The 144,179-nt window shown below is 39.2% G+C and overlaps 1 protein-coding gene across 1 annotated transcript; it reads right to left on the reverse strand.

The window, feature by feature from the left end:
• Window positions 1-15,612: 15,612 nt before the first annotated feature.
• Window positions 15,613-115,830, reverse strand: LOC126483876 (uncharacterized). Its single transcript, XM_050107124.1, has 5 exons — window positions 115,686-115,830; window positions 94,617-94,695; window positions 51,425-51,540; window positions 51,155-51,352; window positions 15,613-17,072 (listed from the first exon to the last, which is right to left on the reverse strand). Exons 1-5 carry the CDS (start codon window positions 115,744-115,746, stop codon window positions 17,002-17,004), a joined length of 525 nt encoding a protein of 174 aa, XP_049963081.1. The 5' UTR covers window positions 115,747-115,830; the 3' UTR covers window positions 15,613-17,001.
• Window positions 115,831-144,179: the final 28,349 nt, after the last annotated feature.

Here is a 144,179-nt window from a genome sequence, read left to right on the forward strand (position 1 = left end):
CAAACATGCATGCTAATCGTTAACTGTCGAAATCATGCCCCTGTCTTTATTTAAACAATCAGAGACGGCACCACCATCCAGTGAGTTCGCCAGGAGGTCTGCACTCCAACTGGCATAGTACACACAACCACCAGCAGAGAGGTGCTGTGGTCCAAGATTGCAGCCATGACACCAGCTGATGATGTAAGTGCAGTTATCCAAGATGGCATCAAACTGTGTGTTCATGACAAAGTCTGGACCTAGTACTCAGTACCACCACTAGAGAGCGCTGTCGTCTGTTTCATGACAAAACCTAAGATGGGGGGGGGGGGGGGGGGCAAATGGCAGGAATACGACTCTGCCTGTGCTGAACATCAGTTTTTATTTTGCAGCTGTGGCTGCACCATGAGATCTAGACTCCAACTGACCTAGTACACAATACAGCCACCAGAGGGTGCTGTCATCCCTCCTGTGATGTAATTCGAGACGGTGGTCTGTAGGGGGAAAATGGTATGAAAATGACTCAGCCTTAGCTCGGCTGCTGGGTAGAGTAAGGAAGCAGTGCACTCTATTTATTTTGGAACATTTTATTTAGGGATGGAGTATATTTATCATACTGACACAAAATACACGCTCTGACATGCCTGGGGTCACGCCACACAGCCCACAGATCTAAACTACTCCTAAATAATGCTCTCCAGACACAAACAACTCCTAATTTACCGAAATAATTTCAGTACAGACATGCAGACTCCTCCTTAACAATGCAGCACAGTGATGTGTAGACACGCTCCGTACTTGTAAACTGTCCACATAACGCACAGCGCAGCTTACAGACCTCCTCGCAAAATAATGCAACAGACACGCAGTCAATGGACGCAGACACCGTCCGCCGGCCACCCTGTCCAGTAGAGCGCACACGAGGTTAGCGGCAACCCCCGCGAAGTAACATAGCCATCAGCTCTCAGACTATACACAGGTGCCCTCAGGCATGAGGCGGCGACATCCCTTTCATAGTTGACACCAGAGAAACTCCTATCCAAATACATGTTCACCGAGACACAGGTGCTGGCGTGATCAGGCGGGAGCGCAGCCACAAGCTGCAGCTGGACTTAGGTGAAGTTGCCTCTATTCCTGAGTATACAGTCACTGTTATACTGACCTCTTGATAAAATCACTGAACTTTGAAAGTGATTCGACTAAGGAACATGGTATGTAAGTGGTATTTGCGACTCCCTCACACTGCCCCAGCCAGATAATTCTATAGTATTTATAGCACATTCTGACTCGAGACCATATCAGAGGTTCCGCGATATATCCACTGAGTTATAGACGATGACTGATTGAGAAGGAACACAAACAGCAGTATTAGATGATGTGCCGATTGAGGCTGTAAGAAAATGTACACTAGCTTCCCAGATCTATAGTGTTATGCTATCCGCTAGAAATGATGCCCATGATTTGGAATCGGGTCTTTCCAATTCCTTTATTGATTACAACAACTACTCAATCATATTTCTGGCACTCCCATATCTCGAAACGAGTCACCTTCCTCGAAACTAGCAGCTACAGTAAAATTCCAACGTGGTTTTAGTCACCCCCTACGCATCTTCCAACTGCTTCCATTTCTACAGCTTTCCGCACGTGATTGTTCCAATTTTAAGTTGGAACTGAGCAAAAGTCGCAGAAAGACATATCCATCACATTCTGCAACCGATGTAGAAACAAAACGACCTCAGTAAGAGCAACAGGACTGTGTTTTGACCATTCGGCAGAAATGCGCGTAATGTGGTACGTCCGCAAACTACATACAAGTACTACAGATCCACGTCCATTCAAATCAATCAGCCCAATATGATATCATCGTTATTCTCTACCCCCCAACAGAGAAAAAAAATTACGAATTATAAAAGCTCATCCGATTTAGAAGTCACCTAGGCACCAATGCTGGCACAATGATGCATAGCTGCAGTCCGGTCCAGCACAGAGAAAGAGTTTTCACAATGCTCCGCAGAATAGCACAGTGTGCAGCCATCCAAGCATTCCTAACGGTATACCCAGTCTCTCATCGAATTTACAGCTCAAAATGCTGCTGCTACAGCTGCTGCCTCTATGGCATGATCCTATACAAATACAGGCTTTGCAGAAACCACTTTAAAGTTTGATCACCTATACTCTAGGCGAATGATCGTATCCCACAGACTATACTAAATTGCAGGAGACGCTCCCACTGATCCTTATAGTTGTTTCGAACACTGTTTTCTTATGCGCTTTTGTACAATGTCAAACATTTCCTTTTTTCTGCCACAACTTTGAGACCCGTGCCAGGTTCTAAACTGACATTAAGAAGTTCTGATCCATGGCCTTTCGCAGGAAACTAGATGTTGCACGGTGTAAATCAGATTCTTACGGCGGATAGCATAACACGCCACACATCGGCTGATTTTAAACAAAAGACAGTTACAACATAAGCAAACTGGAAGAGTTTTACAGCATCGGCATGGGTTTCCAAACCGCAGTCCGAAGGTGATTCACGAGCTCTACATTTAGACTCGTCTCTCACAATGACGGAGTAGCTGATGGCTCCGCGTTCCCTTCGACTGATTCCTCATATTGCACTCATGAACGTGATCAGTGTTTCAGCGCTATCCACCCCAGAAGGTGCTGTCCATCCACCAAAACCTTTTCTCCCAACTCAAACAAGAAATATCAATCAATCATTATGTGGTAACCAACAGTGTGCCAGTCCATGGATGGTACGGAAAAGACACCATTGATGTACTCTAATAATGAGTATCACAGTTGATAGCGAGAACAATTTTAGCAATTTTACAGTAACTTCAACACCGGCCAATGATGTGACAGCCTGTTTCCCCAATTTCAGTATCATAGTTAAACCACCTCCTCTACACTTTGTGAGTATCATTGTGAACATGGATAGATGACTGTGCAGTACGTCCATTCAGTGTTAATTCTCGAACACATAAATCATCAAAGTATACCAGACAGCGCTCCGCATAATTCTATCACCTTGAGCATAGTGTTTAATTTATGATCTATCTCTCTGCATATGGGAGTCACAGAGCATTCTCGCTGTCTTCAGATAAAATTAGAGAGTGAAAGACCCTCCTCACACTGCCATTGACCAACCTGCCCTGCAGCACCATTAGCGAATTACTCTGCAACCAACCAGAAGAAGACAGCTACACTCCACGTATCGTGAATGAATGGAGCTTTCCGAGTCCTAACCTGTCCAAGTGCACGAGATTTCTCAAGATGCGACCATTTCAAGGGGCTTAGCATTCCTTATCGATGTATAGTAACGTATTTCAAAGTGCTGTGATGTAATAGCAGACAGTTAAGAACAAGAAACAAATGATTTTTATATGTGACAGAGCTCCAGACGAATGGAGTTCGGCGCATTTTTACATATATCAACTCTGAAGTATTGTTCTAGAGTCTAGGATCGGTACAGGGAAGGTATTGGTATAAGAGAACATAAACACACACACTCCTAAGGCTACAACGTTCTGCACTTAAAACAGGCTATAATGTTAGATCGCCTGCATTTCCGACCTATCAATCATATGGAATGTAGCGTTGTTAATATTCTATCGTGAGAAATATTTTTCAAGCGCACGACATATATCCTTCTTCCTGGTTTCTCTACGATAAACTATGTTATCAAATTGTAAAACTGAAAAAACTACTTCTGTAAAACACTTGCTCTGTGTGATATGAGCACACTATAGCTTTCCAGAGACGTATAGTGTCCATCGTTCACATCCGATCATGGTTCAGGAATTATACGATGCCTGCATCAGGCCTATATAAAATGAACATTAGTAGTGGGGGATACATCATTCAAGGAAACAGATAAACGCATAGCAGCAGCATCCTACATGTGAAAATTAGTCATTGTAATTCTCCCATTTCAGATGCAAGAGAAGTTTTAAAAAATGTTGTGTTTCCCATAAAAAAAAAGAGAAATAGTGATTGTTTGCCACTACAGCACATTCCTGTAGTGGTTAACAATCAAAGAAAGTGTTTTTTAGGCTAGAGAATAGGGAAAGTTACACAGTAAATGTTGTACCCATTAATAATAATTTAGCTCATGTCAAATCTAACGTCATGAAGTCTGTTGGAATTACAATAGATTACTTGAACAGTTTAAAAATATTTCACCAAAATATAAGAAGCCTTTTAAATAAAGAAGAAGAATGACTGATTTCTCCTCAAGAAACAGCTGACACTGATAAAACTATTGCTGATGTGCTATGCCTAACTGAACATCGCCTAGAAGCTACAGAAATTAATTAAATACATTTAAATAGTTATACAATTGTTTATTACTACTGCAAGACCAATTTACAGCAAGGTGGGGTCGCAATTTATATGCACTGTACTCTTAGATCACAAACCACAGATGTAGCTCAGTACTGTATTGAATAGCACTTTGAAAGCTACACTAATAGTAACAGTCATAAACAACTGGAATCATTGTGCTCAACTTTCAATCTACCCCCAACAGTTTCACTCTCAACAAGTGTACATGGGCACACCAAGACCTTGATTGATAATCTGTTCCTAGTCCGCAAAAATTACAATAACGTAAAAACACAAGCCATAATAAATGGTCTGTTTGATCATGATGGTCAGCTCACAACCTTAAAACTCACTAGTACAAAAACAGTAAATGATCACACCCAGGTTAAACATGTTACAATAATAAATACGGAATCTACTAACTTGTTTAGAAACAGTTTACACTCTGAACAATGAGAGGAAGTGTACCAGGCAGCTACAACAATTGAGAAATTCACTTCATACCTGGACTTATTTCTCAAACATTTTGAAGCCTGCTTCTCCCAAAGATAGATTAAAATGAAATCAACCCGTTGCGGAAAGAAAGAGTAGATAACAGCTGGCATCAAAATATCATGTGCTAGAGAGAGAGAGACCTGTATATAGAACAAAGGGTTAGTACAAACCTAACAGTGAAGGTAAAAAAAAAAAAAAAACTCTAACATGTGTAATCAGGACGGCCAAACAAATGCTTTATGCAGAGAAAATCAGAAAGTCAACTAATAAAGTAAGAACCATATGGAACATCATAAAAAGTGACACTAACAGGAACATAAATTCTGAATAAACAGGTCTCCACAGTCCTCTGGTAGTGGTTCAGACAAGAATAATCAAAAATTTATAGCCTCTGACTTCAATAAATTTTTTCTCACTGTAGGTGAAAGAATATGAATCATAATAAACAGCCTCCCACAGAAGCCACAGAGCTGCTAAATCACACCAAATACAGCACTGCATTTCAAAAGCACAACTCCTAAGGAAATTGAAAAAAAAAAATAGTCATAAAATTACTTAAAACTTTCTGGATCTTCTGGATTTGATAGTATATCAAATAAGATTCTAAAATCATATGCAGACTTAATCAATCACATATTATGCTATTTATGTTATCAGTCAATGAAAACTGGGATTTTTCCAGACAGACTAAAACATGCAAGAATGATTCCCATTCACAAAATTTGGGCAAGGAATATACCAAATTATCAGCCCATCTCTGTGCTGCTAGTGTTCTCGAAGCTGTTTGAGAGAGTAGTTTCTGATAGGATTTATGGCCTTATGACACAAAATGGCTTCCGCACATTTACACAGTTGGGCTTTCGTAAGGCATTCTTCACAGAGAGAGGTATATTTAGCCAAACAGGTGAAACTCTTAGTGAATTAAATCTCAGAAGGTATCTAATGGGGATCTTTTGTGCCCTTGCTAGTTAAGCATCTCTCAATAATGTGCTAGCATTCCATCATTTCAAAAGTATTAATAACAAGCATAATAAGAAACAATTGCTAAATGAAAAGGCAGACGAAGCACTTTGGTGATCTTTGGATCGTGTCTAACTTCAATGTGGGCAAAGTGGTTCAGCTTTAAGGCTGTGCTCGAGTGGTACCAACAACCGTTGTCCGACGCTGTCACAAGAGTTCACCCAAAAACATCAGTCAACAGCATGGTCACAGTGTGTCCGATCTCCTTCGTCAGTTTGTGGCAGGGTCAAGGAGGTTAGGTTAGGTTAGAATCTATTCCACGAATGAAGCAGGTTAGGCTTTAATTTCCAAGAGTGGCATAGATACCTCAATACCTCTGTGCTTGGAGGCGAGTGTCGCAGTGTGACATTTGCTATAAAATGGACACCGAATGCAAGTAAATAAGCTATATCTGTCTAGAAAATAACATGGCGATTACTGTACACTCTGTCCTCAGTTACTGGAATAAACAGGCAAGTTTTGTGAATATATGAGAGCAAGGGAAAAATGTCATGCCACAAAAGTTAGAAATGCTTCAATTTTGTGACATCACTTTCCTTCTCCCACCAACGATCAGCGTCAGAATGAGCCCACTGCCTCTGAATTTAACATGCCATTCTTGATGTTCTTCATATTTATACAAATACATTATGAAAACATGTTGTTTCAATGATATGCTGCATTAAGGATCCTCCCAAACTCATTAATCTGAGTACGGTTTATTATGCTACAGTGGTAGTATGTGAACTTCAGTGGTTTGTCAATGAGGTTATGAGCACATAATTGTTAACCCCTCATGAAGCCGTGGCTGTCAGGATAAGGATGATGCAGGAAATAACTGTTTGCAATGTATATCTTCCTCCAGATGGTGCAGTGCCCCTGAACATATTGGCTGCACTGATTGATCAACTCCCTAAACCTTTCCTACATTTGGGAGGTTTTAATGTGCATAACGCCTTTTCAGGTGGTGCCATGCTTACTGGCCGGGGTAGGGAGGTCAAAAATTTACTGTCATAACTCAACCTCTGCCTCTTAAATTCAGGTGCCCCCACACATTTCATCGTAGCACACGGCACATATTCAGCCACTGATCTCTCGGTTTGTAGCCCTGGCCTTCTCTCATCTATCCACTGGAGAGCACACGATGACCTGTGTGGTAGTAACCACTTCCCCATCTTCCTGTCACTCCCCCGGCATCTTGCCCATGGACGCCTACCCAGATGGGCAGACTGGGAAGCCTTCACCTCTGCTGTCACTGCTGAATCTCCCCCAGATGGTGCCATCGATGTTGTCGTTGAGCAGGTCACTACAATGATCATTTCTGCAACGGAAAACGCCGATCCCCCGTTCCTAGGGTGCTATGGTGAAACACAGTCCCTTGGTGGTCGCTGGAAGTCGTTGAGGCAATTAAAGAGCGTCGGTGAGCTCTACAGCAACATAAGTGACACCCTTCCCTAGAGCACCTAATAGCCTTTAAGCGGCTCCGTGCCCGCGTTCAGCAGATTATAAAACGACAGAAACAGGAGAGGTACGTGTCGACCATTGGGTGTGCCATATGACACCTTCCCAAGTCTGGATGATCACACGTCTTTTTGGGTACCAGACCCCAACAGGTGTCCCTGGCATTAACATAAATGGCGTGTTATCTACCGACGCAAAACATGATTGCTGAGCACTTTGCTGAGCACTATGCTCAAGCCTCTGCATCAGAGAACTCCCCCCACAATGAACCCTATAACGCCCCATTTACGGAGTGGGAGCTCCTCAGTGCCCTTGCACATTGCCCCAACACAGCTCCTGGGCTGGATTGGATCCACAGTCAGATGATCAAACATCTCTTGTCTGACTACAAGCAATATCTCCTCACCATCTTCAACCGGATTTGATGCGATGGCGTCTTTCCATTGCAATGGCAGGAGAGAACCATCATTCCGGTGCTCAAACCCAGCCAAAACCTGCTTGATAAGGATAGCTACTGGCCCATCAGTCTCACCAACTTTCTTTATAAGCTGCTGGAATATATGGTGTGTCGGCAGTTGGGTTGGGTCCTTGAGTCGCGTGGCCTACTGGCTCCATGTCAGGGTGGCTTCCACCAGGGGTGGTCTACCACAATGTGTCCCTCGAGTCTGCCATCCAAACAGCCTTTTCCAGACGCCATCTGGTTGCCGTCTTTTTTGACTTACGTAAAGCATATGACATGACCTGGCGACATCATATTTTATCCAAAACTTCCTGTTGCTCCATACTTTCTGTCTTTCTGTGTCCAAGATGGTAACTACCTTTGATTACCAATATTAGCTTTCAAGGACATTACAGAATATTTATCTTCATTATATTCATAACTCCTACCATCTTCAGTAAGCAGATGCCTCTTAATTGTACCACACTTAATTATCTGGCAAACTGCACAAACCTGCCCTGCATTCCATTCGTTATTGCTTGATATCCATCTTCAGTTTTGTCACCAATGTTTCCATAGTCTGCTACAGTTTTGTTTATCAGTCCTAGAGAATTTTTCATAAATTCACAATACTTCATTTTTAGCATACATAATTTCCATCTAAGTTACACAGTGCAAAATTTGCAGGCATCTGGGGCATTTAATTTTTTAAGTTCCTCGCATTCTGTTTTTGGAATTCTCAGATTTTTTATGGACATTTGCTGCTTATGGCATGTGGAAAGTAAGATTTTTGCTAGCGCCTTACCTTAACCTGTTTTCGTATCTTCTTTCATCATGATGTTTAGAACTATCTTTCCTGGGACCCCTTGCAAGTGGGACAGTCTGTATATGCTTTTTTATCACCAAATGATGCACTCTCACCAGGTTCTATTGTAGTCCATGGATCAGAATCCGTTGAAATCATTTTCATTTGGTACGACCAGGAAGCATAATTCAGTATATTCCATTTCTCAATGCTTTGTCTATTCTCCATCATCCCTGTTGTTAAAAGAACATGTTTTCTTTCCTGTGAAATTCATGAATGCAGCTCAGTGTCAATTAATGCTTTCTAAATGTGTTGCATAAAGATACTCGGCTGGTAATGGCAAATATTTCATATTCGTCACACACGAGTTTTAGATCATCTAATTGGCACTAATGCAGTGCTTATATACATTTATACTCCTTGGGCCAGAACCATTGTTGGAGTAAAATTTACAATCATATTGCACACATTATTGAAATGGAAACTTCATACACCATTAAAGCAGAGAAACTAAGCTTTTATTTAATGTAACAAAGGCTTCTTGACTCTTCACTGATTTTTTAAACTACAGTAACATCAATGATAATCCAGTCACAAAAACAGAACAAATGGTGGAGCTCTTGTCAACTTATCTAACTTTTAACAAGAGAGAATGCTGATATTGATGTCACAAATTAATTGTAAAATAACTAAGTCCTCCACTGGTGTTAGTGATGCTGCAAAACCTTAAAAAACAATTCATAGGCATTTGTGATGTGTCCAAGGGGAAGATTTTACTGTTTGCAGTTCTGATTGATTATCAATTGCAGACCATCGCTCATTACAGTAAATTGCATACATGCTTTAATGTATGGTGCAGCAAGATCGAGTGTCAGGAAAGCAGAATACATGTTCAGCAAAAAAATTCACTATAAGTGTCATCCTAATTGGGAGAAATTTATTACTGCGGATAGGAACAACCTTGTTAAACCCTCAGTGAGCTGGCCAAGGTTCTTGACAAAGAACTGATTGCACAGTGGTATCTGGGATGGTTTTGGAAAAGGTGGGAGAAGATTTATCAGTAACTCAAAGTCAACAAGTGCACTTCAAAGAAAACAGTGTGGGGAATACTAGTGAAGCAGCCATTACAATTACAATCATATCATAAACAATTACGCAGACAATGAGGCCTACTGATTTTGAAGCCAGAGTTCAGTTCTGTCAGTGGATTATTCAGACCACTACAGCAGTGCGGAACTTCCTGTAGTTTGAATTGTGTGCTCAACTGAGATGAAGTTATCAGCTGCTACAACAGCCATGTCATGGGTGATGAAAATTGATATGCTACACTTGTTTCAAACCACCAGCAACAATCTTCCATCAACTTGTGGACTGGAACTGTAGAAGGTCAACTTTAATTATTATCTCATCCGAACACTGCACATTACCTGGTGTTCATTCAAGATTTGGTGCCATACTGTTAGAGTTTTACCTCTTGTAATGTAATCACTGCTCGATATCTCCACTGGAATTAGCATGTTCCACCACATCTGACATTAAGCTCAGCATTACAAGTTCTGTTTCTGTTCAAAAAAACAAATATTTACAGGATACTTAGCTTTGTTCTCAATGATCCCATACAAGTTGAAACTGCATAGTTAGTATCTCTAAGCTCACACTCACATCTTTGGAAGAACTCATAATGGATTTAATTAGCATAAAGAAAACCCCAGCTGTTAAGATTCAATACTCTTCATGATTTATTTAGGTTTCTTGCTCAGCTTATACCTTAGAAGTATTTCAGCCGAAATACAAGAACTAAAATTGTGAAACACTATAACTTGAGAAGAATTTACATAATATGCCTGTATCCTAACACATCTCATCAACGACTCTGTTTCAATACTCTTCATGATTTATTTAGGTTTCTTGCTCAGCTTATACCTTAGAAGTATTTCAGCCGAAATACAAGAACTAAAATTGTGAAACACTATAACTTGAGAAGAATTTACATAATATGCCTGTACCCTAACACATCTCATCAGCGACTCTGTCCTCCTCCTTTCTGTGAGAAACATGTTGCACTTGGTCCAAAAACAATTTTCACATTTTAGCTTCTTAAGGCAGACCACTAATAATCTCTCAATTTGTTTGTTAAATATTAAACAGATGATGTTAACTTTCATACAATGTCTCCATTTCTTCTAAATTATCATATTCTGTATAAATATAATTTAGTATTTCCGTTTTTAGCTGTTTGAGGAATTTGAGCTTGGTGATTGCTGTGATACTCCAGAATCTGAAATTACACTTCAATGTCATCTTTTCCCTTGAACACAACTTTTCCAGTTTTTTAATATTGTTTCAGTGTCACAAAAATCTACATATGATGTTATTATTGGTAGTCGTGAGAACTGCGTGTGTTTTAGAATTTTGATCTGAAGTGCAATTTACATTTTTAATACTTGGTTTTTATCTCAACTCAACAGATTTGATATGATTCAAAGAGGTACTGTGAAACTTCCTGGCAGATTAAAGCTGTGTGCCTGACCAGGACTCAAACCTGGGATCTTTACCCCTCATGAGTACGTGCTCTACCAACTTAACAAGTGCTCAGAGCTCGTAAGGTATGCAATTTAGAGCCCGTGTTTATGGCACTGTTTTGCTCTGAATGGTCATCTCTGTCATATCCTTGAATATTGGCTATTATTCCAGGGACACACTGTATAAGTATAAATATCCATGTTATTCTGAAGCATATTTCTCAATTTACAAGTGTTGTTTGCCAATATTTAGTAATGTAAACTTCTATTGTAGTACCCAGTATACGGCAAACAGTGTTATATTTTCCAATACAAGACCTAAGTAAGTACTGTAGTTTCCACGCAGGGTTTAAAACATTGCAGTACTCAATAAAATGACTCGGTTTCAATAATGAGGTTACATGAAGTCGTTAGTGTATGAAACTACAGTATAAACTGTCTCAATGTATAATGGATAACAGGGATATTTGAGAGTGCACGGTAAAATTGTGTGTGCCATGCACTGGTAATCACTTTGAACAACTGAGTACTCAGTATAGGAGCTTTACTTTGTGGTAACTACAAGAAGGGTAGCAGTAACATAATATGAAAAGAAAATTTTTAATATACTGTAAAATAAAGAACATAAGAAATTGCTACCAACCATTTTACTACCTTTAGCTTTAAGGCTACTGCTGCTTTTTTTTTTTTTTTTTTTTTTTTTTTAAACACACACACACACACACACACACACACACACACACACACACACACACACAAAAAGCGTTTTACGAGCGGTTGCTCAAGCTGATGACAGTGGGCAAAGAGGAAAAGCATGTTGCACCTGAGTGAGTAAAACGTATTGCGTGAAGTGGTGATAGCAAGCATAATAGAAGGGGCAAATATGGCTCTTAGTGACAGTGCAGCAGAACCTCACTAATTTGACCTTGGATGGTTTGACTCTCCACTTAGTTCAACCAACCAGTATCTGGAGCTTAATGTACACGGGCCGTTGCTACAGGACTTGTCAGTGACTCATCGTTTGCGATATGTATCAGTAGTCAGCTGGTCGCTGCTAGGTGTGATAGTTCAAGCAGTTTTAACATGAAATAACTTGTTTCTGACTTGATCAATAAGTGTTATTGCACGAGCACTTATTTTATAAATTACTGACAGTGTTGTTCTTACATATTAAAGCACATAAAACTAATGACACCAACTAAATGTAAAGACGTGATGCTGTCTTTACAACCAGACATGCAGGCAAATGACTTGAGTGGATCACTACAGCAGATGTTGACTGTACAATAGAAGTAGAATTAACTGCTGACCAGATCATTGATGTCCCTCCCAGGGCACCTGTCAGAGGCACCTTCAGTGTTGGGCAGGATGCACACAGAGTGCTTGATATGGAAAGCTGGATAATTTTCTACCATTGTCCAAAGAGCAACCACAAATCTGGCACAGGGTTCACAGTAAGACAAAAATTTAAACATATAGTGGGTGGATTTATTAGAATAACATCTAGAATCTCACAAGAGACTGAAGACCCGATTTGCAAACTGTTCGTTGATCAGCGTACATGCAGCTACAGAAGCAGCAGATGATCAGGATAAAGATCCCTTCTATGAGAACCTTGAGGGAGCCTATGACAGATGCTCTGAGCATGATGTTAAAATAATTATGGGAGACCTCAATGCACAAACTGGAAAAGATCATTAGCATTTCGCGATGGGAAAGCATAGCCTTCATGAGTATGCAAATGATAATGGACACCGAGTCATTCAGTTTGCACTATCACATAACATGGCTGTAGGTTGCACTACATTCCCACACAAAAGATCCATAAAGCAATATGGTGTAGCCTTCATCAACATACCTTCAACCAAAATGATCATGTAATTACCGACAATAGGCATTTCTCGAACTTACTAGATGTACATACCTACAGAGGAGTTAACATGGATTCAGACCAACACCTTGTAACTGCAAAACTAAGAGCTCAGATATCTAATGCAAAGAAAGTGAAAGGAACATCTTAAAGAAAGTACATGGTATCAAAACTGAAAAATGAAGACATTGCTAAAACATACTCTGAGAAGATTACTCAGAATCTTGCACTATACACTCCTATTGTAAGTGATACTCTGGATCAGGAATGGAGTGCTTGCAGGGACACAGACATTAAGGCAGCACAAAAAGTGCTAGGGAAAGAAGAAAAACAACCAATGAATTCCTGGTTTGATGAAAATCGCAAGAGGATAAGTCATAAGAAAAACCTGGCGTATAGGAAAATGCTTTAGAAATCATATATACGTTAGGAGTAAGAAATTATCAAGATAAAAGGAAAGAAGAGAAGAAGCTGCATAACTGCATCATAAAAAGCAAAGGGAATGGGAAAGAAAGCAGATTGAAGGACTGGAGACATTTGGAAAAACAAATAATGTCAGAAAATTCTATCAGATAATTAACAGTGAAAGAAGAACTTTTAAGCCATGTATTAATATATGTAAAAGTAAAAATGAGGAATTACTAGCTGATGACCAAGAGATATTGGAACATTGAGTAGAATATTTTAGTGAACTATCGGATGCTCCAGAGCCCCCTGTCGAAGAGGTAATAATGCACCCAGAAAAAGAGGATGAGGCCACCTCCCCTCTCACAAGGAGCAGTACACAAAGCAATTGCCTCATTGAAGAACAATAAAGCACCAGGGACTGCTAATATAACATCAGAACTATTGAAAGCCAGAGGAGCTGAGTTTAATTGCAGGATATACAAGATTTTGTGCCTTAGCTGAAGGGGGGGGGGGGGGAGGGGGGGGGAAGAGTTGCCAGAAATATGGAATTTATGGACAGTGTATACAAATGCATAGCTTCACAGTGACATATACTGATAAAATTTTCTCGGGCTTCAAGTCATGTCCAGTAGTTTAAAATACATTAGCTTTAAGCCCAGTTCTCCTCGGCCATGTTACCACTTGACAATGGCCGAGGAGAACTCGGCCAAAAGCTTGTGGATTTTAAACCACTGGACGTGACTGGAAGCCGGAGAAAATTTTATTAGGGACAGTGTGTTTGAAACACAAGAAAGGAGATATGTTCAAATGTGACATCTACAGAGGCATAACATATTGCAAATAAAGTACTGTCAAAATCTTGTTTAGTAGACTTTCTCTCACAGCAAAAAACATTATTGGACATTATTAGCGTTGATTCAGAGCAGGAAAGTTAACTGTGAACCAGATATTTACTCTCCTGCAAATAGTAGAAAAGACCAACGAATGTAATGTTGGTGTGCACCATCTTTTTATTGATTTCAAATCTGCATATGGCACAATAAACCAGGCTAAACTTTATGAGGCAATACAGGAATTTTGGGCGCCTGAGAAGTTGATGCATTTGAGAGGCCACCCTAAGTCATCCCCTGTGTACTGTGCGAGTGCAGTCTAGGCTATCACCCCAGTTTCCCATACAAACTGGGCTAAGTGCATGAATTGGGTGTCTAGACAAGAGGTACTATCTACTATAACTCCGTACTACTGTTGAGTATGCAGATGATTTGAACCTAATGAATAGAACATTTAGAGATCTACAAGGTGCCTTCTCAGCTCTAAAACTGAGAGCAGAGAAGATGGGCCTCAAAATTAATGAAGGAAAGACCAAGTATATGTACAATGGTACAAATAAACTCTCACAGCCCACACTAACCCTTGATGGAATAACTTAAGAGCAAGTGGAATGTTTCACAAATCTGGCCCCAAAGATAGAAGCAAATGGCAGTACATCAACTGAAATTATGGACTGCAAAGTCCTTCTAATTGATTTTATTTTAGAATGCTGTGACATATTAAATCCAAGCTTCTATCATGAGAGACTCAGTTCCGACTCTATAAAATGCTGATACGCCCAGTACTTGTGTATGGTTCAGAAATGTGGACGATTACAAAGCAGGGTGAAAATAGACTGAGATCAAATGAAAGAAATATACTGAGGAGAATCTCTGGCCCTGTGTATGAAAATGGGAGCTGAAGAAGATGAAGGAATGAGAGCATCCGCAAACACAACTCACACACTTATGACCACAGTCTCTCGCAGCTGAAGCCAGACTACACACACTAAAGTTGTGTAGATTGAGATGGGCTGGAGATGTAATAAGACTCAATAAGATGGATCCCACAAGTAAAGCCTGCTGCAGTGCACCTGGAGGAAGAAGAGCTAGAGCACAACAGAGGTTGGGATGGAGTGATGGGGCTGGAGAAGACACTGACAGTGTTGGTTGCTGTCAAGTCCCATCCTGGGATGCAATGTCAATGGAAGAGGAAGAAGAAGAAGAAGAAGAAGAAGAAGAAGAAGAAGAAATCATTGATGCTGTAACTAAACAACCAATGAGAATGAGAAAGATGACAATGATAATGAACCTACAGCTTGAGTATCACATACAGGTATTAAAAACGCATTTGATATAGTCTTCCAATTCATCGAGCAAAGCTCATCTATTCCAGTAGACATTTTGGGGATGTCTGAGAACTGCAACACTATCAAGGTTGTCATCTGCTAAGCAAAAGAACATTTTAGACTTTTTTTTTTTCATCCTGCTTAAGAATAGAACACGTTTTACTGTGTGATGTTTCATATTGTATACAGTTCAGTTTAAATCAGTTGTCTCAATGTAGTATGGTAATAAAGTATCTACAGAAGTCACACTTTTGCTCACAGTATCAATATCTTACTGTACGATACAGGCATATTTTACAGTACTGGCAATAATATACATTATACTTTCATGCAAGATTTTTTAGTGTGTCAACATTTTCCTTTAGTTTTGTTACTATTTCAACACAGAACAATATTTCAGACAGTATTTCCAGTCGAAAATTAAAATCGTGCAGTACTGTGATGTAATGGGTCAGATCCAACCTTCTTTTTTTCCATTCTGACCATGCTCCCGGATGCGTGGAGGACAGATTAGCAAGGAGCTACTATACTAAAGTGTGGACTGAGAAAGGGACGTTCACTGAACATTAACAGGGAGGGGGGAAGGGGGAGTGAGTAGAGAAATTTAAGTATAAAATTTAGAGGAGCAGGAGAGCAGTGTACGGAAAGAAAAGAGGAAAAATTCAGTAAGGTCATAGATATGGGAAGGGCACTAGCAGACGTTTAGATCCATGGGATTGAGATAACAGAGGATATGCTGGAGAGATTGTTCTCAACTGTTACCTTCAGAGGAGCTGGTAATGTATGTAGTGGGTCCAAAGGTGTGGTAATGCAGTAATTGATGTCATGGTGGGCAGTAGATTCATCAAGTGGGTGGCTGGGTTTACAATTAGCCACAGTTTGGTGGTGGCCAGTTATGGAGGCAGGCAGCTGGTTGTCAGCCTTACATGTAATGCTGGAATAAGTTTAAAAATATTGATCTCATAAATGACCTGGTTACTTGTAAATACTCTTCATAAGGTAGGAAATACCTGTAACTGGACTACACTATGAGGCATCGGATGTATGTATGAAAGAAGTCTCTCATGTAAGTCAATCACAGGAAAATGACTCAGGTAGTACAGGAATGGAAGCAGGGCTGGCATAGGCATGGCCTAGAATATTGTGCACGTTGACTGAACTATCAAATACTATTTTTGGTGGTAAGTGTAGTATTTTGGGTAGGCTAATTCCATGTCAAAATATTTGTCTATGTAACATTATTTGCAGATGTGGAATATTTCAGGTTGTGCATAATGTTTTTCCTACAGCAGTTACATTACTAACTTAGAACAGCGATGCAATGTGAACCAGGTAAAACACAGAATTTTTCTTAATTGGAATACTGTGGTTACGCTGCATAGGTACCTTTTTAATTATGTGATACACAAATAAGAACTTAATAGCTTGATGACAAAATACTGGTCACTTCAATGAATGGCAGAACATATGAAAATGTTCTCCCTTCAAACAACATACCAACAATACCTATGTAAATTAAACTTGCAAGTCAATAATTTATTATTTATAAAACGGTTTGTTTGGAAGTTGCATGCCACATGCTTCACTATATGATGGCGGTTGATCTTCACCTGCAAGGAATGAAAAAGAAATTATTGTAAGTGTACAGTAATTAATAATGACACAATGCTGCTGAATAATCAGTATAGCATGAATGATAAAATGAGTGTATATGCAGACTAATGTCGTCTGAAAACTGAAAAACCAAACAGTAGTAATTTTTCTGGAGTACATTCTACATACACTATTGTTTACAATATTTATTCATACTGATCATGACGTAGACAAAGAATAGTACAAAAGATTGGCAACTATAATTTACTGCTGACGCAATAATTCAAAAGTATCTAGGCAGTAATTATGCAGACAATGGTTGTTTAGGGCAGTATGATATCTAATTTAACTTTAGACCACTAATATTTCATTTCTACACAGTAAGACAACAAAATGAAAAAAAAGGTAGCTATTGTATAAATTATGTCACAAGCACCACAGTTTTGGGAGGTGGTGGGAGGCCACTCAAAATGGTGTAAGACGCCATGTCTAAAATGGAGAGCAACCTGTTCAGTGGCACATCAGTCTAAATTTGCACAGTCAATTCGAATTTATTTGTTGACATAACACATTTTATAAACCTTCCTATTATTGTGAATAGCTTAGAATGGTCTCCATCTAGATACCATTAAAGACTAAGCTTTGATAATTACATTATTAACTTTTCAACAAAATGAGAGAATTATTCAAACCTCAGGGAGCAATGATCCTGAGTCCAGAGAATCTCAGTCTGATTTCAACATGTGAGGTGTTTCTGATACTTTATATACAACTCAATAATCTAAGAAAATATTACCAGAAAAATGCATAAATAAATAAAGATAAAAAAGAAGAAGAAGAAGTAGTAGTAGAAGTTTGGCTGCCACAACTAGAACAGTTTGAGGTACACAGCAGCCAACAAGTTGGCTTCAATGAGCATAGGTTGTAGTACTCCAGTGCCAACCATTCCTCCTCCCACAGTTGCATAATTCTCTGACTCAACAGAAAGATAACCTGTAGCAGAAAGTCGCATGGTGATTAATGCAGGCCTCATTAGTTTCTGTCTACTTGCCACTCCTTTCCTCAAATTCTCACAAGCTCTTGCTACCCAGTAGAATCAGAGATGTTTCCCTTGCTGCAGAAGCAAGTGAAATGTGTCCTGCATCTTGTGGGTCATTTTGTCTGTTGGGCACTAATGGAATTAAAGCAGAAAAGATTTTTTTCTGTACATTTCAAGAAGTCTAAAACACTGTGAAATAGACTTAAAAAAATAATTTAAAGCACAGATTTTCTTTATTTAATAAGTCTAAAATAATTCCGCATCTATTATGAGGCTATCTCTCATATGAATACTGAAAGTCATCATTGTTCACCGGCAATTGCAGAGTTATTCTATTGGTGGAATTGCAATGATGTAGTATGACAGTATCTTTAGCATGGACAGTATTTTATAGCCATGCTGTATTATGAGGCATCACCACCTCAAACAATGTGGTGGTTTTCCTGCATCAGAAACAGGCTGCGAGTAAGACTGGTTCCAAAAGTAGAGGCGGCCAGACTAATTCCGTCAAACAGCACCAAACTCCTAATACTTTTAAATAAGATAGTGTGGTATACCAATTAACCACGCACACAGAAACAAGACTGCACAAATGTTACGTAAAACTAGAGCAGACAGGCTTGGACAAACACACTTAATATTTGAAGCTCACAGAGACTGTAATTTCTGGTTGTTAAACGTGGACATCACATAAGCTTAATTAAAATCAAATGCGAGACACACAAACTTCAATATTTTTTTTTCTTTAAGTTAGAACACTGAACTTCATCCTCAGTTTGAAAATGTGAACAATAGAACACAAACATATTTTTTGTTTCAGTACTTGAAAGCTTTCTTTTCCATCCTTTCTTCAAGCTTCTTAGCTGTCAGTTGCAACTGACAGATTACTATTGTTATGCTGGTAGAAGAAAAGAAGACAAAGACATTGTCTGCAAATAACCAAAGAGGCTTCTTATTGTAGATGTTATATGATTTATGGTGATAGCAAAAAAAATCAAAAAAAGCCATGAAGGATCTCTTGTTAAAAGTGGTCAGACAATGTCACAGAGACAATATTTTAAATAATATGTGGAGGGGGCTGTATAAAGTTGTAAAGACTTCCTCAGAAGCTTCATCCATGGAAATGCCTGAGATAATATGGCCTCAAATAGTACCACGTGGGTTCTTACTGTGATACTTTATAAGACAGCCAGTTGTATAGCTACTGACAGGAGTGTCAGGTTATAAACTATTTTAATGAGCATGCAGCTGTGTAGTTCTTGGCCTTCAAACATGAAGTTTCTGGTTTTGTTTTCAATAGATGCAACTTTTTTCATTAAAAATTGTCATACAATATTTGTTAATCATTTAGGTTTCCTAATAAATATAGTATTTAGAAAGTTGTGTCTATCAAGAATCGAACTAATAACCTTACAAATTACAAGTGGAATGCTTAGCACACACTTATGAGTGGCACTATTTTAATGATGCTTAAAATGATCAAGAGTCAACAGCACTCACATTTTCAATGTCGATTTACTTGAGTGTTTTAGAGAAATGCACCATATGTCTGGGCACTGACCTTCAAATCCTGCAAGTATGGGAATTTTACAGAGGAAATCCAGCATAGAATAATGAAAATATTAGACAATGGTAGATTTCTACTCACCTCTGTTGATCCCACCTCAGTGACCAGACAGTGGTCATGTGTAATGTGAGTAGTGCTTGCCTCAATGTCTGTGTTTTGTACTTTAGAAGAAGGCCTTTTGGCCAAAAGCTTAAATGTATAGCATCTCTTTGTTGTGTCTGTCTGTGACTCAATATGTCATCTGTACTGTGAGCAGCAATCTATCCTTTTCATATATTGTCAAAATAAAGAAAGCCAGTCTTTAAGCTCCTACCCTTTTGTGAGGATGGCTCATTATTAAATATTAGGTCTTTAAAAAATAAAATTGATAATCCTAGTAGTAACTATATAAGGCATTGTAATATAAATGGTTTAAGTGCTGAATACTCATGTGACAAAAGCTCTAAGTTAGATGAGCTACAAGTTTTTTTTATCTGAATTTCTAAATGTTAAAGTAATTTGTTTAAATGAACACTGGCTTAGTAGTGATACCATAAAAATCTTAAATAAAATTGAAAATTTTAAGGTAGCTACCAGCTTTTGTACGATAAATACGTCACGAGGAGGTTCATGCATACTCATTCATTCTGATTTAGATTACCATGTAAGATGTGACTTCAATTGTTTTAATGAAGAGTGTATTTTTGAGGGTTGCTATGTTAGAGTTAAAGGACTTAAATGTTGTTATAATATCAATTTATAGAATCCCAGGGAAGGTGACAACTGAGCATTTCCTACGTAAATTTCAGAGTTTGTTAGAATATCTCAGTAAGAAAAGAGGAAAAAAATTGTAGTTGCTGCTGATTTCAACATCAATGTGTTGAATGAAACATGTGAGGTATCAAAATTTACAGACTTAATAAAAAAATATGGCTTCGAATTAAATTTTTCTGAATCTACAAGAGAAAATGCTCAGTCAGCTACATGCATTGACAATATTTTAACGAATTATGTATTTGAAGATGGATGTATATTTTGTCTAGATCTAGGAATTTCTGATCATTCAAAATTGTTCATTGAGCTACCCAGAGCAGGTAGAGAAGTCCTATGTAAAAAAGTTTATGTAAAAAGGATCTTCAACCAAGAAACTTTGACTCTATTCCACGATAAGCTGAAGGAGACAGAATGGCACTTTGATAAAAATATTTCATGCACAGCAAATTTTGAAGCATTTCTAAGGGATTTTCTAAGTGTTTTCAGTGAAAAAAAAAACTTATTTTATTAAAATGACAAAAAATGGATCACTAAAAGGTATAAAAGTCTCCAGTCTAAGAAAGGAACTATGACAGAATTAAAAAATTGAATTTATTGAATATGTTAAACGATACAAAAGTACATTTAAGAAAGTTGTCAAGGCAGCAAAGCAAATGTCAAATAATAAATTAATCTTAAAACATGAGAATAAATCAAAGGCAGTGTGGTCAGTTGTAAAACACGTATTAGGTATCAAAGCCTCTAGACATGGAATTAGTACAATTAAGCTTGAAGATGAGATCATTGTAAATCCGGCTCAAATTTCAGAATGCTTCAATGAGTTCTTCATTAATGTAGTGAAACCAGAGGTTAATGTTGCAGATTATGAGAACAATGTATGTCCCTTTGGACAAAATAATAATTCTGAATGCCTCACAAAATTCTAAACAGTTTCAACAATAGATGTAGAATAATTATATTAAAACTAAAAAACAAAAACTCTGCAGGTTGGGATGGAATACCAGCAAAAGTCCTTAAATTTATGTGTCAAATAATAGGATACCCACTATCTAAAATAATAAACCAATCCTTTGAACAAGGAAGCTTCCCAGAGGTGCTGAAGTATGCAGAAGTAAAACCGTTGCTAAAAAAAGGGTCAAGAGAGGATATGGGGAATTATTGTCCCATCTCCCTCCTTCCAGTCCTATCAAAAATCTTTGAAAATGCTGCTGCTATGCAGAATCAAAATTTTATGGAGAAATATGATATTATTATGGAAAACCAATTTGGTTTCCAGCATGGCAAAAGTACTATTGATGCAATTAACAAGTTTATCGACAAGATCAGCACATCATTAGACATCATAATAAAGTTGCAGGAATCTTTTGTGATCTCACAAAAGCCTTTGACTCTGTAAATCATGCACTGCTCATCTATAAGCTTGTCAAGTATGGGATCAAGGGTAATGTTCTAAATTGGCTTACTTCATACTTATCAAATAGGAAACAAAGACTGATTGTCTCATCAAATGCAGCAAATTACTATTCAAAATGGAAAACAGTAGCCCAAGGTGTCCCTCACGGCTCAATTCTAGGACCTATTTTGTTTTTGTTCTATGTTAACGATTTACCGAAAAATATAAGTGCTCCATCGATTTTATTTGCAGATGACACATCTGTATTAATTGAAAACCAGGAGCCAGAAAACATCCCTCTCTACATAATAAACACAATGAACAAACTAGAAACATGGCTCCAACTGAATGGATTAAGATTGAACATCCCTAAAACCCACATGGTCCAATTCAGAACAAAACAGTCAAAGCCCCAAGAAATTAAAATAACTCTAAAAATCAGGATACAGAAGAAGTGGATTCTGTGAAGTTTTTAGGGTTAAATCTAGATAAAAATTTAAATTGGAATAAACATGTTGACTACCTGTTAAACAAATTATGTAGCTTTGCATTTGCTATGCAAATATCAGCTGGTGCAACAAACATGAATACAAGGAAAATTGCATGCCACAGCTACTTTCAGTCAGTTGTAAGGTATGGTGTTATTTTTGGGGAAATTCAAGCAATACCACTATTTGAAAAACAATAGTTATAAACAGTTCCCTCCTCATACATCTATGATAATATCATCTTTCTACAGAGCAATTTAGAGTTATTCGAGAAAAACTGTTACAAACACACGTATAACACGAGAAACAAAAACAATTTTATGCTTCCCACTCATCACTTAAACCTATATGCACAGTCTCCTCAGTATATGGGAATGAAAATTCATAACAAGCTAAAAGGAAAGAATGTTCTGATTATGAACCTAGAGACGCTGAAAACAAAGCTATATGATATACTCGTCAAATGCTGCTACTACACTGTTGAGGAGTTCATGAAGGATGAATGAACAAAATGGCTCTGAGCACTATGGGACTTAACTTCTGAGGCCATCAGTCCCCTAGAATTTAGAACTACTTAAACCTAACTAACCTAAGGACATTACACACATCCATGCCCGGGGCAGGATTCAAACCTGCGACCGTAGTGGTCGCGCGGTTCCAGACTGTAGCGCCTAGAACTGCTCGGTCACTCCGGCCGGCGACGAGCAAGATAAATTTACATATAGTTTTGTGTGTAAATGTAGCTGTTCTTCACAAAAGGGAGGAAAGAAAAATAAAAGTATATATTAATGTTAAAATTCTTTGTACCAATTAGGCCGAAGTTGTGTTATCCATTTTTTGGCGTGTCTCCTGTACTCTAATCATATGATTAGAAATTGTATGTTATGAGATGAATAAAACACTATTCACTATTAGTGAGACATGCTATCAGTTAGTCATCTGCTGGTGAGACCAGTACTATGGCAGTTACTTGGACAAGCATGGTCCTCCTAATGTTTCACAAAAGAGATTAAAATGTCTTCCTTCTAAATGCGAGGCAATTACACTGCCACCCAAAAGTGAAAATGGTTACGATGGTTTCTTTATTTCTCCATGTGAGGTATCTCAACTTGCTATCATGGATGCAACAGGGATAAAATCCAACTTACACTTGGAGTTGGAATGGCTGTAAACTTTATTATTTGTAGAACAAAAATTTCTACATCCACTTTCAGTGACTACTCTGTGGTCTCCAAAAAACTGCAGCCCAGTTGGCACTGGTTGCACCATGTTTAGTATAAAAAATTAGTTCTGATGATGCTGCCATCTTTTCCACCTAACCAAAGCCAAGGAAATCTTCATTTTAATGCATTTATGATATTTACAATTCAAACATTTATGCAAATGTTTTTTTTCTTTTGATGATACTGTGTTGTCACAAATCACATCTTTTACATTTGTGGAGAACCTTGGGAGTACTAGACAACACAGCCTTTTAGCCGACTGTGGATAAGTGGGAGCAGATGGTACCCACTTTGTAAAGACATTCTATGATCTTATGTGAAATGAATGAAATCATTATTCTTTGTAAACAACTTTTTTAAAGCAATATGAAGAAAATCTTCACACTCGTTTGCCTGTCAAAAGACAGAGTGCAGATTTTGTATTGATACTGGTCCAGTGATAACTGAAATGATGTGTAAAGAGAAGGTGAAATGCTAATTTATCATAGTAAGGAGCGGAAACTGTTTAAATTAATACCAAATGTTAAATTTTTTTCCAAATGAAAGAAGTCTATTCATTCCAAGGCGTATCTTTCTTCGCTATCAAGCAAAGAAAAGAAGCAAAAAACAAGTACAAATGGAAGTATAAATTTTTTCTGAAGAGAATAATCATATGTTGCAATTTCCTGCAGTGCGTAGCAGTGACTTTACTGTGTATATGGTCACTTAATCTCCAGAAAACAGTAAAGTCAACCAAAGTGAACACAACAAATTTTTAAAGCCATGTCTGTGCTGAAGTGGAGCTCCCATTACATAATACAGTAGCAACTGGGCTCTTCCTAGCTGCCAAAAACTCTCTGGGTGGGTCCCATGCAACTGTACTCCCAGTGTAATAGATTGCAGTATTTAGAAACTATTGCTGTGATCTTTTTTTCTTCTTAACAATACAATGACATTTATCCTGGCCAATGAATAGGCTGTAAGGTTTTGTTTAACTAGATTGGTCCTGAACCTACATCGAGCAGCCAGTTGTCACTGATTGTGGACTGGTACTTGCCACTCCACCTAGTGCTCGAGCACAGTCACTTGCATGTCCAACATCAGTCTGCATTGATAAGCACTCATTTTATCCATTTATTTGTTTCTCTGTCTGTTGCTCCATTTGTGATAAACTCACAAGGATATAGAGGGTGTCAATTTTTTTATTGTTTTTTACATTTATATTACAATTTATGTGATTTCTCTAAACAAAGCAATACATAGATAGTAATGTTGGAAAAAGTACGTCAAGTGCAAGTAGGTCTGACACTCTGACGATTCCATATGAACTTAATTATGTATATAGATAGTTCATCCATCCAAGGAATTGAGAATCTTGATGGTTTCTGCCTGTTATCAGTATTGATACTGGCAAGATATTGGTATTGGGAATTCCAAGACATTTGAGAATGTTTTAATTTTAGATTTAAATTTTTGTGTAATTTCGTATTTGCTATTGTAGTTCTTGAGAAAATGGGGTTTTAACAGATGGAAAGGTGGGTAACAAATATAATTTTTTTTTTTCATGCAATGTATGAACAAATTAAGTTTTCAGATTTTTCTCTTTATTTTTACTCTGAAACCTTCCTGCTTGCCAAATTTCATGATTCTCAGTCAGACAGAAGTAACCAATATGTACTGATGAGTGAGTTTGCAAGAATCAAATGACATAAATGACCATATCTTTTGACAAAAGTTTTTACACTGCCAAGGGACAGTAGACCCTAGTATGTGCTATAAATTTCCATTTGATATGTCTTCCCATTCCTGAGAAAAATGGCAACATAGCAATCCTATAGGGCCCCTATTTTTACCGACTGAGGTACGGAATCCTAAAAATACAAAAGTAATAAAAGATCATGTTTACAAAGTTATACCTGCAAGTTAAAAATAATAAAAAGTAAGTAGATTATCATTCAATCTTGCATTACATAACATCACACATACACAGGGTGTACATAAAGTCTTGGAACACTTTCAACTATTTATTGCACAAGAACTAAACATTGCACAGATGTCATACATATTGCATTTTGAAGAGAAACTCCAAATTTTTTTTTTTTTTTTTTTTTTATACAAACATTTGATACGCGAACCATTAGTGACCCAGCAGATGTCAATAAGGTAATTAAATTCTTGCCATACCCATCCTAGTATGGCATCATTGACTGTGGCAGTCACTTCCCGTATTCTCTCCTGGAGCTCTGCTACATCAAATGGTAGAGGTGGTACATACACCAGATCTTTAATGTGTCCCCACAGAAAAGTCACACTGAATGAGATCGGGGAGGCCATTTCATGAAACAGCTGTCCCCCTTCTGCAGCACGGCCGATCCATTGATGCAGCAGCTCCGTGTTCAGTTACTCACGAACTTCACAATGAAAATGGGGTGGAGCCCCATCCTGCTGAAAGATGAATGGAGAGTCGGATTCCATTTGAAGCATCAGCCATTGCTGCAACATGTCCAAGTAGGAATATCCAGCGACTACTGATGCGAAGAAGAATGGCCCGTGCAGTTTCCCACGTGACAAGGCACAAAAAACATTTATCTTTGGGGAATCACACTCACATTCAATGCATTCGTGTGGATGCTTTGTACCCCAGATTTGACAATTATGCCTGTTCACTTTCCCATTAGTGTGAAAAGAGTCTTCGTCACTAATAGTTAAGCGATAAACAATGCCCTCCCCATCCTCATTCAATTGTTGCAGCTGCGAACAAAACTCAAAACGCTTGTCTTTGTTGTCATCATTGAACTTCTGCACTAGCTCCAATTTCAATGGTTTCACAGACAGCTTCTGTCGCAGGACTTTCCACTGTCATTGGAGCCATTTTGAGTTCATGGGATGCATGACACACCTGTTTCTTTGGACTCCATACAGTATGAATGTCTCTCATACGCACTCCACATTCACTTCGCTCACACTGGGACGTCCGCTTCTCTTTGCTGGGCACAAGCAACCCATCGTAATGAATTTGTTGGGCCAATGGTAGATGGCCTTCCTTGTTGGTGGCTTCTTGCTGTACTTGGTTCTAAACATCCATTGAACAGCTTTAGCACACTTGTTTTTGTCAAACTCCAACACATAGAAAGCTTGCTCTGCACCTGAACTCGCCATGTTTGGACTAGGCTTGACTATCGCCAAATTACCAAACTAGGCTGTGGCAGTACACATGAAAAAACTTTCACGGTTTCTCTTCAAAATGACATATATATGATATCTGTACAATGTTCGGTTCTTGTGCAATAAGTAATTGAAAGTGTTCCCAAACTTTATGAACACCTTGTCTTTAAATGACCTTTCCAGAAGAAACTGCCTCAGAGGATCCCTAAAAATGGACTTGTTATAAAACTTACATTTAATACCTGAAGGACGAGCATTATAAACTTTTGTGCCATAGTACTACACTCCATTCTGCAAAATCATAAGATTTTTGCAATCATTTCCTCCTACTACTGTATTCATGGTATTCACTGTTACTTTTACATAACTCAGAATTTTTATTGATGAAACACATAAGATAAAATACAAATTGAGAAGCAGGAATTAGAATGTTTAATTTCTGATAATGATTTGGACAAGTACATCTACTGTCTACATCACTCATTATGCTTACAACACATTTTTGGGCCAAGAATATTTTATTTACTAATGACTGGTTTCCCCAAATATAAGTCGACATGTTATTAGAGCATGGAAGTATGCATAGTGCACCACGTAATAGTGTTCAAATTCCGAATCTGAGAGATAATATGTATGGCAAAAATCGATAAGCTGAATCTCTGGTGAAGCTTATTAAACGATGAGACCAGTTTACTCTGGAATGAATCATAACACCCAGGAACTTCGGTGTTTCAACTCTATTGTCTGTGTGGCACACTTAACAGTTCTCTCTTCCTCAGTTTCTGCTTTAACAAGAGTCCATGACACTAAAACATTTTACTAAATTGATGAAAATATTGTTAATATTAGATTGGCATATAAGTTCGTAGGGGTTTTGTTTTGTATGTTGGTATTTCAGTTGTTAAGGATTTATTTACCGATCGTTATTTTTTATTTGTAGTTCAATGCTGCAATTTGAATTTACATTTTGTCATTTTGAGATACTGAATGGAGCTGTGGGTGCTAGAAAATGGAGCCACGTGGAGAAGTCAGAACATTTCCAACGTTCTTCTGTTTGAGTTCAATAGAGGGATGACAGCAGTGGAGGCAGCCAGAAGTATTTGGACTGTGTATGGGGATAATGCCATTGGATAGAACACAGCACACAAATTGTTTTCTTATTTTAAGAAGAATTGTTTTGACATTGTTGACTCTCCACATTGAGGAAGACCGTCGAGGTTTGAAGAAGACTGTTTATACGCATTAACAATGATTCACATCCGTGTATTCAAGAACTGGCAAGTGTGATGAATGCAATGGGAAAGTTTCAAACACTTGGTGTATAGGTTCTGCATCCAGTAAGTCAAAATCAAGAAAACCAGCAGGTGGTCATTGTTCATCGACTGTCTGCAAGGTGAATCTCTGCATGCTCGTCATCAACTGGTTCATGATCAGTATCAACCATACCTACCCTGTATTGTTACTGATGACAAGAAATTGTGTCATTATGCTTACCTAAAGAAAAGAACAGAATGGTTGAGTCCAAACAAAGCAGCAACTCCCTGTACAGAGACCTGCTCGCATCCACAAAAGATAATGTTAAGGATCTGATGGGGCACCAATGGTGGTGTGTGCTACGAATTGCTTCCCTGAGGTGTAACGATCACTGCTGACATTTATTGTCAACAACTGAGACATCTTGCAGACACAATCCAAGAACAATGACCAGGTAGACTGTGTGAAATGATGCTGCTCCACAATACTGCCAATCCACATTGTGGTAGACTGACGAAAAATATTATACAGGAAGTGGTTTGGGAAGTCATTCCACATCCACCTTATTCACTTGGTTTTGTGCCCTAAGATTTTCACCTTTTCCACTCAATCAAACAGTCTTTAAGGAACTTTCTTTCAGGATGAAAATGCACTCCGAATGTGGCTCAACGAGTTCTTTGCCTCAAAACCATGGGATTTTTACAGTCACAGAATCAGAAAGTTACCCATTGTTGTAAATATCAAAGGGAAATATATTATTAATGACTAGTCTCTGTTAAGTGGTATGCTGTGTTTATTAAATGTATGTAAAATTGCCACAAACATATACACCAACTCAATAGTTACTTGAAGATTTTCACATTTATGACCATTAATCATAACATTGGTGTCTTCTGCAAAAATGGTAAAATTGCTCTGTAATCTAGTATACTATGGTGAGACATTCACAAATATGGAACAGTAAAAGACCAAGAATGGATTGCTGTAGCAGTCCATTTGATGCCCTTTCACTCTGATGTAGCTAGACCATCAATAAAAAACCATCTATAAAGTTTAATATTACTTTCCGCTTCCACTCTTTTGGGTATGACTGTAGCTGCCTATTTGATACACCACTTATTCTAAAAGATTACTTTTCTGTAATAATACTTAATGGTTTGAAGTGTCAAACGTTTTTGATAAATCACATAATAATCCTCTTGTTGCCATTTTGTTATTTATAGATTGTAGAACCTGGCAGGCACAGTTTCTTGGTTAAGGATGCATTGAATGTGGTTAAGGTCATCACTTATAGAAGCACAGCACTGTTTCAACAAATTGTTAGAAATATTATCTACTCCAGTGTAATCTTTATTTTTCAGAGTGGTGATTGTTGTTTCGATTTCAGATACTGTGACAAGGCTAACATAAATTTTACTGATATTTCTGGAAATAGTAATTTGCATAAGAGTTAAGACTTGATTAACTGAACCCTTGCAGCCTATTTGGCCTGGCACTGACAAGAAGTGTTTGTTGAAAATATTGGCCATGTTTCCAGGATTGCATACAAGATTTCCTTCATGTTTGATATTGAATACTTATAAAGTTGTTTTGTTCTTCCCCAGCGACCATCTAATCAAGTCTTCATCTTATTATTAGAGTTATCAATTTATTGTTCATACTATAATGGTTTTGATTTTTATCAACTATTCAAGGTCTTACAGTGCATTTTATAATGACAAATTTTTGTTGTGCCCTTAGACAGTCTAACCCCAACAAATTTTGCTCTTTTTTGCATGAATGTGTAATTCTCTTTGTGATCCAGGGTTCATTCAGGGATGCAGAAGTATCGTTTATAACAAACTTTTTGGAATAATCCCTTGAGGGATGAAAATGCATTTATAAATATATTAAATTTAGCTTTAACCTCATCCATCCTGTATTCCATGCTCCACTTTATATTTACCGTTTTTACTCGAAACTAAGCCGCACTTTCTTTCCGATTTTTGTTATCCAAAAAACCGCCTGCAGCTTAGAATAGAGTGCAAAGTAAGCAGATGTTCTAAAAAATGTTGGTAAGTGCCGCCACAACTAACTTCTGCCGTCAAACATATGTGACACAGGCATGCTTTGCAGGCACAAAGATAAATACTGACGCCAAAACCTCTGCATCAGTAAAAACAACTTCCATTATAGTGCTAAATTTAGGAGGGGAGTTATTTCTTTTGCGAAACAAAGTTCTAATCGTGCTGCAGGTTTGTGATACAGGATTGATGAGAGCAACGTCAGGCGATGTTGACTGCAGGGAGACAAATTATTTGAATGTTCAAGTAGCAGGAAAGCATTTAGTGGGCCAAAGTGTGGCTGATATTATGCACTAGATGTGATGTTAAATGAATTTGTCAAGGAACAGCGTGAGAAATTCCTGCCTGTGAACGCCGAAATTTTAAAAATTAAGGCACATGAAATTGCTAGAGAGCAAAAAATCTAAAATTTTAAGGCTAGACGCAGCTAGATTGATCTGTTTAAGAAGCGCTGGGGTTTTTCACTTCGGAGGCGAACTTCAGTTGCACAGAAGCTGCCGAAAAATTATGAAGAAAAACTTGTGGAATTTTAGGGAGTTCCATAATTATGTGGTGCACAGAACAGCAATACCTTCTTGGTCAGATAGGAAATGCTGACCAAACTCCTTTATATTTTGACATGCCATCAAATCATACGGTTGACGACAAAGGAAAGAAAGACGTAGGTGTTCTTACTTCAGGGGGTGAAAAACAGCAGATGTCCGTCATGCTTGCTTGCACTGCACATGGACATAATTTACCACCATTCATAGTTTTCAAGTGAATGACTTTACCGAAATCGGACGTGTTTCTAAAAACTGTAATTGTACGAGCAAACGAAACTGGTTGGTTTTCGGAGGACATGGTGCTGAAATGGATTGGGCGTGTGTGGAATCGTCGTCCTGGCGCAATGCTTGGTTTACGCTGTCTGTTGGTATTAGATGCGTGTGCAGGCCATACAACACCTGCAGTAAAACAAAAATTAGAGGAAAGCAAAATGGACTTGGCAGCAATTCCAGGCGGGATGACTTCAATTCTGCAATCACTTGACGACTGTTTGAATAATTGAATAATTTAAGGGCCAGCTAAAATGCATGTACACAAACCAGCTTTCGAAAAGCAACAGACAACTGACACAAGCAGGACGTGTAAAACGTGCAAATTTGTCGCAAGTGTGTCAATGGATTTATGATCCATGGAAGTGTGTTCCAAATCAGACTGTGCAACAAGCATTTAAAAAATGTTCGATATCCAATGCACTAGATAGTACGGGGGACGATGCTCTGTATGAAGAAATGAGCAACAAAGAATCGAGTGATACTGATTCACAATCATGACTGATATTTTAAACATTTCGTATAAGATGCATTCCAAACCTACTAAAATTTTGTTTTAAATTTCAGCGTTTCATTTCTAAGTTATTTTCATTCTTATTTTATAAGTGTTGCACAGGATAGAAACACGTGGAGAGCTGCATCAAACCAGTCTACAGACTGAAGGCAACAACACACTCTGCATTTGAACTCATCATTAAAAACCTACTACGAAAATCCTACTGCAAGACTGTGTGGGATGTATGTCAATATGACCAACTGTACATTCTGAATTTTACCTGTTGCTAATAGAAACTTTTATGAATCGTGAATCACATTCTGTATTCTGTGCACCATAAGAATAATACGAATGTAAACCTTATACCATGTATTCTTTCATATTTGCTACTATCGCATTTAAATCCTGTCTGCCTAATAAACTATGAAATTAGAGTGAGATAACAGCAAATGCGGAGAATATACATATCATGTCATGTTTATATTCGTATTATTCTTATGCTGAATAGTGATACCATCAGAAATGAAGCATGGCAACTGACTAGATTTCTAAATCTACGATGACTAATTTCTGTGCAGAATGTAATGTACTAAAGAGGCGTCTGCAAAGATTTTCAAACAGAGAAAAATTTTCACTAAACTCCTGTTCAGAAAATCTTCTATCATACGCACTCTATTATTTGGTTCTTGTTGATCATTATCAAAGAAAGCAGTAGTGTAGGTAACCACAAATAGCAGTCTCTTGCCATTGTTTCGCTAATGAGACAATTCCTCTCTTTTTTTTATTTTAAGCGGCAGTAGCGCGCACAAAAGCAAGCCATGCCACCAGCGGCGACGAGTCGTAAACACTCATTATCAGAATGTGACAAACAATGCATGACACAGTACAATAATGAGTTTTCAGCCTAGAGTGATGTAAACACCTATAACAATGAGAACGGCACTTATTAGATCAAAGCAAAATAAGCAATTGGTTCAAACCAGACGAAGCACGTGAAAAGGGAAGTGTACCCTTATAAATACAGATGAAGGGCCCGACGCATAGCAATGGCTACCTGGTAAAGCTTAACTGCTAAGCTTACGACTCAAACAAACTACTGTAGCTGTATCTTCATCCATTCGACCTAAATTGTGTCTCATGTTACAATGGACCAACTTTGCTTCAATTTGGATCTGCCGTCTAAAACTTTCCTCTCCCCTTGAATTTTGAGTCTCAGATTTCAGGTGTGGCTTAGATTCGGGAATTTTTTTTTTCCCTTGATTTCTAGTCTCATTTTTCAGGTGCGGCTTAGATTCGAGTAAATACAGTAAAGATTTTCAATAAGTCTCTGGTCATTAACCTTCTAGTTTTCCAGGTGAGGGTTGCTTTCGTGACAGTTGTTCTGTCATGCCACGTGAGGAACTGTCCATCATGGTCAGGTAAGCCATTCACAGCAGGGGTGACAGAGAAGCAGTGGCACTTACTTATACCCATAAATATATTTTTTATCAAACTCTCTCAGATGTGACTTTGGTTGGAAAGTCAACTACTGATGTAAGATTATATGAATTCATTAGGTGTTCAGCTTTCAAAGAGTACAGTAAAATGTACATGGGTTCAGTAAAGTTACATAAAGTTGATTATTATTATTATTATTATTCTCGCATCATAAACATACATAAAACACTGTTTATACAACAGTTCACAGATCAGCACAGTTCATGTAATCTTTCACCAAAATTTGGCCACTTCCAGTGCATTTTCCATTGCATGGTGAAGGTCATTTTCTGTGCGGGTGGCTGGACACAGTCGACACTGAAGCACTTGTTGAACAGTCTGTTCTTCTCCACAGTCACATTGAGTTTCGTTTTCTTCCATGTATCCCTATTTTGCCAGGTTAACTCATGACCTGCCCACTTCTGACCTAAGCATATTCAAGGACTCTCATCATGACCAGAGGGGAATGATTTTGCAAATCTTTTCCAACCAGGACAGCAGGATGCCTCAGCACTCCATAGTTGCAGCCTGGCTTTTTTATCAGTGGTTGTGAGTTTCTCTGATGTTGTGAGGAAACTTTTCCTTGGCCTTAGTCATTGTGGGTATTACTTTATTACTATACTTTATTACTAGATCTGTGTCTTTTACCAGCCATGACTGGACAGACTGCGTCAAGGTTAATTACATATATACATTTTAAAAAATATTCACAAAATTAAGACATTTATACTTAATAGAAACAATATTTGTTTGTCCATTCACTTTGGTCACTATTAAAGAATTTACCAATGAAGTACAATGGGCATTCTTTCAGGTCCTGTGCTACTCTCCTTCTGAATGTTCCTAGCGGCAGGGATTGAACTTCTTGAGGCAGTGAGTTGAACATCTTTAGGGCAACCACTGGAAAGCTGTCTTGCGTTCCCGTCAGTAGACACCTGGGTATTTCGATGCTCCTCTTGTTACGGGTATTGTGATTGTGTATATCTTGCGTCATGCTGAAGACTCCTTGGTTTTCTTTTACACTGATGAGACTTAAAAACACATATTGGCTGAAGCCTGTCATAATTCCTAATTGCTTGAATATAGGCCTGCAGTGCTCCTATCTTTTGCTTGATGTGATTATTCTGAGAGCTTTTTTCTGTAGAATTAGCACATCCTTACAACCTGCAGAATATACTGTTATGAGATATTGGTCACTCAATATACCTTTTAACCTCCTCAGAAGGTATATTACGTGGGAGAGCTTGGAGAATACGTACACTGTGTGTTCATTCATTGTTAGTTTCCTGTCTATCATGAAGCCCAACAGTTTGACAGTCTCCATATTATCATGGCATCCAATGTTGTTAAGGATGCACATCAGATGTTGTGTTTTTTCTTCATTCATTTTCATTTTATTTTTGATGAACCATTCTTTAATGTTTTGGAAGAGTACAACTGTTTCTTCGAATGATTCTGCAGCAGTTCTTCCTTTGGCAAAAAGGGTGGTGTCATCAGCAAACTGTAACATATTGTTGTTATAACCCATATCATTGACATAATTAAGGAACAGGAGAGGCCCTATGAGGGACCCTCGGGGTACTCCATGTTCCAGCTTTTGTTCTTGTGATGTTGCTCCATGAATTGATACCACTTGTCTTCGGTTTTCCAGGTAAGACTGAAAAGTTGCCAGAACAACACCTTCGACACCGTAACACTTCAATTTATTGTGCAGTATCTTGTGGGAAATGCAGTCAAATGCCTTGCTAAGATCGCAGAGTGTCAGTGCCACACTTTCTCTGTCTTCGAATCCTTGCCTTATTTTTCTGGTTAAGTCCAGTGCTGCCGTAAACGTTGACTTTCCCTTGCGAAAACCATGCTGTGTGTCCTGAAAGAGCTTATTTACTTCAAAATAATTCTGTAACTGGAGTTTCATAACAGGCTCAGGGTTGATGCCCATGCATGTGATGTGTTTTTTCCTGTTCCAGTTTCATTCTTTCCCAGTTTGTTATTATTTCTCTTCAAACAGGAGGTGGTGCTATTCCTGAAAGGTGGTAGAGCCTTTTGACTGGAGTTGACTTCAAGCAGCCTTTTATAATTCTGAATGTGCCTTTTAGGCTAAGCATTATCTCAATCATCATAAAGTTGATGACCTGCATAATTAAGAGCAGCCACTGTAAACTTGTGTTACATTCCTCAAAGTCTTTATAGTTTACTGGTACGAGTTGTTATGTGTATGAAGTTTATTATCATGTTTATTATCAACTTGGATAGTGATAGTAAAAATGCTTAACCCTGAAAATATACTTCAATGATGTGTAAAGTTATTTAAAGTTTGGTAAAGAGTAATCACCAACTGGACAGTAAAAGATACATGGTGGTTGGTATTTCCCATAGCATGGTTAGGAATGGTTAGAGGAGCAGTGTGACAAACTCAGTGAGAGCCTCAGTCTAAATCTTCATCTGGGAATAAGTATTGGGAGCATACAGTTAAGCTATGATCCACTTTCATTGACAAAGTGACTGCACGTAATGTGGTAATGAGCAAAGGAGATATGGGTTGAGAATGCTTTGGTTAACAAAACAAGACACTTCTTTAGCACTTTAGGTCATCCTTTTAGTGGAGTTTGTAACTCTCTAGCATAAGACAACAGAAACTAAAATATGTTTATTTGTCCAAGAATAATTTTAGTATGTTGTTTGTACATGTGATATAGGACAGATAATTTACAATACAATAGTCATCTTGACTACATTGCTGACATAATCAAAATGCATAATAATGTAGGTTGGTGTACTACATTGCTTCTACATGTGATAATAGCAGTTATTAAGTGAGATAACATTATAAGCACAATGTAAACTATATTATGAATTGACAATTAGTAAAATTAGGTAAATGAGTTTTACTTAATACAATGTTCCATAAATTCAGACAAAGAACAGAAGCAGTGGTCAAGCAAGAACAGTTTTAACTTTAAGTGCATTTAATGTTGGTATGCATTTTAAGTAAGAAGGTATTGCCTAGTTTCATATGTGTGTGTATACCATAGTTGTGCCCAAAGAGATATTCCTTTTTTAAGATGCTCCCTTTTGTGAAAATTTGTATTTTATATACATACAAGCAAGGCAGTTTTAAAAAGAGGTCTACAGGAATGTTTGACTTTAGCTTTTTTTATCACCCTGATAATCTTTTTCTGCAATTTAATTGTTTTTGTAGAATTTGTAGAATTCCCCCAAAAAATTATTCCATACATAAGTAGCGACTGTATACTACAATGGTACATTGTCAGCACTGACGAGCAGCTTCTATTCTGAGTGAGGATCCCAACAGCATATGCTAGTGAATTCAGTCTGTTATTTAAATTGTTTAGATGCACCTCCCACTTCAGATCTGCCTGTACATGAATGCCTAGAAATTCTGTATAACGGACCTCACACATTTTTTCCTTTGAGAGCGGAAACAGGGTTTGCAGGATGAAGTTAACTGCCACAGTTTTTTCAGAATTTATGATGAGCTTATTGGTCCTGAGCCAGTGCATTAAGGTATGCATAACTGATATTGCAGCCTCCTGCAGACATTCCTTATTCTATGACTTAATTAGAATATTAGTATCATCTGCAAAGAATACAGTGGTTCCATCATGTATATTTTACTAGCCAAGTCATTTATATACAGCAGGAATAGGACAGGTCCCAGAACTGACCCTTGTGGGACTCCATACTTGATTTTTCTCTTCGTCACTGTAAAAACTAGAAATTTTTTGTGTTTCACTATCTTTGTGTTTTATTTCTGTAATCTGCTGATGATTACTGATGTATGACTGGCCTCTAATTCCATAATTACTTAATTTATGCAAGAGAATGCCATGATCAATGACATCGAAGGCTTTACTTATGTGTAGAAATATCCCAGATACAGGTTGCTTATCAACCACTACTTTTAATACTTCATTTACAAAGGCAAAATTTGTTGTCTCGGTTGACTTTCCATGTTGGGAGTCACTTATCAGCCCCTCTTTATTTAAGAAAACCATTAATCTTCTAAAGAACATTTTTTCCATTATTTTGCTGAAGCCTGACAATACTGAAGCTGGCCTATAATTAGCTTTATCGCTTTTTGCACCCTTCTTATGCAAAGCAGTTTTCACATTATTTTGAAGCGCACCACTCTCAAAAGATGAATTTACTAGGTCTGTTCATTAACGACTGCCTTGTTGCTGCATTTGATGACTTGCAATTTAACGTAATAAGTGTGTTGTTGCGACTTCCTTTGAACTTATTTTTTGTTATTTATTGGTCCATACCTATGTTTTTTCATTGGTGGCACTTTACTTTGAGACTGGCACTTTTTATCTGTTTGTCCATTTGCATATGCTTTTTCCCTGTACTGGTACTTGGTTTTTCAGTTTTCGCCATGTGTATGAAAGAAGCAAGCCTATTACAGATGTGAATCTTTCCTTGTTTGTTCAGATGTAAACTATGAGTTGTATATTCATTTCTTTTTACATATGCCCGTGGCAGTGTTGATTTTTTCTAACATAATGAGATTAACAGATCTGAGTTTTTCATTTAGACCTTCGGTGTCATGTCTAAGTGGTATTGGATGAATTATTACATTCGTTTTGCACGTGAGTTGAAGTATATATTCGAAAGAATCTATCATGTTGTTCTGAAATTCTTCCAGAGGTTTTTCAGTGTCATTTGTGTCACCAATAATAATTAATGTATCATTAAAGCAGAAGTTATCAGTCAATTTGTCCATGTGTTTCACAACTTCCTTAATTGGCACATCAGATTATATAATACTTCGTACACTGAATTTTTTACCTAATTTGCCTTGTAGTATACTCCCATAATTTCTGCCATAACTGTTACTTAAAATAAGCACTTTTTCTCCTTTTGTAGCAGTTGTTTGCGGCCTAACAGATCGTGTGTTTTCTCATGAAAATGATAAGGATTTTTCATTGCACCTTGTTCATGTGTCCTGAATCAAATAAATGTGGGTCTCGCCTATGCTGGAAGATTCAGATACGCCAACAAATTACTTGCGGATGTTCTGAACAGGTTCACAGTAAATTTTCTATCAGTGAATCTCTGCAAAACCATTTACATTCATTTCCATTCTTATAACAAAAGACCAAGGTGATAAAGATTGTGCATGAGAGCCAGAAGGTACAGTGTTCAAAATTCTTACACATCCTTATAGTTAGCATGATTAAACTGAACACCATATCCACAAAACCCTGAAAAGGCTTAGCTCTGCAACATTTGGCACCTGGATAATCTCCATAATCAGAGGCATTTGTGTCTCAAAACTATGCCTACTTCCATTCACTTGTGTGTTACAGAATATGCTGCTGGGGTGATTTGCCACTGTCAAAAATAGTGTTTGCAAGTCAGAAAAAGGTTGTCCAAATTTTGTGTAGTGTCTCCAAGATCCTCATGCTGTATCATTTTAAGCAAAAAGGCACCCACTCTCACAATATCTCTTTTCAATCACAACAATCATGACTGACTATCCTTCTCAGTGTGAAATGAATTAATCATACCATCATCATAACAAAGGAAGGAAATGTGACCTACACTGTGACCGGAAAAACTTGTCACTAGTGCAAAGATGTAAAATACACAAGCACAAAAACTTTCAATGCACTTCCAAGTTATAATAAGTGTCTAGGAGTTAATAATGTACTATTTAAAAGTAAAGTAAATAATTTGTGTTCCGTAAATCAAGATGAACATTTTTTTACTATATAAATTACTGTTTGGATAACATTTCCAGAACTGTAATTTAACCTCTATTTGTGAGTATAATTAGAACTTACCATTGTGTTTTTCATTATTATTTTCTAATTTGTATTCCCAATCTTTGTGATTCTTAATTATACAAATGTAATAAAGAATTAAATGTTTTGACTCGTTCCATGTCCACGTGTTACCATGCAAAAATTGATCTATGGAATATCTGTCATAATAAATAAATATAAATATACATAAGTGATCTTTCTTTTCTTTCTCTGTTGTTCTGTGTAGGTGACCACCAACTGCTTGGCCTGAATATCTAACCACCCACTGTCATAGAGCAGAACTCAAGATTTAGTTTATTAATAGAAGCCTGCTCTGTCCTCACTATTTGGAAGATTAGACTAATATTCTAGATTCTATGATACAAAACATCGATCATCAACACACATGATGATACCTTGACCATGATCAGTTATAAAGGACTCAGTCACTTTATTTGGAAAGCAAGTCTTGGGTTTCTTGGTGCATCAGTTTAGGCAAATTCTCAAGCTTTCCATGGATGCCTCAGTCTTATTCTTCAGGAATGATCAAGTACATCACACTATCTCAGAAACAGCACAAAATGTAAATGCTATATACCACAGTTTACAAACATATGTACCCACATGACTTATTGTGTTTATTTATTTGTTTAATATAGCAAGATTAGACCATCTTGCCCTGTCTTACATCCAACCAGTTATTCTACATGACATTCATAATGTAAGCATGTCATAAGTTACATCTAACATAGAATAAAACTTTTAGAAATTACTACAGTGTCAAAGAAAAAACACAGTTTAATTCATTTGAAGTACAACAATGAAGACAAATTAAAGGAAGGCAAATGTAAATTATGTGTGCTAGCAAGAATGGACACGAGAGAAAGCGTTGGAAGAGGGAGTGAAAAAGGAATGTGATAAAAAAATTAATGAAGATAGGGGGAAAAGAAAAGGACATAGCTGAGGAGTGGAAAGAGGAACTGGTACAAGACGAAAGTATTTGCTTTAGTGTTTGACAGGGGGAAACTGGCCATGAATGTTAACTTTTAGGACATATTATGTGTGTGACAGGAAGGAAATGCTGTAGCATCTTCTTATAAGCAACAAGGCATAGAGTGCAGGGTAGCTCATTCCAGAGGCATCTGGCAGCAACAGAGGAGGAGTTTGCAAATGTTTTTGTTTTACATATGAGCACAGCTAAGACACTACATAAGTGAGACCTTGGGTTCTGATCATGATGAGACATCAAGTACACAATCTCTGATGTGATGTACTGATGTAACTGTGTAACTGGGGTACTGAGTATACATAGTGCATAGTAAGAAGTCTGGCCACAGCCAAACTAACCAGGCTTATGGAACACTTGTAATGGTACAGAGTAGCGTTGAACCTGATCTCTGAAGTTTAATTAATGACCCAACACAAAGACCGGAATTATGTAAACTTTTGTACTTAATGAAAACTGTGGTCATCTTCCAATTTCAATTTATTATTAGTCTGAAAATCTAATTCTAACAAATACTATTCCATCAGATGTCAAAATTATTATTCTGCTACCTACAACTGATTTGGTATATTCTGGAAAATATTGGGTAACTCAAAATTAACTTTAAAATGTTTAAAAAATTTCTACCAAACATTTGGCTGAACAAATTTGTCAGTCTTACATTAAAGACTCAGGAAGAATGTTAGCAGCAGAAAGAACTATGTGATGAAAATGTACATTAACCTTTTTGTATTAAGTATTTACAAAATGAAAAAAATGTACATTAACTTTTTTGTATTAGGTATTTACAAAATGCATTTCATTAATTTTTGATTTAAAATATGTATTTTAACTAGATTCTTCTTACATGAAATTTGTAATTACGTGTATTTTACGTTTACAAACCATGTATCCATCTGTCAAAAATTTACAATTGTTTACTGTAATTCCAATTATGCACTCTTCTAAACAATATTGTGTCTTACTGTTATTGTGTACATTATTTTACACCACCCAAGTGGTAGTGTCAGGCAGTAGTTGTGGCTGGGTTGTGAAGAAGTGACAAATCAGGAGTGAATTGTATGAAATCCTATGTTTTGTAGACATCAGCACACAATGTATAAATTTAATTTTGTGAAGTTATGAAAAGTTTATTGCAATGTGAAAGTTGTTACAGTGTGGTGCTAATGCAATTAATAAATTAAATAGGAATCAAATACGTGTCTCAGTTTATTTCCAAATTTTCAGACCCAGGCAATAATCAACTCAAACTCCAAGGTTATGAATTCATTGGCTTATTCTGATCAAACTCCAAAAAAATACAAATTTAATCTCTTGTAAAATTTCAGTTAACATTCACAAGTTTGTCCCAGGGATCAGTGTTGGGGCCACTTCTGTTCCCTATTTATATAAATGATATGCCCTCTAGTATTATGGGTAATTCTAAAATATTTCTGTTTGCTGATGACACTAGCTTGGTAGAAAGGATGTTGTGTGCAATATTGGCCTGGTTTCAAATAGTGCAGTTCATGACCTAAAGTTTATGTTGTTGTTGTTGTTGTTGTTGTCTTCAGTCCCGAGACTGGTTTGTTGCAGCTCTCCATGCTACTCTATCCTATGCAAGATTCTTCATCTCCCAGTACCTACTGCAACCTTCATCCTTCTGAATCTGCTTCGTGTATTCATCTCTTGGTCTCCCTCTACGATTTTTACCCTCCACACTGCCCTCCAGTACTAAATTGGTGATCCCTTGATGCCTCTGAACATGTCCTACCAACCGATCCCTTCTACTTGTCAAGTTGTGCCACAAACTCCTCTTCCCCCTAATTCTATTCAGTACGTCCTCATTAGTTATGTGATCTACCCATCTAATCTTCAGCATTCTTCTGTAGCACTACATTTCGAAAGCTTCTATTCTCTTCTTGTCCAAACTATTTATCGTCATGTTTCACTTCCATACATGGCTACACTCCATACAAATACTTTCAGAAACGACTTCCTGACACTTAAATCAATACTTGATGTTAACAAATTTCTCTTCTTCAGAAATGCTTTCCTTGCCATTGCCAGTCTACATTTTATATCCCCTCTACTTCGACCATCATCAGTTATTTTGCTCCCGAAATAGCAAAACTCCTTTACTACTTTAAGTGTCTCATTTCCTAATCTAATTCCCTCAGCATCACCTGACTTAATTCGACTACATTGCATTACCCTCATTTTGCTTTTGTTGACGTTCATCTTATACCCTTCTTTCAAGACACTGTCCATTCCGTTCAACTGCTCTTGCAAGTCCTTTGCTGTCTCTGACAGAATTAGAATGTCATCGGCGAACCTCAAAGTTATTATTTCTTCTCCATGGATTTTAATACCTACTCTGAACTTTTATTTTGTTTCGTCTACTCCTTGCTCAATATACAGATTGAATAGCATCGGGGAGAGGCTACAAACCTGTCTCACTCTCTTCCCAACAAATGTTTCCCTTTCATGTCCCTCAACTCTTTATAGCTGCCATCTGGTTTCTGTACAAATTGTAAATAGCTTTTCGCTCCCTGTATTTTACCCCTGCCACCTTCAGAATTTGAAAGAGAGTATTCCAGTCAACATTGTCAAAAGCTTTCTCTAAGTCTACAAATGCTAGAAACGTAGGTTTGCCTTTCCTTTATCTTTCTTCTATGATAAGTTGTAGGGTCAGTATTGCCTCACGTGTTCCAACATTTCTACAGAATCCAAACTGATCTTCCCTGAGGTCGGCTTCTATCAGTTTTCCCATTCGTCTGTAAAGAATTCGCATTAGTATTTTGCAGCTGATAGTTTGGTAATTTTCACATCTGTCAACGCCTGCTTTCTTTGGGATTGGAATTATTATATTCTTCTTGAAGTCTGAGGGAATTTCGCCTGTCTCATACATCTTGCTCACCAGATGGTAGAGTTTTGTCAGGACTGGCTCTCCCAAGGCTGTCACTAGTTCTAATGGAATGTTTTCTACTCCCGGGGCCTTGTTTCAGCTTAGGTCTCTCAGTGCTCTGTCAAACTCTTCACGCAGTATCAAATCTCCCATTTCATCTTCATCTACATCCTCTTCCATCTCCATAATATTGTCCTCAAGAACATCGCCCTTGTATAGACCCCCTATATACTCCTTCCACCTTTCTGCTTTCCCTTCTTTGCTTAGAACTGGGTTTCCATCTGAGCTCTTGATATTCATGCAAGTGGTTCTCTTTTGTCCAAAGTTCTCTTTAATTTTCCTGTAGGCAGTATCTATCTTACCCCTCGTGAGATAAGCCTCTACATCCTTACATTTGTCCTCTAGCCATCCCTGCTTAGCCATTTTGCACTTCCTGTCGATCTCATTTTTGAGACATTTGTATTCCTTTTTGCCTGCATCACTTACTGCATTTTTGTATTTTCTCCTTTCATCAATTAAATTCAGTATCTCTTCTGTTACCCAAGGATTTCTACTAGCCCTCGTCTTTTTACCTACTTGATCCTCTGCTGCCTTCACTACTTCATCCCTCAAAGCTACCCATTCTTCTTCTACTGTATTTCTTTCCCCCATTCTTGTCAGTTGTTCCCTTATTCTCTCCCTGAAACTCTGTACAACCTCTGGTTCTTTCAGTTTATCTAGGTCCCATCTACTTAAATTCCCACCTTTTTGCAGTTTCTTCAGTTTTAATCTACAGTTCATAACCAATAGATTGTGGTCAGAGCCCACATCTGCCCCTGGAAATGTCTTACAATTTAAAACCTGGTTCCTAAATTTCTCTCTTACCATTATATAATCTATCTGAAACTTTCCAGTATCTCCAGGCTTCTTCCATGTACACAACCTTCTTTCATGATTCTTGAACCAAGTGTTAGCTATGATTAAGTTATGCCCTGTGCAAAATTCTACCAAGCGGCTTCCTCTTTCATTTCTTAGCCCCAATCCATATTCACCTATTACGTTTCCTTCTCTTCCTTTTCCTACTGTTGAATTCCAGTCACCCATGACTATGAAATTTTCATCTCCCTGCACTACCTGAATAATTTCTTTTATCTCATCATACATTTCATCAATTTCTTCATTATCTGCAGAGCTAGTTGGCACATAAACTTGTATTACTGTAGTAGGCGTGGGCTTCGTGTCTATCTTGGCCACAATAATGCAACACTATGCTGTTTGTAGTAGCTTACCCGCACTCCAAGTTCGTAGCTTGTAGAAAATAAACCAACGCTAAGTTATGGCAAGGCTCAGTTTTTACAGTTTCTAACACACAATTCAACAAAACCTGATGTTTAATTTCACAGAATGGGCATATGATTAGTGAAACTGAATTCCTAATAGTGAACTGTCATGTAAAAACCATGTTCAGGGTCTTGTTCAAGGTTACTATTAGAACGGTATCTGAAGTGAGTGACCTTTCCACACGAAAATTAGTCTACTTTGCTTATTTTCATTCGCTTATGTCTTATGGTATTATATTTTGAGGTAACTCTTCCCCTTCTAAAAGGATATTTTTGGCTCAGAAACAGCCAGTTCGGGCAATAAGTGGTGAAGTTCAAGAACCTCTTGTCAACTCCTGTTCATGGGTCTGGGTATTTTGACATTGGTCTCTCAATATAAACATTCCTTACTGTCATTTCTTGTTAAAAATATTAGCTTATTCCCAAGAATAAGCAGCTTTCAGTCAGTTAATACCTGGCAGAAATCAAACCTGCATTTGGATCAGACTTCCTTATATCTTGTGCAGAAAGGTGTGCAGTATACTGCTGTATCCCCAATAAGCTACCATTCAAAATCAAAAATCTTAGCAGTAATCCATGTGCTTTCAAATTGAAACTGAAGAGATTCCTCATGGGTCACTCCTATTCTGCCGAGGAGTTCCTTGAAAAGGTAAGCTGATTCTTCTTGTATTGTTGACTGTGTTTACTTAAACTTATGGATTGACTTTTTTCGGCTTCATAAACATTTTATTTTTACCTGTTATTACTTTTATGTTGTAATTTCATGTACTGACGTGTTCCATGACTTTGGAGATTTGCTCCTCAATTTGGTTCTACGGAACTTGATATGTAAATAAAATAAAATCTACACACACAACATCTTCAAGATATTATGTAGTATCTGACCAGCAGTTAATGTATCTGCCCTCTGAACCACTTCTAATCGCCTTAGTGCAGAGCAAACATATATTAAATATCGTGCCTCAAATTGCCAACACAGCTCCAGTACTATTTATTTATTCATCCGTGGAACAATAAATATTGTATGGATGTCGTCAGATTACAACACATGAGCACACATTTACATTTACAATTAAACAGGTTTCACATATTTTGTGTAGTTTTTATACTAGTCATACACATATTTATAATTACATAATATTTTGGTGATAATGTCATATGTTGCTAATAATCTACATTTATGTTAAATATTCTTTTACAGTATAACAACTTTTACTTACTAAAAAGGTTTTAAGCTTTTGTCTGAAAGTGAGGGGCTCATTTATTTCTTTAATTTCTTGCGGTAATTTGTTGTACAGTTTTATCCCATTGTAAAATATACTTTTTTGCGTCTTTGCCTTGTTCTTTCTATCTACATGGAGGTGGTGACAAGCTCTTGTTTCATGGTCATGTATTAGGCTGTTTGTGTAGTACATGTTGAGATTTTTCTTAATGAACATTATGTTCTGAAAGATATACTCACAAGAAACAGTTAGAATTCCTAGCTTTCTAAATAATTCTAGACAGTGGGCCCTGTTGTTGCTATTTGTTATTATCCTTATGGCTCTTTTTTGTACTTTGAACACAGTTTGTATGTTACTGGCACTTGTTCCCCAAAACATGATCCCATAGCAGAGGACTGAGTGTAGATATCCGTAATATGTTATTTTAAGCCAGGTATTATTGCATACCGGTGCAAGGATTCTAAGAGCATAGCATGCTGTGGATAATTTCTTTGCCAAAATGTTGACATGGTTTGTGCATTTCAGTTGGCTGTCTACATTCATCCCTAAGAACTTGGTACTTGTTACACATTCTAATTCATTATTATTAACTTTTATTCTAGTAGCATTGTGTTTTTTGTTCAATTGGAAGTTAGTATAGTTAGTTTTCTTTACATTTAGGGTTACTTTATTTTTTAATGACCAGTTGTGGACATCATTGAGAGCCTCGTTTGCTCTTTCTGACACTTGTGTTGGATTTTCACCTGTTATTACTATGTTGCTGTCATCAGCAAAAAGTATTTTTTCGCCATGTCTGATACTTTGTGGGAAGTCGTTAATGTATATAAGAAACAATATTGGGCCTAATACACTTCCCTGTGGGACGCCTATATTCACATTTTCTGGGTCAGACAGGTGTTTTATAAGGGAATTGTTTGAAACTTGTGATATCTCAACTCATTGAACTCTGTTTTCCAAGTATGATTTGAACCACTTCTTTGTCACACCTCTTATTCCTATTTGCCCTAATTTCTGAAGTAAGATTTTGTGGTCAACTGTATCAAAGGCCTTGGACAAGTCTAAAAAGATACCACTTACATTTTCACCTTTGTCCAGTGCTTCTACTTTAGTGAACTGTGCTATAGCATATTGTGTGCCTTTTCCGGGCCTAAAACCAAATTGGTCATTGGAAAGAAGATTATATTTATTCAGGTAATTTAGCAGACTCTTTTTGACTAGTATTTCTATTATTTTAGAAATGATAGTTAGAGATCGGCCTGTAGTTCTCTACATTTTCCATATCTCCGTTTTTAAGGATAGGTATAACTTTTGCTTGTTTTAGGTACTCCGGAAAGTATCCAGATTCGAAAGATTCATTAATTATGTCTGTTAATGGGCCCTTTATGGAGTCTATACAATCATTAATTACGCAGACTGGGATTTCATCAAGTCCTACTGAAGTTTTATTTTTTAGTTGGTGTACTACTAGTGCCACTTCCCTTTCTGTAGTTGGCAAGAGCACCATTGAGTTTGTTGGCTGGTTCTGAGTAGGTAAATCATAAGTATCTGGAAATTTCTGCTGTAATGTTTTTCCAATACTACTGAAATATGAGTTTACAAAATCAGCTAATTTTTTAGGGTTACCTATTGGTACATCTTTGTTTTTAATATGTGAATTGAGGTCCTTTTTAGCAGAGTTAGATGTTTCCTGTTTGACGATGTTCCAGGCTGCTTTGCTCTTGTTTTCAGCTTCAAGTAATATTTTGTTGTTTGAAAGTTTTTTTGCGGCTAGCAACACCTTTCTGTAAATTTTCCTGTACTTTTTGTAGGATTGCAGAACTTCTGGGTTAGATTGATTATTTTTTATGGAGTTGAGATATCTAAGAGTTTCTGAGGATTTTTTGATACCTGTAGTCACCCACTGATTTCTCTCTGTAGTTTTAATTTGATAAAGAGTTTTGGGAAACATCTCTTCAAATCTGAGTTTAAAAATTGACATGAACTTCTGATTGCGTTGGTTTCTGCATAGACTTCCCTCCAATCTTCATATTCTAGCTGGGATTTAAACTGATGCAGGGCTGATTTGGAAAACATTCTTTTGTATGTACAAAGTTTAGGAGGAGTTTCTACATGAATGTTAGTTTTTAAGATCTGGCAGAGGTGGTCTGCTAGGCCCAGGTTTTGGACAACAATATGACATTTTTTACTATCAAAATCTGTAGCTACATGATCTATAGATGAGGAGGATTCTTTCGTTATTCTAGTTGGTCAATTAACAAGGGAGGATATTCCATAACAGCTTAGAATATTCACATATATGTTGCTAGCCTTATCAGGCTTCATCATATTAATGTTTAAGTCACCACAGATAATTACGTTTGCTTTTGGTCCAGAAACCTTGTCTAAGCTTTGATTCAGTTTTGAGAAGAATATATCAATGTCTCCACTGGGAGAGCGGTACACACATAATATGACTAATTTTTTTTGCTATGCCAGGTCCTATTATTTCAACAGCGGAAAGTTCGAAATGTTTGTCCTCACCTAGATCTAAAAGATCATATCTTACTTTAAATGACATACCTTTTTTTTACATAGATACATGAACCTCCACCATTCATTGAGATTCTGCTATAGTAACAAGCAAGGTCAAATGAGGCTAATGCAATGTGTTCAATTTGCTTCCCTTTGCACCAGTGTTCAGTGATACACAAAATTTGACTATCAAATTTTTCCAATTCTACTTCTAGCTGTTGTGCTTTGTTCTTTATGGCTTGAATGTTTTGGTGAAACACTGTTAGGCATTTGTTTTCACTTATCTTGGTGGCGCCTTTCCCTTTAGACCTGATGCTAAAAAATCCTTTAGATGAGCTGGTGGCATGGTTATTCTTCTGTTGATGACAGTGGAGGTGAGTCTGTTGCCGGTTTGACTTGGAAGTTGGTGTATCTGAAGGTATCTGCCTTATGTTAGTCTTGTAACTGAGGCCGGGTACCAAAAATCCTGCAGAGTTGAAAGTTTCCTGGTTCTTGTGCTTCTTCTGTTTGCTTCTGTTACTGCTGATGATGGTGAAGCTGGTGAAAAGTGTTTTACTGTTGAAGACTGAAGAGCGGCCAATACTGATGAAAGGTCGTTGGCTGTTGGCACATCAGGCGTTTTTTTTCTTGTTAATGATGCAGTTGCGTAGTATGTAGCTGCTTCTGCTGAAGCTGCTTTGGAAACTTCTGTCCTAGTTGAATCATTTATCTCAGCTGTTTTTGAAGAAAGTGGAGATTCTAGTGCTGGACCTGTTGTCAGTGATTCAGTTTCATTTTCTTGTTGGAAATTTTCAGTTGCTGTGTTTGGTGGCGGAAGTGGTATGGTCGTGCTATTCTTGTCCTTAACTGCCTTCACTGCATTAAGGATTTCTTGACTAATGAATGATTTTCCGAGTTTATTTCTGTGAAGCCCATGCCTTGTAAAATGACTTCTCTCTGCGGATGGTACGTCCACATATGTGGCATTTGGGAGGCTTCGGCAGATTTTCTCAAATTTCCTATTAGTAACTGTGATTTCTTTGTTGACACAGGATTCTTCTATAAGATCATGTCTTTGTGGGATACTAGCAATGAAGAAGTTAACATCTGTAATTTTCTGTAATGTACTTCTTAGAGCTCTTGTGGCGAGTTTGCCCTCGTTCCTATAAACATCATTAGCACCTCCTATTATTAGACAGTTGCTTCCCAGCTTCAAAGAATGTTTACAGTCTTTTAAAACTTCGCACAAAGGGGCACCTGGTTTCGTTATTCCACTAACCTTGAATATAGTTTGCATGTTACACAAAATGTCGGCTAAGCCCTTTCCATGACTGTCTGAAAGTATGAAAATATCTTCTTTTTTCTTCTTACCTGTATTGGTAGATATTTTGCTTGCACGATAAGTATGTTCCATGTATTTTCTGGTAATTCCTTTCTTGTTATTACAGGACTTTGTAGGCCTACTGAAATGATTTGTGGTCGCTGCATTTGATGAAAGTACTTCCTTTCTTTGGCTCTTTTCACATATTTCATATTCATCACACGTTAAAAATTCAAACTTATTTGCTTGTGGGAGACGAAAGTTGTTTTCGTTATGATTAACACGACAAAACTTTTTAGGCCTAATAAAGTTACCGTTTTGAATGGTCTATCACCCTTTGAATGGTCTATCACTTCTTCCAGCTTCTGTACACTATCTATCACTGATTCAAGCTTCTCTACATATAGTTTAGCTAACATAAGATCATATTTTAATGAAGAAGTCATGCATTCTTCTTCACATTCCGTTTGTAAACACACGATATGACGATAGTTACAGTGCACATTTCCACAGTCACAGGTCATGTTTTTTTCCTCTAAGACATTTAAACATTGACGATGGATCCATTTCTGTGACCACGAACATAATTTAACGCCATATTTCACCTTCTTACTGCATTTTACACACACAGGATTTAAAAACTCATAATTTTCCGCAGATCGGTTTATTAGTACGTCTACAAGCGCCGCCATCATGATATAACTAAAAAGACTTATGTCCAACTTATGAACATATAAGAATTATTGCAAGAACACTGAAGCCTACTATACAGTGGCTGCACATCGTAAACAATATTATCACATCTACACAACTCAGGTGACAGGAAGTCACAATTCGAGCACTGAGAAAATGACATCGTCCCAACCATGTATGAGGCCTCTCAATCCCTGGAGACTTAGAAGACCTTCTGGCAAACTAGCTTAAATATGGGACTCTGGCATTGTAATGTATGGATGAGAAGATGGACACTACAGAAGACACAATACAGAAGATACGTAACTAAGCCACAACTAATTCTCAAAGTATCACATACTCTGTAACGGCAATGAAGGTGTTCAAATTTAAGAGAGATGTGTGGATTAGATTTCACTAAGATAGCTCATTTCAAATACAGTGTACTAAGGGAGACACTGCAACACTCTTACCTGCAACTGTAGACTTCATGAACAGACTGTGGAACTCCTAGTCAAAGAATATTCTCAGAAGAAATATTCTGGAATGCTCCAAGACTTCAGCATATCTTCATTTCTTACACAGAAATTGTTTGCAGCAATTAAAATAATCAGTTTTTGCAAATATAATGTAATTGAATAGATATAAAGTCTACTCGCCAAGTAGCAGCAGGAGGACACACATATAAAGGTTCGTAAATTTGCAAGCTCTTGAAGCCAATATCCAGCTCACAAATTTAAATTTGTATGTGTGTTCTCCCGCCACCACCAAGTGAGCAGACTTTTTATCTATCCAGTCACAGTGTAGAAGCTGTTTTGCTGCACACACAAACAATAAAATCTAAATGGAAGACCAGAGTTAAACTCTGTGTCAACCTTGATGTCACTAGGTGTGGAGCACAAGCTTACTCTGGACAAGAAAGGCAAAGGAAACTGGCTTTATGCTTGTCTGAGGACTAAAAGAAAACATGAAAATCAGGCCTTAGGCTTGTGTGAGGATTAAAAGAAAACATGGAAAATCTACGTCAAAATGGCCAATTGGAGAATGGAACCTGCCTCCCCTCAAACGTAATTTCATTGTATTAACCACTTGGTGTTACAGCTGAAGCAGCAGTGGTATAGTGTTCTTCCAACGTTAAGCAACATTGCATGTTTGTATTTTGTTATGTATCTAGTCTCATCAAACACAGTTTCAAAGTAGTTATTAATTTACTGTTACATATTACAAATGTTTTCATTTCATCTGTGAATGTACGGGACACTTATTGTATTTGGGTATTGTAAAATAAACTCCAACACTATTCTAAGCAATAAGGGTAGTCTGAACATCAAAACACTTTCTTAGGCATGTACCACTGCAGGTAATTTGTCCTAGCTTCTCTCTGTCCTGTATAAGGGAACTGAAAGAATTAAACATGGAATCTGAATGAAGGTGCATTTTTCTCACATACAAATATGTTTCACAGTTAAAAAAAAAAAAAAAGAAAAAAAAAAAAAAGAAAAAAAAAAAGAGAGAGAGGGGGGGTTTATAGTCTGCAATGACCCCAGTTGCTGGTAACTGTTCAAGTTTTTGCAATAGTCCAACAGCTGATACCAAACCAAATAAATCATGTCATTAACAGCTATATTTGTGTCGTTTGTCATAAATGTCCTACAAAGTGTGAACATCATACAAAGAGACAAGTACTTTACAACTGGCTCACCTGCAGGTTGAGTTGATGAAACATTTTTTTGTGGTGGTGGTGGTAGTGGTATAGGCTGAAATGGATTATAGAGGGACCTTGGCAATGGCTGTGGCTGCTCCTGCTGTTGCTGCTGGAAGTTCTGAGGATGAGTCAAGCTTCCACTTGTTGATGGCTGTCTTGTTTCTGGTGTGACAGTGACTGTTACTTCCTCCATATCTGTCAAATGACACAAATTAGTCAAAAATGACAACTGCATAAAGGAAGCACTAAGAATATCACATCACTTACTCCCATACGGTATTGCTCCTCTTCGGCGCTTGCAGCAACAGTACAGACACCATTTACAAAGTACCACAAGAAGGCCAATTGGTATTATAATAAAATAATGCCGCTTCCTATATACTCTGAAACAAAATAATGTATTGAAATCAGCATGGACTAATAATAGCAGTGTGTTTTATACAAATTACAATAATGTTTTAAAGAGGGGATGTTAGAATGAGAGTTTTTGCTTCTAGCGAGGTATTCACTGCACTGTATAACCATTATGGGTTATAACTGTATACAGGACCTGGACTCTAACTTGGATCCATGCCTTCGGGAAAGTATTCTTCTAGTTGAGCCATCAAGGAACAACCCAGCTGACTTTATACAAGTAGTGTCACTAGGAGACAAGGTATTCAGAAGAGAGATTTGAGGTTCATTACCGACTTGTTAAGCCATCACAAGTGTTTCACGGAAATTCCCAACAAACTCTGATTATAAACACCAATAGATATTGTGCATCATGGTAAGTATTGCTATTATAATTTTAAGAACAGATATTACAAGGCAAACGAAGAAAAACAATAAATCCACCCACAAAATATTACATAATTGCACTGGGAGTAAAATTAGAGGGATTTGGGGGATGGGGATGGGTTAAACAGGTACACAGTGTTCCTTCCACTACACGCTGTTAAGTAGATTTAAGTGTAGGCACCGAAGTAAGTGTCAAATCCCTAGTGAATGAGACCAGAACTGAAACTGAGGTTAGCAAAGCAAAAGCTGAAATGCTTAACTCTGTTTTCAAAAGGTTCCTTTATGAAGGAAAACCCAGAATAAGTGACCCATAAAACTGCTATCTAATGTCCTTGACATAGATTTGTTGGAGAATCATATAACATAATCTGAGCCCACAAATAATAAGATATCTTGAACTGAATGATTTCCTCAATGCCAACCAGCATGGATTCTGAAAACATCAATCATGAGAAACCCAACTCTCACTTTTCTCTCATGACTTACTGACAGCTTTGGATCAAGGTAGTCACATAGATGAAGTATTTCTTGATTTTTGAAAAGTATTTGACTCAGTACCACATATACACTTATAGTTAAAAGTGCCATCATATGGGATATCAAATGAAATTTGTTACTGGATTGAGGTCTTTTTGGTAGGGATGACGCAGTGTGTTATCGTGGGTGGAGGGTCATCATCAGATGTGGAAGTAACTTAAGGTGGAGGACCCTTGCTGTTAATGTTGCATATTAATGAGGTTGTAGATAATATTAACAGTAGCCTCAGGCTTTTTGCAGATGATATAGTTATCTATATTGTAGTACTGTGTCAAAGAAGCTACATTAACGTTCTGTCAGATCTCAATATAATTTCAAAGTAGTGCAGATATTATTGACTTGCTTTAAATTATCAGAAATGTACAATTGTGTACTTCATCACAAAATGAAAAAAATATATTACCCTATGACTGTAATATCAGTGAATCACTGTTGGAATTGGCCAACTCATACAAATACCAGGATGCCACACTTTCTTGGGATATGGAATGGAATGATCACAGAGGCACAGTCATGGATAAAGCAGGTGACAGACTCCGGTTTATTGGCAGAATTGCACTGGGAAAGTGCAATCAGTCTACAAAGGAGATTGCTTACAAATCACTCATGCAACCAGTTCTGGAATACAGCTCAAGTGTGTGGGACCAATACCAAGTAAGATTAACAGGGGACACTGAACATATACAAAGAAGGGCATCAAATGATCACAGATTTTTTTTGATCCATGGGGGAGTGTCACAGATATACTGAAGGAACTGAACTGTAAGACTCTTGAAGATAGACGTAAGCTATCTCAAGAAAATGTATTAACAAAGTTTAAAGAACCAGCTTTAAATGGTGACTATTGGAATATACTGCAACTGGCCATGTATCATTCACATAGGTGTCGTGAAGATAACATCAGAATAATTATTGCAAGCACAGAGGCATCTGAACAATCATTTTTTCTGTACTCCATATGTAAACCGGACAAGAAGAAACCCTAATATCTGGTACAATGGGATGCAGCCTCTACTATGCAATTCACAGTGGTTTGCAAAGTGTAGATGTAGATACATTCATTAGCACCTTGATTGTTCCTTCCACTACACATATTGAGGTAGGTTTTATGTGTAGATATGTTCATTAGCGTGTTGATGCTGTGAAAAATTTGATTACTGTGTAAATTCCTCTACCTTAGGCTAGCTAATCTTGCAGTGAGCAGGACAGCCTATGTGGAGACTGAAATCAAAAGAGACTGGTAGGAGTGGATTTAGATTATGAGGGGCACACACTTTTATTTTATCTTCTTTATTACAAGTTCCAAGATGCCTTGATGTGAGCATACTGCTAGGATACAGAAAAAGTCAAAAAATAACAGTAAGAATCACATGTAATTAGTTTTGAAGCTTGCAGTCCAATACACAAATAAACAGTCCCATGAATAGTAAGATACCAGTGCTCAGATACTGTGTTCATATAGTAACATTTAAGTCCATCACAAAGCACAGGTATTACCTTATTTTAAGGACTATAATATGCCATGGACTATAAAACACATATTAATTTTCAAGCATTTTTAAATAACATTTTTACCATTTTATTATTAGATTGCAAAGCCAGATTAAAGAAAGAATATCTTGGTTCATAAAACCTATCTGACCTTTAAAATCCCCAAAAAACTATCTTCTTCTACTTCTTCTTCTTCTCCTCCTTCCTCTTCTTCTTCTCCTTCCTCTTCATTACCATCGTTGTCTTCTTCATATATGAGATGGTCTTCACTGCCATCGAGAGCATTACATATGTCACACTTCTTGGAAGATTTAACAATAATGTCTACTCTCAATCTACACCACGACTGACCACCACTGACACATTTGTCTGATTGTAGATCATTTTAAAGTTCCCTCCAGCAGGAATTAATGTTGAGTTTGATCCATCACCCATTTGTTCCATTCCTTCTCATATACAATTTAAACAGCTTATCAAGAAATCAAGAGGATGGAATTGTGAAGTGTCCTCCCAGAATGGCAAGCTCTGTTTTTCCCTGTCTCAATTCCTCTTTCGCAGAAATTTTCAAATGGCTACTAAACTGCTCTAGCACAAGAAGAGAACTGTTCTTCAATAAAGCACCTTTCCTTCTCTTCCACATTTTGTCAATCTATAATTTCATACCAGCCATGTCCCTCCAACTCTTGCCATGTATGTGAACAACACCTGGCAGTATTTCAGAAGGTTTTGGCATTGTTTTGCACTTGAAAGTGGTCACTGGATTAAGTTTGGTACTGTAAGCACTACATGAAAGGACAGCGGTGTAGTGCATTTTTTCATGTCCACTTGTTTTCGTAGTTACAGTTCTAGCATCTTTCATGGCAACACATCTGTTAGTTGCCACATCAAATGTCAGAGGGGTTTCACCCATATCTGCTATTTGGGTTAGTTCTACACTGGTTTTCTTTCGATGCTGACTAATCAAGTGATGGAAAGATAATATTTTCTCTTCATACTCTTGTGGCATTTTCTGAGATATTTTCGTTTTGGTTCACATGCTAAGTCTCTGATGCTTCATGTATCTGTAGCAACAGCTCTACCCTTGTCAAGTTCCACAATAGTGCTAGGTTACAAGCATATGTTTGAATCATTTTTTTATTAATTACAATGTCATTTTGATGGTGTCCTTGAATCCATTTCAGTATCTCATGTTCTGGTTTTGGCCTTTTTGCATTTGCTCCTCTTTTTGCACATTTAGTCTTCCTGACTATCAGCCCACCAACTGCAAATGGTTCTTTCTATTGGTGGAGGACTGAAATGCTGCTCAGCTGTTCTGTTTCCACATTGTCTTGCGTATGCTGTTAGTTTCAATTTAGAGTTCACATCATATGAATATTTTTTATTTTTTTCTATTATGAAACTAACTACTAACAAAGATATTGTAGTGTTACTGATAACACAAATCACTTTCAGTTCAAGTATACTGGCACCATAGACTGCAATGATATATCATCACAGGCTAGACAGTGTTCTGGCTTTGTAATGGTGGGGTGGGAGAGAGACCGTGTTAGCAAACTTGTGAATTGTCAGAACTCATGTTCGTCACATCAGTGCACTGCTGTATTCTTCAGTTAACTTAATATCCTCATGTAGTCATCTCTTTTAAGGGTCTGCAGAACAGTAGCTCCTCTTTTACAGAGTGCTCATTAATATAATGGACAAAAAGTAAATTGATGACATCAGTCGATTCATCAAGATGAATCGCAAAAGAAGAACACGCATGAACTCTTTCCAAACTTTCATTTTTGACAGAATTTGACATATTTTTAATCTATCAGTTGATCATATTGTCAGACAATGGTACCATATTGACTTTTTTTGTCAAAGATTCTCCAAGAATGCACTGTACTACACCAATATACATGGCTACACTAAATCTTCAGCTACCAAATGAGGCTTGACAGTTTTGGCAATTCTGTAACTAACATGATAGGCACTTCAAGAGCATTCTTATTGTCACTGTTTGCAAAGGATACAAAAGTAGTTTAATCATTTTTCCATGTGTTAGTTTTCCATGTGAAAAAATTCAGCAGAATTGTTTACATGGGTGGGGTGTTTAGTTTTTAAATGGCGTTTTGGTATAGAAGGTTTCTGAATACTGTTAGCAAGAATGTCTCCACTAATAACACACTGTTTTCATGGACACTTCTTGACACTTACCTAATGTAATTATCACCTGTCTCCCTTTCAAACTTCCGCTTTTCAAACAGTTCTCTTTTCAACCAGTTATCTAATTTAATGTGAACAGAAGTGATTTCGATACACTGACAACTTACTGCATTTGCCACAAGGAGAGAATAAGTAGGCTATTGTTGTAAAACAAAGGCCTGACTGCCATGTAGACATTCCTCAGTGGGTTGCAGTACTGTTGTTAGTATTGTTAGAACACAAAGAAGATGGCAGACTAAATTTTCATTGTAATGAAATCAAATGCATTCCCAATGTGGTTACATAACTGTAAATCAGGCAGTCAAGGTAAATATTAATTTATTATGTAAATAATGTGATAATTTCTGGAAGTTACACATACACTATGTGATCAAATGTATCCGGACACCCCCAAAAACATAGGTTTTTCATATTAAGGCATTGTGCTGCCACCTACTGCCAGGTACTCCATATCAGCAACATCAGTAGTCATTAGACATCATGAGAGAACAGAATGAGGTGCTCCGTGGAACTCACGGACTTCAAACATGGCCATGTGATTGGGTGTCACTAGTGTCATACGTCTGTATGTGAGATTTCCACACTCCTAAACATCCCCAGGTCCACGGTTTCTGATATAGTTAAATGGAAACATGAAGGGACTCATGCCACACAATATCATACAGGCAGACCTTGTCTACTGACTGACAGAGACCCCTGACAGTTGAAGAGGGTCATAATGTGCATTAGGCAGACATCTATCCAGACCATCACACAGGAATTACAAACTGCATCACAATCCACTGCAAGTACTATATGACAGCTAGTCGGGAGGTGAGAAAACTTGGATTTCATGGTCGAGTGGCTGCTCATAAGCCACACATCATGCCAGTAAATGTCAAACGACGCCTAGCTTGTTGTAAGGAGCATAAACATCGGAAGACTGAACAGTGGAAAAACGTTGTGTGGACTGACAAATGATGGTATGGGTATGGTGAATACCCAGTGAACGTCATCTGCCAGTGTGTGTAGTGCCATCAGTAAAATTTGGAGGCAGTGGTGTTATGGTGTGGTTGTGTTTTTCATGGAGGGTGCTTGCACCCCTTGTTGTTTTGCTTGGCACTATCATAGCACAGGCTTACACTGAAGTTTTAAGCACCTTCTTCCTTCCAACTGTTGAAAAACAATTCAGGGAAGGCGACTGCATCTTTCAACATGATCGAGCACCTGTTCATAATGCACAGCCTGTGGTGGGGTGGTTACACAACAATAACATCCCTGTAATGGACTGGCCTGCACAGAGTCCTGACCTGAATCCTATAGAGCACCTTTGGGATGTTTTGGAACGCTAACTTCGTGCCAGGCCTCACCGACCAACATTGATGCCTCTCCTCAGTGCAGCACTCTATGAAGAATGGGCTGCCATTCCCCAAGAAATCTTCCAGCACCTGAGAGCTGAAGCTGTCATCAAGGCTAAGGGTGGGTCAACACCATATTGAATTCCAGCATTTTCAATGGAGGTTGCAATGAGCTTGTAAGTCATTTGCAGCCAGGTGTCCGGATACTTTTGATCACATAGTGTATGTAAGAAAGGGCATTATAGGATTAATTTAATTCTAAACCAATAATATTAATAATAATGATGATGATAATAGTTATTATTATTATTATTATTATTAGTAGTAGTAGTAGTAGTAGTAGTATTATCATCCTTACAAACCTAGGAAAGAGTAATACGCCACCTCAAAACCCACCATTATTGAAAAGAGTTCTGGTGAACTCCTGAAACAGTTTGCAAACTCCCTGGGGTTTCACTAACCACAGAGTGGAAAATGATGAACTAGATTATAACATTTTAGATATTAACAAAAAAGATAGAAAAAATGAAAAATATCAAGGTACAATAGGCAGGGAAGTAAATTTGTTCAACCTAAAGCTGCAGAACTTGAAAGTGACAAAAAATAGGTACTACTTTATGAGAGGGAAGTTTTAATGTGTGGGGGAGTCTTAAATTTAGCCAAGAATCTTCTAGAAAGTAAAATTTTCTGATCAGAATTATTATAAACTAACATGTTTCTTTAACAAATGCATACATTTCAGAAGCAGAAAAAATGAGGCTACTACACTGTAACAATGGATTCTGAAAATAATTACATCTTAAAAGTGGAACATTCTATCTTACATGGACTACTGATGAAATGAGATTAGAAAAGGAAAAAAAAATATAGCTGTCAGGAGTTGTAAGATAAAAGGTATGATAATCCCACCTTCCCTTGTTACAAGGCATCATTAAATTTTATTGTAATGCCCATTTTCTTATACAAAATTGAGGTCAACAGCTATCGTATTGTTGGCTAATATCTCAGATAACAACATATCCAGCGTCAGCCCATATGGCAGGCCAGCTACAGAAACCTACTATATTATGGTATGAGACTCCACCAGGAGTACTCTACAGCTACACTGGGGAGGGTTGTTGTCAGACAAATTCATTTGAGAATTTGGTGTGGCTGATGCAAATGCAACACAAGATGTTTGCTTCTTTATAAGAGACTGGGAGTGAAGTTTGCCATCCTTTAATAATCTCTTGAATTTCCCACAGTTTGGTGGGGCATGTGGTACTTTTCCACTCATTTTCTCATTCTTTCATAATACAATGTTGCACATAGCTCCCTAGGTCAGTGTCTGGGGTTCTCAGACCTAATGAAGCCATTTTGATTCCCTCCTTAGACAGTCTGTTAGTGAGTTCACTACTTGGTGTACTATGTGGCTCAGTATCCGAAGGAAAGTAACATAAAGTTACATGTCTATGGAGCTTATATAGTAGACCATAGATATTGATAACTACTGTGTTTCATGAATAGCATTGCTCTATTGCTAACAGTCTACTCAAGAAATCACTGTGCATGAGGAAGTTCTGGGTTGGAAAGTTCTGACTCTGGCTGTCAGCTCTGGTTAATGTGCTGCATGCATTTGGTAGAGAGGACTGCTCAGGACTACCCACAGATACACTGGGGTAGATAACATCACCACTGACCTTGGAGCCATTTGTGGACCCAATTCCAAAACAGATAATCATGTTGGGCTTAGTAAAATATGGTTGAGTAAGTGGTAGGATCAGCATTACCCTTGGGACCATGAGTTATGTCCAGTCAGGGTACATACTATGCAGGAGCTTGAAATGTGATTTTGTGTGTACAGGCAAATGGGAGAAATTGGAAGTTCACTGCTTAAATATACAAGTTGCATCTTGGCCAGTTTACTGTGTCAGGGCCAATTCATGAGCAGTCAGATCCTTTAGTTTTGGAACAGAGTTGGGTAACAAAGGGAGTTCACACTCTTGGTTCATCAGATTGCATAGCTGCCCACACATTGCTGATGTTGAGGCAGGATGGGAAATTCTTCAAGGAGACAACTGACTGGACTTTCACAAAGAACTCCAGTGCTTGTCTTACTTCATGTTGGAGTATGGAGTCTAGTAACTGAAGGATAGATGAGGCTGCTAAGAAATATGTCCACTTGGACCTGAAACAGTTAAAGTGAGAAAAAGTTTTCTATACAGTTGGGCAGCCTGACCCAAAAGCCTCATTTATGTAATGGGGATAAAATGTGATAATGCTATGTTGTACTGTATATCTTTTGCAGTTTCTAGGTGCAGATGATGATCACTACTGGACAAGCCTTCTCGGAAAACACAATGGAATTAAGAAAGAAGTTTAGCTGATTACAAGCACCAAAAGTGGCTTATTAACCATTATTTCCAACATTTTACTTAAGCTGGCTATAGGACATACTGAACTTTAATTACATGTGTTTTGCGCTCTTTTCCTTGTTTGAATGCTTCCCCACTATGCTTCTTGCCACATTTGATTAAAAATCTCAAGGAAATCTTTTCTACTGTTAACACTGAGGTGTTGGAGCATCTGATTATGTATTTTGCACTTCCTGAAAAAAGATCCTGAAATAAAGGTAAGGCTCTGTCAAGTTCCCACTTGTTAAAGAAAAATTAATGAGTTTATAGGTGCTGGGAGTGGAAGGAGAATTTGCTGCATTCTGCCAGATGTCAGTGATTTACATAGGTAAGATGGTAGTTTTCGAAAGCAAAGTACTCTGCACTGTGTGCTGCTAGAAGTTCTGTAATATTCTGGGGGTCAGTGTTAAGCCTCTTTTAGCAGAGATGCCAGAGATTCTCGTAAGCTGAAGACGTCCACTAATGTGGTGGAGCTTAGTCCATACTTCAATGAATGGAGTGTAGCCTTGTACAAGTGACATATTGCTCCCAACATTCCTTTTTTTCATTTTTTAATGAAAATTATGCATTCGCCTGAAGTAACCTGAAATAAAATTAAGTTGGTCATTGACGATAGTGTTTATGACATTGGAGCACTTTTCTACCATCTCTAATGGTCTCTGCTGTTTCTTCAGACCTCTGTGGCACAGCCTTCCAGTGCTGAGAACCTAAAGGGAAGGAAATTGTTGCATCTGTAGCATGTATGATAATAGCAGTTGTATCTTGAATCATACGACTGATTGCTTTGTCCTGGTTCATGTTGAGTGGTGCTTCAGAAGCTTGCACTTACGAATTGGCTTATATAAGTGACCAAAATGGAACACATTCATTATGTATTCAGTATGGTAGGAATATGACAATTGGTAAATGGTTGTTATACAGAGGTCTCCACAAACATTCCACTGCATCCTAGGGACAAAGCTAGGGCTCCATGCTGTGAAATATACTACTGAGAAGGTTCCATGGGCCAGTACTGAAATACATTTCAACTTCTGTCTTTAGAGCATTACAAATTCAGTTTTTTCTATGCTCGGGCCAATGAAACATGTCTTTTGACAGCTTGCACACAGTTGGTTATACTGCAATTGTGAGATTGCAATAGCTGCCACTGCATATGCTCACGGCTGATAATCTGAAGTATTTTTTGAAAATCTGGATTTCAGTCACCTTGTATATAAGGCATAGCATAACAAAATATACAAAAGTATAACAAAGAACATGTTTCTCATACTGGAGAAAACAACTACAGAAAAAAACACTTGATGGCATATAAAACTGTAAAATAAATAAAGAACAATCATACTTAATGACATTGTATACGAGAAGTCATTCTGAACTATTACTGTAACAGCTGCATGTAAAACATTATTGTATAATGTAAACCTCAGCATACCAAAGAGCATGCTATTGACACGTCTAGAACAAAATAAAGAAACAGTTGCATACTCTCGTGCAGAGTCAAAAAATTAATTCTGGATACATTTATGCACACCAAGCTACAATGTCAATAGCACAATTACATACAGTTCTCCGTAATTATTATCATTCAAATCAGTGTCAAAACTATCATAATGATCATGATCATGATCATCATCATCATCAGAAGAAGAAGAAGCAATCATTAACTATTCATTTTCATTCATAACTTTATCTTATAGTCTGTGCTTCTCTAATAACCTTACCAACGTGTTTTACTTTATTCCTTGATGAGCTGGCATCTACAGTGACAAGACCTATGCAAGTCTTAACATCAGTCTAAACCAATTCAGTTGAGTTGAAATGACAGGGATAAGATGGTAGACTAATTACTATATGATCCTGTACCCTTAATCTACAACATATGTTGGCATCAAAGGCTTATTTTGCTTAACAAGTGAATATAGCAAGCAGCTTTGTCAAACTCATGACTTCAGCAATATCTCTAACCAGTACCCACTGCACCACACTTTCTTAGCGGTCACTAGTTGCTGCAGTCTTGCTAATATTACTGAATGGTAAGGTGTATTAGCTATTACAAAAACTGTCAGAACACTAAACTGAAGCAACATATTTTTAGGTCACTGCAGAAATAGTGGTTGGTCGATATCCTCATAGAAGTCACAGGTTTTTCTTGATCATAAAGCTTAACATCCTTCATGCACAAAACCATTTGAAGATCCGGCATGGGCCACAATTAATTTGGCTCCTCTTCCCATTGCCTGATGACTGCTGCCAGGTGGAGTAGAATCTATCCAGCATTTATCAACTACTTCTCCATTGTTGACCCATGTTTCATCTAACCATACACTTAATTGGATATCCTTTCCTATAATTTTGTTTAAGAAGATACTAAAAGCCACAACAACATGAGCTTTTTTGAGCAACACCTTTTACCCACCTAAGTTTTTAAAGTGGAAGCCCATACTTTTTAACGTCATCAAAAAAGTGATGTTTTTTTCCCCCTGAGGAAAGTTCACATTCCTTTAAAGAAATTAGCGACTTTGCTATTGTGCAGTATTCTTTCCTATTATAATATCCATAAATGTGCAGACTAACTGGATCAGCTCGGAATGAATTTAGATCTGTAACAGGGTGAGACTGGTTATTTTATTTCCAGGGATACCTAAAACTAACAGTTTCCTCCTTAGCAACTTTGATCCACACGGTTTACTTCAGTATCTTGCAAGTCTTGAAGAAGCATGCCTTTCCTTATTACAGTTCTTTAATTGAGTACAAAAGTTTTTGAGGTACACTCTAGAGCTGTATCAGCAGGAACTTATGGATACCCCCCGAACAGAAAAATTCTTTTCCTTGCTCATAAAACTCACATATCCTTTGCAGAAATTCTAAAGTCTGACTATTTAACGGGATTCCAAATCCCAACAGATTGTCACATGGTGAATGATGTCTCTTTGGTGACATTTTTTTTAATAAACAAAAATTGTAGTCAAAGTGAGATAGCAACACAATTATATAGAAGTAGGTGGTCACACACTTAAGTGGTGTGCATGTAAAAAATTTGGTTTCATTAGGGGTGACATAAAACAAACATGACAAGTATTACGTGAAGAAGCAACAGTGATTGATTTCCGAGCATATAAATTCTGCTAGGCAGAGTCAGAAGCAGAAACAATGGCCAAGTGTAGCAGTCACCACTGTGTTGCCAGTTACCAGGATAGGAGACAGGTGGAGTGTGAAGCACGGGACTGACAGAAAGAGTACAATGGCACTGGCACAATATATTCTCTGTCTCTCTGTGCAGAATGCATCTCACTGTTGTCTTCTTATGTGCACCTCACTATAGCACACAATGTTTACATAGAAGCCCGTAACATGTTAATGTCCAATTCGGAACAAGCTACTGTTGCTATGCTGTATTTGGTTCAGAAGACACAGTGCATTGTGTTCCTCATTAGCTTGTCAGACGTACTGCCAATTTTAAGGCATTTGTGGAGTGACCTTGAAGTGACACGTTTCATTGCCCTGGTATCATAGTTGCCCTCTACTGTTCTTAGTGGTTTTACCCTAAAATGGGTTAAGAGCATTAAAATCCCCAATAATATGAACTGGGGGTGGGGGTTGGGGTGGGTGGAGATAATTGTTCCATAAGGCTTGTTATCTCTTGGAGAAGATTTGGGGGTAGGGGGTAAATATTACATACTGGTACCATGGCAGACAATTGGGCTCAGATGACTACTTCTTCCAGCATGGTCTTTAGTGGCATTAATATGCTGAAGGTGTCTTTCAGTACGAAGACATAACCAGATGCCCTCTTGATAACTACTTGGTTTTCGCAAATGGGGTGGTAACTTTTGATGTTACGAAGGTGATGGGGGCCCAGAGTGGTTATAACAGCTGGATCATATATTGGTTTAGGTTTATTATTTTTCTTTTTGTCTCTGTAGGTTTAGGCTGTTGTTGGAATTTTTCAGTTTTAGTTTCTGGAAATGATGATGATCACACTGCTCCGCAACCTGATGCTTGTCGCTCTTTCAAACACTGGCTAATGGCAGCTCTCTAACTGAGTACTAGTAGAACCTTGGTTAGTGTCCCCCACCTTTGGTACCACCTGAGAAAGTCTCGGTTTCTCTGGCTGCATCAGTGTGGAGGTCTCTGCTGGTGCCATAGGTTGGAAGCTTCTCTGTCAGGTGGGAGAGAGAGAAGGCTCAAGGCAGGAAGCTGGGAGAACCAGTCCCATGTTAATTTTCCAGTAGTGAACACAGTTTAGCAGGAAATTAAGCTAGTGCTAACAAAACAGGTATTTTGTGTGAAATTAAGTGTGAAATAAAAACAGGGGTTTTATATAATTGTCCCATGTTCACACCAAATGATGAAGTTCAACCCATTGTATTCTTAAGGTCTTTTCAAAATACAGCACTAAAGTCTTAGGATAGTCAGAAAAGTGTTCGACCTATGGTGAGTCACCTAGTGGAAGGTCCTGCCCAATGGGGTATGATGAATTTAGAGGTCTTTACCTCAACTGAAATATCTCTAAACTAAGTATTTAGTTGAACTGTTTAATGAATTTGATTTGATAAAAGTACTCACCAGTCACTAGAGTGAGGGAGAGACTGGCCAGGAAAGAGTTCTACAGTACTCACTAGTTACTGCAGTTTCTAAATGACACATAATTTATCCAATTCTGGAGAAAATTAAAACCTAAAAGACAAATTTTTGTACATGCTGAGGTGAAACAAGCGCTGTCTCATTGTAAGAGGTACAGAGGTGAGTGAGAGTACTGGGGCTTACCCCGTTCACTACTACCAGTGCCACTTCGTCAGAACACACCTGTGCTTAACATACAAAGGATTGCACCATAATCTAAGAGTGAAATTAAAAATTAAAATATCTTTTCCACATGTCAGAAGTGTATGCTTCAGTATATTAATATTAACATAGTAAAGTCTCAGAATGATCAAACGAATATATTAGGCAAAACATGTTACCTTAAGAAAATGATAAGTGGCACTAAATACGAGGCCAGTTCAATAAGTAATGCAACACATTTTTTTTCTGAAACAGGTGTTGTTTTATTCAGCATTGAAATACACCAGGTTATTCCCCAATCTTTTAGCTACACAACACAATTTTTCAATCTAATCTCCATTCAATGCTACGGCCTTACGCCACCTTGAAATGAGGGCCTGTATGCCTGCACGGTACCATTCCACTGGTCGATGTCGGAGCCAATGTCGTACTGCATCAATAACTTCTTCATCATCCGCGTAGTGCCTCCCACGGATTGCGTCCTTCATTGGGCCAAACATATGGAAATCTGACGGTGCGAGATCAGGGCTGTAGGGTGCATGAGGAAGAACAGTCCACTGAAGTTTTGTGAGCTCCTGTCGGGTGCGAAGACTTGTGTGAGGTCTTGCGTTGTCATGAAGAAGGAGAAGTTCGTTCAGATTTTTGTGCCTACGAACACGCTGAAGTCGTTTCTTCAATTTCTGAAGAGTAGCACAATACACTTCAGAGTTGATCGTTTGACCATGGGGAAGGACATCGAACAGAATAACCCCTTCAGCGTCCCAGAAGACTGTAACCATGACTTTACCGGCTGAGAGTATGGCTTTAAACTTTTTCTTGGTAGGGGAGTGGGTGTGGCGCCACTCCATTGATCGCCGTTTTGTTTCAGGTTCGAAGTGATGAACCCATGTTTCATCGCCTGTAACAATCTTTGACAAGAAATTGTCACCCTCAGCCACATGACGAGCAAGCAATTCCGCACAGATGGTTCTCCTTTGCTCTTTATGGTGTTCGGTTAGACAACGAGGGACCCAGCGGGAACAAACCTTTGAATATCCCAACTGGTGAACAATTGTGACAGCACTACCAACAGAGATGTCAAGTTGAGCACTGAGTTGTTTGATGGTGATCCGTCGATCATCTCGAACGAGTGTGTTCGCACGCTCCGCCATTGCAGGAGTCACAGCTGTGCACGGCCGGCCCGCACGCGGGAGATCAGACAGTCTTGCTTGACCTTGCGGCGATGATGACACACGCTTTTCCCAACGACTCACCGTGCTTTTGTCCACTGCCAGATCACCGTAGACATTCTGCAAGCGCCTATGAATATCTGAGATGCCCTGGTTTACCGCCAAAAGAAACTCGATCACTGCCCATTGTTTGCAACGCACATCCGTTACAGACGCCATTTTAACAGCTCCGTACAGCGCTGCCACCTGTCGGAAGTCAATGAAACTATACGAGACGAAGCGGGAATGTTTGAAAATATTCCACAAGAAATTTCCGGTTTTTTCAACCAAAATTGGCCGAGAAAAAAAATGTGTTGCATTACTTATTGAACTGCCCTCGTAATAAGACTACAAAGCTAAAAATGGGTCAGAATATGGAAATGTATGTCACAATGAAACTTAGAAGTGTCAACTTCATCAGAAAAATATTTTGACCAAAATCAGTGCTTTTACAAAAAATTGAAGTTGCTAAATATTAGACTCAGAAAGATGAAAATTTGTATGCAGCCTCAGTTTGATATTAAAACATTAACTATGTGACACCAATCAGTTACCGCTATTAGTTTTCATGTTATTCACTAAAAAACCAAATTTGGAACAAAAAATATCCTTATACATGATAGATTTAAGTATGATTTGTATTCCTAATAGAAAGTTCTAATTACAGCACTAGATTACAATAATGCAATAATACAGCTGTACCAAGTTTCAAAAATGTATTGTAAATAACTATGAATACAAGGAATCTTAGAGAAGCAGTTCAGAGGTCATGTCCTACTGTCAGTTTTGTTCTGAAAATTTTAGCCGGCAAGGTTTAAATGCAGTTGAGCTTAAACTTTTTCAGTAACTAAAGCAAACTTAATTGTATGTATACAAAAATTAAGAAGATTGTAAATTGTTAAATGATAAAGACATTAATTAATTCATGTCCACGAAAGGGGCCATTTAGATACTGCTATCTGTTCCCAGGGCAGTTGACAGCAGATGTTCCATTTGGTGGTCTGCTGTATCCATATAGAAATATGGCCAGGGAGGTAGTTAAGAGACACTTTGTACCGAGATATCAATCTGTCTGCATCAGTCAAACGCTTACATGTGCTGTGCCTCAGAGGACATCAGGCCAGACAGCTATCAAAAGTAATTTCAGTAAAAGTAGGAAGGGAACTAGCAAGGACTGAACACCATCCTGGATCAGTTACATTTCACACAAGTAACTGTCTGTGTGCTACCCGTAATGTTGACAAAACTGTGTGGCAAGTGGTAAGATTATTTTTCACTTTTAAGGCAATCAGTTAGCTTTTGGTGATTAGAAGTCAGGGTGACAGAACATTTTACTTGCAACATGCCATAGAAGTCGCCTCTGAGCTGTTAATAGTGCTGTTTCCGGTAGGGATATTATTACTATTATTATTATTATTATTATTAAAAACACCCTCCTGGACTGTACTATGCCACCATCTGGTGGAACAGAGTGAATTATTGCTTTGAAATGTGTTCGCTCCCATCTTATCATCCAGCATGGAAGAGAAGGATCTGTTTTATGATTTACTCAGTGACAGAATAGCCAAGGTACCTAGCACCGAGACACTGTATATTCTAGGGGACTTTAATGCTAGAGTTGGATCAGATAATAACTTATGGCCGAATTGCCTGGGACATCATGGGGTGGGAAAAATGAATGAAAATGGCCAGAGACTGCTTGAAGTTTGCTGCTTTTATGGACTCTGTATTACAAACACATATTTCCAGCTTAAGGATCAGCACAAGGTGTCTTGGAGACACCCGCGCTCTCATCACTGGCATCAACTTGACTTAGTCATAGCTCGGCGTACTGGTCTCAAAAATGTGCTACTGACACGAAGTTATCATAGTGCTGATTGCAACACTGACCACGCCCTGGTGGCATGCACATCGAGGCTCCTTCCTAAGAAATGTCACCACGCTAAACCGAGAGGTCACCCCCTTATCAACACAGATCATGTTCATGACACACAAAGAAAGCAGGATTTTGCCAGTAATTTTAAAAGTGCTTTCCCAGGAAATGTGCAAGCAGAAAGGAATGTTGATAAGAAATGGGCAAAACTCTCGGGTGCAATCTACAACTCAGCAGTATTGGCCTATGGAATAAAAGGAAAAAGAAATAAGGACTGGTACAAGCAAAATTTGAAAGAAAAGGAACCAGTCGCTGAGGCTAAACAGAAAGCCCGGCTTGCTTACAAAAGAAACCCAAATGAAAGAACTCGAGATGACCTACGAAAAGCAAAGAATAGGGCACAGCATACATCCAGGAGATGCACAAATAACTACTGGTTGAATTTATGTGCAGGTACACAGAAAGTGGCCGATTCTGGGGATGCTAAGGCAATGTACGATGGTATTAAGAAAGCAACTGGACCAACTGCCAGAAAAACAGCTCCTCTGAAGTCCAAGACGGGTGAAGTTATTACTGATGAAGGCAAACAAATGGAACGCTGGGTTGAACACTACCTCGAGTTGTATGCAGCCGAGAATGAAGTTAGCAAGGATGCATGTGACGCCATCAAATAAATGCCACTTATGGAAGAACTAGATGCAATGTCTACTACGGAAGAACTCAGTAGAGAAATAGATTCTCTAGCTAACGGAAAGGCCCCAGATGAAGATGGGATCCCTGCAGAGGTTATTAAGTATAACAAGTCTGTTCTTCTCAAACATTTATATTCACTTATCACAACCAGCTGGGAAGAAGGTTATGTCCCGATGAGTATGCGGAATTCGAGGATAGTTACTCTATATAAACAGACGGGGAACAGAAGTGACTGTGACAATTACCGAGGCATTTCATTACTAAGTGTAGCTAGGAAAGCTTATGCAAGAGTCATCCTAATGCGATTACAAATCTTAGCTTCCAGAATCTACCCAGAATCTCAGTGTGGCTTCAGGCCCGGCCGATCAACCGTAGATATGATCTTCTCCTTAAGACAGCTACAAGAGAAATGTCGTGAGCAGCAGAGGCCACTTTATATGGCTTTCATTGACCTTGTTAAAGCATTTGATTTAGTGAGCAGAAATGGGCTTTTCAAACTGTTGCAGAAGATTGGAAGCCCACCTAAACTACTACAGATAATTGTCTCTTTCCATGAGAAAACACAAGCAACAATCTGCTTCAACGGTAAAACATCAGAAGCATTCCCTGTTAATAGCAGTGTGAAACAGGGGTATGTGTTAGCGTCTACATTATTTGTGATTTTCTTTTCGCTTCTGCTCAGATTTGCCTTTGAAGACTGTGAAGAGGGAGTGTATCTACATACGAGGTCTGATGGAAATCTTTTCAACATTGCTCGCCTCAAGGCCAAGACAAAAGTAAATACAGTTGTTATCCATGAGTTGTTATATGTGGACGATGCAGCTCTAGTAGCGAACACAGAAGATGAGCTGCAGTATAATCAACAAATTATCAAATGCCTGTAAAAAATTTGGTCTACTCATCAGCCTTCAAAACCCTAAGATCATGGCGCAAAGCACTACCAACCTTCCATCCATCAGCATTGATGGCAATCCTCTCCAGGTAGTTGATGACTTTACCTACTTGGGATCCACAATACGTAGCAACTTGTCCATGGACACTGAAATTACTAACAGAATCGCAAAGGCATCATCTGTCAAGGCTAGATTGAAAAACAGACTATGGAACAACGGACTGCTTACCACAAAAACTAAATGAAAAGTCTACAACGCTTGTGTTATAAGCACCCTTCTCTATAGCTGTGAGACATGGACAACTCTTTCTAGGCATGAATCTCTACTCAACGGCTTCCATCTCCACTGTCTCCGGAAGATTCTTCAGATCTCTTGGAGAGATAGAGTACCCAACACCGAAGTCTTTCATCGTGCAAGCACAACCAGCATCTTTGCACTCCTGAATCATCGACATCTAAGATGGTTGTGACATGTCAGGCGCATGGATCCTGAATGGATACCGAAACAACTGCTGTACGGAGAACTTCAGGAGGGTGTGAAGCCAGTGGGACGACTGTATCTTCGTTTCAAGGATGTCTGCAAGAGAGACCTGACCAAGACCAGAATCAATCCAAGTCGCTGGGAAAGCATTGCAGATGGCCGTGTCATGTGGCGAGTGACTGTGCGCAACGGCGTCAAGCTCTCAGAGGACGAACGCATGCAGGAACACATCAGGAAGAGGACAAAGCGAAGAGACAGAGCAGCTGCTGTTCGAAGTCCCTCAAATTTCACATGACCAAACTGCAGTAGGAACTGCCACTCTCGAGTGGGACTTTTTAGCCACAGCAGACGCTGCAGACTCTGAACCAAGCCTGTTACACCATCATCCCTCAAGGATGGACTGCATTATTATTATTATTATTATTATTATTATTATTATTAGGGATGTTATCATATTTTGTGCATGTGAACTTTTATGGACTATATCAAACAGTCAAACTCAAAATTTTCATTTATAGTCAAATTTTCTGATCCCACTGAGTAAATAGCAAGTAGGGACATTTTCTTCCAGTGAGCACAAAGAGTAATGTGGACTTGCAGACTGGAAATTATGGCCAGTATGTTCTCGATCTCTTTCTGGCTAACCACAAATGTAATTTTCAGGTTCTTGTAAACAGCAACGGTAGGTGTAAAGCACACATGCACAACTTAAGTGTCTTTTCATAACAACATAATGAAGTAACAACCATTTTATTTACCTGCTGCCCCACAATTTCTAAAGAGATGAAAACTATAACCACAACCGAAGACAGGGGTATTGAAATAATTGTAACAGAAAGAGTAACAATCAATATATGAACAGGCAGAATTATAGCAACCAAAACAATAGGGAGGGTAAGACACCACAAGCAGCAGAAAATAAGAAAAGAAAAAAGACTGCAAAATCAGGTGCTCCAATCTAGTCCTTTAAATGTCAATGAGTCATATAAAAAATCTCTAATACGATTACAAGAAAATCATTGTTAATGGAGGAATTGATCAAAGCAGTGTAGAAGAAATCCATACAGTAAATAATTTGTGTGTGAGAGGAACAGTAACTGGGAAAAAGACAAATTCGGTTGTGGATACCAGGAGTGAAGCTAGTATATATTAAAGGCATTTTAAAACAAAAATCAGAAAAAATGCAAGTGTCTTCCATTCCCAGTAATCAATGTTTACCTTGCAGGAGTCACAGGTTGTGAAAGATATATGGGTTTTAGTGTTGTAGGATTGCCAAATCCAATGATGCACACTATACCACATGTAATACGCAGTATTTTATAACTCGGAAACACACATATACAGTTATAAACATTCTTGATTCTCTGTCCACATGTGTACTCTTTGGTGCGCGGCCACAGACTGCGGCAAAGAGCTTGCTAAAACAAAGATATTACACACGACTTGGTCGATAGTCGCCACATTAGCCCCTCCCCCCAATAGTGTGGAGCACAGAACATAAATATTGGGGCATATATGTAAAGGAAACACCCAGGGGGGGAGGGAGATGATGTTTAAACCGAAACCATACCTTACATTACATTACGTTAGTAACTGAAGTCTTCAAGCAAGCAAGGGGGGCAGATGGTCCTGCCGGACCGGGTGAATCCTCGTATTCTTGTACAGCTGTCGAGGGATCCGGGGAGGGGATGGTGGGTTGTGAGGAGGTGGGGTAGCGGACCTGAATGCCTAATGTGGTACATAGCACTTTTACTGTTGATGGGGTCAGTACCAACAGGCAAGGCGACTGACTGGAGAACATGAATGTGGGTTAAGTTGTCATTGGGGGAACTGGCTCGTTCATAGAAGATACACACATTATCCGGCTGCATAATAAAAAACAGTTTAGTGCTGCAAATAAAATTTGTATTGACATTCACTACCACTTATGTACACAGGTTGACAGAGTTCCACACGAATCGGCGGCGGTGCAATCACACATTCCGAGGCTGGCCCCTGATACGTCACTGAATCCTAACAGGGGAGAGGTGGCAGGCTGCCTGTAGGAGGGGGAGTCATCACACGCATCACTCTGTATGGGAATGTCGCACACACCTGTAGCACTGTCACATGACTGGGAGTGGGTAACGTCACAAGTGCGGGGATGGGCATCACTTGTCCGCAGACAGTCAGTAGATGCCTCATGCGAGGCAGTTGTAGCATGGGGTTGGGGTTGGCTTGGTGGGGTGTCGGGCAGTTCTCCCAGAGACCACGCCAGTTTGAGACGGCAGACAGATACCGTCTGACGTGTGCTGTTCATGAGCACTTCGAATGTGTTGGTACGCCACGATATGAATATGCGCAGGCCCGAGTAAGGAGGTCTGACTGCCAATCGGGCAGTGTCATCACGCACCACGGCGTGAGTGCATGACCCCAAGTCCTTATGCAGAAATATGGGAGGGAGTGAGTACGGTCAAGGTGGAGGCATGCAAATGCTAGCAGTTAGCTCCTCAACATGCCCAACGAATGTCGAGTCACAGGTTTGATCTGGAGGAAGTGAGGGCTCGACTACCTCGGTTGGGGTGTGAGGGGTTCTCTGTACATTACTTCTGCCAGGGATGCACCAAGGTCCTCTTTGTATGGGGCCCAAATGCCTAACATCACCCATGGTAAGGCATCGACCCACTCACCCCGTGGCACATCAGGGAAGTTTTAAGCGTTCAGTGCCAGTGTTCGACAAGCCCACTGCTCTGGGGATGATATGCTGTAGTCCTAAATCGTTTCACCCCAGTAAACCAGTCAATGGTGGACAGTGTGTAATGGAAGGGGCCCGAGGGCAGTAAGGGCCCAACGATATCGATGTGTATTTGCTGGAATCTTCTTTTTCCACATCAAACGTACCCATGGAGGGTTGTGCATGACGTCCTGCTTTTGCGCGCTGACAAGCCACACACGCTCATGCCCAGCTGCGACATTGTTTTATCACCCCAGGCCAAACGAAATGCTCAGATACCAGACGTGTGGTGGTGCGAAGGCCAGGGTGTTCCAAGTCGTGGATACTATTAAAAATGTATGGGCAGAGAGGTGCAGGAATCACCAGACGTATGCACCAGATGGGTGATGAAAACCCAGGAAGTGTCCGTAACTCTATGTGTGTCGTTCATAAACTGACATATGAGGTCCATATGCCGAAGACGTCTTGGGGATGAGTCCTTGCCTGGGTTACGGAAAGCGTATACCAATGACTCGTGATTGGTAAATACCACGAGATGGCGACCTTCGATATTGTCTTGGAAATATTTGATAGAGGTGTAAATAGCAAACAGTTCCTGGTCGAAGGTCGACCATTAACATTGAGAAGCAGACAGTTAGCGGGAGAAAAATCTGAGCGGTTGTACAACAGAAGCCACGGATTGCTGAAGTACCGCCCCCACTGCTGTACCACTCGCGTACGTAGTAAGTGAGATGGGAGCATCAGGAATGGGTCAAGTGAGCGTAACGGCCATCTGTAAGGCTGACTTTAGGTTATCGAATGCGCAACGCATATCTAGGGTCCACATGAAGGCCCAAGACCCTGAAGTGTTTCTTCCTGCGAGAGCATCTGTCAGTGGAGCTTGTATGCTGGCGGTGTGGGGGATGTGTTTGTGGTAGTCATTTACCGTCCTGAGGAAGTGGTGGAGGCCCTGTAAAATCTTTGGGCAAAGGCACTGTACTAATGGCCTCGACCCATTCGTGTAGGGGGCAGATGCTGTCAGCAGAAACCCCGTGGCCCAGAAAAGTGACACTAGTGCAGCAGAGTTGTGACTTAACAGTGTTCACTGTGACACCGTTTGCTTTTAATAGTTGGAACACTGTATTTAAATGGAGTTCATGTTCTTCAAGGGCGGAAGGAGAAATTAACAAGTCGTCCAGGTAGGCATATGCAAAGTTCAGTTTCCTAACCAACGAGTCAATGAACCGTTGCCACGTCTGTGCAGCATTTTTAAGGCCGAACAGCATAAGCAAATACTCAAACAACCGGAATGTTGTGATGATAGTGGTTTTTTCAACGTCCTCGGGTACCAATGGCAGTTGGTGATATGCCTTGTGACAGTCAATTACACTGAAAATTTGTTCCCCATGCAGTTAGGAAGCAAAGTATTGAACATTTTGGATGGGATAATTATCCAGAATTGTTCTAGTGTTAAGCAACTGATAGTCACCGCAGAGGCGGAAAGTGTCATCTTTCTTGGGCACCAAATGAATGGGTGACGACCAACTACTAGAAGAAGGGCGAATAGTCTTACCACCTAAAAGTTCCTGAATAATAGCTTTGGTGTGTTTAAGTTTTTCCAGATTTAAACACCTAGCCTTTGCATGTACCGGTGGGCATTCTGTGGTATTGATTCTGTGGACAGTACCATTGTCGATCGCAAACACCGATGGGGATGCCGACCCCTGAGGCCTGAGGGCCACCTGGGGGAGTAGGCATGGTGGGCAGAATGTTGTAAACCTGGTCTGCGATCTTCAGTTTGGCATCTAGTGGGGCTCAAGTCACATGGAGAAGATGAATTTGAACTTCCCCCAGAAGTTTGAGCAACCAGTTGGATAAAAATGTAACGTCTGGCATGTGATGTGTGTCTATCATGGCGCAGAGATGACGCCAGAGCTGTGACGAGGATCTGGAACCCAGCGACTCGTGACTGATGGGGCGAATAGCTTCTTCTGTCGATGTGGATAGTCACTCAAGGATGGTGTGTCAGGTGAATGGATATTTGTCCTTAGTGGGGGGCAAAGCCACAATATGGCAGATCAGATCCAGTTCATCATGGAGGTGACATAGTAAGCAAAGGAACTTCGAATTGTAATTGGCGACGCCGTGTAGTTGCAGGACATGGTCGACCAAGGCAAACCACGTATGTGGGTGGTCCTTGCGAAGGGGTGGTAGCTTCAGCCAGCAGATGGGGAAGTGTTGACATAAATGTTTATCAGAAACTGTCACTCCCTGTCCATAGTTCTGTAGTGTAGTTGGTGTGGGTGCAGTAGCGGTGCACCGGCTTCTGACACTGTCAGTGGCAAGTGGCACAGTAGGCACAGATGGCTCAACCTAGGTCGCGAAGTCAATGAGTCGTGCGTTCAATGGAGTAACGCCAACAGGCGTAGAATGGACCAGTGCGGTAGAAATGACCGTAGTCGATCGATGTGCGGAGAATGGCAGAGTACAGTTTCTGGGACCCTCCCCAATAGGTGCATTAAAATTGTTAAAATCACCTAATGTTTGTGGATCACACACGGTAGACACAGCGCGAATGGCGTGTGCAGTCAGAAAGACTCATAAAGCGGATGCTGGTAGTGTGGGTGGCGGGGTGGGGGGGTGGGGGGAGGGGGTGTACGGGGACTGGTGCGAAATCGGGAGTTACGGGATAAACAGAAAATTTCTCGTCTTGAGCGTCCGGCTCAATTTGTACCACCTCTGATTCGGGTAGAAAGTTCACACTGGCACTTGGGAAACCCGTAAACATAGTCACTGGGGTTTGAGCACATTGTGTCACACATTGTTGAGCACTCGGAAATATGGAAAGTTCATATTCGACGTAAAATGTTCGCATTCAAAGTTTTGTGCGCGAAAAATGTTCTGTTGGTATGGAACACTGACACACGACTGCTGACTCATGAACGATAATGGAAAGTTATTGTTCGTACCTGATGCCAGCACACTTGGCTGTGGGAATGCAGAAGCACTGTCCTGTTGAGTACAGTTCGTAGGTGTGTTCGGGAACTGTGTCGAACTATTGTGAACACAAGGTGGATAATTTGAAAACGATGCCAAAGCATCCTATGGGAAACTTAGTTGGCACGTGTGCGGTGTAGCGGTTAGCAAGCGATCCATTGTGTACTGTTCGATGGTATGAGAGTTCGTTGTAGCACTCGCGAACAAAATTCAGGGTCACCAGTATGGGTTTTAGTGTTGTAGGATTGCTGAATCCAATGATGCACTCTATACCACACTATACCACATGTAATAAGCACTATTTTATTACTCGGAAGCACACATATACAGTTATATACATTCTCGATTCTCTATCCACGTGTGTACTCTTTCATGAGCGGCCGCAGACTGCCGCAAAGAGCTTGCCAAAACAAAGACGTTACATGCAACCTCGTCGATAGTCGCCACAGATAGAAGGCTGACCAGGAAAGTTTACTTATCTTTGACGCTGATGGAATGCACTTTGAGCAATCCATGTTCATGTCCGCAGATTTTAATCTGAAAATTTTACTATGTCTTTATTGGTTGATATCCAATGGAATAGTACTTAACCTTAACAGAAAAGTAATGGATATGGGTACTAGTGGTAAAGTTAAAAAGGGTCACATTAGAGAATGCAAAAAATAAAAATCAGAGGGCTGGCTTAGTTTGAAACAATTTCCACAGGCAGTAACTGATAAAGGTAGGGATGACAAAAATGGAGAAATGAGCTGGCAGACTGAAAGTAATTGTGGAAGTGAAAGAAATTCTTCCAGTTGCTTAACAGGTCTTACGTAACAGTAAAAATCCGTCATCCCAAAGTGTTAATGTTATCCAGTCTTAATTCAGGAAGAATGGAAGGCTCATACAGCATACAGAATTTGAAGAAATAAGCCAACATACCTCCAGAACACAAAGACAGCATAGACAAAATAATGCCACTTCCAGTAAAAGAAACATTTAGTTCGACTTCACATGTATACTACCAAAATCAAGGTCCAGATAAACCTGCCACCACTACAGATTGGGAGTGCTTTGGAGATTGTAGTAATGCATGAATGAATAACAGATGGCACTGTCATTCATCAAGATTTTGTGTCGAACTGGGACAAGGTACTGGTTGAGAACGTGAAATTAGTCACTACGAAAAGAATGGATAATACGGTAAAGCACCTAATGAAAGGTTTAGTGATAAAATGTGGGAAGTACTTTTACTGAATTATGAGGATACCATCAGCATCAGCCCTAGTGGCTATTGATGAGACTGGCCTGGGCACTGCCTGTGCTAGATCAATAGTTCACCATTCACCTACCTCCCTTCCTATGTGGACTGGTAGAAGCACTCTCCTACATTTTGCAAATCATACCTGTTGCATGTCTCTACTTTGTTTGTATCTTCAATACTCCTTTGAGTACGCGAGTGTCTCTTCATCATTGTTCCCATCTCACCTTATGGACTGTCGTCAACGTCATTGCAGCTTCGCCACATCTGCAGCAATCACCTTGCTGCCTCCACCACAGTTGTCTCACTGCCTCCATTATCACTGTCACTACCGCCTTCATCTGTTGTTTGTCGTCATCTACACATCACCCCAAAAGTCACTGCTGTCATCCTCCATCACCTCAGCAACACTTTATCAATGGTAATTATCATCTGCTAAATGTGTCCTGTTGTCTTATCACACTATGGACACTATTACTACCTCTCTCATCTATACCATCCCAACCCCTGCTTCCACTGTCACTATATGGAGCACCTCCTTAATCCACAATCCTACGATCTCCCTCCGTCTCTCAGTCTCATCTCCATCGCAACCACTTCCTTTGTGTTCCCTACCCTCCCATGACTTCTTCTCCAACCTTCTACCATTTTCTTTGCAACCCCCCACCTCCAATCTATCCCATACTGACCACTTCCTCCGCTCAACCACCAACAAGGCTAATGTCTTGCCAGATTACCATGCCAATCCCAGGAAGGACCTGCACCATGACATATTCCACCATCTCCAATTCCCCAAACCCCTGGCTCCACAAGTGCCATAACTTAGACTCTACTACCAGCATTGCCCATAAAAAAACTCAAACCAATCCTCAAACCCATTCAAAACCCCTCCCATCACGCCCATAAGGACCTCCGTATTTACGAACACTCAGGACCCACCTTCCAAATGTGATTTACTCGAGCAGAGCAGGTGAGTTACTAGCAATTGATCAACTGATTTTTTTGGACATCTGCCAGCAACTCATGATGGACTCCAATGTATAGTGTTAGCTGCAAATGTATTCTCCAAAAATGTTTAATTGCACCCACTAAAAAAAACCACAGGTAAGGGTGTAGTTAATAAACTACAAAAGGAGCATTATCTAATAATGAAGGATGTGTTCAAAGCCATGTATAAAGGCGGGATGGCTTTTAACCTGAATAAGCGAGAAATTGTGCAGCCAGAATTGTCTTTCTTAGATTATCAGGTAACATATGATGGAATACAACATAACAAGGAGAAGATAAAGGCTATTGCTTAGTGCAAGAGACCAACAAACAGGAATCAACTGGAGTCAGTTATTGAGCTATGTACATTCCATAGAAAATTCATAAGTGATTACAATATGAATTCACCAAATCTATGTGGGTCGTTAAAAATGATTGTTACTTGGAGATGGTCTGCTAAATGTTAAGGAATTTGAAGCTATCAAGAACAGCTTAAGTAGCAGTAAAGTATAATACTATGCTGACACGTCACTGACTTTCTGTATTGCATCTGACTGTTCAGATTATGGTGTATCATCAGTTCTGTTCCAGGAGAAAATGACAGACAGGAAAATAAATTTTGTTTTAAATTAAAAACAAAGAAAGTCAAGTTTCCTACGTATATAACCTTCCATTAATTTCACCTTAAATTTTTTTTAATTCACTGGTGATTGTCTCACCTTTATTTTGTGGTTTTGTCATCTTCATTTTATTTGTCCCGTGGCTGAAGAGCTGGTTGAAGGCACCACTGACAGCCTGCCCCCCACTATTATGGGGCAAGAGAGATGAAGTGACTATAATGAAGGGAAAGACAGTACTGTCAAGGAAAGTTGCTCAAAAAAATAAAAGAAAGTGACTGGATTCACAACAATGACAGCTATTTTACGATAAATACTGGACTATGATGCAATGGTCATGACTATACAACTGAGGTTAGGAAGTCAAGGTTGCACAAACACAGTATGAAACAAAAGGGGGAATAACACAGAAGACTTGATCAAAAAGTCAGTAGTATCCACCAGGTCACATGAACTATTTATAGAGGCCAACTTTCAAAATTTAATTTTCATTATAAATATTTTGTCTATGGCAATAAAATTTATATTATGGTGTTTGAGAAAGAGAGTAGAAGAAAAGGAAGTTCTTGTTAATATACACATCCATAACATAGATTTTTGTTTTGTTTTAACAGTGTGAGGCTTGTGATAGGGCATATTATGGGGGCCCCTACATGGATTATTAGGTAACATGTCTTTATGTATTATGAGATACACATTTCACAGCTTAGAAAATGTTAAAATACTAGTTTTAGTGCTCTGTATTGTATCAAGCAGCATTGTACATGAGATATATAAGATGTAACACACCCATTTAGTCAACTATAGCTCACCTAAATACAAGAATCTTTCATTAGAAGAAATTAACCTATTGTAATCACTAATGTTCTGAAATTTACAGAAAAACTAATTATTTCATTTGTTGTCACTATCAGACAATAATCATGCACAAATATTAGTGTTAAAATCAGTTCAGTCATTAAATAAGAAATTAACTGACAAACTTTGATTATTCCATAAAACATGGGTAGATTTTGTAGTGCTTCGAGAATTTCCGCATAAATTCCAGAACCACTTGTCCTTCTACCTTCTCAAACACACGGTATTTTAAAAATAAGTGTGAAAGAACACAAGTTTGTATGTGCAGGCTGGAAAGGAGTCACAAGCATAAGGTAGAAGCGACAGTCGAACGGCATCGACAAGTGTTTGCCGCTCGTGCCACGGAAGTCGTATTGGAAGAATAAGAAGTAATCTTGTAGTATTCTTTGCTGTTTTAGTGTCTGTGATTATTGCTAAAGGAAAAAGAACAATTGATTTATAGACATTTAATTGTACTTCATTTATTAGAGTCGCTTGAGACTAGAGACTTTTATCTTAATTCATGTCTTGGACTCGGAGAAGTCAAGATGAATGTTCATATTTTCTTATGGTTTTTAAACCAACTCTTATGTCTCAATGTACTTAATTATTTCTAAAGCTCGAGATACGAGTGAGACGACAAAGATATTTATATGCCTAAGAAGAGACTTTTGTTCTGCGTAGCAGTTCTAGTACATCGTTAAACAATGAGTATGTTGACACTTAAGTTCCTATATGTGATCAATAGATTACAGAAATAAGAAGATACTGTTTTCTGTCATCCAAAAAAGCATTAGAACGTGGTGACCAATAAAAAGGACTCGAAAAAACCTGAATTTTGAGAGGAAATCGAAGCAGAAGATATGATGTGTTACCATAGCAATCAAGTATAAAAAGACAAGAGAACTGTTTCATGGAATTGGATTTGGCCTAAAAGTTCAAATGGTTAAAAGTATTAAATGCAATAAAAGAGAAGACGTAAGAAAGATATTATGCTAAAAGAAAAGAGAGAAGATTCCGGTGTATTCCAACTAAGAAGAAATACGATGGGAATAATTCAGTGAAGAAGATCCGGTGTGGGGAGTAAGTGGCTCTCACCCACATCGCGAGGACACAGACGTGGAAACCAGCCTAAGTCTGATGATGCTGGCACCAGTCGCTGATCACTGATGCTGATTCCACATATGCTCAGCGATGCCGAAACCAACATTCGATGCCATCAGCGCCAGAGTGTTCACCGGCACTGATTACGCATCCACTCACCAATGCAGCTAGAATTCTATGCCGAGTGAGTGTGAAATAAAAACTTTATTACTCTAGTAAGAAGTGTTACAAAATACTGTGGGGTGAACTTTCACTGTGTAATCGGTATAATTTAATTAGTATTAAATGCTCACAAGAGCAAAAGCCAATAGAAGCAGGGACAGTATACAACAAGTTGGAGGGAAGTCAGAACCAGCCATGACTATGAGAATTACTGAAGAAGGGCCCGACTGGTCTGAGTTAGTAAATCTGATCAAAACTTTAAATGCAAAATTAGACGCTCACTTCAATGTCCAGAGTGAAGCTTTAAGTGCTCATTTCAATGCTCAGAGTGCAGCTTTAGGCGGGAAAAAAAATCCTAGACTTATTCTAAATTAAAGGCTAGAGGTGAGATTCTAAATACAGGACTAGATTTAATAAATTCTCAATTAAAGGCTCTAAATGAAACATATTCAAACAACAAATATAGGTTTGTTAAATGTCAAAGCAGATGCTCAAAGCCAAGAATCTAGTAATCTATGCAAAGGCATATGTGCTTTAAAAAATGAATTTGATGCCAAATGTAATAATGTAGAATCAGAACCTATTGAAAGCTTAGACTCTTTGGAAGATGTGTACAATAGTGAATACAATAATGTAAGACAGGGAATGAATATTTTGAAATGGGGTGTAGATCAGCCTAAAGAATTAATACCAATTATTCAATCGCAAATTACAGGTGAAAGTACTTGAGTGGATAATGTCGATAAATACTTCAAACAGAATATATCTAACTTTGATATTATAAATGTATGTAGTTTGGAGGAACCATATGCACAAATTATAGACCGAGATATTACTGAAAGTATAATCTCCGGAAACGTTGTGACTGTTGCTTTTTCCGTACTTAATGATGCAAGCAAAGTTATGGACAACTTGTGTGAAAAATTCAAACTTGTCCATGACAAAGTAGAAAATAGGCTAACTTTACTGAATGTTGTGTTTCCTAGTAAAGTGGTAATTGTTTTGTTGTGGGGAGGCTTTCACACAAAATCTAACGAGAAGTATTGGACCATAAGTAATTGAGTGAGGTCAATGTCAGACCCATGGGATCTGGGTGGAGTCCCATTTGTCTCCCAGGGACGTTACCATTCTCTGTTAATGGGCGAAGTGATGACCGTTCGATCCCTAGTTGTTTTCGGTGTTTCTTCTGTTCTATTTTTCCTGCACCAAATTCCCTTCAATTCTTAAACTATTCTGTAATCTATTCTTGAATTCTTAAACTATCCTATAATGTTAGTAATTAGGAAACTGGATATGACTACAAGATTAGGACCAATCTAAGAGAATCCCAGATGAACAGTGATCTCTAGACATGAAATGAAATGGATAAAATATTATTTGAGTGAAAGGTACAAAATGATGGTACTATTTACACCTAGTGGTGTCTGGAAGACATAAACTGAACAGAGTATTTTATGTGTGTATAAAATATAGTGTAAAGTGATTAACTACACAACTATTTGATTGTAGTGTATAATTTTCTATTTTTATAGAACATTTATACCTTTTATGAGATGTGATGTAAAGGGAAGGGTTTGTATTGGTTTTGGAAGGGCTGGGTATTATACATTAAAGCATGATCTACACTAACTAATAAATCATGGCTAACACAGAACACACACCACACCTTCCAGACAGCCCTTGCAGACAAGTGTGACTGATTCTTCACCATTTGCCATTCCAAAGGGGTTGCTAGGATTTTCTTTGGGGACCTCAAAGGTGATGGTGAGAATGTCTGTTCTGTAGGAGACGTTTAACATCATACCTCCTCCGGCTTCTCACTCAAGTACCAGTGAAGTAGGGATCCTGGGGAAGGGGGACGGGAAGGATTTCCTGTCTTTGGGGCTATCTTCTTTCTCTTCTTTGATCTTAGCAACCATTTCTATTTTTTCCTTTCTTACTTCTCTTTTGAGTACCTGACTATTTTTTCCCTCTTTCCATATTCATCTACTTCAATTGCAGAAGTCCTTCTCATTTTACGTGGTTTCCAATAACTTATAACTTATTTTATATAAGTAGGCCGAAGAATCAGGCTACACAAACACACATCATCATACACACAAAGATACACGAGTACGCAAACAAGGAAACCACTAACTAGAAACCTGTCGAGAGGTATGAACTGTCAGGTGTTGTAGGAGGAAGGTATGTGTACATTGGGAAATATGCATACATTGTTGTTCATTGTGACGGTCCTACATCGCACGCATATATAGGAAAATATATATATACATATGAGAACTATGATGATTTCAAAAAATGGTTCAAATGGCTCTGAGCACTATGCGACTTAACTTTTGAGGTCATCAGTCGCCTAGAACTTAGAACTAATTAAACCTAACTAACCTAAGGACATCACACACATCCATGCCCGAGGCAGGATTCGAACCTGTGACCGTAGCGGCTGCCCGGTTCCAGACTACAGCGCCTAGAACCGCACGGCCACTCCGGCCGGCTATGATGATTACATATCACATATATACATAAGTATAGAAAAACTATGATGATTTTACAATGAGTATACAAAAGAAGGAGGCATGAGTAAAGAAGAAGAATGCAAGCCAGATTGGAGTTAATTATGATGCTTAATTAAGTAAAGTCAGTGTAGCAAATACTCTGATGGAGTGATGAGTCAGCCGCGCGGGATTAGCTGAGCGATCTAAGGTGCAGCAGTCCTGAACTGTGCGGCTGGTCCCGGCTAAGGTTCGAGTCCTCCCATGGGCCTGGTTGTGTATGTTTGTCCTTAGGATAATTTCGGTTAAGTAGTGTGTAAGCTTAGGGACTGATGACCTTAGCAGTTAAGTCCCATAAGATTTCACACATTTTTGAGTGATGAGTCAGAGAGTAGTGGTATGTGATCATTAGGTGTAACATAGTATCTCTACGAGTTGAGTAATATGGGTAGACATAGTATCTATTAAAGATTACAGAAGTTGAAAAGTAGAGGAGGACTCTTAGAGTATTAAATGAAGTGTTAAGAAGTGAGCGTGAAGTGTGAAATAGATTTTTATTTTTTCCAGGAAATATTTAATTATAGGGCACATAAAGATGTATACTAGGGCAATTAACCGTGAGACCTACTCAGGAAGGGTAAGGAGGGTACACCCAGCATTTATTGAATATAAAAGGCAGATAGGCAGTCCTCAGAAAGGCTGACCTATACTGTATGAACAGGGGCACAAAGAAGGGGATTGACCTGTACCTACCAAAACGGAAGGAGGAAATGCACTCATAGGGTCAACCCAGGTGTAAGGTATAGATGCTGATCGTAGGGGAAAAGGACAGTATCATGACAGAAGTTGCACATTTAATAGGAATTATTCTGGTAAGTTTGAATTCTATATTCCACCAGCATTATTATGTTTTATGTGCGTTTGCAAGTGCCGAGAAGAACACTTTCATTTGCCCAGAGTTCCTCCAAAACACAAACAGTCCATAATTAATGAGGCTATTACATACTAAAGAAGCAGTACAAAGGATTAGAATAAAGAGTAAAATACTCAAGTGTCATGAGCACCTGGAGCTTATGATTGGAAACCCAAAGGTCGAGGCCCCACGACTCCTAGATATAAAATAATTGACTCCAACACTGAGTGAAATATTCCCGTTTTATAATCAAAGTAAAATGAAAAAAGAAAAGCTAAATAGTAAATAAATGGGTTATGCACAGTTAATAAAAAAATGTGGAATTATGAATTGTTATTCTTTGTAATAAAATGCACATTATGAGTATGTATAAAATATCACATGTTCAAGCTGAGGGGAGGGATATGTAGTGCTTCGAGAATTTCCACGTAAATTCCAGAACAATTCGTCCTTCTACCATCTCAATTACACGATATTTTAAAAATAAGTGTGAGAGAATGTACATACTGCGTGACACATGTCTGTGTGTGCAGGCTGGAAAGGAGTCACGAGCACAAGGTAGAGGCGACAGTCGAATGTCATCGATAAGTGTTTGCCACTTGCACCACAGAAGTTGTTTTGGAAGAACAAGAAATAATCATGTAGTATTCTTTTCTGTTTTAGTGTCTGTGATTATTGTTAAAGAAAAATGAACAACTGATTATACTTCATGTGTTGGACATGCTAGAAGTAAGACATGTTCATGATTATGTGGTTGCAAAAACTACACTAAAAAATATATTTAATCGAATCTAATGCTGGACGAATCGGTCGACTTGCAAACATTCGAATATTTATGTGAGAAGTGGTAAATTTGTTCTTTAGAGAGAGAGAGAGAGAGAGAGAGAGAGAGAGAGAGTCTGATAAATTCCCGTAACCAGCATTATTCTTCGGAGAAGGAGGTTTTGGAGATCGATGTAGCACACTATCCAGAGAAGACCGGCTGTGGATATCAAGTAAGTCACCTGATGTGAGAGATGTGTGGATTTTGCTTGTAATCCAAAGTCACACCGCTTTCTTATTGTCACACAGCATTAGAATTTCTGGCTTACTGATGCACTGCCAATCATGTTCACTCTCAAGAGATTATGTTTCTATAAAAACTCAAATCAGATTCATTGTAAGTAACTCTGTAATTATGAGTCCTAGAACTTTTTGTCATGAACAAACTATTGTTCTGATCACTAAATCTATTTTTGCATTATGTAAAGAACTCCAAAATATGTTAGCCTCAACATTCCTGTTGTAATTAATGAAATATTAATTATTTTGTAACAAGACTTGTTAGTCAAATTTGTCAAGCAGACTTTCGATACTAAAGCTGAAAAGCAATTTTAGAAATCATGTTTGTTATAATCAGTCATTTATTATCTTCAAGCCTGTAACTGTAATTCCTTATGAAATAACTGATTTTAATTGTAACACAATTAATGTGACTTTGTTGAGCACTACTTTGAAAGAACCTGTATTGTTAAGAAACTATACAAGCAATGAGATTAAGAATGGCAGTAGAGTAGTTGTTCTGGAGCAATATAAACATTAACACGAGATGCAAATTATGTGTTGGTGTAAATTATTTAATGTCATCGGCTTCTCACATTGACTCTTGAGATTTCCACAGTGAAGCAATTAATATTATGCACCCAAATTAACACTGTACTGGTGGAGAAAAGTCGTCATAACCAATAAGATAGGTACACACTCCAAGCATTTCACTGAAGTTAACACAGACTCATAATCTACGAGTGTGTCACTCCAACATTTTTAGCTAGAACCTGGTAAAAGTTTGTGTTAGAGGCTATATATGTAGACCACATAAATTCAGAAGGAGTATCTGGATGGGGAGGCAGTATAATAAAGAGGATGACTGATATTAATCCCAAGGGACAATAAAAAGTAATTCTGGTGTCTATGGTAACTATAGTGCTTGAAAAATGAGTCAAATGAGTGGAGATAGTGGGGGATACATTAATACCAGTTGATTTTAAGTACAGTTGTTTATTGCATAGGAAAGTTATACAAATGATGGAATGGCTTATGAATAGGCAAGGTTGTCAATTAAAAATTAATGAAAGGTAAGATCACTGCACCGCATTTTTTAAAGGAGGAATAAAGAGACACAGTAGATGTCCAAGGAATCATCTGAAAGTAAGGTGGATACTTTGGAGGAAAGAGGTTTTGTTCTGAATCAGGATATTGGTAATACATGATGGAAGAATTTTTGCTAAGTAATACGAAGTGGAGTTCCTGGATCTGAGGAGCTGACAATATAACTGGAGTGTGTAGGTCACACTTGGAGGAACTGATTGTAACTGGGGATGCATTTTGCTGACGGAGCATCCCATAGAAAAGCTAAAGTAACCCTAAATATTCATACAGCTATATCAATCTGTTTCTCCTTGACAGCTTCTATTCTGTAGAAGAAATTCTATGTTTGTAATACGTAAAAGATGGTGGGCAGGAATGACGATTTATTGTGTAAAATGATCCGTGGAACATGAAAGTAACTAACTCATTATCATAAATTAGAGGAAGTTTAATGATTGTCACCTAATGACTGAAGTACTCAGTGTTGGTAGACTCATTAATATAGAGGACAATTCATATGAGAAGACGAATGAATGTACTGTCAAACAAAGTCATAGAAGTATGAAACACCTCTCAGTCTTGTGAAAATTCAAATGGATTTGATGAACTGGTAAAATATAATGCGCCAGAGAAAGTGACTGAAGAGTTTGGTAGAAAGTTTCAGGGTGAAAGGTCTTGATATTCCTAGACATTAAAAAATGGAGGTGTTTGATGTTAAAGTTATGAAAGCATAAAGAAGAATCGCTTCCACAATAACAGTTGTTGCCCATATCCTTCAGCTGAGAAAACTTCTGGAAACGTAAATGATAGTTTGAGAAAATATATATGTTGAACAGAGACAGAAAAGTAAAGAAGTTGCATAATTAGTTATTAACATTATTACTGAGAATATCAGTATTCATTGTATAATCATTACTGTTTTGTTGTTACAGTATTGGTGTTACTTGACATTGTGAGGATGGTAACGGGGGGATGCAATGCGAGATGCTGTATTGATATACAAATCTCAGTGGGTATTTTTCTGCACATTTTCACCCATTAGAATGTCACGCCGCTGTTTTCTCTCTTTCTCTCTCTTTCTTTTTAAGGGTGGGGGGTGAAAATGATAGGTGTGTGTTAGTTGAGATTGTAATGTTATGTCGCATGTGCAGCACACAACTTAGGAGAGCTGGAGCTGAGGTGACAGCAGAGCCATCCAGAAATCAGAACCTGGGCCACAGCTGGTGTCAGACAGGAACGCCCTCACTGGGCATTGAGCTGGCCGCAAAATTTAAATGATGTTATTATAAAAATTGCAAAGAGTGGAAACATCTCTTCGTCTTGTCTGATTAAGGGTCTATGTGAGGTTTCTTAAGAGAGTTAAGCCTAAGCCAGTGCATCAAATGAGGTGATGTATAATGTTCTGGACTTTAATGTTAATATGTGGAAGGAGGAGAACTGTAAAAGTGGCGGACCCATATAGGATCAGCTCCAATTTTTTTTTATTCATTTCAAGCAGAAAATTTAAGTTGGAAATGCATAGACTTCACAGGATTACCAGATTTTATCTATAATACAACACCGCAAAACCACTGTACAAATTTGGACGAATAAATAATAATCTGTGGTCCAGTATATACTCCGTTAATTTTTGTAACAGAGAAAATTACATTGCTTACCACCTGTCCAACTGAAAATGCTCACAATCCCAGTGTCCTAGTAAAAATGAACACTAACTCCATGGCTCTCAAGGGGATTTTGCAGCTTCAGCATCATAATAGGGCCTCTGCATTGTTAGGGGCAACACTGGGAGTCTAAATGATGATCCCTTCACAATGGACATGCAGTGGCATTGTGCTCCTGGTGCATCTGTAAGTCCATATGATTAACGTGTACAGAAGGTGTTGGGTGGTTGGTTGGTTGTTGGAGTTAAAGGGACCAAACTGTGAGGTATTCAGCCCATCATCCTACATGTATCGAACTAGGAATAACCCCCAGAAGGATAATAGGAAAGGCACATCCTGGGAAACCCAATTGTAACCAAGATACAATAAGACAGAGATAAAATCAAAGAGAGGTAGGAGGGGAGTAGGATAGGGTAAGGTGGGCAAGCCACTCTACCCAGAATGCAGTTGGAAGTCCTGGGAGCATGGTATGCTGTGGGAGACACACCCTCTGCAGCTCACCAGCAGCACCTCACTGTCTGTTACCCCAAGGAAATGAGCAACACAGATAAGATGATAAAAAGTTTAGAAAATATAAAACATTAGAAACAGCAAACATTAAAGATCAAGGAGAATAAAAATATGGGAAGGATAGGGGCCAAGTCAGACTGCCGAGCAAGAGCCGCCATGGGACCTGTGCCCCCGAGCAGGTCAGGGGTACCCTCCAACCCCTCACATAGTCCAAGAGGCCAAAGTGCTCCACCACACAGAGATGAGTAGAAACCACTTTCATGGGTGGAACGTAAAACCAGGTCAGCCGTTTTGGCATCGTCCACTACCACCAGAGGTACCATGTCAGGGAGTTAAGATATCGCCACAAAGAAGCCAAATTTGAGCATCTAGTGGGATGTGGACCACCATCAGATGGGGATGACATCAGGGTTTAAGTGGGTCCTAATGTCACACAATGTGGCTGTGGGTCAGCCAAGTGTGGCCATTGCATAGATGACAAAGGACAGTAGATTCCCTGTGAAAAGGGCAAAGGGAAGACTGTCACGTGGTCATGGTCTCCTTTATAGCCCTCAGTTTGTTTGGGGAGTTAAGAATGAATGATTCCAAGGTCCAGACATTCAACAATTTATGGCACAGAGTTGTCCAAAGGACCAGTTCTAGAACACTATTTTCACAATTGGCATCCTGGTAGCCTACTTTGGCAAGTAGTCAGCATGTTCATTCCCTGAGATCCCAACATACCCAAGGGTCCAAATAAAGTTGACTAGCCATCCAGCTTGATGGAGGTAAGAAAGAAGATCCTGGATATTTGTGACTAATGGGTGACAAGGGTAGCACTGGTCTATAGCCTGAAGGCTGCTCAGGGAGTCACTGCATGTTAGAACCATCTTGCCAGTGCAAGAACAAGCATGGCCAAGGGCTCATTTGGTGCCCACCAACTCAGCAAGGAGTGTAGTTCACTGTACCCAGCATGTAAAACTGATTCATCCATCACTGATTGAGATGTCACTGTATACCGCTTCCAAACCCAGAAATTCATCAAAGGCAGCCAGGAACAGGTGGCAAAAGACTATGGAGTCAACTGAAGCTTTTGGTCCAAAGGATAAATCAAGACAGATCCAAGGTCTGTGTACATATCATGGGAGCATATGCGGTTCCTGGCAAGAGGTAACAGTGGGGATGTTGGAGTTCAGAGCAGCAGAGACATTGTAGTCGAACGGCAATTGTCATCCCAGTTCTAGGTCTCTGTTATGGCAGGTGGACCTCCCTACTAGGAAAAAGGACACAGTAGTTTGGGTGCTTAGGAGAGCTGTGAACATGTATAGCATAACTGAGTACCTGCTGTTGGTTCCTGATCCGTAGTGGAGGGTCCCAGCTGTCATGAGTAGGCTGTTCACAAGGCTAGCTCAAAAGCCTCCTGCTGCAAGTTGGAACCCCCAGTGGTGTATCAGGTCCAGTGACCACAATGCTAAGGGTGATACTGAACCATATGGCAAAAACTCATCATCAAAATGGGATAGGATCAGGGCTTTGTAAAGCTGCAGAATGGTCATGCAGTCTGCACCTTAGTTGGTGTTGTTGAGGCAGCAAAATGTATTAAGATGTAGCCAGCACCTTTGCTCAAGCTGGCGAATATGGAGAAGCCACATCAGCCAGGCATTGAAGGCCAGTCCCAAAAAGCGATAAGTCTTCATCACACTGAGTAATTGGTCAGTAAGGTAAAGCTCTGGTTGTGGATGAACAGTATGATGGCGACAAAAGTTCGAGACCCGAGTCACGGCTATCGAAAACTGAAAGCCGTGGATGAGTGCCAACGACTGCACCTATGAAAGGTGCCCTGGAGTCAGAGTTCACCAACACCCAATTAGAGGAGCAATAGCAAAAATCATTGGCACACAAGGAGGGTGATACAGAAGATCCCATGGCTGCTGCTGGATCCTTGATGGACACTAAAAAGACATGGACACTTAACACAGAGCCCTGTGGGACCCCTTACGGGTATGGGGGGTGCTATGAAAAGCACCAACTCTAATGTTGAAAGTACGGTGCGACAAGAATTTCTGTACAAACATCACAAGTGGGTGCCAGAGTCTCCACTCATGTAAAGCAGCAAGAATGTGGTCAAGGAGACAGCAATTAGGTGATGATGTCAGAGTAAAGTTGTCCAGATGGCAGACTCCGGGCAAACCAAATTATAAGCAGTGGAATGGCATTGGCAAAAAGTCTCAGATAGAACCAGAAGGCCCTGAGACTCAAGAGGCCAGCACAGTCACATTTGAGTAACTTACAGAGAACATTGGCGAGACTATAAGTGCAATTGCTCAACCTACTGTTTAAGGACATGAAAGACAGGTTGATAGTTTTGAGAGGCAGAGGCTCGAGCATAAAGCAGAGCAAAATGTTCAGCTACGGTGTGTGGGTCAGTAAAAACAGTACCGTTTGAGAAATACCAAGTACATCTGTGGAGGACTGGTATCCATAGAGGTATATAATCTTCTCCAAAATCTGCGAAGGAGGCGTACGTGGTCCAATGGTTGAAATATACTGTTCCTTGCATTCTCCCTCCCATCGCTTTATCAACTAACAGACCTCAGCATCGAGCTGCTTGAAGGCAATGAGATGCTCTATTGATGGATGGCACTTATGGCATTGGAGAGCCGATCTCTGGTCTCTAATGGCCTTGGCAATTTCCGGGGTCCACCAAGGTACTGCCTTTCGACAGGGGGATCCCGAATAGAGAATCACTAAGTCAGCTGCTGATAGAATGGCTGCTGTTACATTCTGGACAACCTCATCAATGCCTCCAATTAGTGAGGAGCACAGAACAACAGTGGAGGTAAAAGCCTTGTGAAGAGCCCAACTAGGTAGGCATGCTGGGGAGTGACGCTGAGGGAGGGACAGAGAGATTGGGAAGTGGTCACTACCACACTGGTCACTGTGGACTCTCCAGTGGTTGGATGGGAGAAGACCAGGGCTACAAATAGAAAGATCAATAGCCAAATAAGTTTGATGTGCCACACTAAAGTGTGCAGAGGCACCAGTATTCAAGAGACAGAGGTTGAGATCTGCCAATAAGTTTTCTATGACTTTACTGCAGCCAGCGATCATGGTTCCATCCTACAAAGGGTTATGGACACTGAAGTCACCCAAGATTAGGACAGGTGGGTGGAGATGAGAACCCAATGCAGAAAATACGTTCCAAGGCACTCCACAACTGGGAGGGAGAAACATTACAGATGGTAAAATGCTGAAACGCCCTTACCCAAACACTCAGCCTCCAAATTTGTGTCAAGAGGAATAAGTTCTCTGTATATACAAAGTGCTATCCAAAATTTACGGGACTGGTGCTGCCATCTGTTGAAAACATTACCTTTGGACTAACGGTCACCATCACTCTCAAAGTAGTTCCCATCCGCATGTACACACTGGACCCGCACTTCTGCCACTGGTCAAATGTTTTCGGGAAATCCTGTTCTTTGTGTTTATCACTGCCAATGATGCTTCTTGAATCCTCTCCAGAGTGTTGAATGGACGGCCTTTTAACTTGAATTTCAGTTTTGGGAATAGCGTGAAGTCACAAGGTGCCAAATCTGACGAGTACGGTGGGTGGGATACAACCACCATGTTGCTCTTTGCCAAAAATGTCCTGGTGAGCAAGGACGTGTGACAGGGCACGTTGTCATGATGCAGCAGCCAGTTCTCTTGACGCCAAAATTCGGGTCGACGTTGCCGCATGTTTTTACGGAGCCGTCACAAAACGTCACATTAGTACACAGAATTCACTGTCTGGTTGGGTGGGATGAATTATTTGTGCACAATTCCCTTGATATCAAAGAAAACGATCATCATACTCTTCACCTGTCTCACTTTTTTGGGTCTCAGAGAGCCACTCCAACACACATGTATGGCTCATGCTCTGCCCCCCAAACACTTGTTGAATCATTGCAAGGTCCTCCGTAGCACTTTTCCCAAGATTTGCACAGAATCTGACACACACACGCTGTTCTGTTTGCAGATCCATCGTAAAATCGCCACACACCAGAGTATTATGAAAATCACTGTGGACACGCAACACGTCCTCCCAGCTGAATGCCACTCTGCACACTGACTCATAAGATATGCAGCTCTTGCCACCTAGTGGCGCAAGATCTACTACTCCTACTTTCCAGATGGCAGCACCAGTCCCAGAAATTTTGGATTCCACCTCATCTATAGTTCAGAATATAATGGCAAACTCCACCTGATACCTTATCACAATCAGCATGACTCTTAAAATATCCCAAGTATCCATGAAGATCAGAGGCCCAAGTTGATGGAAACCAAGTTTCCTGAAAGGCAATGCAGAAAATAGGGGGAGAAGGTTGAGATATGTTGTAGTTCAGGCAGGTAGTGGAAAAATCCACTGCAATTCCGCTGGAGAATTGTGCTGTCAGTATACTGGGAGAGCGTGACGGGACCAAGGAGGCAGGTTATGTCCCAAGATTACCTGCTGCCACTGGTTGAGAGGGTATGATATCAAGACACATAGTTTCTGAAACACATTGTATGGTGCAACCTGGAGTCTCAGAGGCCACCGGGATCACTGACATGATCACAGGAGCAGAACATATGGGATCAGTTGGCGTGGGGTGCCATGAGAATTTAATTCTTCTTGAAAGACTTCTGTTTGTCTTTCTGTTCTTTAAGGGGTTTGGATGACTGGGAGGGCTTCCCTGAAGTAGTTTCAGGGACTGAAGATCATGAAGCCCAACAACAAGCAGCCTGTGGCTCCCAGGAATGTCCTGAGGGATCCCTTCCTCGCGTGAGTAACTGGACGAGGGTGATGGGGCTTTGGGTGGGGGATGGGAATCAGCATCCCCATTGGGTGGAGAGCCATTGATCCCAAAGTGTGTGTGTGGAAGAGGGAGCAGCAGGAGGAAAGCCCCCAACCATCAGGGGGCAGGCATGGTCAAGCCCTGAGGGCTCGCTGTAGGACGCTTAATGGAGAAGACTACTGTTTGCAGAGACAGACATAACCTTAGGCGTAGCATATGACCTAGAAGCAACCTTTTGTCCTTTGGCCCCCTATGGGCACATTGGACAAAGTGTACACCCTGTCGCTCCAAGTTTGCATGTAGCCCATCATAAGATTGCGTGAGGTGATCATGATGGTAAGTGATGCCTTGTATCATGTTTAGACTATTACAGGGAGCGATAAGTCACCAGAATGTTACCCAGCTTGCCACAAGCAAGCAACACCCATGACTGGGCAAGGGATATTGTTCTACTCAAAGTTGACCCATCTTCATTTTGGAGATGGGTGCATACTCTTTGGCATACATGGGGAGGTACCAGCTGAGGCACCAACAGTGCACAAGCCCTGCTTGGTCAGGGGGCTGCTACCATGCAGGCGCTTAATATCCCCTCCCTCCCTCCCGCTGCTGCCACAATGGGAGCTACTGTGCTGGGTTTTAGGCGAAGGCGTATTACCTTACTGGAAAGGAAGGATGTTTAGGTAGAAAGGCACAAAGGTGAAACAGACACCACATTCAGCAGCCTTCCATGCACGATCACACTTCTGAAAAATTTGGAAAAATGGTGACAGGTCAAACCCCACAACGGGGGACCACGTGTTTTTTAATGAAAAGGTGTATAGAGTGCCGAAAGTGAAATAGAAAACCAGGGTCCTAAATCACTTACCAACTCCAAGTGGGGTTTACACCAGAAAACCATCCAATGGAAAGGCAGACGGAGAAAGGGATGGTGGAAGTATAGGCTTGTAGCAGAGAAAGGAATGTAATGGTGCAAAAGCTGGGACCCTGTTGTAGCCAAGCATGTACTCACAGAGAGTTGTGAGCCCTCAGGGAGGAAGGGGGAGCGGGGGGGGGGCACAGAAGGTGTTGATCAATTTTCAAAGAATGGAGGTCAAATGAGGAAGCAGTGGCAAAGCATGATTTAGCTCGAATGGCCAAGGAAAAGAAAGTTTGGAAAACGGAAATAAGTAACCATAACCAATGTCTTATACAAAAGCTAGGTTGCTAACAATGAAGCTATCCTATAGACCAAACCAAAGAACAGGATTTCAGTACAGGAAAGGAAGGAGTAGTGGCTCACAGTTCCTTGCTTGCCACACAAGTACTCACACAGCATTTGTGAAGCTGAAAGGGGAACTAAGAAAGAAATAAGTTGTGATTTAAGTTGTACCACTGCAGTTGCTTAGATTGATTTGGAGAAACTATGGATATATAAAGCAGGATGACTTTGGGAACTCAAATTATGATAAGTTACCTAAATTCAGAGGCTCTAAATTTAAGTCTGCACCCAGTCAAAGACAAACACGGATTTGCAAGCAGGTGCACAATTATACACAGATGCACACACGTGCATATGTACAACTGTTTGAAAAGGAATGCTCAAGTGGAAGAGAGAAGGGAAGAAATCATGGGGAAGAGGTGAGAGGTAAATGAATGTTACTTACGGGTGTTCATTTGAATCTGTCATTGATGGCACCCCATGCTTGAAGTCACCTTTCTGGACACAATCAAAGCAGTCATCACCTGAAAAACAACACAGATATTTCTGGGGTGTGTAACTGAGAATGTGTTACGAACATGTTAAACAAGGAAACAAAGAATAAAAATTTCATTCTGCTCAAAATATAATTTACCTGGGCTGATATCATATTTGAAACATAATGTAGCCACTTTCACATTTTTCATTGTGTGCTCTTAAAGTACTCGTAATTCCCTTATGCTGTCTCTGAAAACTTGGCATCTTTTTTGTTGTTCATGCTTCTTTAAGCTAAATTTTTTCTATTACTGACAACATTTCTCATTGCACTGAAACTTTTTTATTCAGATTTAAATGACTGGCCGTAAGTAAGTGACACAGTATTTAATGAAAAAATGACTAGCGGCCTATACACCATAAAATAATGCAATACAGTGTAATTTATATATTCATATGGCTCATGGAATTGTGAATGTCTTCCAATTGCAGGCCACTTTAGCAGCTTCTGTGTCCGATATCTTACTTGTAACTGTTGTGTTAGGCGACTGAAGTGAGACAGAGAATATTAGTTTGTAACTGTATTAAATGGGAGAAGCAAGAGGGCGAAATTTGTGCCAACACATAGCTTAATCTCCTATAATACCACCAAGGGGGCTGCTGAGATTAATGTTCCCCATCTGGTGGAAGATGTAATGTACCAGTTTACTACCCAATACACTTCGATAGTGATGCACTTGCTACTAGATCATGTGAGTGACTATTTTACAAATACAGTTGATATTTTTTGTCATTTATTGTTTATTGGTTTTGTTTCATCATCAGAACTAATGTCATGTAAAATTAACATTTCAAAAAAACACAATGTAGATTCTATTTTATGCTAACTCATATTTCAAGAAAAGCAACCAACCACACTAACTTGTATAACTCCTGTTCGGCAAATTATGATCAGGAAGGCATTTGATGTACTTGCATAATTAGTATAAAATTTAACATTATTTGGAATTCATTGTTTGGTAGACCATATTTGTTAAAGTTTGTGTAAAACAACTAATTTTTTCAAAATTATTGTAATAATGTTTTACATAAACACCTGATATGGTCAGAATGGAGACAATTATCTGTAAATTTGAATGTTGTACTGAAACTTTTATTTGCCTAAGATAGAAAATTAGAATATTTTTCATTATCTAATAAAACAAATTGTTGTGTCAAAGTTTACTACCATAACACTTTTTAAGTGGAGTTTAATGTAGTATGAATTGAAACAATGTTCCAAACGGTATTCATTGGTATAAATGCAAAAACAATGTGTGGCACTACCTGTCATGTGTTAATTGCTGAGTTAAGTAGCTTTATTTCAGTTGTTGTTTAAGTTTACATTCACATCTACATATACATCTATGTGATTACTCTGTTATTCACAATAAAGTCATTGACAGAGGGTTCAATTAACCACCTTCAAGCTGTCCCTATAACGTTCCACTCTCTAACAGCGTGCAGGAGAAACAAGAGCACTTAAATTTTTCTGTGAGAGCCCTGATTTCTCTTATTTTATCATGATGATCATTTCTTCCTATGTAGGTGGGTGCCAACAGAATGTTTATGCAATCGAAGGAGAAAACTGGTGATTGAAATTTCATGAGAAGATCCTGTCATGACGAAAAACACCTTTGTTTTAATGATTGCCACTCAAATTCACATATCACGTCTGTGGCACTATTTCCCCTATTTCACAATAATACAGAACGAGCTGCCCTTCTTTGTACTTTTTCAATGTCATGTGTCAGTCCCGACTGATGTGGATCCCACACTGCAAAGCAATACTCCAGAATAGGTCAGACAAGTGTGGTGTAAGCAGTCTCTTTTTAGTAGACATGTTGCACCTTGTAAGTGTTCTGCCAATGAATCGCAGTCTTTGGTCTGCTCTACCCGCAACATTTTCTATGTGACCGTTCCAATTTAGGTTATTTGTAATTGTAATCTCTAAGTATCTAGTTGAATTTAGAGCCTTCAGATTTGTGCGACTTATAGCGTAATCGAAATTTAGCAGATCTCTTTTAGTACTCATGTGAATAACTTCACACTTTTCTTTATTCAGGGTCAATTGCCACTTTTCACACCACACAGATATCTTATCTCTGTTCTGTACAGAGTGTGTCCAGTCTATAATGAACCAAGTTCATTTGGTTAAAATTATTTTTTTTTAAGAAAAGGAAAACTGAATTCATCATTTTGGAGACTGCTTGTAGGAGATCCAACAAGCGAAAGCCATGTTATATTACATTTTCAAACTACTGGAAGAAGTTTGATGTGTGATAACTACAACAAATACATTTTCATACTGTGATTCTCAAAGAATTTGTTTTGTCATAATTAACAAAGTCGTAACAGTTATGTAAAATGTAAAGATAAACTGTGAGGTCAGATTTAAATTTATCTATAGTCAGGAATTTAAGTGTGAAATCAGTGATTTTGTTATTCATATGATATATCAGAAATGTTATCAGCTATGATGAGTTTCATACATACAGGAAATACCTGGTACTTACTATTTCACTTTGACTTTAAATTAATTAGTGCACATGAGAAATCAAGCAGGCTAAGTTTTGTGCAAATGAGAGCACATAGTGATGATGATGGAATATTTGCCAGGAATAATGATGTACTGGAATAAGCAGAATAAGTAAGTTATTATTAGTGCTCTGCTATCACTAAATTTAAAGTATATTCATCAGATCACACAGAAATGTTGAGAAAATAAATTTCTGCATGGTGAAGACTTAGTTGTGTTTGAGGTACTTAGTGAACTTGATTGCCAGGAAAGGCAAGTGAATAATAGCAACAACGTTTTGCTAAGTCAACTGATCTCTTTATGAAGACGTGACAACATAAGTAACATCTGTAGTAAGAAACCACTGGACAATGTGAGAACATGTTATTACAGATATAATTAATACAAGTGAATGAGAAATTGCATGGAGGATTGTAAAAAGAAACTGAAGGCAATTACTCACCATTAAGATGATGATATGTGGAGTTGCAGACAAGCATAACAAAAAGACTGTTACACACTAAGCTTTTGGCCAAAGCCTTCTTCAGAAAAGAGAGGAGAAAACACACACACACACACACACACACACACACACACACACACACACACACACACACACACACACAACCACCATCTCCGGCCGCTTTTGGCTTTGTTCCTGTCTGCATCTCAACGTGTGATCGTTACAGTGAGTAGCAACATATCCTTTTCAAAATCATTGATATTCCAACCTGGATTTTCTGTTGTCTGAAGGTACTACTGTAAAAATTGTGGGGAATACTGTTTAAAAGGTAGAAAATGAAAGCATTACTGTTATCACTGCCCATTTAAAAAGTCCGCCTGTCTCAGTTTGTACATAGTACCACTAAGTTGTTTAATTTTAAGAATCGATCTTGTTTATGTAGTAACCAAAGAATTTCTACTAGTTCCATGAGTGTGTCTGTGGAGTTTACATCCACATGAATTCTGTAGTGATGTAAAAAATTTACAGGAATGTTTTCATTTTAATGTTGATGTGTGCCATTATAGTTAACTCTAGTTCACATGTATTTTTATCTGGAACCCATGCGTCTACAGTACTACATGTTCTTATAAAAAAATCTTTTGAGTAATTACACATTTAAGATGAACAATATGCTTCTGCTTCAATACCTGTACATGATGATTAATAATATATTCAAATACAGCTGTTTGACTTGCTATATACATTATTTTTGCCCTGATTATATTAGATTTATTCTTACAGAAAATACCGACTGTGAACTGCATCCAGTACTATGGTTCAACATGAAACTGAACGACAAAGCCAAGAACTGGGACTGGACCAGAGTGAATGATAACAGAGACACAAAAGAAAGAAATGGGCAACCAAGATGAACCTGAATGAACTGATAATCATATCAGATAATGCCAGTTCACCTAGAAAACAAAATAATTTATGAAATATGTCTTCATAACTGAATTAATAATCATTCTTATTAAAGCCTAGTATTTTCTGTGAGAAAATAATTCCTCATAAGAAATAGAAATTTGGCCATGTATTTTCTTTACAAACAGAAAGGCTATATGTTATACTGCTTTCACATCTCTTATGTATGTATCATGATTCTGTTGTGTCCAAATCATTTAATATATTTTGCATAACTAATTTAATAATGTTGTCTCATAGAAGGTAGTTATTTCCTATTCAACTGAGTTAAAGTAATTTGTAATAGAATAACTTATCATCATGTTTCTTACCATTTTGCAATTTTTTACTTACTGCATTTCTTCATTAGCAAAAATCATTGTAAATTAAACATCATTCACAGCAGTTTTGTTTCATTTCCAGGACAACACAAATAACAACACTTTGTAGGAAGGTTTGTACCCAGTTATATCCATATAGAACTCTATTTGGCCAGGTGTCAATTCCTTTTAAACATATCCTCTTGCTCTGGTACATGCAGTTTCTGGCAGAATCTCATGCACAAGGTATATGATATTCTTGGGGGAGGTGGGTAATTATTTGGAATTAACTGTTTAAAAGATCATATTTCTTGAAATTTGTGTAAAAAGACTAACTTTTCCATGAGCTGAGCAATTTTATTTCAGGTGCTGTTTTTGTTCAAGTTCTGTACAGCATGTGTCCCATCTGTAATGAATGACATTTGTTTAATTAAAATCAGAATATTGTTAACTCTCGCATTACCAAGCGGGGTATTCTGATTACCCCAGGTCGATTTTTTCCCTATAATAATGTTATCTGAAGGGCCACATGTCTGTGGTTTCATGACTTTGTACTAAAATGATTGACATTGAATTCACACTCACGACTGTCTAATTTATTTGATTTTATCATTGTTATTCAAGTCATTTATTGGTGGGATTGTGAGACTACCCTGCTTGGTATGAAACGTCTTATTTTCTTATTTGTAGAAAGAGAAGATTTTGGGAAATATATCTGTCATTCATCTTCTTTGTTGAGTTTTACCATAGATCCAATGTCTGTTATTGTTGCTGGTTACTATTGTTGAGTTGAATTTGACATTCACTGCTGAGCTAACATTACACGAGTCAGTATTTCATCTGCATGTAAGGCTGTCCAAAGGACGTTCTAGCGAAGAGATCATGGATATTCTATACAATTCTGATGTCAGTGATGATGAAAATGAATGGGACATTGATCATGAACTGAATGAATATATGGAACCTCTTGACAAAGACCATATCATAGCATCAGATGAAGTTGATGATGAAATATCAGAAGACACTACACATTCACGTGAACAAGAAGAAGAAGAAGAAGAAGAAGAAGAGGATGAAGAAGAAGAAGAAGAAGAAACTGGAGATTTGTTTGTTTCTAGAAGTGGACTACAATTTTCTAGTAAACCACCAAAAGGTGGGCGGTGTCCACGTCACAACATTTTGAATGTAATCCCTGGCCCAGCGAATGATGGAAAAACACTCAAAACAATAACAGATCCATTTTTATTATTTATCTCACCAGAAAGCGTGAGCATCATTGTAGAAGAAGCGAACAGGGAAGCCAAACGAGTAGTTTCTTTGTGGAATGCAGCACATTCTTGGAACAAAATGACATGGAGAGATAAATATGCAACTGAAGTGTACGCTGTATTAGCAATTCTAATAGGAGCCGGGCAAACTCATGGACATCGCACATGTGCCTCCGATCTGTGGGGAGATAATGTTGCCTTTCGGCAACCATTCTTTTCTGCTGCCATGTCAAGAAACTGATTTTTGTCTATACTGAAATTCTTGCGATTTGACAACAGAGACACAAGAACACAGAGAACTGAAGAAACCAAGGACAAGCTACAAGCCATCAGGGTAGTGTCGGACAAATTTCCATCTAACTTTTGCAAGAACTTCTATACTTATGAATACGTGACTATTGATGAACAATTAGCAATGTACTGAGGAAACTGCCCTTTTAGGGTTTATATGAAGAGCAAACCTAGCAAGTATGGCATTAAAATTCGAGTTTGTGCTGATTTGAAGACATCTTACTTATTACAGATCCAAATTTGTGCAGGAATGGTGGGCAATACTCGGGAAGTGAATCAAGAACAGAGAGTTGTTTTGGATCTGATGGAACCATTTCTAAATAACGGTCATGGTGTAACCACCGATAATTTTTTCACCAGTTTTCCACTGGCTACTGAACTAGTAAAACGAAACATGACATTGGTTGGTACCTTGCGTTCCAATAAGAAAGAGATTCCAAAGGAATTCCTGCCAAACAGAAAGAGAGAAGTTCACTCTTCAATGTTTGGTTTCACAAATGACTTGACCCTAGTTTCCTATGTTCCAAAGAAGGGAAAGGCAGTAATACTACTCTCTACTCAGCATAATGAGAGACAAGTGAGTGGTGAAGAAAGTGAACACAAACCCGAATCATACTGCACTACAACAACACCAAAGGTGCTGTAGATAATGGGGACAAAATGACAAGAGAATACAGTTGTGTTAGAGGAATGAGGAGGTGGCCACTAAGAATCTTCATGGAAATGATAGATATTGCAGCACTGAATGCATGTATTCTGTACACTCAAGGATTTCCTGAATGGCAGAAGAATAACCGAAGCTGACATGGTAGAGACAAGCTCCTGGACGTCCTTACACAACTGATCTCCATACATCCCAACTTCCAATTCATAATGGAGACCAAAGCAGAAGGAAGATTACCTTTCCTGGACATCATGGTCAAGAGAAGAGCTGATGACTCGTTGGGTCACTGTGTTTACAGGAAGAAAACGCACACTGATCTGTATTTCCATACAGACAGCTGACACCACCCTTCTCAGAGAAATGGGGTTCTAAAAATGCTGATACAAGAAATGGAGTTCTAAAAACACTGGTACACAGGGTGCACATCATCTCAGACGGAGAGAGTCTGCCCCAGGAGCTGGAACACCTCAGAACTGTATTCCAAAAGAACAGGTACTCAGAATGGCAGATTAGACAAACTCTCCACCCCACCACTGCAGTACAACCTTTGCAGACAGAAGACGTCACAGAGGAGGAAGTAGCCACTGCATTTATTCCGTACACTGGTGCACTGTCAGGGAAAATTGGATGCATATTAAAGAAACACAGAGTTAAAATTGTCTTTTGCCCACCCAGTAAAACAAGAGTGTTATTGGGAAATGTGGAAGGCCGGCGTATACCAGATTCCCTGTCAGTGTGGTAAGACTTAAATTGGACAGACAGAGTGCACCATTGAAGAGCGTTGCCGGGAACATCAAAGGCACACACGACTGAAATATCATAACAAGTCGGCATTCGCAGAGCACTGTTTTTCCGAAAGGCACGAGATGGATTATGAGTGTACCAAGATCTTGGCCCAGACTTCAAAATACTGGGACGGCATTGTCAGAGAGGCCATCGAAATTCGCACCAGGGACAAACTCATCAACCGAGACTGTGGTTATAATCATAGCAAGGCATGGGAATCAGCACTGAGTATAATTAAGGAGACACTCAGCAACGAAAACGATCTGGCAAGCTGGGAGGACATAGCAGCTACACCGATGCTGCCACAGATACCGACCCCTGCATCTCTACAACTGCTGACGTGAGTACAGGGGCGCGGACCACTGAGGGAATGGCCCGTGGGGAAGGAGATATAAGGCGGCTGCCCAGCCTCAGGAGCTCAGTTCATCAGCGCACCTGACGATGGCGACATGTCTGATCACCGAAATATTGTGCCCGTTGGACACGATGAATCAGCAGTACACCAGTGGTCTCTTGGGTCAACAAATAAGCCAGTAGAAACTGAAGAATCACAGTAATATTCTGACAGAAGTGTTATCGCTTCCAGGGGACCACTACACTACTAAGTAAATAAAATAAAAATGGAATACATCTAAAAATGATAAAGTATGAAATTTTAGTATGAGCAAGCTACCTATTCATGGCAGGCAAATATCAAAACAACAATATCTAATCGCTGAGTCTAAGTCTTAATTGATTTACTCCAAAAAATTCACTACTGTCAACAATGCCTGCCCTCATGGCTGCCCTTAATTGCACCCTTGCGTGCTGCAGACCACGCGATTTGTGGTTTAATGAAGCACAAGTTAGTATGCTTTCATCAAACCATTGCAGGACAGAGGCCTCGTAAGACAGATTAATGCATGAAATTAAGTTAGTATGTAATTATGTAAAAATATGGTGTAAAATAGACAGGTAACACTATTATGTAACACTGTTAGTCTAATTACAGACAGATTGGTTTTCATTTCTGAATTAAGAAATCTGTATTTTCACAAAAGAGAAAGGTTGGCCCTCAGTTTTAAAGACTATAACACCAGATCTAATTTTGTGCTTAGATTTATGTATGTAATTGATTTGCTAATTTATTTTGACTACGTCTAGTTAGTATCTTTTATTATAGGGCAAAATCAGTAATTGTTTCGTAACTTAAATTCTATTGTTGACATATAAACAAATATAAATTCTGTACTAATTATAAACATTTGGAAGACAAAATACTAGTAATCTTAAAGTATCTATTTGGCTCTATTCGAAAACATGTTAGCAAAACCAGCCCTGAATTAATTCCAAAGTAATTAACAGTTTTGTCAAAAGTATTGTTTGCAAAATTACATTTGTTAATTTCATGATTCAAACAAATGATTCGGCTTAACCCCTGTAGTAGAAGAAACTGTTAAAAAGAACCAATTTTTTGATATATTCAGATAATTTGATGAGTTAAGATTTAATTGTAATTTCTGTAAATTTAACTTCGAACAATGTGTAATTTCAGTACTTATTATTGTGAGGATATACGAGGGCCCAGTTTTTGGTCACGAGACAGTCAGTCCACGGCCGAGTTTCAGACAAGGAACCTGTGTTGGTTAGAATGACAACAATGCTTCAACTTAACTGTGGAATAAGTGTTAAACAAGTAGGCTGTGTCTAAAAATAACGATAGTGTCTGCTCCATACGAACCTTTCTATTCTTCAAGAACTGTGAACTTTGTGGTTAGGTGTTTACTGCTCATAGATGTTCAATAGTAAAATATTGTAGCATATGTGGAGGTTTGCACGCACACTATTAATGAGGCTTATCGAAGGTTAAACAATAATGCATTGTATTATTAGAGGGTTGTGAAAAGTGAAATTAAAGTACTGTCAAATGTAACTGTGCACCCATTGGCTACATTATTTACAGTAGTCAGTGTCAGAATCCACAACCCATTTTTCAGCAAGTGTAGCAACGCAGTACGTCGACACCGAGGACAACAAACGAAGAAATAAATAAAAGCAGGAGGAACCACTACAAGCAAAGCTGTCAGTGAAGAAATTAACTAAACAAATTACATCAAACTTTCCAAAAATATAAAAGATGTTAGGCAAAACTAGAAATAATATTTTTTCACTCTTTAAGGTTAATTTATTACTTACTTATATATTTTTGTAAAATTTAGTAGTCCATATTAGCTTCAGTTTTAATATTTATTGTGTTTTTTAACAATGTAAATTTAAAATTATAGATAACCTGAAAGTGTTCTTTGATTCATCAATATATGGTCTTTTCTTTGATAGTTGTATGCCTGATGTTACCTTTGACAATGTGCATTTACAGTGTATCATTGAAAACAGTCTTTTCTCACATTTTATACTCTATTTATCCTGAAAATGTATTGTGTACATGATTAGCACAAGCCTGGTATTTTGATAAAACTACTAGTTTACCAATTTTATAAAGTACCTGTTGTTCTGCTATTATCAGCACAGAAATAATGACAAGTGTTACAGGGTAAATGTACAAGGAAGAGCCAACACCTTAATACAGGTAACTGAATGATAGACAGTAGGAATGATTATTGAGACTTACTACGAAGTTATGAAACAACTCTTGGACATTACTTACCTTCAGGAGTCAAAATTTCAGTACTGCCAACAGACATGTTTAGAAGTACATACACCATCCCAGCTTTCAGAACTAATAGTTGCTTCCTTGAGGAGGAGAGAGGGATACATTGGGGGTGGTTAAAACAAGTGCAGGTCACTCAGACCCTAAGATGAGAGGGATATACCTGCTGTAAGGGTGAGGAAATACCAAGACGAAGAAGGGGGTGGGGCACTGCCAGACTGAGTAGGGGATCAATTACTACTAACTTTATTTTGAATTTCTACATCTCCCAGTTTATTGACCATTTTGCTGACAGTTGGCTGTACCTCTTTGTACTATAAAACAGAACCATACTCCCTAGACAAGAAGTATACAATGAAAATATTTTTATATTTTAAGTGTAGTTGTGTGAATCGTCTGATACCGATTTTTTATTTTTAGCCACTAATATGAAAAACACATCAGGGATGAAACTGTTATTCTTAAGAAATTAATCTCTTTTTCTGGATTTCTAACATCATTGTCATCCAAAATATTTACACAGCAAAATTACACCATAAAAAATCTTTGGTTTTACATATTGCACTTTCATATCAATTCTCTCATGAAAGCACCTGTTTGCACTTACCTGAATGCTCCTTTCTTTAAACATAAGTCCTGTTTAAGTATGCAAAATATTTAAACTGAATATTTACTCCTTCATGTATAAGAACTCTACTACTAATTTATTATACTGAACAAAGAAACAAAATTGAAGTACAGTGTTTTTCAAGAAATTTAAACTACGGGCCCTCTACAGTTGAATTATGTTTCTTCTGTATGTTATTTTGGTATATCATGCCCCCAATTATCATGCCTCACTTTATGTGTAAGCATTGTTATAACAAGTATGGTACAATTGGCAAGACGTCTTCACATATTTGGCAACTATAGCTCTCTCGCAGCTCGAAGAATAAAATAAACACTGTTTGGAAGCTAATAAAATGGGGGAAAGATGAAACAAGTGTGTTATAATTCCAGAATGATAAATGAAGGGCAACTGTTGGCAATATTTTCAATAACAACTTCTTTACAGGAGCTGATCAGATTAGTTGTAAGGGATCTGTTGGTGATACCATTAATCTTCTGCAAACAACAATACACAACAATATCATCAACTAGATTTGTACACTTTCAAAAAAACTAGAAAAAATAATCAGAGACATGAAACACATAATGTATGCTTTCTGAAACACTGCTGTAAATGTACTGAGGGTTGGACGAAAATGTAGAAACACCACGAGAAATGCATGCTGCTAGCGAAAGCTACAAGTTGTTATATTTGACCACAAACGGCACCAGTGTAATGTCTTCAATATATTGCATGTGTCAGTCATGGTCAGAACACTGTTCTGTGCAGTTGTGAGTGCATTACAGTGGAGCTAAGTGATTTAAAACTTGAGCGAATTTTTGATGTTCATATGGTGGGTGGTACCATAATCAAGGTAGCTAAAAGATTTGAATTTTCAGCATGCACCACATTTAAGATTTATACCACAGACAGAAAAGCAGAAAAACATCATCCGCTAAGTCACAACATGAATAAAAGTATGTGTTGAGTGGTTGTGACAGATGGTCATTGATAAGGATTGTGATGAAAAGTAAAGGGACGACAGCTGCAAAAGTCACGGCAGAACTGAATGTTGCACTTGTGACCCCTGTCAGCTCCATAAGAATGTAATTGCATGGAAAGTTGGAATTCTAAAACATCATCTGTAACAGAAATATTCATAACACAAGAACATGGTGCCAAAGCCATAAAACCTAGACTATGGAGAAATGGATGAAAGTCATTTGGTTGCATGAGTCTTGTTTCCTACTGTTTACAACTGCTGGCCGAGTTTACACACCAAGAGTGAAACATGATTAGGGTTCAGTGATGATTTGGGCAACCATATTGTGTTATTCCATGGGATCCATGGTTACTCTGCAAGGTCGTGTTACTGCTGAGAATTATGTCAGCATTTTGGTAGATGAGGTCCAGCCCATGTTACAAGGTTTGCTCCCAAATGGTGACATTGCATTCCAAGATGAGAAGGCTCCTGTTCACACAGCTCACATCACCCAGGACTGGTTTTGTGAGCCCAAGAATAAATTTTTGTGTCTCTCCTGGCCACAATAAATCTCAATATTCTTGAGCCTTTGTGGTCTACTTTGGAGAGGAGTGCATGATCGCTGTCCATTTCGATCCTCGTCATGAGAAATTGCCACTATTTTGCAGAAAGAATGCAATAAAATTACCTTGAAATCCATAAGGGACCTGTATTTATCCATTCCAAGACAAATGGAAGCTGTTGTGAACACCAACGGGTTTCCTACACTGTGTTAGGCATGTTAATGTGTTGTGGTTTTCTTCTTCCCAGATTTTTGTCCTCCTACTACCCCTCCCCCCTAAGACAAGAACTGTGTCATACATATTAAGTCAGTCACTAGATCAAGGAATGATTCCCAACAAGCCCAAATAATCAATCATTAAACAATTTTTCAAAAAAGGTGGTAAAGAAGAGAGCTCAAATTACTATTCAGCTTCACTGCTAATGAACACTGCTACAGTGCTTGAAAAGCTCAAGCTGAGTATGGATATAGGACATCTTAATAATCAAATGATCCCCAATAAAATTAGTTTTAAATCCCAAATAGGCGTTGCAAGATAAATGGTCATGTTCTCATTCACAAATCAAGTTTTAGAGTTCATCAGTTATAAGACGTCACCAGTGGAAATCTTTTGTGATTTCTCTAAGGCATTTGACATAATGGAACTATGTTGAAGCCTGAACGTTGCAACATTTGATACTCATGTAATCACATCCATTTGTGAAAATTTGAAAAAGAAGCTAACAAAGCAGTGTATAGTCAGTCTGCAAAGCGGAGGGTGAGGAGGTGAGTCCACAGTCTCTCTACCAGAGTTAGTCACAAGGAGCACCTATAGACTGTTTCACAAGGCTATATTGACAATTCTGCAGCATGCCTTTCAGAACACTAGCAACACAATGAACAGATGTGGTCACGGAGAGTTTATTTTTGACTAAATGCATTAAGACTATGCAGAATACAGAAACTAATAACTCATGAAACCAAAGATAGAAATGAACATAAGCACAGTCTTTGTAAATCACCATAACCTGCATTGCACCACATTGTTGGACAGAAAAATGATTCTTTATCACTATGTATGCCAGTTGTAGCATTATTCTAGGAAAGGCCACTTCACCTGCCACAACCACTGCTCTTCTGATTACCAACAGACTCTGTTACAGTAATATTCGTTAAATTATCATTCACGACATTGATTCCTGGAGTAATGTGCTTAACCATTAACCACCCCATTTTTTTAAAATTGAATATTTTTGTATATTTTCAGTTTATTGACTTCTTAACATCTAACTAATGCACAGTCTATTGTTTGACCTTTACCTGCCTTAGTGCATCTGTAAAATTCTGTGTTCATACAGACACACTAGGCACTTAGTTGCAAATTTTAAATTTGTTCTGTGACACTGAAATTCAGCTACTAATATTATTATAAATCGGATTTTACGACATATAAGGCCAAATTTGAAGGAAATAATTATCATAATCCAATTTATAATAACAGACATAAATTAATTCACCATCTTTGATTTACTGACATTTGTGGTATTCTTCAAAACACTCTAGACACAATTCTAAGTCACATTTCCCACATTTTGTGTGAACTGCTGATGACTTCTGTTTGCTGTACAAAAGTGACACACCTTTCCTTTTTCTCAGTTTTCTTGATGTGTTTCATTCCATCGTATCTTGTATAACATGGAACACATGATTTAGATAGGACTGATAGCAAGTCTGCATGCTCCTTTTACTGTTTAGGTATACTTTTTCGGAGTAGGTATACTTGTACAATTTCTCTCCTGAATTCAAGCAGAGTAGTCCTAGCAACTGCTCCTTTCTTTGTTTCCCAGGAGTTACGTGCACATATTTATTCTGTACATGACAATGTTTTCATTCATGCTATCCATTGCCCTATATTTTTCATTATAAGTGCAATAATCTGAGGATGTTGTACTTGAACTTATTTCATCTCCTTTGCAGGGTGTTGTTTTGCAAATGATACAGGTTTCACTCCTGCACACATCAATGCTACAGCAACCACTGAATTGTCAACCTATTTTATGACATAACACAATTACCCTCATGAAGTGAAGATTCAAAAATCCTCTTTCATTTCTGACTAGGTCTTGCTTTGAAAAAAATGGGGCAAGGTTTGGGAATCCTGTTTTCTCTAAAAGCACCTGTTCCTCTATAACCTTCTACTCTTAGGAGGCAAAACAGCATATCCTATAAAGAGGTCGGCAAAGAAGAAATGGAATGGTAATTGCTTTACTTCCTGTGTTAAATCATCTATTACCTGAATGAATGGGGCAGTAGCCTCACCAAATTGTTCTTCATACGCTGTATCTGCATTTGGTGATTTCCCTTGATGAAAGGAAACATTTACAAGATTTCCAGAAGTGGTGGATAAACAGAATGCTTTAAATCCAAATCATATTGGTTCCCCCCTGATAAATTGTCAGCAAGAATGTCTCCCAAAACATTTTATCACTGATTAATAATAAGGCAGATGTTGCTGAGGAACGAAAAGCTGATTACATTTGTTTATTCCCCTGCTGTATGCATCACCTGAATCAGCATGTGCTATATAAATTCCATCAGCCTAAGAAGCATTTGCTTCCTCGAACAGCATGTCTTAAGAAATCCTGCACAGTCAAACCTAGTTATAAACTAAGATTCTGTGAGGACTCTGTTATGAAATAAAAGAGTAAAAGAAATTAAATAATTTCTGATCCTTTAACTCCCTAGCATCTCAATATGGACACAACTGAAATACCAACTTCATAAAAGTGAGTCGATGGATAACAACTTCTCTAAAACGAAACTTTCAATAAACGTATTTAGAGTTACTGTAAACAGTTTTGCTTGGAAAAATGAAGAAGTTCTTTGTAAAACAATACTTATTTCACACTGATATGCTCCACTGTGGTGTCCAAGCATTACTTACAATATAGGCTGTAGCAAACACACTGGGAATGGCAATAATGAACTGTTAAAGCACTGACTGTGGAATTCAAGAATACGTTATTGTCAATGCACAAAATAACTGTTAAGCAGACAATGAAGAGAGAACAGAATGATTCAACAACTGTGTCCATACAGACATGTGGGCAGTTAACGGTAATCAAACAGGTGTCATCAGAATTATGAACAAAGCCCATTCAAGATGATGTAAGTGCTTTGTCCGTTACACTTATTAGGTACTTCTACCAGAGATTATTTATTTTTGTATTTCTATTTTTACTCTTTCTCATCAGTTGTGGCTGGTTATCTTTTTATTCATTTATTTATTTTTATACATTTATGTATTTCAAGTCCTGTACATTCAATAAGGAGCAATTCGCTTTAATGTAGGACAAGTCATAAAATACATTTTACAAAGATTTTTTAAAATACTACAAAGTACGTGGAGTACAACATTTACAAATTAAAGATCTGTTCAGTTAACAACAGTACAGAATGAAATAACAAAAACTGTTAAAATGTTGAATGTAACATGAACAAATGAAACATATCAACAGGTATTTAAAAGAAATAGAGACTTTGTAAAAATTAAGATCTGTTCGTGCATATAATAACTTAACTGATAATTAATGGATTTGAATGAATAGCATTAGATTCTGTTGTATTAGATAATATACATCTACTGCTACACAACTGCTCTCCAATTCACACTTACACCCCTTGCAGAGCATTGAACGAACTACTTTCACAATATTTTTCTAACAACTGACTCTCTAACAGCATGCAGGACAAAACAAACACTTAAATTTTTCCATTCAAGCTCTTATTTTATTACAATGACCATTTCTCCCCACGAAGGTCAGTACCAACAAAATGTTCTCGCATTAGGAGCAGAAAGTTGGTCACTGAAATTTTGTGAAAAGATCTAGTCTCAACAAATAACACCTTTGTTTTAATGACTGCTATTCCAGCTCGTGTATCATATCTGTGACACACTCTTCCCTATTTTGCGGTAATGTAAAATGAACTGCTCTTCTCTGACCATTTTTTGTGTCCTCCATCAATCCCATCCGGTAAGGGTGCCATACCACATGGCACTACTCTAGCACAGCATGGACCAGCTTAGTGTAGACAGTCTCTACAGTATATCTGTTGCATCTTTTAAGTGTTCTGCCAATAATAAACAGTTTTAGTTCATCTTCCCCACAGCATTTTCTATGTACGGCTCCAGTTTAAGTTACTGGAAATTGTAATCCCCAGACAGTAAGATGTATTGACTGATTTTAGAATTGTGCAATTTATCATGTAACCAAAATGTAATGGATTCCTTTTAGTACTCATGTAAATGACCTCACACTTTTCATAATTTATGGTCACAACTGCCACTTTTTGTACCATACATACACCATGTGTAAGTCATTTTACAATGGGTTTTGATCTTCTTATCACCTTATTAGACAGTAAATGACAGTCATTTGCAAACAATCTGAGAGGACTGCAACACATTGTCTAGTATATTCATATAGATTAGGAACAGCAGGACCTACTACCTTGGGGAAGGCCAGATATCACTTCAGTTTTACTCAATGACTTTCCAGTAATTACTAGGAACAAACAGTTTACATGACAATTAAAAAGAACAGTATCATAAGTCTTCTGGAAATCTAGAAATATGGAATTAATTTGAGATCCCTTGTTGATTGCCCTCATTACTTCATGAGAGTAAAGAGCAAGTAGTGTTGCACAATATTTTCTGAAGCCACACTATGTGTCAATAGATCTCATTGTTGTGTTCGGGGTAGGCCTAATTCATAATGTTCAAACACGAAATATGTTCCAAAATCCTACTGCAAATGGAAATCACTGATATGGGTCTGAAATTCAGGGTGTCCTCCAATTTCCTTTCTTGAGTGGTAGTGAGACCTATGCAACTTTCCAGTCGTTAGGTATGGATCTTTTGTTTAGTGAGCTATTGTATATGATTGCTAAGTATGGAGCTATTATATCAGAATGCTCTGAAAGGAGTTTAATTGGTGTACAATCTGGAATGGAAGACTTGTCTTTATTAAATGGTCTGAGTTGCTTTGCTACACCAAGGATACCTACTTCTAAGTTACTCGTTTTGGCAGCTGTCATTGATTCAAATTCTAGGATTCTTCTTCTTTTTTGGGAAGGAATTTTGTGAAACCATAATTTGTAACACAGCTTCAGTGGCACTGTCACTGCTAACATTACCATCGCTATTACATAGCAAAAATATTGACTGTGTTTTGCTGAGGTGCACTTTACATGCGACCAGAATCTATTTGGATTTTCTGCCAGATTTTGAAACAGAGTTTCATTGTAGAAGCTATTAAAAGCAACTCACACTGAAGTCCGGGCTAAATTTTAAGCTTCCATAAAGCTTCACCAGTAGGAGCCATTTTGTGTACTTTTAAATTTGGCATGACTTTTCCGTTGCTTTTGCAACAGTGTCCTGACCTGTTTTTGAATCGTAGGGGATCAGTTCTGTCTCTCATTAATTTATTTCCTATAAATATCTCAATTGCTGTTGATACTAGCTATTTCTCTGAATTAAAGCCACATCTGGTTTATGCTTACACAGTTAATTCAGAAGGAATTGAGATTTTCTTTTAGGAAGGTTTCAAGCAATTTGTTATCTGCTCTTTCAAACAGATATATTTTGCATATATTATTGTTGTATTTGGATGTTAGATATTCAGTCTCTCCACAATGATTGTGTGGTTAATAAAACCTATATCCATCATTATTTCCCTATTTGCTCAGGATAATTGCGTGGGGGGTTTGCAGTCAAAAGTGTGCTAGCAGAAAGTTGTTCACATTCAATACTCCCAAATCATGAGCATCATATTACTGTAGATAGCCTAGTGCAGAGCTGCAAAATGAACAATAACAGAAATTATTAATGTTAGTTTAGATATTCATCTAAGTGTAAATGGATTTTTCTACTATGAACTACTTATGAGGATGTCAAAATTTAGATAGGTCACAGACAGTAAATATAATTTGAGGAGTTAATGCACTCCTTTCTGCACCATTCCAAGGTTCCTTAATTCACTATGTAGACCTAGCTCAAGACATCTCCTTTTATTGTGACTGTGATGGTTGAGTAATAAAGAGACTTGAGCCTTACTAATAAAATACATCAATGAGTACATATATTGATATATTATCATCATAAGTCCCAATTTTCTACAGATTTCTACATTCACATGTAGGGTGAACCCTGCAGCAGACTAATTATTGTCTGTTGAGTAGTGAAAATATTTGTTGCCTGAGACTGTTTCCCCCGCAACGTAATGCTATAAGGCAGTAGTTAGTGGAAGTAGCTACAGTATGCAGTTTTGATAGCACCAGTATTACAGATAGAAGTAATAATACAGTCAGTGCAAGAGTCAAAACTAATTTTTTTTTTTTATGGTGAAAAGGTGAAGAATATTATCGTTCCATTTAAGGTTATTGCCAATATGTACACCCAGAAACTTAAATGATTTCACAATCATTACATCTTAATCGTTACTTATAATGTTAGCCTGTTCCTGCAATTTTTTGCTCACAGTGAGATGAATAAATTGCATTTTGTCTGGGTTGTGAGAGAGTCTATAGAACTTTGCAAAATACAGTATTTGCAGTTTCCTCATGACCACTGCTGCCCATCTTGTTAATAATAATGGTTGTCTCATCAGCAGACAGTGGTGCACATCTGAAAGTCATTAATAAAGATGAGAAACAAAAGGGGACCAGGCACGGAGACCTGTGGAACCTACTGTTTCCTATCATTCAGATACAATTTACACCACATTCCACTTGACCCACTTATCCATATGCTTCCTTAAAAGAATCTTGTGGGTGACGTGGTTGAAGGCTTTAGACAGATCACAAAAGATTGCAGTTGGAGACATTCTTACATTAATGAATTCTAAGTTTTAGCTGGTTAATGAGTATATGCCCAATTCACTTGATATATCATGATGGAAGCAAAAACAGTTTTTGTTTAGTGTGTTGCTGTTGTGGAGGTGGTTAATAACCTTCTATAAAGAAGTTTTTCTTGAATTTTTAAGAAGGCAAATAGGATGGTAATTAGTTACTTCCACTTTACAGCCCTTTTTAGAAAGAGGCAGATCATTGGACATTTCAGAGCATCAAATCCTGTTGCAGAAGCTTCAGATATATAGGATTAGAGGAACTAATTTGTCAAATTGGAAACACAAATAAAGCATCAGCTAAATTATAGTAACAGGACATAGTTTTCAAATGCACAAAATCTGAAGGCTCCATCCTTGATTATTCACATACTGAAGTACCTATTTGGGTGTGTAATGGTTCATAATTGTGATCAGTTTTTACTACTACCCAACTACATGTCAAAAAGGCTGAAACTAAAGATCTGGTTTAAGAGGAATCAATTTACAATAAAAAACACGCACAAAAAAATCATAAGTTTTACTTAAGGGTTGGCATATCCAAAACCAGAGTGGCAAATTATATCTGAACTGCACCCTCAATGGAAGTATTTTTTAATATAATTTGGCTCCAAAATTATTTCTGATAAAACACACATATAAATAAACAAAGAATTTATTATTATTATTATTACTTGCTCACACTACAAGGACAATTTTTAATTGTCCTCAATACAGAATTTATTATTATTATTGCTATTATTATTATATCCTACTAGAAGTTCTCAAATTGTTTGAATTGTTTGTTTTTCTCATTTACACAGCACGAAATTATATTAGGTGGCAATGATAAATTGCCTAGGCCCATCATCATGGCTCGGAAAATGGCTGTCGTAATGATGCAACATGATCAACAAAGAGACCCTCGCAGAACTGCCTTTCAAAAGTCTTCCTCCTCTTCTTCACTCCCCTGTATTTACCTCTATATACTAGAAAATTGGAAATACGAGAGAAAAAATTTAAAGGACAGAAGTGAAAACGAGAACGTCACTGAAAATAATAAAAAGTTTAAAGTTTCATGTCCATTCAGTAATGACACCAGACATAGGTTCAGTCGTGAGTAACGCAGGTTTTACAATTCGGTTTGTTGGTAGAATACTGCTCAAGTGTGTGGAACTTGTACCAGATAGGCTTAACAGCGGATATTGAACGCATAAAGAGAAGGGCAGCACGAATGGTCACAGGTTAGTTTAATCCGTGGGAGAGAGTCACAGAGATACTGAAGGAATTGAATTGGAAGACTCTTGATAGACGTATACTATCACAAGAAGGTCTATTAACAAAGTTTGAAGAACCGGCTTTAAATGATTACTCCAGGGATATACTACAACCACTATGTATCGCTCACCTACGGATCGTGAAGATAAGATTAGAATAATTACTGCACGCACAGGGACACTGAAACAATCATTCTTCCGCGCTCCAAACGTGAATGGAATAGCAAGAAGCCCTAATTACTGGTACAATGGCACGTACTCTGCCATGCACCTCACGGTGGTTTGCAAAGTATAGATGTAGATTTTAAAATTTCCACTACGGGTATAAGTTGTGCTGCACAATTTTACAATAAATTTCCACGTAAAGCAAATGCTATTTCTTCATGTTTAATAAAACCCCAAGGGCATTTTAACTAGGCACTGCTTCGATTCAGTACCGGTAGCGAAAATTTTAGATCACGTATAATACAAGATACTTGTTAAAAGGAAGAGCAAAATCTGCTACCTTTACATAAGGCTAAGTTTGTACAATATGATGCTTAATTTTATTTGTTTAAGTGCGTGTGTGTGCGTGTGCGCGCGCTCCGCTTTAGTAATGCATGCTTCTAACTACAATTTGTGAGGATTTTTTTTATCCATAAAAAGTTTGCATCCTGATTAATCAACGGAGTCGTTCACGCTGAAGCACCTGAGCTATTGTTCTTCACATGCACCATACGAGAATGTAATAGGAAGAACGTAATATACTGTGTGCCCCAATGAAAATTGTCTTATGTAACAAACCGTTCAGTGATCATCAGAATTTGTGAGGAAACATCTTACTTACCGTAGACTGATGCTAAAATAAAAAACACCGTCAACACATTCACAATGCACGGATAAGTCATCTTTTCACGAGATGACTGCACGAAGCTGCAGATGGAACTAACTTTTCCGTGTTTGCACAACACATTTCAACTGCGCGCTGAGCTTCCCCGTATCATACGAAAAAAAAGTGTGCATTGCAGCCCGCGGTTGTCATTGCAGCCAACATACGAAATAGAATTCCGAAGTGCTCTTGCCTTCGGTGCACCATGATTTCTGAAGAAGTAAATCTGACTGAAAAGCAGTGCGCTAATAGCTCATAGTTTTCTGCGCTCGTGGTGGAATCCACAAACACATGTATGTGGTAGAGTCAAACGTTTTGCTCCTGTTTACATTCTATTCGCGCGTTCGATTGTGTTCTCTAGTTTGCTGTACGCGAAGCGACACACACACACGATGGTTTGTTTTCAGTACGTAGTGCTTTATTAACACACTTCCGCATAGTCTGATAAAGGCATTCATAGTAACAGAAACGCGTTTCGGGTACGCTTTGCAAAATTAAATAACATACGTTGAATGTTTATTTGTACTTCGTGGTAAACGGCTTTTTTAGTAATTTTATCTAAAGTATTAATATTACTGTAACTAGTAATTGTTATCATTATTGTTCCAGGTATTTACACGCATCAGCTACCGCGCCGAATGTCAACTTTGTCTGCGCGAGTATTATCTCGTACCGTAGGCTCTACAATTCTAGAAGATATTGCTCAATTTCCAAATATTTCTGCCGGCCGGAGTGGTCGTGCGGTTCTAGGCGCTACAGTCTGGAACCGAGTGACCGCTACGGTCGCAGGTTCGAATCCTGCCTCGGGCATGGATGTGTGTGATGTCCTTAGGTTAGTTAGGTTTAACTAGTTCTAAGTTCTAGGCGACTGATGACCTCAGAAGTTAAGTCGCATAGTGCTCAGAGCCATTTGAACCATTTTGGACCAAATATTTCTAAATATATCAAGCGTCGAGTATGAAATACCAGTAAGCATAAAAAGACAAATCGGAAAACGCTCATAATGGAAAAAATTAGCCACAGTGTTTTCTGAGCATTTACGCAAGCTCGCTGCCTCGCCATTTAGAAACGAGTTACACTGCCAGTTTGTATTAGCTCATGTGTTTATTGTGCTACTGGCTACATTGAACATTTCTATGCTGTAGTATTTTTGAGATAATTTTTATCAAGAAAATGTGGTATTTTGCGACCTGAAAACTACTGAAACAGAAGACAAACGGCATTCTTTCAAGTGGAGAAATTACTTGTAGTCTAAATTATACCCACAAAATTATAAGCAATAAGTTATTTACCACTGTAAGACCGAAAGTAGCCTTGAAGGTTATTTGCTGGTTACTGAGTAAAATGGATCAAACTAGCTCGACAGCATTTTCATTACTTTGTTTTCAACCTGATTCAGCTTGGTATGGATCATATTACACTGAAAATTTAATACGATTAAGAGATGTACTATGGTCAGTGGCGTAGCGTGAGGGGAGACTTTGAGACTTAGTCTCCCCTGTACTCGTGCTTAAAAAAGATGAAATAGTAATTCATAACAAAAATATAAACAACTTTCTACTAAGAGCACTAAATGTGCGAAGACATCAATTTTGTTGCCCGCGCCGCCGCACCCTCAGTATTGGTGTATCTGCCTGCTTGAGACTCTGCTCTCAGTCTCTGCCTCCCTACCCTTACCTGACTGTGCGCCTGAGCGGTGGCATTCTCGGCTCCCCACAACTTCCCCTCTTCCACGAAGGCCGGTGCGCTGCACTTGCTAGCAGGTATCGAGACTAGTCTCTGCCGCTTATACGCTGGCTTTTAACACGGAAGTGAACAGTCGCGCGGTTCGTGTTCATAGTCATTCTTGTGTGATTTTAGTGCATATTTTCGTTGTGTCGCCAACATGAGTGAGCCAGCAACTGAACACCTTATAGAATTTTTATTAAAAACGCTTTTTTATACATTAACGTACGAAAAAAGTGCGAATTGAAGGACAAAAGACCTACTCCTATACTCAGTGTAGTTTTAAGTGAAGCCAAACAAAAACGCACTTTTCAGACAGCCTGGTACGAAAAGTATGCTTGGCTGACTTCTAATGCAGTTAATAACAGATTATATTGTTATATATGTCTTCTGTTTGGTGGTGAAAAGGAATGATGCAATGAGGACATTTGTACAATTAAGAACTTTGACAGGAAAGCACAAAAGCATCAGATATCAAAACGTCACCTGCGGAACAAAGAATCATTTCAGTTATTGGGCAAAAGTAGAATGAGCACGCCCTTTCTGAAGCAGCTCGTCTGAGAACAATAAAATGCAACAAGCTGCATCCAGCAGGAGAGTATTGCCCCGTCTTATTCAGGCAATTGTATTTCCTTGTAAACAAGAACTAGCCTTTCGCGACCATCTGATATCATCTTCAACCTTTAAAGGAACTTCTCCAGATATACAGAATGATGTAATAAAAATGATAACTCTAGCAGTTAATGAGAAAATAAAATCTGAAATTCATTTCGATTCAGGCTGATGAAACATTAGATGTGTCATGCGAGAGTCAAATGAGTGTAATATTCAGGTATTATATTGCAGACAAAATTGAGGAAAGATTCGTTGGATTTTACGATGTTACTGGAAATAAAACTGCTGAAGGTTTGTCAAACATTATTCATACAGTACTGAAAGAATGGAATGTGGAAGGAAAAGTGATTAGTTAAACATATGATGGCGCTTCAGTAATGGCGGGCAGAGAAAGAGGGCTACAAGTATTGGTGAAGCAATTCTGTCCCTATGCGCTGTTTATTCATTGTTACGCACACCAAATGAATTTGGTTCTGTTACATGCCTCCAAAATCATACGACAAGTGCGCGTGTTTTTAAAGTGAGCTTACTGTATTCCATTAGTTTTTCAGCAAATCATCAAAACGAACTATATTGCTAACTGAGAAAGGATTTAAACTGCCACATGCAAGCAACACTCGCTGGAACTTTCGTTCCAGGACAGTTTCAACAACATCTAGTCATTTCTCAGGGCTATATAGTGTTTTTAATTATATATTTGATGATGCAGACTCTCAGTGGGACCCAGAATCTTCGAGCTGTGCTGTGGAAATGAAACGACGGATGGATGATCCTACGTTTGTCTGCTTGCTTTGCTTGTACCGAGAGTGCTTTGTTTATGTTGATCATCTCTTTAATGTTCTTCAGTCAAAATCTGTCAGTATAACTGCTTGCCACAGCGAAATAAGAACTGTTTTGAGAAACTTAAGAACGGAAACATTCGTTGATGAATGTATTAAATGTAGCTTGTGTTTGAATGGCGACTTATCATTCTGTGACAGTCAAAAGACATCTCTCAGGGCACTAACTTACGAGATACTGGATTTGCAAATTGTTCAGATGGAAAGAAGGTTTCAAGACTTTCCCCAAATTCAGTTTGTTGAACTTTTGAACGAAAAATGTTTTCCGAACTATCAAAAAGAATTCCCAAAGTTGAAACTGCTTCAATTATTAGAACAGTATCCTTTTTTCAAACAAGAACAACTTGAAAATGAACTGTGTAAGATATACGCTGATGAGAAAAAACACCTATCTCCAAGAATCCTCTTAAAGTACATTGTCAACAACGATTTAGACTTCGTTTATGAAGAAACAACGAAGTTCCCGCGTTTGGTTTTGACCCCACCCGCAACTACGGCAAGCTGTGAACGAAGCATGAGTACTCTTAAAACGAGTGAAGAATTAAAGGAATTCAATGTCCAACATCCGGCTGTCGTGCTTGAGCACGTTAGCAATAGAAAAGACACTACTTGGAGAGCTATCCAGTGTTCAGATCTTTGTAGACCGAGCTATAGACTTATTCGTGGGAAGAAAAGACAGGCGCATTGCACTTGTGTACAAGAAAATATAAGTGCTTCTTCTCTTGCTGCCGGAGTTCTACAAATTTGTCATCGTCTCTTGAACAAGTTAGTTATTATTATTATTACTATTATTATTGGTGGCGGTGGTAGTGGTAGTGGTAGTAGTAGTAGTAGTAGCCTAGTAGTAGTAGTTGTTGTATCTGATGCATTTTGTTTCATTTGTTTATTATTTATTGTACTATTTTGTCTCCCTATAATAACCGCAGAGTCTCTCCAACCTTTACAACCACGCTACGCCACTGACTATGGTATGGGTAGAGTTGGGCTGCACCAGAACAACAGTTCGCTAGTTTTGGTTCTGTACATAAATGATGTAGTAAGTGGCAGAATTACCGGTAAAGTCTTGGTAGCATTAGCAGGGAAAGAAATATGAATATGCAAGAGAGAGACTGGGAGCCGATAACTTTTCTTTGTTTCTTTCTTTGTTCGTGTTAAAAGAAAAGAAAAAATTCCTTGACGTCTCTATTTATGTGCTGCTCCATGACTCTGCTGTCAATATCTTTATTCTTGGCTTGTGTGTAACTTCTGTGTATTTTCTTACAGTAAATGTGGTTTTTTTTCGTATCCAGGGTGTAATTACAAAGTTAATAAAATGTTTTCTTGCCTTTAAATAATATTTTTCATCAGGTTATGGGCCCAGTACACGTGTAAAGGCAAACAACACAGTTTAATTAAAACAATATTTTTCATCAGGTTATGGGCCCAGAAATGAGCGTATGTCTGTAAAGAAACATGACTGCTAGCGGCGATTATAAGGTCAGCATTGATAAGCTTGAAGGACCTGACGACTGGGCCAAATGGAAATGGCATGTTTCTATGGTGCTACGTGCATATGGACTAGAAGATATTATTAACGGTACACGTGAACGTGTAGAGTTGCCGCAAGATGCGACAAGTGAACAAAAAGAAGCGTATGTGGAATGGCTCAAGGACGACGCAAAGGCAGCAAGTCTTATAGCAAGTGCGCTAAGTAAACCTGTTACAGAACTCGTCTTAACGTGCAAGAATGCTAAAGAAATCTGGGAAAAATTACGCGCCCGATTTGAACGTAGCAGTACTCAGCGTTTGAATATGTTGATTGAAACATTTTTCCGTGTTAAACGTGATGAATCGGAAGATATTAGTGCACATGTGGCCAAACTGCAAAAGTTATTTGTGGACCTGAACGATGAATTATCAAAACATGAAGAAAATACGCTATCTGAAAGAATCTTAGATGGTCGAATTTTGTCTACACTGGGAAAAGACTACGACAATTTTAAGGATCTCTGGGATACGATACCGACAGAAAAGCAAAGCTTGAATTTATTGATTGAAAAACTCTGTACTATTGAACTGCGTGAACAAGACGTTAATGGAAGTGCAGCTTTTGTCGTTTCTAAAACAAGAAAACGGCAAACAAGTAGTCAGCAAGTAAAGATGACGAAGTCACAATTAAAACAGAAGTTTCCGTGTAATAAATGCAAACAATTAGGTCACTGGGCAGCAGAGTGTCCACAGAACACTCGTGACAGCAATAAAAGAAAAGAGAAGAAGCGAGACAGTGAACACGCTGCATTTACTTCATACGCTATGGGTGTGTGTACCAGTGATCACATTGACCCAAATAAATGGTATTGCGACAGTGGCGCTACAAATCATATCACTCCCAACAAACAGTATTTTGTTTCGTATAGTGAATTTGATGTTCCTCAAGTAATTTCATTGGGAAAACAAGATGTGAAAATGTGTGCGTGCGGTCAAGGAACAGTTTACATCCAAATCCGACGAAACAATAAATGGTACAATGCTAGAATGGACAATGTTTTATACGTCCCTGATGCAAGTGCTAATCTGTTCTCTGTGAGAGCCATTGCCTGCAGAGGCTACAGTACTAATTTTAGTTATAATAATGTCTGTGTTCGAAAACAAGTCAGTGGCAATATTGTTATGACAGGTTATGTGAAAAATGGACTTTATGTGTTGAACATGCGTGTTGTTAGAAATGCAAAAATGAATCGTATGAGCTTGATGACTTCATCCGAAACATTGCAAGTGTACCATGAAAGGTTTGGTCATCAGAATAAACAACATGTGAAGAATATTTTAAAAGGAATGAACATTAATGTGGAAGATGCCAAGAGTGAATTTTGTGACGGCTGTGCGGTTGGAAAGATGCATAGGCTGCCATTCAAAACACGAACAATACGCGCTACCAGTACTGGTGAATTAATCCACGCGGATGTAAATGGACCAATGAGCACGAAATCTTTTGGAGGCAAGCATTATTATGTATGTTTCAAAGACGATTTTAGTAAATTTCGTCGAATTTTCTTTTTAAGACACAAAAGTGAAGTGTGTACTGTGCTTAAGCAGGTTTTAAATGAAGCACGAACTAATGGACACGTTGTCAAACAATTTAGATGTGATGGTGGCAAAGAATTTAACAATAAGAATGTCAGTGAACTGCTTGCAGACAGGGGAATAGAGCTACTGATTCCTCCTCCTTACACTCCTGAACAAAATGGTGTGGCTGAACGGGAAAATAGGACCATTGTTGAAGCTGCCCGGTCAATGCTAAATCCGAGTAAATTACCTAAAGGGTTGTGGGCAGAGGCATGTAACACAGCGGTCTACCTAATAAATCGTACTGGAAAATCTTCAGTTGAATATAAAACCCCTTATGAACTATGGTTTAATCGACCAGTAGGACGACTTGATCATCTCAGAATTTTTGGTACAGGCTGCTATGTTCACATTAACAAACAATTCCGTTCCAAGTTTGATGATAAGGCAGTTTTTGGACGACTTGTTGGATATGTTAATGACAAAGATGGGTTCAGAGTTTGGATTCCATCTAAAAGAAAAGTGGTGTTGAGTCACGATGTAAAATTTAAGCCAGAAATTGTTTGTGATTTACATAGTGATCATGTTGAATTTGAAGTCCCTCGGGAAGAATTTAATGATCCGAATTCATCTAAAGATGACCAATGTAAATCTCCTAGGCTGTACACTTCAGGAGGAAGCCAAACTCAAGAAAAAATTGGCACTCTCGATTCTAGAGAAAGTCAAGAGTAGAGTGAATCTGAAGAAAATAAAGAATTAACAGAATTTCTAAAAGCAGAAGCTGCTGAATCTTCTAATGAAGAGAAACAGAAGAATAAAAGACAACGAAGAAAACCAACCTGGATGGAAAGTGGTGAATTTTGTATGGCAACAAAAGTTGATGCACTTGGATACAAAGATCCAAACTGTTTTTCAGAAATATTGCAGTCAAACGAGAAGGAAGAATGGATGCAAGCTATTAGTGAAGAACTTCAATCACTTAAGGAAAACAATACCTGGGTGCTGGTTGACCGTCCGAAGAATGCCAAAGTATTGCAAAACCGCTGGGTTCTACGGCGAAAGGTCGCAGTCAATGGAGGTACTCGCTTTAAAGCCAGATTGGTTGCAAAAGGCTGTATTCAGAAAGCAGGAATTGATTATGACGACGCCTTTAGCCCTGTGGCACGTTATGACACCATACGAACTCTGTTGGCTGTAGCTGCTTCAAAGAAAATGCTGCTAGAACAATTCGATGTAAAGACAGCTTTTTTGAATGGAATACTTGAAGATGAAGTATATACGGAACAACCAGAAGGTTTCGAAGATGGTACAGGCCGAGTATGTTTCTTAAAAAAAGGTCTTTATGGGTTGAAGCAAGCGCCACGTTGCTGGAACAAACGTTTTGTTGAGTTCATGAAGAAAGCTGGTTTTTCAAACAGTGATGCAGACCCATGCCTATTTTATCGTAGACAAAATGGAAATAGCCTTTATGTGGCAATCTACGTTGATGATGGCCTGATTGTCGGCATGAATTCGAAATAACAACTGGCAGTCTTGACAATTTTCTTGGCATAAAAATAAAGCAATATGAAGATGGAGCAATAATGATAAGTCAAGAGAAATACACAGAAGAAATTCTGCAAAGATTTCGAATGGCAGAATGCAATACAATCTCAACTCCTATTGGACGTGAGGGCAATAATCAAAACGAAGAAGTTTCGTCATCTGTACCCTACCGTGAAGCAATTGGTTGTCTCATGTACCTTTCAACAGTAACTCGTCCAGACATCACTTTTGCAGTCAATAAAGCTGCTCGAGCTATGGAGAAACCAACCACTGAAGACTGGAATAGAGTAAAGCGCATTTTCCGGTATTTGAAAGGGACCTTAAATTTTGGAATTGTATATAATAAAAAAGATTTACGCTGATGCAGATTTCGCAGGTGATAACCGGACAAGGCGCTCAACAACTGGAATTCTTGCCAAGTACTCAGGTGGTGCAGTGTCATGAACAAGTCAGTTGCAGAAAGTAGTGGCCACATCCACAACCGAGGCGGAAATAATTGCAGCTAGTGAAGGAGCAAAAGAGTTAGTTTGGTTACGTCGTCTGCTATCAGAATTAGTGGAAATGTCGGGGCAGCCTCCAGTTCTTTACATTGACAATGCTAGTGCATTGAAGTTGGCAAAAAATCCAGAATATCATCGACGTTCTAAACATATAGAGGTCCGACATTTCTATGTTCGTGAAAGATATCTGAACGGTGAGATTTTCTTGGAACACATTGATGGACACAATCAGTTGGCAGATATTTTGACGAAACCTCTTGAACGAGTTCGATTTAATTTTCTATGTTCAGAAATTGGCATGCAAGAGACAAAGCAATAATTTCATGATTTTTTCTTTTGGAGGAAGTGTTAAAAGAAAAGAAAAAATTCCTTGACGTCTCTATTTATGTGCTGCTCCATGACTCTGCTGTCAATATCTTTATTCTTGGCTTGTGTGTAACTTCTGTGTATTTTCTTACAGTAAATGTGTTTTTTTTTCGTATCCAGGGTGTAATTACAAAGTTAATAAAATGTTTTCTTGCCTTTAAATAATATTTTTCATCAGTTCGTTTGTTTTGCAAATAATTAGAACCGCATATCGTTCAGTGTTAGTCGATTGTGTATTTTATATCCTAACTGTACTGTTTCTCTGCACTCGCTAGGACGAAAGTCTTGAAGAAAATTTACTCTGATGTTGTGACAACGAAATTAATTACTACGTGTGTGGACACATCTGTCCATCCATCAGCGAGAGCATTTGAACATTTAATCTCATCAGTGACAGCATGAACACGTTGATATTCAACGTTGTGCAACGTGATGCCCATTGTGTGGTAGTTAAATTGCTCGTTACCAGGACGAATGAACTGAAACGCTTTTCTTCAGTATTGGGTCCAATACCGATAAAGAGGTCCCTGAAGCATAAAGAGTTCTAGCGACGCTTCGTCTACGTCTGTCTGAAATTGTAGGACTGTTCGATGAAGCTGATCATGTGGCGTTCGAGAGACTAGAATACTCACCAGGTGAAGTCACAAATATACTCATAGTTGACATCGAAGTTTCATTAGTTGTTTCAGAAGTGGTCTTTAAAAATTTCCTGATCTCTGTGAAGGTACCATAGCCACACGATTGATAGTGTGTGACAAGAGTATACACTTTGTTGTTGCATTACTAATGTTCCACAGGTTACGCGCCCAGTGATGTATTCTCACTTAGTTTCTATGCTGTTCTGGTTTCGAGAGGACTCTAGTACGGTAAGGCACTATTCGCATGCGTAAACAAAAGGACGGAAATGAGATAACACCTGATAGGTTTGCATCACACTTAACGTACATGTAATGTGGGATCTTAACTGACCAAGCCTACTGGGAAAACTACTGTTTTCTACACTTACTTACACTATGTGGTCAAAAGTATCCGGACACCTGATTGAAAATGAGTTAAAAGTTCGTGGCGCCCTCCGTCAGCAATACTGGAATTCAGTATCGTGTTGGCCCAACCTTAGCCTTGATGACAGCTTCAACTCTCGCAGGCATACGTTCAATCAGGTGCTGGAAGGTTTCTTGGGGAATGGCAGCCCATTCTTCACGGAGTGCTGCACTGAGGAGAGGTATCGATGCTGGTCGGTGAGGCCTGGGCCTGTGCTGTGATACTGCCACGCAAAACAACAAGGGGTGCAAGCCCCCTCCTTGAAAAACACAACCACATCTTAACATCACCGCCTCCGAATTTTACTGTTGGCACTACAAACGCTGGCAGATGACGTTCACCGGGCTTTCACCATACTCACACCCTGCCATCGGATCGCCACATTGTGCACCGTGATTCGTCACTCCACACAACGTTTTTCCACCGTTCAGTCGTCCGATGTTTACGCTCCTTACACCGAGCGAGGTGTCGTTTGACATTTACCGGCATGATGTGTGGCTTATGAGCAGCCACTCGACCATGAAATTCAAGTTTTCTCACCTCATGCCTAACTGTCATATTACTTGCAGTGGATCCCAATGCAGTTTGGAATTCCTGTGTGGTGGTCTGCCTATTACACATTACGACCCTCTTCAACTGTCGTCATGCTCTGTCAGTCAACAGACGCGGTGGGCCTGTACGGTTTTGTGCTGTACACGTCCCTTCACGTTTCCACTTCGCCATCACATTGGAAACAGTGGACCTAGGGATGTTTAGCAGTGTGGAAATCTCGCGTACAGATGTATGACACAAGTGACATCCATCACCTGATCACGTTCGAAGCCGTGAATTCCGCGTTGCGCCCGATTCTGCTGTCTCTCGAGGTCTAATGACTACTGAGGCCGCCGATATGGTGTACCTGGCAGTAGGTGGCAGCACAATGTACCTAATATGAAAAAATATGTTTTGGGGGGTGTCCGGATACTTTTGATCATATAGTGTATGATAGTGTATGGTAGCGCACGGTAGGTTTAGAGCTCTAGATACGATTGTAAAAGGGAGCTAGGACTTTGCCGAAGTGCAGTTTACAGCTCTGAAAATGTGAAAGAGTGCCTGAAAGCTGTAAGAAATGGAACACTTGCTTGAAATGGAACACCGGCCGCTGTGGCCATGCGGTTCTAGGCGTTTCAGTCTGGAACCGCGCTGCTTTACGATCGGAGGTTCGAATCCTGTCTCGGGCATGGATGTGTGTGATGTCCTTAGGTTAGTTAGTTTTAAGTAGTTCTAAGTCCAGGGGACCGATGACCTCAGATGTTAAGTCTCATAGTGCTCAGAGCCATTTGAATTTGAAATGGAACAAAATGTTTCTAAACCAGACACTGGAATATCATCCTCTAATAACTGGAAATGACGTGTAGATAAAGATGTACTTAATCACAAGTGGGATGATATAGTGAAAGTATAAATCTCTCAAAACGGTTAAGCGAAAGAGGCATTTTCTCAATGCCAGAGTTGTCGATGGTGTGAATCTGTGCAAAATATTCTTGTGGTGATGAAACATTCGCATTTTCTTTTATAACAAAACAACACTGAAATATGTGCATGTTTGTTGCTTTTTTACATCTTAAATGAAAAGAAGTTACGTTACTCTGATTCTATTTTTATTTTTGTCCCTTTAATGACTGGGAGTACTATGATCCCATAAGGTAGGACAATTTTTAAAGAGGGTAAAATAGCCCCAAGCCGTGCATTATGAGCAAGTGCTCGATCGGGTTGAAAGATGCAGTCACCATTCCCGAATTGCTCTTCGACAGTGGGAAGCAAGAAGGTGCTTAAAACATCAATGTAGCCCTGTGCTGTGATAGTGCCACACAAAACAACAAGGGGTGCAAGCTCCCTCCATGAAAAACACAACCACACCATAACACAAAGTGTAGATCATGGACATCAAGCTGAGTGTATTTTCAGACCGTTGCAGATTACGTTAATCGTAATTATAGTCCATTAAACCACTTTTTTCCTTCTACGCATTGGCACGAGAGTTTTATTTGAGTCTTCTATAGTTTTCCATGCACTTGCGACACAAACACACTCGACAGAGTTTCTTCGCTGTACATTGTTGACAAAGCTGACTTTATCGTTTGTTCATTAGTACAGGGTGTTCCAAAACGATCCTTACAACTTTGATCACATATTTTTCAGAAACAGAGCGCGTCATCTGTAGCATATAGGATTAAGCGACATTCCACTTCCTCCCATGTCCTTATTAATGTGTATAATTGTTGCTGTAATGTGAGTTCCCAGTTCCTGCAGGTCCCGCACGTGCGTCTGGTAGACAGAACCTTCACGATGCCTGTTGCATTCATTCCTAGAACTTGTCCTGTTCGTGACAATTACGGATTCCTTGAACGTCGTGTACCATTCTCTGATGATCGGGCGAGATAGTGGTGTGCTTCTGTAACTTGTCCAGAAGTTCCGTTGGACCTGGGTGACCGTTTTGGTCTCTGTCAACCATTCCATACACTGCTATCTGCTATAGGATGTCCATTTTTGTCAATAACTCGGAGAAACACATAAAAAGAACTTTAGGTGTATGTGTGAGCCGTCGGCCGCGCGGTTCTAGGCGCTTCAGTCTGGAACCGCGCGACCGCTACGGTCGCAGGTTGGAATCCTGCCTCGGGCATGGATGTGTGTGGTGTCCTTAGGTTAGTTAGGTTTAACTGGTTCTAAGTTCTAGGGGACTGATGACCTAAGTGTTAAGTCCCATAGCGCTCAGAGCCATTTGACCATTTTTGTATGTGTGAACATTATGAAGCAAACCATCCCCATTTCTGAAAGTGCGTGATCAAAGTTTTAAAGATAATTTTGGAACGCTCTGTATCTCACTAAATGGCTAACCTGGTTCAAGGTTCACAATACCAGTTGCAAGATGGCAATCTAATGGCTTACGGGGGTAACAAAATTCGATTTTCATTACTTGATATAATTATTAAACATTTAAAATGCTGTCACAATGTACTTAATGGAAGGCACACTCTCACATAAAGGTTGAATACAGGAAAACAAGTATTACAGTTAGAATTGTGTATATGTCTTTAGGCAGTTTTAACACAGTGCACAAATATCCAGAATATATTCACCCAATATTTGAGAATGAGCGCACTTGGTGACGTGCAATAAACTTTACATACAATTTCAAACCTTTACGAAACTTCTTCTCGTTGACACCCCCCCGCCACTCACACACACACGCACACACACACACACACACACACACACACACACACACACACACACACAGGAAAAAGTTTATCGTTTAATACATTTTCGCGGTTTATGCAGAAAAATTGCCGCTCAAGCGTGAGGTTTTAATTTATACTTCTTTACTACTAAACCTGTTCGCAAAACATTTTGCGGACGGTATCCGCACATACCACTGAATGTACCTGCAAAATTATATCGCTGCACGATTTGTACTTCAAGAGATATGACGTCATAAACATTGAAACGCGTGAAAAACTGGCTTTTGCTTAAAACGGAGGGCGGATTACTTATATTATACTTCTCCAGTGTTTGATAATGACAGCACTTGGCGATTTCCAACAAACTTTTAAAGTAATTCCCGAGTAATAGGGAGTTTACCGATATTCCTTAGTCTGAGAGCGTCTACTCATTTAAATTAGAATTACTTCTAATCTAGCTTACTCAATGGTATTTTGCGCTACTGTATATTTGTCCACCATGTTTCAACGTATATCTTGTTGTTGTTGTTGTTGTTGTTGTGGTCTTCAGTCCTGAGACTGGTTTGATGCAGCTCGCCATGCTACTCTATCCTGTGCAAGCTTTTTCATCTCCCAGTACCTACTGCAACCTACATCCTTCTGAATCTGCTTAGTGTATTCATCTCTTGGTCTCCCTCTACGATTTTTGCCCTCCACGCTGCCCTCCAATACTAAATTGGTTATCCCTTGATGCCTCAGAACATGTCCTACCAACCGATCCCTTCTTCTGGTCAAGTTGTGCCACAAACGTCTCTTCTCCCCAATCCTAATCAATACTTCCTCATTAGTTATGTGATCTACCCATCTAATCTTCAGCATTCTTCTGTAGCACCACATTTCGAAAGCTTCTATTCTCTTCTTGTCCAAACTATTTATCGTCCATGTTTCACTTCCATACATGGCTACACTCCATACGAATACTTTCAGAAATGACTTCCTGACACTTAAATCTATACTGGATGTTAACAAATTTCTCTTCTTCAGAAACGCTTTCCTTGCCATTGCCAGCCTACATTTTATATCCTCTCTACTTCGACCATCATCAGTTATTTTGCTCCCCAAATAGCAAAACAATAGCCCAAAACAATTGTAAAATTTTTTGTGGGGAGCATGGGGGCTATGTAAGTAGGCTATTTAGGCTTTTATATTGGTAACGCCATGTAGCGCTCTGTATGAAAATCACTGGCTGCGCTGTGAGCAGTCTGTGGCTGGTTGGCTATTGTAGTGTTGGGCAGTTGGCTGTTAACAGCGGGTAGCGTTGCGCAGTTGGAGGGGAGCCACCAGCAGTGGTGGATGTGGGGAGTGAGATGGCGGAGTTTTGAGAGCAGATGATCTGGACGTGTGTCCATCACAGAGAGTAAATATGTAAGACTGGATGCCATGAACTGCTATATATTTTATGACTTTTGAACACTATTAAGGTAAATACATTGTTTGTTCTCTATAAAAAAAAAAAAAACACTGCAATTTTACTGTGATGAATGATCAGGACTGTCTTTATGGACTGTGAGAAAATTTTAGCTTTTGACCAACTTTGTATCAATAAGTGTGTGCATTTGATATCTTTGTTATTGTAATTATAAATTATTTTTTCAAATCTGTATTGGCCAAGGCCCAAAACAATTGTAAAATTTTTTGTGGGGAGCATGGGGGCTATGTAAGTAGGCTGTTTAGGTTTTATATTGGTAACGCCATGTAGCGCTCTGTATGAAAATCACTGGCTGTGCTGTGAGCAGTCTGTGGCTGGTTGGCATTGTTGTAATATTCGTTATTGTAGTGTTGGGCAGTTGGCTGTTAACAGCGCGTAGCGTTGCGCAGTTGGAGGTGAGCCGCCAGCAGTGGTGGATGTGGGGAGTGAGATGGTGGAGTTTTGAGAGCAGATGATCTGGACATGTGTCCATCAGAGAGAGTAAATATGTAAGACTGGATGCCATGAACTGCTATATATATTATGACTTTTGAACACTATTAAGGTAAATACATTGTTTGTTCTCTATAAAAAAAAACCACTGAAATTTTACTGTGATGAATGATCAGGACTGTCTTTATGGACTGTGAGAAAATTTTAGCTTTTGACCAACTTCGTATCAATAAGTGTGTGCATTTGATATCTTTGTTATTGTAATTATAATTTTTTTTTCAGATCTGTATTGGCCAAGGCCCAAAACAATTGTAAATTTTTTTGTGGGGAGCATGGGGGCTATGTAAGTAGGCTGTTTAGGTTTTATATTGGTAAAGCCATGTAGCGCTCTGTATGAAAATCATTGGCTGTGCTGTGAGCAGTCTGTGGCTGGTTGGCATTGTTGTAATATTCGTTATTGTAGTGTTGGGCAGTTGGCTGTTAACAGCGCGTAGCGTTGCTCAGTTGGAGGTGAGCCGCCAGCAGTGGTGGATGTGGGGAGTGAGATGGTGGAGTTTTCAGAGCGGATGATCTGGACGTGTGTCCATCAGAGAGAGTAAATTTGTAAGACTGGATGCCATGAACTGCTATATATATTATGACTTTTGAACACTATTAAGGCAAATACATTGTTTTTTCTCTATCAAAATCTTTCATTTGCTAACTATGGCTATCAGTAGTTAGTGCCTTCAGTAGGTAGAATCTTTTATTTAGCTGGCAGTATTGGCACTCGCTGTACTGCAGTAGTTCGAGTAACGAGGATTTTTGTGAGGTAATTGATTCATGAAAGGTATAGGTTAATGTTAGTCAGGGCCATTCTTTTGTAGGGATTATTGAAAGTCAGATTGTGTTGCGCTAAAAAAAAAAAGAATATTGTGTGTCAGTTTAGTGTTGTTCAGAATAAGTAAAGAGAGTAATGCCTGAGTACGTTCAGTTTTGCTCAGCTGTTTGAAAATAATGTAAGAGGTTTATCAGCACAGTAATTCATTAATTTTTTATGGGGACGTTTCAAACTGTACATGTATCGTGGATTCTTTCGTGTTTCAACTTCTTCAGATACCGTGCTTACACAGATTCGTCGAATGGCGCAGCGTTATGTTTCCAGCATCCATCGCTAAGAGCAGCCTCTTGGATAACATCGGTAGTTTCCAAGGGGCTTCTCGGGATGATGCTGTTGTACACAGACTAGTCGTAACACTAGAAAACTGCAGAGCAAATTGCAGGAAGATCTGCAGAGGACCGATGCATGGTGCAGCGATTAATTTTCGGCCCTCAACATAAATGAATGTAACGAATTGCACATGAAACAACAGAAAGACGCATTATTGTATGATTACAAGGTTGTAGAGCTTAACTCTAACTGGAGAGTTACACCGACAATGAACAGAAATCTTAATTTGCACGAAATATTACGTGTTTCGCGAATAACTGGCATGGTTTCTTATTTTCACGAGAGTGTCAGCTTCGAATCTCTCAAGTGCGCCAGTATTTTGCACTATGAAATCGGTTTTCGTAAGTTAAAAAGCAGGCAGGTTCTAAATAATTACTACAATTCGTAGCAATCTCATTGGGACGTGGAAACCGCCCACCTTCGGAGAATCAGACTCACCCGCTTTTCCATTGTAAAACCTGTCAATATCATTCCAAGGGTACTGGCTGTATATAATAAAATAACATCGCACGAAGTTTAAGCAAAAATGAGTATTATTCTCACTTATGATACATACGTCTTAGCATATCGCAGTTAGAATGGGGAAAGGTGAAGAGGGAAGTGAAGTATGTGGGACAAAGGGCGGGTATTGTTTTGTAACGAAAACATTTTCTAAACTGATTACTCCAGACTTTACGCATTATGCTTGCATATCTTGCATACTTATATTTTTTCTTCATCACAAATAATACATCCATAGTCAGACTGTTACACTTTCTCTAAAGTAAAATAGTTTTATTAAAACAAGGGATAAGAGAAAATTACTAATATATCGTTATAAGACCAACCATTGGAAGCAGTCACATCCATTAAATATTTGGGAGCATGTCTACGGAACTATGTAAAGTGGAACGATCACATCACATAAAACTAAGGCAGCTGTGAAACTGCTTCATTGAAGGGATCATCAGGAAGTGTAGTTCACGCACGAATGAGGTTTACATAACCCTCATTCGACCAATACTTGAATACTGCTCCTGTTTCTGTTGGGCGGGAAAGGGGGGGGGGGGGGGGGGGGGGGACGGGCGAGAGAACGATCCCGTGTCCGGCCAGCCTGATTTATGTTTTCCGTGATTTCCCTAAATCGCTTTAGGCAAATGCTGTGATGGTTCTTTTGAAAGGGCACGGCCGACTTCCCTCCCCATCATTCCCGAACCAGATGGGGCCGATGACCTCGCTATTTGGTCCCTTCTCCCAAATCAACCACTTCTTTCTGGGATCTGTATCAGATAAGATCCAAAGAAGAGCATCGCATTTCGTTACAGCTTCATTTAGAAGGCATCACAGAGATATTCAGCGAAGTTCAGTGACAGACGGTACAAGAAAGGGCATTCAGCATAATGTGTGGTGTACTGTTAAAATACTGAGAGCGTACGTTACTAGAAAGAGCAGCCAATATATTTTTTCCTACTTCGTAGATGTCGCGAAAACACAGTGAAGATGAAATTAGAGAGATACGAGCCCACCTGGAGGCTTACCAACATTTGTTCTTCCCCGCGGACCACGCGCCGCTGGATCAGGAAAGGGGGGAGGTGGCGGTGGTACATACACGTAGCACCGTCAGCTACAGATTGTGATATGGCTGGCGAAGTGTAGATGCAAAATTAGTGAAACAAAATTTTGTTATTACTACACTCGTATTTTATACAGAATTAAAATAATACATTCACAAGAAAAATACGAGTACAGGGGCCATACAGTTCATTGGTGCTATGGACTCCGCGGGACCTTACCACAGCTCTGGCACAAGTTTGGATGGGGGAAAGATACTTATGCAGTGAATCCCATGTTTCATAGGTCATTTGAATGGCCTTATTTATCGAAGTGTATACACTATTGGTGAACATATTATTTTTCAGTCCTGCTCAAGCAAGTAAGCTTAACAAAATTTTAGGTTATCTGTCTTTAAGTAAAAATTCAGGTACGGAATTGAAGGAGGTGACCAGAACAATATGATTTCAGCTTAGATTTAAAACTTGCTTTGCTACCCGTCAGGTGTTTTATGTTATATTACGGCAATGATCAAAGATTTTTGTTGATGCATGTTGAACTCCTGCCTGAGCCACTGACTGCTTTAATAGTGGGTACTAAAAGTCATTTTTATTATAGTGTTGTGGCAAGGAAATAGTGTTATTTCAAAGGAACCGTCTCAGTATGTTTGGGGATATCGTGGTAAACCTATGGCCACACATTGATTCCAGGCGCTGCTTCCTGGTCGGACACGACTTCTGCTCCTTATCATTGGGCCACATCAGTCAGCTGTCACACACACTTCCGTGAACTGTAACACTGAGTACAGAGAGATAAATCATATTAAGCTGCGTAAGGAAACAAGGAAGTAAACAAATATCAGTCCCGCCAAAACTAAATACAGTCCAGCATTAATTACAACAATAGCGCAAAAACGAGCCTCATAGCTTCATTGGTAACGGAGTTATTCTCACTTTTACCAGGAGCGATTTTAGAAACTTAAAGGAAACATACATTGACATATTTCATGAAGAGGAGAACGTCCCGGATCGAATCGTCACGCTGTGTAAATGGCCTCTGGCACGGTAAGTCTTGCGTCATTTCCAATATCTCTCATTGCGTCATATTGCGTCATTTCCAATATTTCTCATGGATATAGCACTCGAACCAAAAATAACCTCTACAAAGGCTCCCAGAGGTTAACAGTGGTACAGAAAAGAGTCAGAAACATGGCTACACATGTATTCAACACCCTAATAATTGTCATTTAGCAACTGTAGTGGAGCTTCAGACCGAATTAAAGAACTTTCTGTTGATTCTGTGACAGGCCAAAGTAAAAGACGTGAAAATTAGCGCAAATGGAGACGCAGGAGAATAACATCGGAGCGAAAAATCCCTGGTTGGCAGTCGTCACCTAATGATTAAAAGGTCTAAAACGCTGTTCTTTTGTTATCTGAAAATGGTTCCATGGCGTTTTTTTAACGGCTGCGAGACAGATCTTTGGTCCTGAACTCAAAAATAATTTGTTGAGGTGAGATATCGAAACGGATCGTACAGAAGCCACCAACATCTGAAGGGTGAGTCGACTGCAAAGAATTCTTTTAAGTGTGACAATGATAGATTCTGGTCTGCATAAGATTTTTAGTTTCCGTTTAACACACTTCGTCTGGGAGCAAATCATGGTTAAATTTTTTGAAGAGCAAAGAAACAAAACGTATTAAATAGCTGGCTGAATGATTGGGTTCCTTCCCTAGAGGCTAGTGTTTTTGATTCATCTGACTTCTGTTAAGGTACGGAACCATTTCAGTCGTTTGGTACCGATGTTGAATCGTGTTTACACAACACTTGTATACAAACGAGTGGGGTAAGTCAGATCGATAGAAGCCAACCCCCCAAAGAATGTGAAATTTCATAAATGAATTAATGGGCAGGGAGAAGGTGGCGGTGGCGATTTTTTTTCTTTTTTGTTTGTTTGTTAGAACAGGTAAAGTTCTAGGATTAAGGGGATATCACACTTACATGCCTGGCAGAGGATTCATCGTTCATCACACCTCCTTCACAATAATTCTCTATTATTTCACTCTCGAACAGCACGCGGAAAGAATGATCACCTATATCTTTCCATGCAACCTTTGATTTCCCTTATTTTATTATCATTATCGTTTCTCCCTATGTAGATCGGCGTCAGCAAAATATTTTCGCGTTCGGAGGACAAAGTCGCTGATTGAAACTCCATGGAAGATACCGCCGCAACGGGAAACTCCTTTGTTTTAATGGTGTGCACCTCAAATCCTATATCATGTCCCTGACATTCTCTCCCCTGTTGTTTATCGATAATACGAAACGTGCTGCACTTCTTAGAATTTTCACGATGTACTCCGTTAACCCTATCTGGTGAGGGTCACACACCGCGCAGCAGTACTCCGAAAGATGACAGACAAGTGTAGTGTAGAGATCTATTGCATCTTCGAAGTGTTATACTAATAAAACGCAGTCTTTGGTTCGCCTTCCCCACAACATTTTTCCATGTGCTTTTTTCCAATTTAAATTGTTAGTAATTGTAATTCCTAGGTATTTAGTTGAATTTAAAGCCTTTAATGGGTTCCCTTTAGCAATCATGTGGATGTCCTCAGACGTCACATTATTTAGGGTCAATTTCCAAACTTCGCACCATACAGATACTTTTTCTAAATTGTTTTGCAATCTGTTTTGATCTTCTGATAACTTTACTACGCAGTAAACGACAGCATCATCTGCAAACAACCTAATACTGCTACTAATATTGTCTCCCAAATATCAGCAGGGAGCCTGTAACACTATCTTGGGGAACGGCAGAAATCGCTTGTGCTTTACCCGATGACTTTCCGTTAATTACAACGTACTGTGACCTCTCTGACAGGAAATCACGAATTCAATCGCGTAACGACGATGTTTCATAAGCACGCGTTTGATTTCAAACCGCTTGTGAGGTACAGTGCGGAAACCAGGAAATCTAGAAATGCGGAATCAATTTGAAATCCCTTGTAGATAGCACTCAACATTTCGTATGGGCGAAGATCTAGCTGTGTTTCCTAAGAACGAAGTTTTCTAAATCCGTGTTGACTGTGTGTCAGTAGATGGTTCTCTTCGAAGTAATCCACAATGGTTGAACAAAATATATGAGTATGCCCGAAATCCTACTGCATATCGACGTTAATGATACGACCTGGAATTTAGTTGATAACTACTACAGTCTTTCTTGAATATTGATGTGAATTGTCAACTTTCCTTCCCGGCGGGGTCAGGGATTTTCTCTGCCTCGTGATGGCTGGGTGTTGTGTGGTGTCCTTAGTTTAGTTAGGTTTAAGTAGTTCTAAGTTCTAGGGGACTGATGACCATAGATGTTAAGTCCCATAGTGCTCTGAGCCATTTGAACCGTTTTTGACAACTTTCCATTCTTTGGGTACGGATCTTTCGCCGAGCGAGCGGTTGCATATGATTGTTAAGTATGGAGCTATTGTATCAGCATATCATGAAAGGAAAAAATGAAATGATCGTACGGCATTGTTGGCCGGGAGACCCCATGCGGGGACCTAAGTCGTACACAGTCTGGACCGGAAGACTTTCTTTTATTAAGTGATTTAAGTTGCGTAATTACACCCGGGATATCTACTTTTAAGTTGCTCATGTTGGCAGCTGTTCTTGATTCAAGTTCTGGAATATTTACTTCGTCTTCTTTGGTGGATCATTAAAATAATGAATTCGAAAGACGGAAAGACGAAGTAATACAGCGTAAAACAAATATAAAGACAGGAACAGGAAAACGAAAATATTTTGTAAAGAACAATGCAATATAATTTCATCGTTTTTATGCTTTATTTCAGCTACAACTGTTTTGATCAGAACTTTAGTAACACATTTTCATCATTACTGCAAATCAATGACTTAATGCTTTCTGAATTTGCAGATATGTTGGAAACTGTGAAACGTCTCGCTGCACGCCGTAAGAAAATTGTGCATTTATTTGTGTTACAGTATAACGGATATGTATTATAAAAAATGTTTCTGTTGAAGTGCTTCTACATTCTAGGTAACAATCAGTGGGGCGTAAATTATTCCTCTTTTGCATGTGCCTTTGTCCTTCATCGAGCATAGCTATTAACGGATGTGGCATGGTTAGTTTAAGGACTGGCCGAAAGTCTTTCCTATCGTCTGATGGTACCGACCGCCGTATTATCCTCCGCTAACCACGTCATTGGACACGGTACGGAGGACTATGGAATCAGCACACTGATCTCCCGGCCGTTGTCAGTTTCCGGGACCCGGAGCCGCTACTGCTCGGGCAAGCAGCTCCTCAGTTGCCATCACGAGGCTGAATGCACCCGGGTTCCAATCCTCCCAGCAAGGAAAAATCGCTGGCAGTACCGTGAGCCGAACACAGGTCCACCGCACGTAAGTCAGCCGTACCGACCACTCACAAGGGAACATTCCCAAGTGTCAGTAAACAATCTGGATTACACTCGGCGGGTGTGTAGAGGAGGCAAAATAGTGCAATAAGCATTTTTTTGTTTTTGTTTTCGACCACATTCACTTTTAATGGGTAAAACACACCCCAAAAGGTAATTTGACATTTTAGATTTAGAGGGAATGTCTTCGAAACGTTGATATATAAAAAAGTAAGTTGATATGCAATTAATGTTCTTGAAAAATATATAATCAACTTTTGTAATAACCTGAAATTTGGCAAAATACCCCACCACCATTAATTAATTTTGAAAAATGATAACTTTTGTTTAGAACATAAATTAAAGAATCTTTCAAGCCACATACATACCTGTGTAAAAAGCTGGTTTCAGAAATACAATTTTCGTAAAACAAGGTGTACGCAATGTACTGTCGGAGTATTTTCAGTATACCTAGTTAAAGTATTTGAACATTCATTACTATAATTATTAATTATATTTGTATTTGCTTTATGTTTTCAATTGTATTTTTATGTTTCACATGCATGTATTTTCGTTTTTTAGTTTACCTTTTCAAATACGCGTATTTTGTTTATTTAAAATTATAGGTAACTCTTTATTATGATAGAAAATAATTACAATACTGATAATCTGCAAAGAAATGCTTAAAACATAACTTTTTTCCACCATGCATACAAGATGAACGAAATTTCTTCACGTAAGATGCACAACCGAGAAGATTATATGAAAATAAAGTTCAGCAGGATTTCAGATTGTCACTGGTGATCCTCTAAATATCCCTATGTGTATTCAGTACATTGATAAGCCTTAGCGAAGAGAATTTATCATTTATTAAGGACTGCAGATTGATTGTTTTGGTTCTCAAGTGGAGACTGACATCATGATCATTCAGCAGAACTCGTCTTCTCACCAACAGCGAAAGCTGTACACGTCCCATGGTCGTACCTGCGCCTTCAAGCTCTTTGGGCTTTTCCATATTTCTAGATTTCCGGAAAGCATTTGACACCGTGCCCCACTGCAGGCTGTTAACAAAAGTACGAGCATATGCAATAAGTTCACAGATATGTGAGTGGCTCGAAGACTTCTTAAACAATAGAACCCGGTATGTTGTCCTCGATGGCGAGTGTCCTTCAGAGACAAGGGTATCGTCAGGGGTGCCCCAGGGAAGTGTGATAGGACCGCTGGAAATGACTTAGCGGACCCCCCGGTAGCTGAGTGGTCAGCCGGCACGGTAGCTCAGAGTGTTGGGTCAGAGGGTTGCTCACCCTCTGTAACAAAAAACTGAGTAAAGGAATCAACGACCAACTTGAACGGATGTCTTGTGACGTCCGCCCAGACCAAACGCAACGAATAATACCGAAAAAAAGTGCTCAGCGCGACAGAATGTCAATCCTAAAGGCCCGGGTTCGATTCCCGGCTGGGTCGGAGATTTTGACCGCTCAGGGACTCGGTGTTGCGTTGTCCTAATCATCATCATTTCATCCCCATCGACGCGCAAGTCGCCAAAGTGGCGTCAAATCGAAAGACTTGCACCCGGCGAAAGGTCTACCAGACGGGAGGCCCAAGTACACGACATTTAATTCGCGGACAGGGAGGGCAGCAATCTGCGGTTGTTTGCTGATGATGCCGTGGTGTACGGTAAGGTGCTGAAGTTGAGTGACTGTAGGAAGATACAAGACGACTTAGACAAAATTTCCAGTTGGTGTTATGAATGGCAGCTAGTCTTAAATGTGGAAAAAATGTAAGTTAATACGGATGAGTAGGAATATCAAACCTGTAATGTTCGGATACAGTATTAGTAGTGCCCTGCTTGGCACAGTCAAATCGTTTAAATACCTGGGCGTAATGTTGCAGAGCGATATGAGGTGGAACGAACATGTGAGAACTGTGGTAGGGAAGGCAAGTGACCGGCTTCAGATTATTGGGAGGATTATAGGAAAGAATGGTTCACCTGTAAAGGTGACCGCATATAGGACTCTGTGGACCTGTTCTTGAGTACTGCTCGGGTGTCTGGGATCCGTACCAGGTCGGATTGAAGGAAAACTTCGAAGCAATTCAGGGGCAGGCTTCTAGTTTTGAACCGGTATGTTCGAACAACACGTGTTACGGAGATGCTTCGAGAACTCAGATGGGAATCCCTGGAGGGGACGCGACGTTCGTTTCGAGAAACACTATTGCGAAAATTTAGAGAATCGACATTTGAAGCTGACTGCCGAACGATTCTATTGTCGCCATCAGACATTGTGCGAAAGGTCCTCTAATAATAGATACGAGAAGTTAGGTCTCATACGGAGGCGTACAGACGATCGTTTTCCCTTCACTCGCGAGTGGAACAGGAGGGGGAAAGACAAGTACTGTTACAGGTTACCCTCCGCCAAGCATCGTGCGGTGCCTTGCGGAGTATCTATGTAGATGTCGTTGTAGATGAACACCTTCTTTGTTTCCCCCCGTCGGAGGTTCGAGTCCTCCCTGGGGCATGGGTGTGTGTGTTGTCCTTAGTGTAGGTTAGTTTAAGTTAGATTAAGTAGTGCGTAAGCCTAGGGACCGATGACCTTCGCAGTTTGGTCCCACAGGAATTTACCATCACCACGTTCCTTGTCGTCAGGCACGATGCTCTAAACGGTTCTATTGCACTGACCACCCAAGCTCTAACAATAATACAGATATTTCTCCCTCACTGGGAAAGAAAACATCTTTCAAATAGCTTTTGATCTGGTCAGTCATTTTTATCAGATTTCGATGCCGGCACAAGGAAATTTGGGGCTTCAAAAAAAGCCTCTCGAATTCTCTGTGCCAGCTCAACATTTGTTTCTTTTAAAACTATGAGAAGGTGGATGTCAGTAAAAAAAAAAAAAGGAAAAGAAACGTTTTGAGCGTCATACTCGAAGACAAGAAGCATTTGTAGATCCCAAAGGGCTCGAAGGCACATGTACAGCCATGGAATATATACAGTTTTCGATGTCGGAAGTACTTTCTGAGAAGATTCTAAGGTCTAGTTCTGTTGAATGATTATGTCAACCGCACTTGAGAAACGCTACAGTCATCAAACTGCGCTGGGCGGAGTGGCCGAGCGGTTGTAGGCGCTACAGTCCGGAACCGCGCGACCGCTATGGTCGCAGGTTCGAATCCTGCCTCGGGAATGGATGAGTGTGATGTCCTTAGGTTAGTTAGGTTTAAGTGGTTCTAAGTTCTAGGGGACTGATGACCTTAGAAGTTAAGTCCCATAGTGCTCAGAGCCATTTGAACCATTTTTGAGCTCATTGTGTACGGCTTATTTTCCAAAAACCAGCTTTATTACACACTGATGTATGTGGCTTGAAAGCTTCTTTAATTTATGTTGTAAAAAAAGTTCCCATTTTTCAAAATTAATTAATAGTGGTTGGGTATTTTTCAAGATTTCAGATTACTACAGAAATTGATTATACAGTTTTGAAGAACATTAATTACATATCAACATTTATATGAAAAACATTTTTATGTATCATCGTTTCGAAGATATTCCCTCTAAACATGAAACGCCAAATTACCTTTTGGGGTGTGTTTTACTCCCTAAAAAGTGAAATTGGACAGAAACCCGGCAGGGGTGACCGAGCGGTTCTAGGCGCTTCAGTCTAGAACCGCGCGACCGCTACGGTCGCAGGTTCGAATCCTGCCACGGAAATAGATGTATGTGATGTCCTTAGGTTAGTTAGGTTTAAGTAGTTCTAGGTTCTAGGGGACTGATGACCTCGGAAGTTAAGTCCCATAGTGCTCAGAGCCATTTGAACAATTTTTTTGGGCAGAAACAAAAAAAATCGTATTGCAGTATTTTGCGACCTCTACACTCCCGCCAAGTCTCATCAAGGTAGATTACTCGCATTTGGGAATATTTTCTTGTCAGTTACGGAGGCGGAAAAGTGTGCTTACAGAGTGCGGGCCGGTCGGAGTGGCCGAGCGGTTCTAGGCACTACAGTCTGGAAGCGCGCGATCGCTACGGTCGCAGGTTCGAATCCTGCCTCGGGCGTGGATGTGTGTGATGTCCTTAGGTTAGTTAGGTTTAAGTAGTTCTAAGTTCTAGAGGGCTGATGACCTCAGCAGTTAAGTTCCATAGTGCTCAGAGCCATTTGAACCATTTAAACAGAGTGCGGCTAAATTGGGTTACCACAAGTTCTGGAGGTCAGGGAATTTAAAAAGTGTCAGGGAAATCTGGGAAATTAAACAAAAAGGCTGGAAAATCTCACTGTTGGCTCTGCAGATGAAATGGTTTGTACTCGTAGACGTTGGTTATGCGCAGCCGACTAGCTGCTGGGCGTCGTGCCCTCCCTCCCTGTTGCAACCTTCCTATCTCTTTCCCCCCCCCCCCCCCCCACACCCACACCCACCAACCGCGCGCCAAAGCCCCCCGCCGAGCAGCTGCCGCCGAGAGCGTCAGGGAAGCATGAGGAGGGGTTTGTTTGGATCTCAGAGTATTCGCACAAGTTATCTGCTGCACGGACTGAACACTGCGGTCTCGTTACATCAACTCACTATCGCTGACCCATGACTACGGACGCGAATTTTTGGGTGGTCAGACACGAGCGATTTCCGCGACAGGCCAGAACCACGGGACATTTCCGTGGGTATCTCTGACGAACTGGACCTGCTGACCTGAGGCCTGTCGTTTCCCACTAACGTGCAGGTCTCGCCCGTCGGATCTGGTCTCTCCGATCTGCCCGCACGCCGGGTCCGTTCGTGTGTGACGTAAATCAGCTGATTTTTGTGATTTACTTACGGACTCAGAACTGTGGTGCATGCTCGACAGGCCAGAGGCCACGGGTGTCGGAATTCAGGATTTACCATCGCGTCTCACCGCCAAGTACGTTATACAGTGCGCCGTTTTATAGGCATATTTATTGCAATATAATTTAGCACTTTGAAACTAGTTTATATACACTACTGACCTTTAAAATTGCTACACCAAGAAGAAATGCAGATGATAAACGAGTATTCGTTGGACACATATATTATACTAGAACTGATATGTGATTACATTTTCACGCAATTTTGGTGCATAGATCCTGAGAAATCAGTACCCAGAACAACCACCTCTGGCCGTAATAACGGCCATGATACGCCTGGGCATTGAGTCAAACACAGCTTGGATGGTGTGTACAGGTACAGCTGCACGTGCAACTTCAACACGTTACCACAGTTCATCAAGAGTAGTGACTGGCGTACTGAGACGAGCCAGTTGCTCGGCCACCATTGACCAGACGTTTTCAATTGGTGGGAGATTTGGAGAATGTGCTGGTCAGGGCAGCAGTCGAACATTTTCTGTATCCAGAAAGGCCCGTACAGGACCTGAAACATTCGGTCGTGCATTATCCTGCTGAAATGTAGGATTTCGCAGGGATCGAATGAAGGGTAGACCCCCGGGTCGTAACACATCTCAAATGTAACGTCCACTGTTCAAAGTGCCGTCAATGTGAACAAGAGGTGACCGAGACGAGTAACCAATGGCACCCCATACCATCACGCCGGGTGATACGCCAGTATGGCGATGACAAATACACGCTTCCAAAGTGCGTTCAACGCGATGTCGCCAAACACGGATGCGACCTTCACGATGCTGTAAACAGAACCTGGATTCATCCGAAAAAATGACGTTTTGCCATTCGTGCACCCAGGTTCGTCGTTGAGTACACCATCGCAGGCGCTCCTGTCTGTGATGCAGCGTCAAGGGTAACCGCAGCCATGGTCTCCGAGCTGATAGTCCGTGCTGCTGCAAACGTCATCGAACTGTTCGTGCAGATGTTGTCTTGCAAACGTCCCCATCTGGTGACTCAGAGATCGAGACGTGGCTGCACGATGCGCTACAGCCATGAGGATAAGATGCCTGTCATCCCGACTGCTAGTGATACGAGGCCGTTGGGATCCAGCAAGGCGTTCCGTATTTCTCTCCTGAACCCACCGATTCCATATTCTGCTAACAGTCATTGGATCTCGACCAACGCGAGCAGCAATGTCGCGATACGATAAACCGCAATCGCGATAGGCTGCTATCCGACCTTTATCAAAGTCGGAAACGTGATGGTACGCATTTCTCCTCCTGACACGAGGCATCACAACAACGTTTCACCAGGCAACGCCGGTCAACTGCTGTTTGTGTATGAGAAATCGGCTGGAAACTTTCCTCAAGTCAGCACGTTGTAGGTGTCGCCAGCGGTGCCAAACTTGTGTGAATGCTCTGAAAAGCTACTCATTTGCATATCACAGCATCTTCTTCCTGTCGGTTAAATTTCGGGTCTGTAGCACGTCATCTTCGTGGTGTGGCAATTTTAATGGCCAGTAGTGTATTTGAGAGAAACTATCGACGATACTAGGAAGGAAACTGTGTGAGCCGCCGGCGGTTTGTTCGCTATGTACTCATATATTTCTCGTAAGAAAAATCGCATAATACCCCTAGGATAAGGATATAACACAGTGCTTACGTTAGTGAACATAGTGGAGCAACA

This window comes from Schistocerca serialis, chromosome 6 (genome assembly GCF_023864345.2).
Source record: "Schistocerca serialis cubense isolate TAMUIC-IGC-003099 chromosome 6, iqSchSeri2.2, whole genome shotgun sequence".
NCBI classification, from domain to species: domain Eukaryota; kingdom Metazoa; phylum Arthropoda; class Insecta; order Orthoptera; family Acrididae; genus Schistocerca; species Schistocerca serialis.

Excerpts from the sequence above, each read along its gene's own strand:
- LOC126483876 (XM_050107124.1), bottom strand. The coding sequence starts at position 115,746 with ATGACTTATCCGTGCATTGTGAATGTGTTGACGGTGTTTTTTATTTTA. Across the intron at positions 94,696-115,685 it reads TATTTTAGCATCAGTCTACG|GTGATGACTGCTTTGATTGT; the intron begins GTAAGTAAGATG and ends GTTGTTTTTCAG. Across the intron at positions 51,353-51,424 it reads AGGAGCAATACCGTATGGGA|ATATGGAGGAAGTAACAGTC; the intron begins GTAAGTGATGTG and ends GTCATTTGACAG.